This window comes from Rattus rattus, chromosome 2 (genome assembly GCF_011064425.1).
Source record: "Rattus rattus isolate New Zealand chromosome 2, Rrattus_CSIRO_v1, whole genome shotgun sequence".
Taxonomy (NCBI): Eukaryota; Metazoa; Chordata; class Mammalia; order Rodentia; family Muridae; genus Rattus; species Rattus rattus.
This window is the reverse complement of record NC_046155.1, coordinates 34,279,008-34,421,167: the sequence shown is the minus strand read 5'-3', so window position 1 is coordinate 34,421,167 and position 142,160 is coordinate 34,279,008. Positions and strand designations below refer to the sequence as shown.

Genomic DNA, 142,160 nt, shown 5'->3' with positions numbered 1-142,160 from the left:
AGCAGTTTTTACACTTTTAAAATCGCTTTCCTTGGATTCACCATCACGAAGGAATATGGCGAGAATTAAAAGCAAACAACGGACGAAAATCCTGTGCTGTGTGAATCAGGATAGTCAGACACACAGAGTGTGGTTTGTTCTTGTGGACAGCTCCGGTTCAGATAACAGCTTAGACAGTGACTGACTGTAAAAGCAGGTTGCCAGAATCCTCTTTAAACTCGTTTGCTCCCCTGTAAAATTCAGCAAATAGTTTTACATTCGTGTTTTGACACACATTAAAATGTGTCATCTGTGTTTGTTGTGTTTTTTTTTTAAGATGTTTTAAATCAGTGAATCAAATAAGTCATTCCCAACTTTTTCCGTTGTTAAGAATGGAGACACGGAGATACATAGAGACACGGCACAGAACCGTGTGACAGAACGTGACCGCAATTCTAAAACCCCACACTCTCGGGGTCTGCCATCACAATCGACTTGGCAGCCTGAGAGGCTTGAGCATTATTTGTCACAGTAGCGGGACTTCTTAAATACTCTGTAGCAGAACTGTATGATTTCAGGGCAGTCTGTGAAGGTGGAAAGTGATAAAATGGTTCTGAATTTTGAAGTTATGTGTAATCTTAAGAATTTCTGTTAAGGTTAATCATATGAGGAGTATTACAGAATTACTCCAGGTCACTTAAAAGGGGTGGGAAACCAAGATGAACAGTATACAACCCTGCTGCCCAGCAGAGGAAACTGCAAGGGTGCAAGGCAACCTGTGTAATGAGAGCGACACAGAGACATTCACTCATCCTTCTTCCCCAAAGCAGCAGTAAACAAAGGGAGGTCCCATGCTCGCAAACATTACATTCCCGAAGGAAAAAAATAGGTCGTTATATAATACATAATAAATCTATAATGTCACATTACATCACCACTACAAGGAAAAAGTAGGTTAAGGCGATGTTCCTTTTCCTGGGGAGAGTTCTGTGTATGTAGGGAAAAGAAGGGGCGGAGCTCTTCGTCTCTTCGATCGAGTTAGTCAAAGACAACTCTCCCTGGAAATGACCTGAGCAGAGACTTGATTGAAAATGGAAACATACTGAATCGCTGGGAGGATATTTTTCCCACTCGTGGCAAATGGGAGTGGGAGTTCAGGGGATATGTAAGAGACTCTGTCATAAAGGGTAACACATGGCAACAGGGTTGGGGTTAGGAGCCTCCCTGGACCCAGTCCTACTCAGGGCAGGACTTGTATGAGAGCAGAGGGGGCTGCACTAGAAGAGAAATGGGCTGGAGGATTCTCCTCCATGCTCAGAGAGATTTTTGTGGAATTTTAACCAAGGGTGGATCAGGAGGGGAGGGATTCTCACCTCAAGGAAGCTAAATGAGGGAGGAAATAACCTTCCTGCCTTGTTTACTGACAGGAAACTGGGTGCTAGGAGAGGCAGCCATCTTATGAAAGAGCTTTTATCCCATGCTAAAGACTTCTCTGTAGTCAGCATGGAGCTATTGAAGCATTCAAGTGAAGCCAGAAGTAGCCTGCCTTCAAAGTAACGGAGCAAATTGTCCTCTGGAGGGAAATCTATAAACCAGTTGCTGCCCCCACACACCACCACCATTCCGTTACCTGGTTCATTGTTCCTAGTATGCCCGTCTCAAGCAATACCTGCATGGTGGACCATGTTCTATCTGTAGCTACTGAGGGCAACACCTCTACCATGAATCTAGTCTGTGAATAAAGAAGGTTCTGGTTACCAGGGTTTCACCCTAAACTCTTAGTCACTTGCAAGAATTGTTAATGTGGAAAAAAAATATTCTCCCAGGGACCAGCAGATGACGACAATGTCTGAGAAAGATTTGTATTCTGTGTTTCATTTACTGGGCTGACCAGGTGCTCTTTCATTCAATCTTCCACGCTTTATTTTTCACGGGAAACTCATGACGCGGGGTGCACTGAGCAACACCAGGATGCCCTCAGCCAGGAACAAGAAAGACTGCAGACTTCTGCTTTCTTGAGCTTTCTTTCTGGGAGGGAGGTAGATATGTGTATAAGCCAAGGCACAGGAAGCTTTCAGAGCATTCGATGCCCTGAAAAGGGGATGGAACTGAAATGATGGACAAGGACATGGTCAGATGTTCCTGGTGTGCACTAGACCTGGAGTCATGATCTTGGCTTTTGGGGATGACGTGCTCTCCTTGCTGTCTGATTTAAGCTAATCCTTTCATGGGATATCTTGAATCTTCATTGTTGATACTTTTACCATCAGAATCACTTCAAAGTTGGTTTCCCGTGTGTAAGTTCAGCACTTTGTGAATTTATGTATGATGTGTTGATCTTTTCTTCCTCAACCAACCCACAAGCACCTTGACTCATAATGAACTCAGTGACTACAGTTTCTGAAAGGTCTCTGCCAGCGATCCGGTGTAACCGTTTATGTAGAGCCCTTTAAAGGCAACCTTGAAAGGCTGCTTTTCAAGGATTCGTCAATTGCAATATTAAAAAAAAAAAAATAAACCTAAACTTTGCATTAAAACTATTTGACTGTTTCTTTCCTCGGTCTTCTCCAATAAATAATCTTCCCACCCAGAATTAGCTGGAATGACTCAGTGTTTTTACCAAGCTGTTTGGTCAGTTGCCAAGAATTCAAACAAAACAAAACAAACAAACAAACAAACAAAAACCTGTTTTATATGCATGTAGTTAAAAAAAAAACCACCTGTTTTATATGCATGTAGTTTAACAGTTAATAGACACACTAACTCCAAAACACGAGAGGAGCCGAGTATTCCTTTGCTCTTTTTGTTTGTTTTATCTGATCATTTTCAACATATGGCCTTACCAGGAAAAGACAAAGGGGTAGTGGTGATTTTGTGTGTGTGTGTGTGTGTGTGTGTGTGTGTGTGTGTGTGTGTGTGTGTGTTTTGTCACCAGAAGGTGCCACTCAGATCTAGAGTGGGTCTTCCCATTTCAAATAATCTAGCCAAGAAAATTCCTCTGAGGTGTGCCCAGTTGCTTGGGTTAGTTGATTCTAGGTGCAGTTCAGTTGACAACCAAGATTATCCACCATGCCCAGAAGAGAGGTTAAGGCTTCAAGTCTCCACAATCTGGTTTCTCTCCAATGTCAATCTTCATACTTGAATCAGCAGGCCCTACTCTTGTCATTTTGACAGAGGAGAAAAGAAGAGAGGGACACAATAAGTCGTTGCTAAGACATAATTTTTATTGGGGGGTGTGTTGGGGGGCAGGACACAGAACTCTAAGGTCATGACTTCCATCATGCTGGGTCTAGTCTCACTGAGCCCATCCTTGGGTGCCCAGGGGTTTGACTTACCTACATTTTATTTAGAGCTTTAATTGCTTTGACATTTATCTTTGTCTTCCATGGTAGAAGGGAGGAGTCCCTCTCTAATTTCGCTCACATGATAAACTCACCTTCGGAACTCGTTTTTCATCCTCACGCTACTAATTTGCGATACTCTCTTTACCCTTCAAAATGTCTCCAACATTCTAGCTTCTAGTTTACTACTATTTCTAAAGCTCTTTTATAAACTGACCTATTGCTCAAAGATGTGGTTCACACAGCTTACTCTGTGGGAACAGACAAGCATCTGTTAAAAGATCACCAGACATTTGCCATTGCATAGGATCCCTTCCCAAACAGAGTACACGGGGACAAGGGAGCATTTAAATGGGTTTATTTTTTAAAGGAGAAAGAAAAGCACTAAGCCAAGATCATTGCCTGGGGCAAAGAAATCAATTTCTTGCCAAAGACGTCGTAGGGAAAGCTGAAGGCTGGTTCGCAGCCACAGCTCAGGTCGCTAACATTCTTCTATGTGTATAGCTAATGTCCAGCAACTTGCTGGTTTGTATGGGCCCTGCTGGTTTTGCCAGACAACAGAGCTGAGTTGCAGCTGCCCTGTGTCACTTCACTACCCAGAGGCTCACACAGCCTCTGTGACTGGGTCTCAGTACTCTTCTAGGAGTACTAGTACTCAGTAATCTGCTGGAAGGCTTCCTTTCTAAGCTCGACTCAAGAAACCTAAGCACACTTGCCTTTGTTGGGATCTTTAGTAGAGATAGGAAATGGAAAGGGGGAAAGTTGAGAGTATTTTAGACTGACGTAGTGGTCACTGAAGATGGAGCCTCCTTGCAGCTTTTCACCTACCTGCCATGTGGCTGCCAGTGCCAGAAAGGAACCTTAACAGTTGATGCTGCAGAAGATTGAAAACACCCTAGGAACAGGAGGAATCAGGACCAGGAGCTAAAGTGCCCGAGACCTTGGCTAGGCTTTCTCTTGGCCACGTGGACAGTTGTGCTAGTTGATGGCTCTCTCCCTGCTGTGTGGAAGTATTTCGCACCCCTGGCAGTAAATCCGAGGGGCCTGGCATCCAGGTGGAGCTGACCCGTTTTGACCTTGGCCTCTGCGAGCGCCTGATGCTGTGTCTTCTGCTCTTGAGATATCTGGACACCGGGCCCCTCATAGGGATCTACACTGGTTGTACAGGTGCACATTTATTTGGGGGTAATTGGTCTGGGGATCACTTTCTGCATTCGCCACACCTGCCAGCATGTCAAAAGTCTTAACTCATCCAAAGGTGCTGAGCTTCTTATCGAGGTAAGCACAGAGATGGAGCATGATAGGAATCTGAGACCGGTGGGTGTTGGGCTCAGAATTGGCCGTGCTGAACATTCCACAGCCAATGTGTGAGAGAGGGGCCTGGAACTCATCCTTGAAAGGCTCGCCCCTTGACGGCTTACCATGCTTGCTTACAGATTGTGAATTTGAGTAAAAAAAAAATCAATAGGAATATTGCTCCAGGTATTTTTTTGTTTTGCTTTGTTTTAATGGTGGACCTTATAAGATTAGAAGTTGCATAAGATCATGGGGTATTAAAGAATCAGGTCATTAAGATCAAGTAATCCAAACTGGTACCCACATCCACATCAGTAAGAAAGTGACTACATCTCCAGAGGAGGCTCTAGAAGGCAGAGAAGAGCTGGAAGGCATTACTCCAAAATGCTGACCTATGTGATCATCAAGTGGGGCAATGTAAGCCCACCACATGCTACCACACGGACATTCCTAAAGCCAAAATGAAAGTATTGCTGGCCAGTGGCCGCCTGGGGAACTTGCTCCAAAATCATGCAGCCCTGAGCCTTATGGCCCTTTGTTCTTCGTGCACAAAAACCACATCCTGGTTGTCACACTTCACTTAGCAATGAACAGAACTTGCAGAAGTCAGAAAGCAAGGTTAATAGATTCCCTGGAACATGGGCTATGTCTCTGATGGATTAGGTCTTTGTTCCAGTTTTGGCAGTTGCTGGAGCCTATGTTCTGGGTTTAAGGGCAGAATGGTAGCACAGACATGGTATCAGTTGTGCTAAGGTCTGGGGCTTTTTGCACAACCGTCCTTGCACAACCGTCCTTGGAGGCTATATTAATGTGGTCAAATGGATTCAAAGGGAGAACAATCTCCCCTTTACTCTTCATGGTTAACTAGTTTCCAGGAGACTCGAAACGTTCTGTAACTGTAGTGACTAAGCCACGGAGACTCCATACAGTGGAGGTAAACACAGGTCAAGTCCTAGCCAAGTTGGCATAATATTTCACACTGCAGGATCTTTATCTCTGTTTCTATTACTCAGCTATTCCTGTGTAGCTTTAAAAGATTGAAAGACCTTCCCAGAAACAAGAAGAAAGCGAAGTCTAAGGATACAGATACTGCAACCGGACTCGTCTATAACAGGTCTTGGAATTATCGATCAGTGATCCCCTCCCCCCACACTAATATTAAAATAAAATTTTTCTAATATACTACACCCTTTTACAGTTTCATCTCCCTCTACTCCTCCCAGTTCCTCCCCACTTCCTTTCCGATCCTGGTCCACTCCCTTTCTCACTAGAAAAGAACAAGCTTCTAAGAGATAACTACAAATCGTAAGAAAATATAATAAGATAAAAGAACAAACATCACATCAAAGTTGGATGAGGCAAACCAAGAGAAGGAAGAGTCCCAAGAGAAAACCCAACACTCAGAGACCCACTCATTCACGCACTCAGGAGTGCCACCAAAATACTAAACTGAAAGCTGTAAGGAAAGCAAAGGGCGTGGTGTAGACCCTGTGCTTGGTGCTTTAGTGTCTGTGAGTTCGTATGAGCTTTGCTCAGTTGATTTAGAAGGCCTCCAACTCCTGGTGTTCCCCATCCCCTCGGCCTCCACACTCCTGCCTTCCCTCCCATGGTTCCCCTGAGCTCTAGGGGTAGGGAGGATTTAATGGAAATATACTATTTAAAGCTATATGTTCCAAGGTCTGTCTGTCTGTGTAATAGAGTCTAAGACATTCTGAATTTTAATGCACTATGCAGATGCAAATAAAGGAACATGTAGTATGTGACTGTTTATGTGAGGCTTGCAGACGGAGCGGGTCTACAGAGACAAAGGGTAGATGCGTGATTTCCTAGGCAAATAAGGAACTTAACTTCTAACGGATCTGAGTGAGTGAGTGTGTGTGTGTGTGTGTGTGTGTGTGTGTGTGTGTGTGTGTGTGTGTAGGCCAGTGTGTGGTGAGGAAGATGTTCTAAAATAGATTGTGGTTGATGATCACACCACTCGATTGAAAACTATTTTGTCGTATCCTTGAAATGAATGAGTTGAATCACGCATGAATTATATTTAGATGAAGTTGCTTTAAAAAGGAATTTAAGACAGGACACAGAAAACAAATCATTTGAATGTGGTACAAAGGGCCTGGAGGGGTGGTTCAGTGATTAAGAGTGTAGGGCTGCAGTTCCAGAAGGTTTGATCCCTAGTAGACATGTGGTGGCTCACAACCATCTATAACTCCAGTTCCTGGGAATACAGTGCTTCTATGGCCTCCATGGGCACTGCACACATGGAAAAGCAAAACAACTATATACATAAGATTTTTTTAAAGTGGTATAAAATTAAAATTATTAATTTATATGTTTTTTAATCCTGACAGAAATCACTTTCAATTTATGAAGTATTCTGGTTTTGGGGGTTTTGTTTGTTTGTTTGTTTGTTTTAAAAGATGTTTCTTTAAAACAAAAGTCCTTTTAAAATTTTAATTTTTTATTTACATCCCAGTAATGCCCCCCACCTTGCTTCTCCCTCCCACGTTTCCTCATCCCATTCCTCCCCACTTTGCTATTGAGAGGGTGCTCCCTGCCCCCACCAGGCTCCCCCTTCTCTGGTTCCTAAAGTCGCTCTCAAGGATTAAGTGAATCTGCTACATATGTGCCAGGGGCCTCAGACCAGCCCTTGTATGCTCCTGGTTGGTGGCTCAGTCTCGGGGAGCTCCCTGGGGCCTGGGTTAGTTGAGACTGATGGTCTTCCTATGGGGTTACTCTCCCTTTCAGCTTCTTCTTTTTTTTTTTTTTTGCACTTTCTTCTCTTTTTTATTTTAATAATCTTGTTTACAATTTTAATTTCATCCAATATATTTTGATCACATTTTTCCACTGTCTAACTCTCAGATAGTCCTCCTTTATTACCTACCCAACATTTTTTATTTTTTATTTTTTTTTTATTTTATTATTTTTTTTTTTTTTTTTATTAACTTGAGTATTTCTTATGTACATTTCGAGTGTTATTCCCTTTCCCGGTTTCCGGGCAAACATCCCCTTCCCTCCCCCCCTTCCTTATGGGTGTTCCCCTCCCCACCCTCCCCCCATTGCCGCCCCCCCCCCCACAGTCTAGTTCACTGGGGGTTCAGTCTTAGCAGGACCCAGGGCTTCCCCTTCCACTGGTGCTCTTACTAGGATATTCATTGCTACCTATGAGGTCAGAGTCCAGGGTCAGTCCATGTATAGTCTTTAGGTAGTGGCTTAGTCCCTGAAGCTCTGGTTGCTTGGTATTGTTGTACATATGGGGTCTCGAGACCCTTCAAGCTCTTCCAGTTCTTTCTCTGATTCCTTCAACGGGGGTCCCGTTCTCAGTTCAGTGGTTTGCTGCTGGCATTCGCCTCTGTATTTCCTGTATTCTGGCTGTGTCTCTCAGGATCGATCTACATCCGGCTCCTGTCGGTCTGCACTTCTTCTTCATCCATCTTGTCTAATTGGGTGGCTGTATATGTATGGGCCACATGTGGGGGCAGGCTCTGAATGGGTGTTCCTTCAGTCTCTGTTTTAATCTTTGCCTCTCTTTCCCTGCCAAGGGTATTCTTTTCCCCTTTTTAAAGAAGGAGGAAGCCTTCACATTTGATCATCCGTCTTGAGTTTCATTTGTTCTAGGCATCTAGGGTAATTCAAGCATTTGGGCTAATAGCCACTTATCAGTGAGTGCATACCATGTATGTCTTTCTGTGATTGGGTTAGCTCACTCAGGATGATATTTTCCAGTTCCAACCATTTGCCTCACGAATTTCATAAAAGTCGTTGTTTTGATAGCTGAGTAATATTCCATTGTGTAGATGTACCACATTTTCTGTATCCATTCCTCTGTTGAAGGGCATCTGGGTTCTTTCCAGCTTCTGGCTATTATAAATAAGGCTGCGATGAACATAGTGGAGCACGTGTCTTTTTATATGTTGGGGCATCTTTTGGGTATATGCCCAAGAGAGGTATAGCTAGATCCTCAGGCAGTTCAATGTGCAATTTTCTGAGGAACCTCCAGACTGATTTCCAGAATGGTTGTACCAGTCTGCAACCCCACCAACAATGGAGGAGTGTTCCTCTTTCTCCGATCCTCGCCAGCATTTGCTGTCACCTGAGTTTTTGATCTTAGCCATTCTCACTGGTGTGAGGTGAAATCTCAGGGTTGTTTTTTGATTTGCATTTCCCTGATGACTAAAGATGTTGAACATTTCTTTAGGTGTTTCTCAGCCATTCGGCATTCTCAGCTGTGAATTCTTTGTTTATCTCTGAACCCCATTTTTTAATAGGGTTATTTGTCTCCCTGCGTCTAACTTTTTTGAGTTCTTTGTATATTTTGGATATAATCTGTTGTAGGATTGGTAAAGATCTTTTCCCAATCTGTTGGTTGCCGTTTTGTCCTAACCACAGTGTCCTTTGCCTTACAGAAGCTTTGTAGTTTTATGAGATCCCATTTGTCGATTCTTGATCTTAGAGCATAAGCCATTGGTGTTTTGTTCAGGAAATTTTTTCCAGTGCCCATGTGTTCCAGATGCTTCCCTAGTTTTTCTTCTATTAGTTTGAGTGTGTCTGGTTTGATGTGGAGGTCCTTGATCCACTTGGACTTAAGCTTTGTACAGGGTGATAAGCATGGATCAATCTGCATTCTTCTACATGTTGACCTCCAGTTGAACCAGCACCATTTGCTGAAAAGGCTATCTTTTTTCCATTGGATGGTTTTGGCTCCTTTGTCAAAAATCAAGTGACCACAGGTGTGTGGGTTCATTTCTGGGTCTTCAATTCTATTCCATTGGTCTATCTGTCTGTCTCTGTACCAATACCATGCAGTTTTTATCACTATTGCTCTGTAATACTGCTTGAGTTCAGGGATAGCGATTCCCCCTGAAGTCCTTTTTATTGTTGAGGATAGTTTTAGCTATCCTGGGTTTTTTGTTATTCCAGATGAATTTGCAAATTGTTCTGTCTAACTCTTTGAAGAATTGGATTGGTATTTTGATGGGGATTGCATTGAATCTGTAGATCGCTTTTGGTAAAATGGCCATTTTTACTATATTAATCCTGCCAATCCATGAGCATGGGAGATCTTTCCATCTTCTGAGGTCTTCTTCAATTTCTTTCTTCAGAGTCTTGAAGTTCTTGTTGTACAAATCTTTTACTTGCTTGGTTAGAGTCACACCGAGGTACTTTATATTATTTGGGTCTATTATGAAGGGTGTCGTTTCCCTAATTTCTTTCTCGGCTTGTTTCTCTTTTGTGGAAGAGGAAGGCTACTGATTTATTTGAGTTAATTTTATACCCAGTCACTTTGCTGAAGTTGTTTATCAGCTTTAGTAGTTCTCTGGTGGAACTTCTGGGATCACTTAAATATACTATCATATCATCTGCAAATAGTGATATTTTGACTTCTTCTTTTCCGACCTGTATCCCCTTGACCTCCTTTTGTTGTCTGATTGCTCTGGCTAGAACTTCAAGAACTATATTGAATAAGTAGGGAGAGAGTGGGCAGCCTTGTCTAGTCCCTGATTTTAGTGGGATTGCTTCAAGTTTCTCTCCATTTAGTTTAATGTTAGCCACTAGTTTGCTGTATATGGCTTTTACTATGTTTAGGTATGGGCCTTGGATTCCTATTCTTTCCAGAACTTTTATCATGAAGTGGTGTTGAATTTTGTCAAATGCTTTCTCAGCATCTAATGAAATGATCATGTGGTTTTGTTCTTTCAGTTTGTTTCTATAATGGATCACGTTGATGGTTTTCCGTATATTAAACCATCCCTGCATGCCTGGGATGAAGCCTACTTGATCATGGTGGATGATTGTTTTGATGTGCTCTTGGATTCAGTTTGCCAGAATTTTGTTGAGTATTTTTGCGTCAATGTTCATAAGGGAAATTGGTCTGAAGTTCTCTTTCTTTGTTGGGTCTTTGTGTGGTTTAGGTATAAGAGTAATTGTGGCTTCATAGAAGGAGTTCGGTAGTGCTCCATCTGTTTCAATTTTGTGGAATAGTTTGGATAATATTGGTATGAGGTCTTCTATGAAGGTCTGATAGAATTCTGCACTAAACCCGTCTGGACCTGGGCTCTTTTTGGTTGGGAGACCTTTAATTACTGCTTCTATTTCCTTAGGAGTTATGGGGTTGTTTAACTGGTTTATCTGTTCCTGATTTAACTTCGGTACCTGGTATCTGTCTAGGAAATTGTCCATTTCCTGCAGATTTTCAAGTTTTGTCGAATATAGGCTTTTATAGTAAGATCTGATGATTTTTTTTTTCCTCTGAATCTGTAGTTATGTCTCCCTTTTCATTTCTGATTTTGTTAATTTGGACACACTCTCTGTGTCCTCTCGTTAGTCTGGCTAAGGGTTTATCTATCTTGTTGATTTTCTCAAAGAACCAACTTTTGGTTCTGTTGATTCTTTTTTTTTTTTCTGTTGATTCTTTCTATGGTCCTTTTTGTTTCTACTTGGTTGATTTCAGCTCTGAGTTTGATTATTTCCTGCTTTCTACTCCTCCTGGGTGTATTTGCTTCTTTTTGTTCTAGAGCTTTTAGGTGTGCTGTCAAGCTGCTGACATATGCTCTTTCCTGTTTCTTTCTGCAGGCACTCAGCGCTATGAGTTTTCCTCTTAGCACAGCTTTCATCGTGTCCCATAAGTTTGGGTATGTTGTACCTTCATTTTCATTAAATTCTAAAAAGTTTTTAATTTCTTTCTTTATTTCTTCCTTGACCAGGTTATCATTGAGTAGAGCATTGTTCAATTTCCACGTATTTGTGGGCATTCTTCCCTTATTGTTATTGAAGATCAGCTTTAGGCCGTGGTGGTCCGATAGCACGCATGGGATTATTTCTATCTTTCTGTACCTGTTGAGGCCCGTTTTTTGACCAATTATATGGTCAATTTTGGAGAAAGTACCATGAGGAGCTGAGAAGAAGGTATATCCTTTTGCATTAGGGTAGAACGTTCTATAAATATCCGTTAAGTCCATTTGGCTCATGACTTCTTAGTCTGTCTCGCTCTGTTTAATTTCTGTTTCCATGATCTGTCCATTGATGAGAGTGGGTGTTGAAGTCTCCTACTATTATTGTGTGAGGTGCAATGTGTGTTTTGAGCTTTAGTAAGGTTTCTTTTATGTATGTAGGTGCCCTTGTATTTGGGGCATAGATATTTAGGATTGAGAGTTCATCTTGGTGGATTTTTCCTTTGATCAATATAAAGTGTCCTTCCTTATCTTTTTTGATGACTTTTAGTTGAAAATTGACTTTATTTGATATTAGAATGGCTACTCCAGCTTGCTTCTTCCGACCATTTGCTTGGAAAGTTGTTTTCCAGCCTTTCACTCTGAGGTAGTGTTTGTCTTTGTCTCTGAGGTGTGTTTCCTGTAGGCAGCAGAATGCAGGGTCCTCGTTGCGTATCCAGTTTGTTAATCTATGTCTTTTTATTGGGGAGTTGAGGCCATTGATGTTGAGAGATATTAAGGAATAGTGATTATTACTTCTTGTTATATTCATCTTTGGATGTGTTATGTTTGTGTGCTTTTCTTCTCTTTGTTTTGTTGCCAAGACGATTAGTTTCTTGCCTCTTCTTGGGTATAGCTTGCCTCCTTATGTTGGGCTTTACCTTTTATTATCCTTTGTAGTGCTGGATTTGTAGAAAGATATTGTGTAAATTTGGTTTTGTCATGGAATATCTTGGTTTCTCCATCTATGTTAATTGAGAGTTTTGCAGGATACAGTAGCCTGGGCTGGCATTTGTGTTCTCTTAGGGTCTGTATGACATCAGTCCAGGATCTTCTGGCCTTCATAGTTTCTGGCGAGAAGTCTGGTGTGATTCTGATAGGTCTGCCTTTATATGTTACTTGACCTTTTTCCCTTACTGCTTTTAATATTCTTTCTTTATTTTGTGCGTTTGGTGTTTTGACTATTATGTGACGGGAGGTGTTTCTTTTCTGGTCCAATCTATTTGGAGTTCTGTAGGCTTCTTGTATGCCTATGGGTATCTCTTTTTTTAGGTTAGGGAAGTTTTCTTCTATGATTTTGTTGAAGATATGTACTGGTCCTTTGAGCTGGGAGTCTTCACTCTCTTCTATACCTATTATCCTTAGGTTTGATCTTCTCATTGAGTCCTGGATTTCCTGTATGTTTTGGACCAGTAGCTTTTTCCGCTTTACATTATCTTTGACAGTTGAGTCAATGATTTCTATGGAATCTTCTGCTCCTGAGATTCTCTCTTCCATCTCTTGTATTCTGTTGGTAAAGCTTGTATCTACAGCTCCTTGTCTCTTCTTTTGGTTTTCTATATCCAGGGTTGTTTCCATGTGTTCTTTCTTGATTGCTTCTATTTCCATTCTTAATTCCTTCCACTGTTTGATTGTGTTTTCCTTTAATTCTTTCAGGGATTTTTGTGTCTCCTCTCTATGGGCTTCTACTTGTTTATTTATGTTTTCCTGGAATTCTTTCAGTCATTTTTGCGATTCCTCTCTGTAGGCTTCTACTTGTTCTCTAAGGGAGTTCATCATGTCTTTCTTGAAGTTCTCCAGCATCATGGTCAAATATGATTTTGAATCTAGATCTTGCTTTTCTGGTGTGTTTTGATATTCCATGTTTGTTTTGATGGGAGAATTGCGCTCCGATTGTGCCATGTAGTCTTGGTTTCTGTTGCTTGGGTTCCTGCGCTTGCCTCTCGCCATCAAATTATCTCTAGTGTTACTTTGTTCTGCTATTTCTGACAGTGGCTAAACTGTCCTATAGGCCTGTGTGTCAGGAGTGCTGTAGACCTGTTTTCCTCTCTTTCAGTCAGTTATGGGGACAGAGTGTTCTGCTTTCGGGCGTGTAGTTTTTCCTTTCTACAGGTCTTCAGCTGTTCCTGTGGACTTGTGCCTTGAGTTCACCAGGCAGGTCACTTGCAGCAGAAAAGTTGGTCTTACCTGTGGTCCCGAGGCTCAAGTTCGCTCGAGGGGTGCTGCCCACGGGCTCTCCGCGGCGGCAGCGACCAGGAAGATCTGCGCCGCCCCTTCCGGGAGCCTCCGTGCACCAGGGTTCCAGATGGATTCTCGTGCTTTCCTCCGGAATCAGAAATGTGTGCAGAGAGCAGTCTCTTCTGGTTTCGCAGCCGTGTCTGCCTCTCTGAAGGTTTAGCTCTCCCTCCCACGGGATTTGGGTGCAGAGAACTGTTTATCCGGTCTGTTTCCTTCAGGTTCCGGCGGTGTCTCAGGCAGCGCTCCTGCCGCTCCTGGGCCCTCCCCCACAGGAACCCAGAGGCCTTGTACAGTTTCCTCTTGGGCCAGGCATGTGGGCAGGGGTGGGCAGTGTTGGTGGTCTCTTCCGCTCTGCAGCCTCAGGAGTGCCCACCTGACCAGGCGGTAAGGTCTGTCTCCCACGGGGTCTGGGAGCAGAGAGCTGCTGCGGGCCGGGATCCGCGGGTCCCTTTCAGCTTCTTCAATCCTTCCCCTAATTCAACCATAGGGTCCCCAACTTCAGTCCAATGGCTGGATATTAATATCTGCTTCTGTCTCAGTCAGCTGCTAGTAAGGCCTCTCAGAGGACAGCCAAGCCAGGCTCCCATCTGTAAGCACATCATAGCATCAGGAATAGTGTTAGGCCTTGGTGTCCCTCTATGAAAGGTGTTCCATGTTGAGCTGGCCATTGGGCCAACTTTCCTTCAGTTTCTTCTCCATTTTTGTCCCTGCAATACTTTTAGACAGGAACAATTCTGGTTTAGGAATTTTGACTGTGAGTTAGTAACCCTAACCCTCCACTTGAAGCCCTGTTTATCTAATGGGTTCCCTTCCCCCATGTTGGACATTTTGACTTAGTTAACCCAAATGAGTTCTGAGAGTGTCTCACCTCCCAGGTTTCTGGTACTTTCTAGAGGGTTCCCCCACCTCCCATTCCCCAAGGCTGCTTATTTCCATTCATTCTCTTGGCCCTCTAGGTTTCTCTCCTGTCCCCTCCACTCATATCCGATCCAATACATTTTATTATCACCCTTATTGTTTTTGTTGTCTGTCTGTCTGGGGGATAAGGGCTTACAATGTATCCCTGACTGGTTGTACTTACTATATGGCTCAGATGGGCTTTAAATTTGTGACCATATTTCTGACTCAGTCCTAAGTTTTGGGACTAGTGTATCCTGTGACATTCAGTCTATCATGACAATTTCAAACTCTGAGTGCATACTTTCCAATATTTTGTGGTCCAAAGCTAGTGTACTTTACATGTAGACTTCTATATTAAGATTCCCTAGTCACAGAACTTATGGGTAGTCTCTATATAGTAAGGGCATTTGTTGATGAGTTACAGTCTGTAGTTCAACTCCTCAACAATGGTCAGCAGCAGCTATGAATGGAAGTCCAAGGATCTAGCAGTGGCTCAGTCCCACAAGGCAGGCAGGCAAAGAAGAGAGCATCTTCCTTCTTCCAGTGTCCTAATGTAGGTCTCCAGCAGAAGGTGTGGCCCAGATTAAAGGTGTGCACCACCACACCTGGATCTGGGACTTGCTTTGTCCCAGATGACCTTGAACTCAGAGATCTCCTTGCCTTAGTCTCTTGGGATTCATAGCCACTATACCTCAAGATTTTCACGCCAAGATCCAGGTCAGAAACTTGTATCTCCCAGCCTCAATATCTGGATCACAGGTGAGCCTTCCAATTCTGGATTGTGGTTCATTCCAGATATAGTCATGTTGACAACCAGGAATAGCCACTACAACTTCTTTGATGTAAATTCAGATAGTTCCTGATGTGTGAGCTACCTTCCTCTCCACTTCCCTTTAACTCTCTATTCCACTCCCCACCCCACACCCCTTTTTTGTGTCTCCATTTTTTCTTAGTCAGTGTAACTATTGCTGTGATGAAATACCATGACCAAAAATAGCAAGTGAGAAAGAAAAGGTTTTACCTGGCTTACATTTTCACATTGCGGTCCATCATTGAAGGAAGTCAGGACAGAAATTCAAACGGCAGAATCCTGGAGGCAGGAGCTGATGCAGAGGTCAGGGAAGGGTGCTGCTTACTGATTTCTTCCTCATGGCTTGCTCAATCTGCTTTTATATAGAGCCCAGGGTCACCAGCCCAGGGATGGCTCCATCCAGAGACTGCCCCATCTGGGGACAGTTCATATCCATCCCACATACAGTCACCAAACCCAGACACTATTGCGGACGCCAAGAAGTGTATGCTGTCAGGAGCCTGATATAGCTGTCTCCTGAGAGGGGAGGGAGAATGGGATAGGGGGTTTCCAGAGGGTAAACCAGGAAGGGGGATAACATTTGAAATGTAAATAAAATATATCCAATAAAAGGAAAAAAGAAAGAAAGAAAATAACAGCTAGCCCCATGTTACAGAGCCATTTTCTCAACTGAGGCTACCTCCACTCGTGACTCTAGTTTGTGTCAACCTGACATAAATCCAGCCAGCACATGTATTCCTTTTCCTTCTCTGCCTTCTCTCCCATGCTCTCTTCGAAAGAATTTCCCCTTGAATTTTTGAAAGTATAAGGTTGCAAAGAGTTTACTATTTTCTTAGGCTTTAAAGCATCCAGAAATAATGGTGACTTGTGTGTGTGTGTGTGTGTGTGTGTGTGTGTGTGTGTGTGTTAGACTTTTCTTTCTCCTCCTCTTTCTCGTCAGTGAACACTAAAGAATTTATGCGATTTGGTCCTTATGACATGGCTGGATGCTTTGCACACTCCATAGGAAGGGCAGATGGCCGATATCTTCATGTATGTCTTTAGGAGACATGTAAATTGCAATTTTTCAAGAGAACTTAAAAGTCATTTTTTTTCTTTGATATGGCCTTGCTCTACAGTTCAGGCTGGTCACAAACTCTTTACGTTGGTGTCTCAGGCTCACCTGTGCTGAGGTCACAGCATGTGCCGCCACACCTCACTACAAGGATTGTTTTCTATTAATGCTCAGTTTATTTGCCTTAATATATCAAAATTTTCTTTATAATGCATTCTTAGTCTGTTTTTCTAGTGTTTTGTGGTATATATATGTGTGTGCATATATATTTACAGTATAACTTACAAATTAATCTTATAATAATCTTGTAAGTGAAGGATGTATAATTTATACTAAAACTATTTTACTCAGAGCATGTACACACACAACACACACACACACACACACACACACACACACACACACACACACCTGTACATGGTTTTGTACTGCCTGTTGCAGGAATGGCTATCATGTCTTTGTTTCAAAATTGTTTATAACCATCTTGCAATCCAAATTTTGCTTCAAAGGGTTATATGACGACCTATGACTACAACTTTTTGTAACAAAAACCTGCTTGCCACTCCTGGAACGGCCAGGGCAGAACCATTTGTAGTTATGGGTACAGGCATAGCCCAGTTCTTGAAAGCCAGAGGTTTACAAATGAATAGCAGTAAGCTTAGTTTGTCTTACTATAAGATGGCTTTAATCCTAAGTTACAGGCAGGCTGGCTTCTTCACTGACCTTGACTTTACAGAGTTCTGCCAGTCTCTTCCTCCCGAGGGCTGGGGTTAAAGGTGTACACCACCACGCCTGACAAAGGGCATGTTTTAAAATGGAATCCCTCAGTAGCTTTTAAACACCACATTATTTTGACTATAAGCTGAGAGTGGTTTTTGTATTAAATTCTAAAAGTGCATGGGCTGAAATTAGACAAGTCAACACCCCCGTGAGTTTTAAGTTCAGCACTCTCAGACATCCTCCTTTGGGGCTCGATTACTATTTATATTAGAGTCTAAATTCTAAAATGAGCAGTCATTCTCCTGACTGTCAGTTCTGAGGCTAAGAGCAAGCAGCTAAATTCTCAATGTTTAGACAGGCAGAAGGAAATGGAGAAGTGAGGCAATTATCTGCAGCTCCCTGTGCCCCATGCCTACACACACACACACACACACACACACACACACACACACACACACACTCATAAAAACACACACATACACACACACATGCACACACACATACACACACAGACACACCACACACACACACACACACACCACACACCACCACACACACACACACACACACACACACACACACACACACACACACACACACCACACACACACACACACACACATAAAACACACCACACACACACACACACACACACACACACACACACACACACACACATACACACACACACACACACACACACACACCACACACACACACACACACACACACACACACACACACACACACACACACACACACACACACACACACACACACACACACACACACACACACACACACACACACACACACACACACACACACACACACACACACACACACACACACACACACACACACACACAGCTTTTGAAAACATCGGAGCAAATTGCTGACTCTCTACCACAGTTGAGTTCCTGTTTCCTCTGCCCAGAATGTGTATGTAACTGCATGATCCTTTGTGTACTTCAGCCTGTGTTCTGCACTTCACATTTGACTCCATTTGCTCAAGACAGTCTTTTGTGCTCATGAGATCAACATGAGGATTGTCTTGGCCAAGTCCAGCTGTGAGGATTCACATCTATAGTGAAGCTTGAGCTCAGATGATTTTAAGGGTAATTTCATCTTCGGTAGTTTAAGGATCATCGGTAGACATCATAATAATACAAATTTACATAAATATAGAAATTAATCTTTTTAAAAGGGAACATGGCATTAAGATTTGAAACTGGGAGAGGGTGCATGTTCCCAGGGCTTGGATGAGGATATTAAGTATTAGAGTATATTGAGAGCAGTTGTACCATCAAGTTTCACAGTCAGCCCACAAGACTTGTCTACATGCTCAGGTGTACGCAGATGAGCATGCATAGGAGCAGGGGGGCTGGGAAGAAGTGAGGTAGACACCAGGCATCTTCCTCAATTGCTCTCTACCTTAGGTTTTGAGACAGGGTCTCCTACTGGGCTGGAACTTAATACATTAGCTTAAGATGACCAACCAGAAAGTCCCAAGGGTTCTATTTCTGCAACCCCCCCTCCAGCTCTGGGATTACAGAGGCATAGTGCCCCATCAAGCTTTTCATGTGGGTGATGGGGACTTGAACTCAGGTCTTCATGCTTATGTGACAAGCATTTTATGGACTGAACTGTCTCCTTAACCAAGATCTGCCTTGATAGAAGTTCCAAACTTTGTACAGTTTTGGGATGCCACAGAAATCCTAAATATGTTGCCATGCAAACTCAAAGATATAGTATACGAATCCCTCCATAGTGTTAATCATTGAATAACTGCTACTTGTATTTAAGTATCAGCATTTGCTGGTTGGTCCAGTCTTGCTGGATACCTTGGAAATGATAGAAGTCTTACACTTCTATCATTAGGAACTTAGGAGAAACCAATTTTTTATCACTAAGGGGTAAGTTGCAGAACCATGCAAATGCCCTCTGCCAATGGAGAACTATCAAGTAAGAGAAGGGAAACTATGCTCATCACAAGATTTCTAATGTTCAAATTTGTAAAGAAAAGTTGAACAGCTCTTGCAGAGAATGTCAACAAGGGAAGAAGGTTCCTGCACTCAACTCTTACAAGTTCTGACCTAGCACTGGGTGAAGTGGTCGAGCTTGGATCAGATAGGACCTTCAATGTCTTTTCCACTATAAGAAAGTATGTGCTTGTCAAACTGTCACATAAATATTTATATTTATGCCCCTAGACGAGTGCTGCTGTCAGCTTTGGTTAGAGGAACTCCTTTCTCTGGTGGGAGCTAGTCACTTCAGAGAGTCACAACTGCTCCAAGTCCTGAGAATAATTGACTATTGAATGCTTAGGACAGACAGTATCTCCCTCTTCCAAGGTCAAGGGAAAGAAGAATAGTGCAAAAGAGGGAGTAGAAAACATTGAGAAGGTCTAGAAAAGAGAGATACCATGTGCAAGGCTGTCATACAGACATGACAGGCTGTGGCTATCTAACTTTGAACTCACAGCTGCTGTGACCACCTGCATAAGATCTTCACAAAATCAGGCTCTTCAGTAGATGGGAGGGGCTCACAAGGCTGCACTACTCTTTGAGAATTGTTATGTACCTAATCATTGCCAGGGAGGAAGAGGTCACTAGCTATCCCTCTCACTCTCCACCTTAAGCAATTGGCTCATGATTACTGATGAAGAGGGAGAGATTTTTCTTAGTGGGGTAGCCACTGGTAAGTTATCCATGTATCTGTAAATGATTCCTCCTCCATGCCCACCCACTCCTGAATGTCACGAAAGGAGAAAGGAGACCTTTGGAAGAGGAAATGGAGCAACAAGAATAGAAGGGGGATATTAGATGGTAGTCAGGTGTAAATATAATCAAAATGTGTTGTATGTATCCATGAAAATGTCATTATGAAACCCATTGGTGTGCATAATTCATATAAGCTAATAAGTAACCAAGAGTCCCCAAACAGCCTTGTGGAGTAAGTTAAGGCTTTGGGAAGGTGGCATGGCTCAGTGGGTGAAGTGCTGCTGCCCAGCTGATGATCCTGGGAGTCACTTGATGGAACAGAGGAAATGAGTTCTGTATGTTTTCCTCTGACCTTCACGTGGGTGTTGAGGCATATAGCTCCTGCTATCCAGAATGAAAAAAAACATATTAAAAAAACTTTAAAAAGAAAATTAAAATTTCTAGAGACTTTCTTCCATCGTCCAGAAGGGAGGGGTGCATACAGAGGCAATATCTCAACATGTAAATGCCGCTTCCATAATTTCTTTTTATTGTTTATCAGGAGAGAATGAGTGAGAGCACAATCCCCCAAAATTGATCAGGGATTGTGCAGTTGAGTTTGCCATATTGGGGTGAATCACATCCCAAGTGCAAATGGATAAGCCTCACTGAGAAAATGACCTTCATGATTGAGGTGTGACCTTCACAAGGTATGACATTCGTCATGTTTCACTACATTGAAATGAATGCATGCCCAGGCTAACATTTTACCCCGAGGATCAGTTCCAGGGTCCTTCTTCCTATTGCACTGTAATTGACATTAACATCACCCCTCTTTCTTCTATTAGATTTCGGACACTCTAAATGGTGGTGATGGATGAGAACCTAATAAGGTGCTTATAAGAAAACCACCACCAACCAAGGGAAGTTACTGTCTAAATCGCTGTTGGATTAAGTTAATGTGAGTTCGGTTTTGACCAGGAAGAAACACTTACATTACTTTACAGACCTACAGCAGAATTCTTTTTGAAGAGTTGAAGGTGGTTTTGGGAAGATGACTCAATCAGGAAAGTGCGCACCATGAAAGCAGGAGATCCCAGACTCAGATCTTCAGAACGCGTCATAATACTCAGGGGATTGAGACTGTGGTGTGATCTTTGGTTTCAGCGAGTAAAGTTCCTTTAAAGGATTAATAAATGAAGAAGGAGGAAGAAAGGGAGGAGGAGGAAGAGGAGGAAGAATGGGAAGGAGAGAGAGGAGGAGGGGGAGGAGGAGGAGAAGAATGAGGAGGAGAAGGAGGAAGAGGAGGAAGAGGAGGAAGAGGAGGAGAAGAATGAGGAGGAGGAGGAAGAGAAAAAGGAGAAGGAGGAGGAGGAAGAGGAGGAGGAGGAGGAGGAAGACAAGAGGAGGAGGAGACAGCATCTCATAGCCCAAGTGGGCCAGAGACTTGCTGTGTAGCTGAAGAGGGTGAACTCCTGATCCTTCTGCTTCCACCTCCCCAAGTACTAGGGTTACAGAGGCAGACCACCATGCTTGACTCTGTTTATTTGTTTATTTATTTACACATACAGATTGTATTGATTAGTTTTATTGTATGGTAGTTTCTGCTGACCTCATCACATCTTGCCTCTAGAAATAGTGTATGAAAGACTGTACTTCTTAGTAAGCTTGCTTGGCATAAAACATTGCTTATGCAGGGCCTCCTGATCACATATTTATTTTCTCATCTCTAATTCTTGATCATCATCTGATCTTCTGATTGGGATTCTGTCACTGAAGAATGACCTGCTGGTCTAGGTCTATACAATGTATTTTAACCATTTGCATCTCATCCTTCTAATTAAATTTTATTTTATATCATATGTATTTTAAAGTGTGTGTGTGTGTGTGTGTGTGTGTGTGTGTGTGTGTGCGCGTGTGCGCACGTTTGTGCACGCTTGTGAGTTGGCTTATGGAGGTCTCAGATCCTAGGATCTGGAGTTACAGGCAATTTTGAGTAACCTGACAAGTGCTTGGAACCGAATTCTGATCCTTTGGAATCCTAGTCTTCCCTACAAAGGCACCTCTCTGCCCCCCTAACTTATTTTCAAAATGGTCATACACTTTGTCTGGAATACAAATTGTATTCTGAGAAATGTGTCTCCTAAATTCATTACGATCTTTAAAAAAATAGTTTAAAATGAAGTTGTTTTCACTCGTGGTCTCTAGGAATGCTGTAAACTGAAGATAGCTATCGCTAACTTTTAAGATTCCCTTTTTTATTTGTGTGTGAGCAGATATTCATGCACCTGTATCCCCACACATGTATGGAACTCAGAGGACAGCTCCATCTACCATGTCCACCCCAGAGAACACACTGATTCCCATACTCGGCAGCCAGCACCCTTATCCACTGAGTCCTTTCACCAGCCCAGATTTTCATTTTAAAACTGAATTTTATGTTCCCCACATCTTAGCTCAATGCCACAGCTAAAGGGAGAGCACTCCTTCTTTTATTGAAGGGATTAAGGTTGGTAACAGTGAGCAAAGTGAGGTTTAGACTTGCATGTCTTAGCAAAACCTCCCAAATTTATACAAAATATCACTTCCTGAAGCATTTTTAAAAGCTTCCATAGTTGATTCTTAAACACTGGCTTGGAACTCTTCTTTTAAGTTAGAAGTCATATCTAGAGTGTTATGGAGGTGGCTTAGTGGTAGAGCCTGCACTCTTAGCTTCCAATAGTCTCCGAGTTCTCTAGCACCCACCCAGCAAATCTTTAATCATATCGAAAAAAATTCCTTGTTTCTGTGGCAAGTTATACCTAGATGTAGGAACGCAGTTTCCACGGATGACTCACTACTTGCTACACTTCCTAACCCAACCCGGTTTCTGTGTTCATCTGATTACATCATGTCAGTGCCAAGCAAGCACATCTACTGGATACAGGACTAGTGGTGCCCCTTGACACAACAGGAAGAATTGTTTCCCCTACTTCTTACTGAAAATGATTCTGTGAATATAACTTTTTGGTTTGGGGTTTTTCTTCATTTTTTTTTTTTTTAATGTCTCCTGTGGTGCCAGGGAGGCAGTGTTCTGAGTTTAGTTTGCAGGGGAGAAGGATTGCTTAATGGGTAGTTACTCTGCTCAACTACTTAGAGTTCATCTCAGGTGAGCCGTTTTCTTTCAAGTACGGAAGCGACAGAAGACTGCCGCACCAGATCAGCCTGCCCTGCTGCAGCTGCCATCTCCAGAGACAGGAGAGATAAACACTTTGCATCATGGGAGTGCTCTTCGGACACATTAAAAACTTGAAGGACAATTTGCAAAGTAATTTTAGGATTTATTTTCTTGCAAATAGACTGTTATGCTAAACCACATTGGCAGTGTTTTCTTATGATTATTTGAGGTTACGGTAAAACCGGGGGCATGTCTCGAATCATGCAATCCTTTTCACTTAGGGGTCTCCATATTCTCTCTAACAATAGAAACAAAAATCTGCAACAAACCCTCAGCTTTCTAACAGCTGCAGATCATGTTTCTAAAGGTCTCTGACAGGAGTTAAGATAGACCCCTTGTCTGTTGACCTGCGTTCCATGAAAGGACTGAGAAACTCAACAAGTATTTATACCTGTCTGTTAGGAGCCAGACTCTGTATTAAGTTCCCAAGTTTGACAACCCAGACTCCTCCTGGTTACCTCTAGATGTCTTTATGTTCTCCCCAAAATTCAATCATAGAATTCACTTAAAAAATCATGACATATTTCAAAAACTAAGTAGTATTCTCCATGCATAATAGAGAGGGTGGAAGTCCTTAAATTTCCAGGCTCTGGCATGTCAAACCTCCCCCAGGTGACTGAATGTCACAGATTCATTTACATATCTAGATGATTTTTACAAAATTCCATCAAAGCATTGCAGGTACCTCCTAAAAACATGTTACCTTGAAAAAAAACCTGAACCACACTAGGGTAAGACTTTAAAAATAAATACATCAGGGGTTTAGGGAGATAGTTCAACAGTTAAGGGCACTGGCTATCTCCCAGAGGACCTCAACAGTCTGATCTCCAGTACCCACATGGCAGTCTACCATTTGTAACTCCATTTTCTGAAAAATGGAAACCTCTTCTGAGCTACTCAGGCACAAGGCACACACATGGTACACAGAAATATATGCTGGCAAAACACCCACACACAAACATAAATAAATAAATAAACAAATAAATAAATAATACATAAATAAATCAAACAATAAACCAAAGAAAATCAAACAAACATATTGTCCTTAGCTTTTACTAGTTAATTGCAAAATATTTTCCCCTAGAGTCATTTCCTTTATCCACAATTAAAGCTCCCCACCCTCACTCTCACTGACTCCCATACATGTAATGAGGCCATAAAGACATGGAAAAAAAAACCTAAAAAATTAAACGTAGCCTCATCTACATAAAGTTCTAGGCTCTAGGACTAGAGTAAGATCTTGCTTCAAATATATCAAAAAAGAAAGAAAATCACGGAGGAAAGGAAGGCAGGCAGGCTTGAGGGTCTTTATTAAGTTTTTATATTTTATTGAAAATTTTATTTTATATTTTATTGAAAATAGATTCTTCTAGCATATAATATATCACAATTCTAGTTCCCCCTCCCTCTACTCCTCCAAGTTTCTCCCACCTCCCTACCTTTTCAGATCTACTCCTTCTCTGGCTCTCATCAGAAAGGAGCAGGCTTTAAAGAAATAACTATCAAGTACAACAAAATGAAATATAATAAGATGAAGCAGAAACTGTAATACTGACAGCAATCTAACAGGAAGACAAGAGTCCCAAGAGCAGGAACAGGAGTCAGAGACCCACTTGTTCTCGTAGTCAGGAGTCCCATAAAAACACTAAGCTACAGACTACAGTATGCATGAGAAGGACCTGGTGCTGATCCACGTAGGCCCTGTGCTTGTTGCTTCCATCTCTGTGAACTCACATGTGCTTTGCTTAGTTTATTCAGATAGCCATGTTCTCCTGGTATCCTCTATCCTCTCTGGCTCTTACAATCTTTCTGTCTCTTCTTGGTTCTTTGAGATCTGAGGGGAGGAATTTAATGGAGTCCCCCCATTTAGACTCTCTCCTCAGGTAATGTCTAGCTGTCGATCTCTTCATGTGTTCCCATCTACAGCTTTTCTGATGATGACTGGATAAGGAACTATGAGTATAGCAGAATATTGTTAGACTTTTTTAATACTAGGTATGGGTTCTCTCTTGTGGAGTGTGCCTTAAGTCAAATCAGACACTAGTGCTCCTACAAATTCTCTGCCATCATTGTACTAGCATATTTTGAAGGCAGGAGAGATTGTAGGTCAAAAGTTTTGTGGCAGAGCTGGTGTCCATGTTTCTCTTTCAGTAGCCTCTAGAGTACCTTCCTACACCGGAGACACTAGAATATAGGGGTGAGCACTCCATGCAGGTATCAGCTCTTCTTCATGTTCAATGAGTTGTGTGGGCATTGTTAGCAAATGGGGCCACACTGTTGGTTTGTGGAGTGCAAAGCTTTGCCTTGACAACAACCTGAGTTGTTCAGGAATTTCCAAGGGACCCTGTTGGCCAACAACTCAATAGAGCACAAAGTAGTCCTGAAACCTGGTCTTTATTCATTCTTCTAGTGAAGAAAATCTGTCGTTTCCAGTTTCTGCCTATTATGAATAAAACCATAGTGAACAAGTGGAGCAAGTGTCCTCGTGGTAAAATAACACGTGCTTTGAGCATATGCCTAGGAGTTGTATAGCTGGATCTTGAAGTAAATCAATTCCCAACCGTCTGAGGAATTGCTGTATTGACTTCCAAAGTGGCTGTACAAGTTTGCACTTCATTCAGCAATGGAGCACTGTTTCCCCCCTTTTCCACATCATTGTCAGCATGAACTGTCACTTGTGTTAATGTCTTAGCTATTCTGACAGGTGTATGATGAATTCTTAGAGTAATTTTGATTTGCACTTCCCTGATAGCTAAGATGTTGAACATTTCTTTGAGTACTTCTAAGCTATTTAAGATTTGTTTATTGAGAATTTTTTTGTTTAGATCTGTACCCCACTTTTAATCAGATTATTTGGCTTTTGATGTCTAATTTTCTGAGTTCCAATATTTTGGATATTAGTCCTCTATTGGATGTGGAGTTTGTAAAAGTCTTTGCCTGTTCTATAGGCTGTATCTTGATTGACAGAGTCCCTTGCCTTACAGAAGTGTTTTAGTTTCATGAAGTCCCATTTAATTTAATAATTGTTGACCTTATTGATTGTGTTCATGGTGTTCTCTTCAGAAAATGTTCTTTGGCAATGAGTTCAAGGCTATTCTCCATTTTCTCTTCTATCAGGTTCAGTGTATCTGCTTTTATACTGAGGTCTTTGGTACACTTGGACTTGAGTTTTGTGCAGGGAGATAAGTATGGGTCAATTTGAAGATGCTTTCTTTTTTCCAGTGTGACTTCTGGCTTCTTTATCAAAAATCAGGTGCCCATATGTATGTGGACTTATGTCTGCATCTCTGATTCTATTCCATTGATCAATAAATTTGTTTTAGCCAGTACCATGGGGTTTTTATGACTGTAGCTCTGGAATACAACTCGAAAGCAGAAATGGTGAGACCTCTGGTATTTCTTTTATTTTTCAGGATTGTTTTAACCCTTCTGGGTTTTTTGGTTTGTTTGTTTTGCTTTGTTTTTCCAAGTAAAGTTGAGAATTTTCCTTTTAAGATTTGTAAAGAATCCTGTTGGAATTTTGACAGGACTTGCATTGAACCTGTAGATTGTTTTTGGCAAGATGGTTAGTCTTATTGTGTTAATTCTACAGATCCATGAGCATGGCAGATCTTCCCATCTTCTGATACCTTTTTCAATTACTTTTTTAAAAAGGACTTGAAGATTTTATCATTCAAGTTTTTGATTTGCTTGGTTAAAGTAAACCCAAGATATTTTATATCACTAGAGGCTATTGAGAAAGGTGTTGTTTCCCTGATTTCTTTCTCAGCTACTTTGCTGAAAGCATTTGTCAACTGTGCTAGTTCTCTGGGGAAATTTCTAGGGTCACTTATGTATACTGTTATAGCATCAGTTTCGTATCCTGCTGATCTCCTTCAGTTATATTGTTGCTTTAACCAAGACTTCTAGTAGTGTATTTACCAGATATAGAGAGAATGGACAGCCTTGTTTTATTCCCGATTTTAGTGGAATTTCTTTGACTTTTTCTCTACTTAAGTTGATCCTTGTTTCATATTGCCTTTAAATATGTTTAGGTATGTCTCTTTTTACCACTAATCTCTCGAGGGCTTTTATCATGAAGGGGTGTTGGATTTTGTCAAAGGTATTTTCAGCATCCAATGAGATAATAATGAGGTTTGTTGGTTTGTTTGTTTTAGTTTATTTATATCATGTATCACATTTATTGAGCCAATCCCTGCATTTCTGGAATGAAGCCTATTAGATCATAATGGATGGTCTTTTTGATGTATTCCTGGATTCAGTTTGCAAGTATTTTACTGACTATTTTTCCATCTATGTTCATAAAGGAAATTGGTCTGTACTTCTCTCTCTCTCTCTCTCTCTCTCTCTCTCTCTCTCTCTCTCTCTCTCTCTCTCCCTCCCACCCTTTGTGTCTTTATGTGGTATGGGTATTAGAGTAACTATGTCATCATAAAATGAATTGGAGAATGTTCCTTCTGTTTCTCTTTCATGGAATAGTTTGAGGAGCATTTGTGTAAATTCCTCTTTGAAAATTTGGTAGAATTCTGCTCTAGAACCATTTGGCCCTGGGTTCTTTTGGAGAAGACTTTTAAGTATTGCTTCTAGGGGTTATAGGTCTATTTAACTTATCTGATGTTGATTTACTTTCAGTAAGTGGGACCTATAAAGAAAACTATCCATTTCTTTTAGATTTTCCAATTTGATGGAGTATAGGTTTCTAAAGTACACCCTCATGATTCTCTGGATTTCCTTGGTGTCTGTTGCTATGTTCCTCTTTTCCTTTCTGAGTTGTCAATTTGGATATTTTCTCTCTGCCTCATAGTTAGTTTAGATAAGGGTTTGTTTATCTTGATGATTTTTCTTAAAGAACCAACTCTCTGTTTCATTGATTCCTTTTATTGTTCTGTTTCTATTTTATTGATTCAGCCCTTAGCTTGTTCATTTCAAAGAGGAGTTGACACAAATGCTCCTCAAATTATTCTATGAAAGAGAAACAGAAGGAACATTCTCCAATTCATTTTATGACTTCATAATTGCCAATACTCACACCACATAAAGACACAAAAAAGAAAGAGAAGTACAGACCAATTTCCCTTATGAACATAGATGGAAAAATAGTCAGTAAAATACTTGCACACTGAATTCAGGAATACATCAAAAAGATCATCCATCATGATTAAATAGGCTTCATTCCAGAAATGCATCTATTCTTCTTGGATATATTTACTTCTGGATCTTTTTTGTTGGCAGTTGTTTTGTTCCTTGGTTTCTGTTTCCTTTCTGGATTCTTGGAGAGTGTGGGAGCTGTGTGTTTCTTGTACTCAGCTGGTGTGTTCATAGGGAATGATTGATGGTATTGGAGGCTGGGATATAGGAAGAATTGGGGGGTGGAAGGTTGGGAGAAAAGATCTTTGTGATTCATTGGGGATGGGGTCAGATAGGAAATGGAGAATGCAGAAGATTTCCTGCTACAAAGCTGGATATGAGACTTACTATTGGATCTTAGGGACAGTAGAAGATGTGTGTCTTTAATAGGCAATGGTAGGGATGAAATGGCCACATACGTTACCCTCCACATATTTGTCTCTCTTATTCCTAATCTTTTCCGAGAAGGAAAGTGAATTATCAATGTAGCAATATGTTCCAACACAATCTTCAGAGAATAAGAGAGTAAATGATACAAGGAACCAATGAACTAGAAGAGCCCGAGAGGTGTGGATTCTGACCTCAGACCTTCAGCCCAAGGCTACTTGGCAGTTTACTCTCTTTCAGGGCCAGCCATGTGCTTGTTTGGAGCCCTTACTTCTGAGTCAGCATTCTAAAACTGCATGCTTCCAAGAAAAGGGTCAAATAAGGCAAATTACCTTGAAGTCCCTCAAGCTTCTAAGCAGCATCGTTTTATAACTATTTAAAGACTACTTTTGGTATTTGTATAACATCAGTAGAGCCTGTGATCTGGGTTAAAATATGAGTGCCATTAAGTACATATTCAAGAAATATTTGAACCAGGTGACAAAATGAAATTTGGTTAATAGCATATTTTAAGCCATATTATTTCCAAATCCAATCTGTAACCCAAGTATAAAGTTTTATTTTGTTTTAAGGGTAGAAAACTTTTCTTTTTTTTTTTGTGGGGGGTTGGCTTCAAACTGATAATGTTCCTGCTTCAGCTTCTGGGTTTTTGACGCTGTATGGGTAAGCCTGGTGCGGGTTGTTTCCTCACCGAAAACAGAACACTTTCCTTCTGTTATTATAACAACTCTCTCTTTATCAGGCTGTCTGTTTTGACTACTTTATATCTCTTAAACACAAACATGTGTCGTCTTACTAGCAGAATTGTCTTCAGGTCTTGCCTTCTGTTTATCTCAATACTAACTAACCTTAACTTGTGGAAGAAGTGTTCTCTCTTTTCTGTTCTGCTTCCCATACTTTCTTCAAGAGAGTGAAAAGTATTGAGAATTGTAAAGACTGTAACAAAAAAGCATTCCCATATTTTCTAAGAACCACCTCTGGTCAATGAGTCCTATTTGGGGAAAGTCTTTATAACAGCACTGTAAATTTAAAGAATAACAACTCTTTCTTCAAGTGATGTTATTACTTCAGACATCAAAATCATTGAGAGATTTTTATATACCTGGATGGAGTCTTTGTTTAAATACATAGAATACTTAACAATTCAGAATTGCAGAAGATACTATAATTAATGCAAGTTTATGGGTTGTCAAAAATGTCTCAGAGGTTGAGTGTGCACTGCTCTTCCAGAGGACCTGAGTTTGGTTCCACACACTCATGTTGGGTGGCTCAAAATCAATTGGAACTCAGCTCTAAGCGATCTGGTAGCCTCTTCTGGCCACTCACGTACACATATCATCACATAGACACACATATGCATGTAATTAAAAAAATTAAATGTATACATATATACACGTATACACATATCATATATACGCATATACATTACATATACATACATATATACATATACATATGTGTATATATAAATATACATAATAAAGACATTATTTTCTATGTATTTATACATATGAAATATAAATTTATATGCATATGTATGTAAATACAAATATAAATAATATGTATATACATGCTTATATATAAACATTTACATTTTATTTATATATTTATTTATTTTTATTATTTGAGACAGAGACTTATGCATCCCAGGCTGATCTCAAATTTGTATGTACCAAGTACGACCTTGGCCTTCTGGTCCTCCACCTGCAAGGATTCTGGGATTACAGGCATGTGCCAACCACAACCTTGTTTATGTGGTATTGGGAATTGAACCCCAAGTTCCATGAATGCTATGTAAATATGGTTATATACCCATCCCTGTGTTTATATAGCTCCAACACCCTGTTTCTAGGCCAAAACTTAATAACTCTGGGACTTAGCAGATCCAACTACATGGTAGGTACTCAGGAAATCTCTTCTGGCTTTGTTTTGTTTTAAAACAGGTCTTCACTTTAGTCCATGCTGATGTATATCTCATTGCTGTAGAATGCCAGACTGGCCTCAAATACATGATCCTCCTGCCTCAGCTTCTGGAGTGCCAGGGTTACAGACATATGCCAGCTTTCCTGGCAGAGCTCAGTAAACCTTAAAAGAAATGCATGTTTCATCTCTATGAAGTTTCTTGGCTAATTGATTATGTATGATGTATTGATTATGTATGATGTATTTGTATTTGTATAAATTGCCATACATGACAATGAGAACCCACTAAGTATCCCCTGCAATACAAAGGACTTAACAATTATTTCATCTAGACATTCGATTTCTTCCTTCCTTCCCTTCTTTCCTCCTCTTCTGTCCTTCCTTCTTTCCTTCCTTTTCTCTTTCTTTTTTATTTTTTTGGTAATTATTTTGCTTTGTTTTATTTTGCTTTTGAGACAGTGTCTTACTATGCAGCCCAGGCTATTCTGGAACTAGAGGGCCTCCTTCCTTCACCTCCTGAGTGCTGGGATTATAAGGATGTGGTGCCATTTCTGCTCACAGATCTGTATCATAAAAATAATCATATTTTTTTCTGGCCCAGGAATACAACTCAGTGAATAACGGTGCCAAAAAACTGAAAATCTGAGTTCAGATCCATGGAACTCACAATTAGGGGGGAAAGCCTGATTTCAGTGCACCCACAATCCCAGTGCTCCTACAGAGAGATGAGATATGAGGACAGGTGAATCATCACTTGAAGCTCTGCACACAGCCCAGAGGCAGACACAAGAGAAATCCTATCTCACAGAAGATGGAAATCCAAAACTAACTCCCCAGATTTGCCCTCTAACCTCCCCACATGTGGGTTGTGGACACCCCCACCAGACATACAAACTAATAAAGTTAAAAACATATAAACACGGAAACTTCCAATCATAATTTTCCTTTCACTTTTTAAGTTGAAAATAGATTATTTTCTCATACAGTGTAACCCCATTGCAGTCTTCCCCTTCCTCAACGCCCCCCTGTCCTCCTTACCTGTCCTCCCTTCCAGATCCACTCTCTTTCTGTCTCTCATTAGAAAAGAACAGGCTTCTCAGAGATAACAGCCAAACATGCTGAAATAAAATATAATAAGATGAAGCAAAAACTTCCATATCAGAGCTGGACACAGCAACCTAACAGGAGAAGGAAATTTCAAGAGCCGGCACAAGAGTCAGAGACCCACTCGTCCTCACAGTCGAGAGTGCACAGGGGACCTGGTGCAGAACCACATAGGCCCTGCGCTTCCTTCTTCCGTCTGTGTGAGACCAAATGTACTTGCTTAGTTGATTCAGAGGCTGCCTTCTCCCGGTGTTCCACCCCCTCTGGCTCTCATAATCTTTCTGCCTTCTCTTCCTCTGGATTTCCTGAGGTTTTTCATTTTATCCTGGGTCTCTGGGCTATCTAATCTCTGGTTCCTTGTTACCCAGGCAGTGTCAGGCCCTCTCGTGGAGTGGGCCTTACATCAAATAAGGCATGGGTTGGTTACTCCCACAAGTTCGGTACCATCATTGCCTTAGCATATTTTGCAGGCGGGACAGATTTAAGGCTCTGTGTCTGATTTGGTGTCCACTTTTTTGGGGGGGGAGGGGAGGAGTAGTTTGTAGAGTACTTTCCTGCACCAAAGAGATTGGAACGCAGGGGTGAAGGCTTCATGTAGACATCAGATCAAGTTCTCCACGTTTAATGAGTTGAGTTGATGTTGTTCTTGGCAACACTCCCTTTCCCACCCCCCACATCAGTTTACAGAAAGCAAACCTTTGTCTTGGTATCAGCTTGGGTTCTTTGGGGATTTCCATGGGACCCCCTTGGCCAACATCTCAATTCAACGCAACTCCGATGGAATCCTTGCCTCAGTCCAATCATCATTTTCTGTTTGACACTCAATAGCTTTCTCACAGCCCAGATACTTTCGTAAGGAAGCCAAGGCTATTCAGATGCCTTCTGTCATGTGTCAAGTCTACCTAGACTTTTGGGGTATAGTTGTTAATGAGCAAAGAAAACACAGTGTTTTGGTGTTTTTGTTTTTGCTTTCTTTTTGGCCCATCTCCAAGAAGTTCCAATGCATTTACCGTGAATGGGGTCAAATGTTAAAGCACTTAACAGTCTCACTAAGTGATTCTAATATGTGGTCCAGCATGAAAGTCATTGGATTAATGGGCGGAAGGAACACTAAGGACAAGCATGCTTAAGATTTTGGCATTGATAAAGGTGAGAGCCACTGGCTGCCAGGTAGTGTGGGAGGTGGAGAATGCCAATCATGTTTTATTTTTCTGAGCAGAAATTTGATGTGATCAAAATATCATTTCTTCATTTTCACTCAATTTTAGTTATGAAAGTAACACAATCGTCTTGTAATAACAGTAACATGCCAGATGAGGATTATTCCTGCTTATTCTAGCCTCTCTTTTCCCTTCTCTCTTTCCTTCCTGGGTAAACCCTGGAGTTAATTTTATGATTCAATGTACTTTTTCTTTTACTCCCCTATGTACTTGAGTTTACAGGTATTTATGGAAATACAAAATTTTAACACCATAGATTGATTGCGAATACCCACATTCATTAGAAATATAAGTCAAATGTGGAATTGTAATCAAGACATCAAAGAGAAGCCCGTGAGAGGAAGAAAAAGCTTTAGAAGACAAATGGGAAGGTGGCTGCAAATGATCAGAATTAAGCTGCCCTGTGTTTCTGTCCTGGAATCCTATTGTTCTTGAAGTTGAGGCAGGAAGATTGCAAGTTCAAAACAGGCCTAGGCTCCACAGTGAGATCAAGGCCAGCTTGGTTATTGTGATAAGACCCTGTAGGCTTAGGTTTTTCAAAATCCAATTTAATAAGGGTTGTTGAACACTTTAACCTCCCTTCTAGCCCACCATCGACCAGAGGTAGTGGAAAGGAAAGGTTAAAAGGGCAAAAGGGAATGTGAAACTGTTTGGAAATAGTTCTTTGGGGCTACTCCAATCTTTGTTATCACATATCAGCAGCAGCAGTTCAATCCAGAAGAAACATCAAGGCTCTGCCAGTCAGCCTGAGTCTTCAGAAGTGGCATGAAGCCATTGGAATAGCACAAGAAGTTCTCTGGTGCATTTCTCTCTATGAAGTCACAACAAATGCTGATCAGAGAAGAAGGCAAGGCGAACCAATGCCACAGTGCTGTGCACTGTCTGTTAGGAGATATATATATATATATATATATATATATATATATATATATATATATCCTTTACAAACATCATGTGTTCTCTCAAGCATCCACTATAGCAAACATCACATGCCTTTTCTCCAGGCAGCTTGCAGACAAACACCTCACGTCTGTTTTCAGGGAAACATCCTCCTGGGTGTCTGCTTCAGCAAAACATCGTCTCATAAGACAGATTCCAGAAAAACATATGACACAACCGAGTCTCCAAAGAAATGAGAGATTTCTACTTCAAGACCCTGTCTCAAGACAAAAGATAAAATGAGGCATGGTGACCCAGCTAAGTGTTAGTGTTTGGCTTAACATGTTTAAGTCCCGGGTTCGATTTCTAATACTGAAAAAAAATGGTAAGAGGTAAAATCGGTTTCGCATAGACAAATATTTTTATTTCATTTGTTTTTAAGATTTACTTTTATTATTTTAAAAATTATGTGCCTGTGTGTGGGTTTGTACATGTGAATGCAGGTGCTTTAGGGGTCTGGAAGTGGGCATTGGGTCCCCAGGCAGATCTCGTGTTCTTAGTCACCTAGCCATCTCTCCAGCGTCCATCTACGTTTCGAAAGAGTGATCTTTGTTTTCCTGTTTCCCAAATAAAGCTGGCTGACAGGTTGGTTGTGAGAGACTAATAAGTGAATCCCACATCCTCATCTGGATCCTCTGACTAGTCCTTGACTTTAGTTTTGACTGAGGCTACAGGAGCAGCTCCGGTGGCAGCAGACAGACCCAGGGATGAGTATCTCTCTTCCGTTAGGCTAGCATGTTTGTCACAATTAACAAACCCTCATCGATACCTTCTCCATAAGAGCCATGCTTTGTTTAGATTCATACCTTTTTGCATTACCTTTTTGCATTTCAGGTTTCCTGCCATGTTGTGGTTAATCATCGTTTCTTAGATGACGCTGGGCTCTGAGAGGTTCCCAGAGTTTCCCTGTTTCGAAGATTGAGGAAATCCTGAGAAGTACTTGGTAAGTGTTTTGTAGCCTGTCCCTCAACTGGGATTGACTGCTGCTTCCTGACTAGGTTGGGGTTATGGATTTAGGGGAGGGAAATCCCGAGACAGAACACCATTCTTCCCATGCTGCCTCAAGGGTATAAACTACCAACCTGACTCACTGTGGCAGTATCGACTCTGATATCCTGGTTAACATAATTACTGCCCGGTTTCCCCAGTGCAACCATTTCCTTGCTCTTTTCAGCTCACGCTCTTTGAGTGACTATGTGGAAGGACTCCACAAGTTATTTCTCACTCTCAGTTGGAGCAAGCACCAAGAAATTTCCTCCTGTGTCCTCAAGGTAGGACCAGACTATTGGTGCCTGGCTCTCTCTTCTGGAAGACCAACATGGGTGCACGCCACTACTTCTGTGGGGCTTTTACCTTTTGAAAAAAGACACATGTGTTCAGTATCAGGATAAGACTATATGTTTAACATCAGGGGGAAAAAGGTCTACATTAAAACCCTTTGTCAGAAAGCTTTATACCTTGGCACAGAACAGGAGCAAAAATAACCGGCTGTATAATTAGTCACAAATACAGTCCTGCAGGTTCTTTTTTTGCTCATATACATGAATGTTGACGAAAACACGTCTTCTTCTTTGTAGTGGCTAGACCCTGTCACCTGTGCATGGCTGCGTTCACAAATCATTTGTAACTTGCGGCTTCCTTGTCTCTCTCTGAGCTTTGTTTCCCTGCAGTGATTAGAACTCATGCTGTTGCCATAGCTACGGATGTTGCTGGAACTACTATGTCTACCTTGGTTCTGTGGTTTAACAAAGCAATGTCCTTCTCCACCATGGAGTTCTGCCCCTAAACCCCACTTCCACCCTGTTCATTGATCCAAAATTTGAAGACTGAGTGTTGTTATTGCCCAAATCACTGGGACTTCCACCACCTCCAAGATTGCCTTCACTACCACCGCCAAAACCCACCACTTCCTCCATTGCTGTCATGGCTGCCATTCTTGTCATAGCCGCTATCCTGCTCTCCATAACCCTGCTCACCACTTCCATAGCCTTGGCTTTCCCTAAGTAACCATGGTTACCTTCTCTATAACCACCATCACTACCAAATCCATCTTAGCCATCCTCACTACTGCCACATGCACAACCACATGACTGAGGTGAGGTTTCCTCAATCACTAATGACTATTACCACACAAACCACCTCCCGGACCACCACTAGCGTTTCCGGAAAGCCCTGGATCTCTTTGGCCAGATGAAACACTAGACCTCTCTTGCTTCCAAGAGGCTTGTTTTGCTTCATAGTTGTGGCCATTCACAGGATGGCGTTTCTGAATGACAATCTTAGCCACAGAGTAACGACCATCAGAGGGGACAAAAGTCTTTCTTTCGCCCGCTTTGTCAGTCATGATTTCAATCCCTGTTTCTCCATACTGTTCAAAATATTGCCGGAGGTGATGTTCTTCAGTGTCTGATGCCACCGACTAAGATCTTTTCAGACGTAGGGCGACACCTGGCCTTTGAGAATCTAATCTTGATACAGCTCTCTTCGGTTCCTCAACTCTTCCACGCACCGTGAATGGCCGTACATTCATAGCTGATCCTCTTCCTCCACAATGGCATACGTGACAAACCCAAAGCCTCTGCATGGCTTGGTGCTTGCAATCTCTGATGACCGCAGTTGCTTAAAATGGCTCCCGAGACTCTCGTCAATCCCTTTGAAGCTCGGCATTCCGAAGAAGAGCGGTGGCAGCTTTCCAACACTTTGGGACTTGAACTTCCTAAGACCCTGACTTAGACATGATGGCAGGGAGGTGAGAGCCTTCTGCAATACTTCTCCAGTTGCACCAACCAGCAGAAAGGATTGAACCAAGGGACATATGGGGGCTTCTGAAACGAATTGAGGTTCTGCTGAGTGTTGGTTCCTTTTTGGTTCATTCTCTAGATGTTTTTCTGTGCCACGCTCGCCTGGATCCCCACTGAGAAGTGCCCATTCCCTGCTCCAGTTCGGCAGAGAATTTAAGCCCAGAAACTGGCTTTTACACCTTCACGTTTTTCTAACACCTAGAATGCAACACTAAACAGTAGCTAGAACATAGTAAAGGATCTAGTTCTAGGGCATTTTCATCAGACAAAAGAGTTCATATATATGAATATAGCTCGCAAGGGTCTCCACTCTCAGCCCCTGTCAAACCTGCATCTTCATGCATTTACCTGGTCCAGACCTTGCTCGTAAGTGAAGTCATGTCTTGTAAAACTTTTGTATCTAGCTTTTCCAATTGGTACAGTGTTTTAAAGGTTCTTGCACATTTAAAGCACTGCTTGGTATTTTGTCCCTCGCCGTTTTCACTTTTTTTCTCACTTTTCAAGGGAGGAGACATTTATGTTGACTCATGATTTAAGGGATATAGTTCCTCACGGGAAGGAAGGTATGAAGGAGGGGGCTTTATGGCGATACAGGCAAGCAGCAGCTTTTATCTCACTAGAATCTAGTATTTCACTCGCTTAAAAGACTGAATAATTGCATTTTATGTAGCAGGGACGTTGCCTCTGCCCAGTTCCACCACTAGATGGCATCATTTTCCTAGCATTTTCTGTTTTCTCAGTGACACCACAACAAACAAAAGTAAAGTTTTATTGATTCAAGAACTGCTTTCATTGCAAGGCTAACTGAGGCCTACCTCAAAGATTAGTCACTATGGCTACACTGACACTCTAGGGCACAGCACACGTGTGGATATAATTATTATATTTGTGGGCTAAAGGCAGTAGTGTCTTATATAAAAGTAAATACTTCTGAGGGATATACTTAAAATGTTTCTCTCATTCACATTAAAAGAATCACTGTATTGTGTTTTTTTTTTTTTTGAAATCTGCCAACAAATAACTTCCAACAAGACTGGGCTGGAATAAACAGTATATTGGGTATTTTGTAATGCTCCCCCACGCCATAGTGAAATCTATACAAGATTTGACCTGGAGAACCTGGCTCTGCCCATCAACTGAAGGAATATAGGCAACGTAACCTCAAGAGGCTCTCTTTCTTTTGTTTTTCTTAAAAATTATGTATTTTATGTATGTGGACGTTTGCCTGTGTGCACTTTCATTCTGTGCCTGTCTGGTGCTCACAGGGGCCAGAAGAGGGCATTATAACCGGGGTTGCAGACAGTTACGAACTATACCTGTACTGGGAACTGAACTCAGGTCTCATGCAAGAGCAGCAAATGAGCGACCACTGAGCCACCTCTCCAGCCCCATACTAGGCTTTCTTTCTTCTTTTATTTTTTCTTTATTAACTGGAGTATTTCTTATTTACATTTCGATTGTTAGTCCCTTTCCCGGTTTCCCGGCCAACATCCCCCTAACCCCACCCTCTCCCCTTCTTTATGGAGGTTCCCCTCCCCATCCTCCCCCCATTACCGCACTCCCCGAAACAATCACGTTCAATGGGGGTTAAGTCTTAGCAGGACCAAGGGCTTTCTTAATCCTCTACAAAGGGCTGAAAATAGGCAACACCTTCTTTCTGGGGTTTTATGAGAATCAAATAAAATACCGTATGGAAAGGCACTGTAATGTGGAAAGCCCTGCTCCCTGGGGATTTAAAAACTCACACTCGTGTTGGTATTTGCACATTAATGAAGTGTGCTCAGCATAATTAAGTCATATCATAAATTATATGATGTGTAGATATATTATAAACTTTGCGACCTGAAACAAAATGACATTTTGAGCATCTTCCTCAGACCATCACTGGAGAGGGTTGTTTGAAAGAATTTCTTGTGAGGCAGATGACATGAATGTGGAAAGGGAGATCGCTGGGGGTGCAAACATTTTGTGGAGAGGCATGGAAGAGGAGGATAGAGGAGGGTGTGAAGGACGGATAACCAACCTTAAAAAACTGTGGAGAAATCATATGGAAACCCATTATTGTATGTTTATTAAAATAGTGTGTGTGTGTGTGTGTGTGTGTGTGTGTGTGTGTGTGTAGGACTGAAGCCCCGAGGGCCAGCAGAAAGAATGGAAACAGGCAACCTCAGGAGCTAGGAGATGGGGGACCCTCTAGAATGTCCTGGAGACCTGGGAGGTGAGAGACTCTCAGGACTCAAAGTGAGGGACCTTGGATGACGTGCTCTATAGTGTAGAGAGAAAACTTGTAAAGTCCACCTCCAGTGGAGAGACAGGACATCAAGTGGAGGGATTGGGTTGCCATTTCACAGTCAATTTGACTGACCTAGAATTGTTCCTGTCTGAAGGAACTACAGGGGTAAAAATGGAGAATAGAATGAGAGAAAGGAGGTCCAGTGACAGGCCCAAATTGGGATCTAGGTCAAGGAGAGTCCTTGGGGCCCTGACATTGTTATTGATGCTATGGTGTGCTTGCAGACAGGAGCCTAGCATGGCTGCCTTCTGAGAGGCCCATCAAGCAGTTGAAAGAGTCAGATGCAGATACTAGCACCCAACCAATGGACAGAAGTCGGTGACCCCTGTGGTTGGATTGGGGAAAAGCTGGAAGAAGTTGAGGAGTATAGTGACCCCATGGGAAGACCAGCTGAACTGACATGGATCCCAGATATCTCCCAGACACTGAGGCACTAACCAGGCAGCATATGACAGCTGAGATGAGGGCCCTGACACACATACAGCAGAAAACTTCCTGGTCTGGCCTCAGTGAGAGAAGATGCTCCTAACCCTTGAGAGACTTGAGACCTGGTGGGTGAGGGTCATCCTCTTGGAGATGGGGGTACAGGTTTGGGGAGCAATCAGGGGGCAGACCAGGAAGGGGATGAAGTCTGGACTGTAAAAAAAGTATTAAAGAATAAAACAAAGCAAAACAAAACCCTGTCTGAAGGGAGACACCCTACCTCAGAGAGTAATGCTTCTCCCAGAAGCCATAGGCTATAAAAAGAAACCACAGTGTCAAATGTAGCATAGCTCCCTATGAATCAGGGAGGCTTCAGAGGCCCCCAACCAAGTTCTTCTTGGTTGCCAACAAGAACTTGGTGATAAGATCCTATTGGTGAAGACATCATACCCTTAAGTTATAGGACATGAAGAGATCCATCCAGAATAAAGCTACAAGTTTCTCCAACTGGGTAGTTCTCACAGTGCTGGAAGGTGTTAAGCAGGTTGCTGGAAGAGAACAATTATCGACAGTCTTATTCAAGCTGTGAACACTGCTTCCTATACCGCCAATATGCCAGGCAAAAATGTGTCCACTGTTGCAACAGTGCTCTAAATCTTATGGAGGCAACTGACTTCTTTCATTTTGGATTAGATGTCCAGTTCACTGGAGAGAATTCATGACTATAAACTTGGTCCGGGTAGGAGTGAAGTGGGAGGGCTACTGCTGTCATTTTGCTAAGTGGTTATGGTGCTGAACTACCTTCTAAATACTTATGTGTATATACATAGGCTAGGGCTACTGTCAGTCTTCTCCAGAGCAGTTCCTTAATGTACCAACCAACAATCAAGGCAAAGACTCATAACTGAAGGGCCACGAATAGGGAATAATGGCATGTTTGCCCCTAAGTGGGCTATCTCCTTCACCATCTAAGGCTTGGGGGGTATCATGGAAAAGAGGCAGGAAGAAGGGGTTGGGAAAGTGTGTGGCAAAAACATTCTTCTGGACATGACATGGAGGTTGGGCTCATAAACTCACTGCAGCTGTGGTTTCCTGCATAAGACCTGTGCAGATTGGGAATACCAACATTTCATCATGGAAAGGGGAGGGGCTTATACATTCCTACTCCTCCTTGAGGGACTATGGTGGATAATGATTGTTAGAGGAGAGGGAGTCATTTTCTTCAGCGGAGTAACTACTAGTAAGTTCCTGTTCTCAAGTAAACAGCCCGTGCTTGTGCAACTCTAGTCATTCTCAGTGAGTCACACACACGAGATGTGGAAGCCAGAGGGAACTTGTTGGGAAGGAGGATTTAGGCGGAGAGGAAGGGACATAGGAGAAGAAGAGGGTTCTTTGTACAATGCTCCCCATGGGTGTCGGTCTTGTAGAGAATTGTTTTATTTAAACACAATTGAGATTATCTGAAGTGAAGAGAGTATGGAATTCCCTTCTTACTTCCCATGATTATATTCACTAACTTCATTTCACTGACAGCCATGCCCTTAAGTATTTTTTTGGTAGGTTTTTGAAGTAACAAGAAACGCTTCTAATCTTGACCTCTGTCCACCTCAGCAAGGTGATTGTTACAGGCTCCCAGTCTGTTCTGAAGTCTGCAGGCAGGTGAGGCCGCCGAGATATGTAGCATCCTACTGTGTGCTTCTCTCCAGCACTTTGATTCTTGCTCTCATCTGAACTTTATTATTATGGATATTATTATGGATGTTCCCAAGACAACCAGGAGTACAAACAAGCGCAGGAATTCACGGGATGCCTTCTGCTGGGTTTTGGCCCTCTTACCATAGACATAGTGAGTGAATGAACTGTCAGTGCGATTGGAGGTACGTGGCAGAGAAAGCAGAATCTCTCACTATGATCACTCTACAGACACAAGCGCACCACTATCCTCCAAAGACCATGGTTTACCTTAGGACCCCTTCTATTGTGCATTCTATGAACTTTAACAAATGAAAAAAGTATCTAGGTATTATCGTAGTATCGTACAAAGTTTCTTTTCTCTAAAAATGCCCTGAGTTCCACCTGTATATCCCTGCCTTCACCTAAGTCTAGGGGACCACTGATAGAGATTTTTTTTTTATTAACTTGAGTATTTCTTATTTACATTTCGAGTGTTATTCCCTTTCCCGGTTTCCGGGCCAACATCCCCCTAACCCCTTCCCCTGCCCTTCCTTATGGGTTTTCCCCTCCCCATCCTCCCCCCATTGCCGCCCTCACCCCAACAATCTCGTTCACTGGGGGTTCAGTCTTAGCAGGACCCAGGGCTTCCCCTTACACTGGTGCTCTTACTAGGATATTCAATGCTACCTATGAGGTCAGAGTCCAGGGTCAGTCCATGTATAGTCTTTAGGTAGTGGCTTAGTCCCTGGAAACTCTGGTTGCTTGGCATTGTTGTTCATATGGGGTCTCGAGCCCCTTCAAGCTCTTCCAGTTCTTTCTCTGATTCCTTCAACGGGGGTCCTGTTCTCAGTTCAGTGGTTTGCTGCTGGCATTCGCCTCTGTATTTGCTGAATTCTGGCTGTGTCTCTCAGGAGAGATCTACATCCGGCTCCTGTCGGCCTGCACTTCTTTGCTTCATCCATCTTGTCTAATTGGGTGGCTGTATATGTATGGGCCACATGTGGGGCAGGCTCTGAATGGGTGTTCCTTCTGTCTCTGTTTTAATCTTTGCCTCTCTATTCCCTGCCAAGGGTATTCTTGTTGCCCTTTTAAAGAAGGAGTGAAGCATTCACATTTTGATCATCCGTCTTGAGTTTCATTTGTTCTAGGCATCTAGGGTAATTCAAGCATTTGGGCTAATAGCCACTTACTGATAGAGATTTTTAATTCTGTCTTTTCTTTGCTCTGTTGAACAAGACAGTTTCAAGCATGAGTGATCTCTGCCACAGAGCCACATCCCTTGCAAATATATGTCGGTCTGTCTGTCAGTCGGTCTGTCTGTTTGCCTGCCTGCCCGCCTGTCTGTCTATCTACCTATCTATCTCTTCATGTTTGTAGCCAAGATGTTTGTGTTTTGCTTTGTGGATCCCCTACCCCTACCCCATGCTCAGTGCAAGGTTAAGTGTGTTGAAAACTTAGAGGACACACAATGATGGTGACAGAAGTTTTAAAGTGAACACACGAGGTAGCACTTACCATTTCCTACTGGCTCCACTTAGAAGCTTGATTTCTCTTCTCTTCATTCCTTTCTTCCCAAGTCTCATTCTGTACATTGATTGTACACTGTGCTGTGTTACATAGGGCATTTTAATCCAAGTATGTGTTCTATGATGACCTCACTCTTTTCATGCTCCCACCTTCCCTTTGTTTACCTCTTCTCGTACCCCGAGGTTAGCTCATTTATTCCTCTAGATAGCACTGCTTCTACACTCAAATTCCATATACACAATTCTGTGCATCGATACAAAATGTAGGAACCACAAATGAGAGAAATCATACCATGTTTGTCTTTCTGAAACTGCTTTAGCTCACTGAATGCAATCATCTCCAGCTACATCTATTTTCCTGAAAATGCCATAGCTTTGTTTTTTTATGGCTGACAAAAAAATCCAGTGTATATGTAGATCACATTTTCTTTTCCCATTATTCTTTTTTTGGGCACCTTAGGTCAGTTCCATTACTTAGCAATTGTGAATGATGCTCCACTAAATACTGGAGTGGGATAAGATATAGCTCATAGGAAAAATGCTTGTCTTATATTCAGGAAACCTGGACCATAATCTCAGCATCCCCCAAACCAGGTTTACTCACACATGCCTATGATACCAGAACTTGGTAGGGAGAGAGAGGAGACTTGGGATGTTGAGACAGGAGAATCAGGAGTTCAGGGTCATCTTTGACCCTGACACTAGTGAGAGTGTTTGTGGCATACATGAAGTCTTGTTTTAAGAAATAAAATAAGCATTGATGTGTAAGCATCTCTGTAATATTGATCTCAGGAAGTTGTATTTTTACTTGGCTAGCTGTTTCTTTTGCTGCATAGAAGATTTTGTAGGAGTTGATTATCTTCTTCTACCATGCAAATTCCAGGGAGGGAACTGCTAGGGAAGTTTTCAGTGGCAAGTGCCTGTTTTTCTCCATGTGGCCTTAAATGGCCATAGGTAGTTATGAATAATTTTTATTGAAAAATTTATTTACATTTCAACTGTTATCCCCTTTCCTGATTTTCCTTCCATAAATCCCGTATCCCCTCCTCCTCCCCCTGCTTCTGTGAGGGTGTTTCCCCACCCACCCCTTCCCACCTCTGCATCCTGACATTCCCCTATACTGGGGTATTGAGCCTTGACAGGACCAAGGGCTTCTCTTCTCATTGATGCCCAACAAGGTCATCCTCTGCTACATATGCAGCTGGAGCCATGGGTCTGTCCATATGTACTCTTTTGAATGGTGGTTCAGTCCATGGGAACTCTGGTTCATTGGTATTGTTGTTCTTATGGGGTTGCAAGACCCTTCAGCTCCTTCAATTCTTTCTTTCACTCCTCCATTGGGGACCCTGTTCTCAGTTCAATGGTTGGCTGAGAGTATCCACCTCTGTATTTGTCTTGCTCTGGTAGAGCCTCTCAGGACACAGCTATATCAGGCTCCTGTCAGCATGTACTTCTTGGAATCAGCAATATTGTCTGGGTTTGGTGACTGTGTCTGGGGTGGATCTTCAGGTAGATAGGAGTTCAACTCCTACACCTGATAAACAACTTCAGAAAAGTGGCTGGATATAAAATTAACTCGAGCAAATCAGTAGCCTTCCTCTACTCAAAGGATAAAGAGGCTGGGAAAGAAATTAGGGAAATGATATCCTTCACAATAGTCACAAATAATTTAACATATCTTGGTGTGACTCTAACCAAGCAAATGAAAGATCTGTATGACAAAAACTTCAAGTCTCTGAAGAAAGAAATTGAAGGTGATCTCAAAAGATAGAAAGATCTCCCAGGATCATGGGTTGGCAGGATTAATATAGTAAAAATGGCCATTTTGCCAAAAGCAGTCTACAGATTCAATGCAATTTCCATCACAATTCCAACTCACTTCTTCATAGAGTTAGAAAGAGCAATTTGCAAATTCATTTGGAATAACAAAAAACCCAGGATGGTAAAAACTATCCTCACCAATAAAAAGACTTCTAGGGGAATCACCATCCTTGACCTCAAGCTGTATCACAGAGCAAAAGTGATAAAAACTATATGGTCTTGGTACAGAGACAGGCAGGTAGACCAATGGAATAGAATTGAAGACCTAGAAATGAACCCACACATGGGTTCATGTAGAAGAATGCAAATTGATCACCTTTTATTGTCTTGTACAAAGCTCAAGTCCAAGTGGATCAAGGACCTCCACATAAAATCAGATACAGTGAAACTAATAGAAGAAAAAGTGGGGGAAGAACCTAGAACACATGGGCACTGAGGGAAATTTCCTGAACAGAACACCAATGGCTTATGTTCTAAGATCAAGAATCAACAAATGGGATTTCACAAAATTGCAAAGCTTCTGTACGGAAAGGGACACTGTCATTAGGACAAAACTGCAACCAACAGATTGGAAAAAGATCTTTATCAATCAATCCTACATCCTATAGAGGGCTAATATCAGTATATACAAAGAACTCAAAAAGTTAGACTCCAGAGAATCAGATAATCCTATTGAAATTGGGGTACAGAGCTAAACAAAGAATTCTCAGCTGAGGAATATGGAATAACTGAGAAGTATTTAAAGAAATGTTCAACATCTTTAGTCATCAGGGAAATGCAAATCAAAACAACCCTGAGATTCCACCTGACACCAGTCAGAATGGCTAAGATCAAAAACTCAGGTGACAACAGATTCTGGCAAAGATGTGGAGAAAGAGGAACACTCCTCCATTGTTGATGGGATTGCAAGCTGGTTCAACCACTCTGGAAATCAGTCTGGAGGTTCCTCAGAAAGTTGGACATAGTTCTACCTGAGGACCCAGTTATATCACTTCTGGGCATATACCCAAAAGATGCTCCAACATATAACAAGGACACGTGCTCCACTACTTTCATAGCAGCCTTATTTATAATAGCCAGAAGCTGGAAAGAACCCAGATGCCCTTCAACAGAGGAATGGATACAGAAAATGTTGTACATCTACACAATGGAGTACTACTCAGCTATCAAAAACAATGATTTTATGAAATTCATAGGCAAATAGATGGAACTAGAAAATACCATCCTGAGTGAGGTAACCCAGTCACAATCAATCAATCAACCAATCAATCAATCAATCACACATGGTATGCACTCACTGATAAATGTATATTAGCCCAGAAGCTCAGATTACCCAAGATACAGTCCAAAGACCACATGAAGCTCAAGAAGAAAGAAGACCAAAGTGTGATACTTTAGTCCTTCTTAGAAGGGGGAACAAAAATATTCATAGGAGGAAACATGGAGACAAAGTTTGGAGCAGAGGCTTCCATGTGTATAGCCATCTCTCTGGCCCTGTAGAAGCCTTTTACCTCCATGGGGGCCCATTTAACAGTCTTTGCTGTTGTTGCCTGAGTGACTGGAGTCCTATTCAGCAGTACTCGCCAATGTCCACATCTTCATCTGGGGTCTTTTCCACATCCATATAAATTTTAACATAGTTTTCCATATATCAGTAAGGAATGGTATTAGAATTTTGATGGAACTGCACTGACTCTGAAGATTGCTTTTGGTAGAAAACACACATTTATAATATTAGATCAGCAATCCGTGACCATGGGAGGTTTTCCTTCTCCTGGTGTTTTCTTCAATTTCTTTCTTCAGTGTTTACTAATCTTTATTATAGAAGCCTTTTACTTTCTCGTGAGATTTAGCCCAATGTAATTTTCGTGGTAACTATTAACCTAATTATTTGATTTAAGTTTTATCATTGGTATATAAGACATATATAACTTAATGTAGTTTTGTAACAATATGTGTTACGAGACATAAATTAATATATTTTTGTCATTAATATATAAGAAAGCTACTAATTTTGTACTTATTTTGTGTCCATGCAATTTTGCTGAAAATATTTATGAGCTCCAGTAGTTTAATGTCAACCTTGAGAGTCTCATGCATTGAATCTTATCATCTGCAAATAAGAGTCTTTGACTTTCCTCTCAGTTTTTATTCCTTTAAATTCTTTCTCTTGTCTTATTTCTCTAGCTAACATTTCAAGCAGTATACTGAGTAAATTACAGAAGCTGGACACCTTATTCTGTTCCCAATGTTAGTGTAAATGCCTTGAGTCCTTCTTTTAATATGCAGTATTGGTCACAGGCATGCCATACACGATGTTACCATGTTGATTTATGAAATCAGATGCATCTGAGTTTGGTGCATATGTTTGAAATTATAGTATCTTCTTCATGGTTCTCCCCTTAACTAGTTATGAGTTGATTTTCTTTATCTCTTATAGCTTTAATTTAAAGTCTATTTTGTACAATATTAGAACAGAGAGACCTACTTCTTTCCTAATTTGTTTGCCTAGAACATGTTTTCTACCCTTTAACCTTAAGGTTTCTTCTGGTGGGCAGGTGCACTTCATGGAGACAACAAATGGGTCATTTTTAAATACAATCTAATAATCTGTGTCTTTTGATGAGGGAAATTGAAGCTATTATCATTTATAATAACATTTAAAGGTGTCTATTAATTTTCAGCATTTTGTAATTCCTTTCTACTCCTTGTTTGCTTAACTCAAGCTCTGTTGTTCATTCCTTCCTGTAGCTTCATGGATGTGTCTACATTGCTCTTGTGAATGAAAGGTTCTTTCATGTGTCGTCTGCGAAGCTGGATTGGTGGTTGTGACTTTTTAATGTTAGGAAGCATTTCTTTATTAACTATAATGGATAACTTTGCTTGGTTTAATAGACATATACTAGTTTTTATGTTTTTATCGTGAAATTCTCATCTTTCTATGTTATTGTTCTTTTCATACTGTCCAATGGATAATGAGTCTTTGGTTTCTTCTGTTAATTTATTTTTATCATTTTCTGAATGGTCCAATTCCTTTACCTTATCATTAAGGCCAGGTTTTCTGCCTTCCCCTTGATCCATTCTGTTAATGAGGATTTTTGTGGACTTTTCATTGACTTATTGATTTTAATCTCCAAAATACTTTTAGTATTTCATTTTCTTTATTGAATTTCACATTCATGTACTGTATTTACTTTTTTATTTCATTTTGCTATTTGTGTACTCTTGGAATTCATTCACTAGTTTACATGTAGCTTCTTAGATTTCTTTGAACAGCTGAAAAATTATTCTTTTGAATTCATTGTCAGAGATTACATTTAATTCACTCTCATTGAAGGCCATTGCTATGACATTTTTAAGGACTCACATTTTAGAGGACTCACATTGCTTTGTTTTTTTTTTTATGTTTCTTGTACTTTTGCATTGATTTTGAATATCTAGGATTAGTAATTGGTTAGATTAAAAAAAACTCACCTTCATGACTTCAGGAAAGGGCAACATTCAGCAAAGAATTGTCTACAGTACAGTTGAGACATAATTTTCCTCTACTAGATTACTGTTCCGGCTCTAGTCTCAATCTCTGGTACTCCTTCAAGAGTAGAATATCTTCTATAAAATTATCACTGTCAACACGGGGTCCTAGTATGACATATAGTAGTAGTTAAATAAAAACCCTCACCTCTTAAGTGCTGATTGTTTTCAGAAGTAAAGGAACACTGATAGCGCTCTGTTCAACAATGTATTAGTTACTATGAGTTTGTGTAAAAATTTAAAACAAGTCATAATATGACTATTTGTTAGTACTTAGTAGAGAAAAAATTCAACAGGGACAAAGTAAGCAGAAGGGGCGAGGGAAGGCAAGTGGAAGGGAGGAAGAAGAAACAGTTTTAGGTAAATGAAAAGAGAGAAGTAAAGATCTTTACAAGATCAAGATGGTGAAGATTCTGGCATGGGGTGGAGGAGAGGCTCCTTAGGTCAGCTGACAGACTGTTTGCAGATGGTGGCTGTTGAGGGAGGGAGAGTCACTCTTTGTTGTAAACCTAGTCTCTGATAGGATGCTCATGCCACAGTGGATGGTCCCACAAACATGGGTGCTAATTGGACTGAGGAGGTATAATAAAAATAATTAAAAGAGAAGAGCATAGAACTTGGGGGAGCCGGGTTGGTGGGACTTAGCGAACTGGAGGGAAAACTCTCTCTCTCTCTTTCTCTCCGTGTTTGTAAGCTCAAATACACTGCATCCATGTACGAAATTCTCAAAGATTAAATAATAAAAATTTGATTTAAAAAAGAAATGCCATCAAATAACATATAATAATCTCTTCTCTCCCAAGGCTGAGACAGACATCTGGTAAACCAGGCCAGCTTCTGTTCTTTGGAAAAGCATATCAGAAAAAAAATTGAGAAGGAAAAGAATAGAGGGGAAAAGAAGAGAAGGAACAAGGAGACGGAGCAAATGTTGAGTTTACCCAGAGTACTCGGATTTTTACTTTTCAAAAGATATCTGGAGTTTTGTGGACACTTTCCCAATTGAATAGAAAGGTAGCAGAGTTATCAGTGGATATGATTATTTTTTAATAAACATGTTTGAGACAAGTTTCCATTGTGTCGCCCTAGCTGGCTATCCTCTAGAATGCACAGAGATCTGCCTCTGCCTCCGTCTACAACATGATCACTGTTAACCTGTAGACCGAGTATAGACGAGGTCCCAGACTCAGTAAATTTGATCACCTTACTCTATATTATTATAGAAATTTATTTTTCTCCCCACTTAGTCACACAATGGCTGGAAAAGGCAGGAATGAGTATGACAAACATGGCAGCAGCTGCTCTTAACCATAGCCAACCGAAGATGGACACGGATTTCCACGCAGCTTGGCAATCATTTGAAAGTATGTGACACATGCAAACGATGCCCACACAGTGGTACTTAATGTGGAAAATGATGATTACCTCAGAGGAGCTAATTAGGAAGCGAAAGATGCACTGCAGTACCTGGATCTTACGCAGACACTGCGATGGTTACACGACAGTCAACTGGAAAACAGCTCTCAGATGACGTCGCCAGAAGTACTGGGCAAGCCAAAAATTCTATTTCATAAATCTAATAAAAGGGGCGCATATGAATCCTACTATTAAATTAAGAAAAACAGGGTGATATCACATAGGAAATTGAATAAACATGTAGATGTGAAGGAGCAGATGAAGGGCTGCAAATTTGAGAGCTTATTCAAAGGCATTTGATGGTTATTTCATGTAGCTAGGGGCTAAAGGAGTTGGTAACATTCAAAAAAGCCGTATCTCTTTGAATCTTCTTTACTTATGTTTATTGCATGGCTAATTCCTGTGTCATGCTGAGGTAGGAAAGCCACCTGCAGACTTAACCATCTAACCCAGCTTAGTCTTCATTCCTCTTCGTGTTGCTGGCTTTTGATTTTATTAGAGTGGAGTTAATGCCCTGCTTGTTCACTGGCATGCTTTCAACTCACTTCCTGGCTCTCAGAAAGCTCCTGATAATGGTGTAGTTGGGTTGACCTGACTTAGATGGAATTGAAGAAAATCAGAAACCATTGAAAGGGCCCTGAAAGCTTCTTTTCATCACCTACCCACTCCCTCTCCCTAACGTGACACCTGTCTCTTCTCTATGCCTCTATATGTCCACTTCACTATGCTTTCTGTCACAGTTGGACAGTAGCCAGATCTCACTCAGCCCCACTACTCTAGACTGTTTGTGGATAGTTCTAAAGAGGAGGAAGATGTAATTTTCCCCAACAGCATTAGCGTGTAACTAACACAGATTCCTGTAACAAAAGATAGATTTGCAAGAAAGAAAAACCACAATGCAGATGGAGTGGAGTGGTACCTATGTCCTGTTATTCAGGAGTTCAAGACCATCCTGGACTGACAGGAGTGAGAGAGAGTCAGGTTTATAAATATTCACAGTAAGCATAAAATAGGGGTAAAGCAACTCAAGGCAGTGGGGGTGGTTAGGGTCCTGGGTGAAGTTTTAGTTCAATAGAACACAGTATATTTTAATGAAGCAACGGGAAAAATTAAAAACCACCTGTAGGCTCTAGAGGCAAAAGGAAGATGTTTGCTCACACACAGTTGGTGCTGCTGTCTCTCGGCTGGTGAGGGAGCCTTGGGAAGCACTTATACTCAACACTTGAGCATAAGCAGAGCTCTCTATCTAGCCTTTGTGACTGTCTTGCTTTTGGATGAGCAGGGAATTCCCTTGTGCTTTGGTTGTCCTCATCTCCCTCTTTATACTTGGAGCAGAAAAGTTTCGGTTTCTTTCCTAACTTCAAAATAGATTGTCAGAATATTTAAGGCCCTAAGTCTATATTTTGAAAATGAGGTTATATGATTCACTGAACAATGTTTTCATAAAACCACAATAATTAATAGCATTTGCTTTATATAGCCAGTTGGCAGTCTTCCACAGACTGAAAACCCTTCTTCCTTGCTGTGATATTTTCCCACATAGAGAAGAGTATTAATATATCCTTTCCAAAGGAGGCAAAGCAAACTCTCAGCGCCATAGAAACTTCCCAATAGCACTGTGATCCATCTCTACTGGATCAGTAGAGCAGTGGACCGGTTAGTTCCCCAGTCACTAACCATAGCCCTGGAATGCTGTTTAATTCTAGATTACATAAACTTGTCATGTTGAGAGGAAGCTTCTGCCTTGTCCATTTCAAAGACTGGACAAGAGAATATCACTGCACTGTGAGAATATCAGGTCCTGTCATTCACTCACTCATTCATTCATTCATTCATTCATTCATTCATTCATTTTCATTTCATAAGGATACTAGGCATCAGCCTAGCTTCTGGGAACACAACGGAGACCTCAATGGACACTATTCCTGTTCTTGAGGTTTTATTTGCAGGCCCCTCCTGTGGCCCGATGCCAAGCACAAAACTGTAAGTTTACTTAATATGTCATGATTTTTTTTTTTTTTTAGTGATTTCAGCATTTAAGAATTTTGTATTTTTTATTTATGTGTTTTTATTTATTTACATTTATTTATTTGCCTATTTATTTATATTTATGTATGCAGTTGTGTCAGTGAATGGTTTATATGTGGAGAAACCCTCAGAGGCCAGAACAGAACATTGGTTCTCCTGGAGCCAGGGCTACAAAGCTGCTTGTGACCTGTGCAATGGGTTCGGGGAACACAACTCTGATCTCTAGACACTGAGCCATCTCTCCAACTGGGTGATAATGTTTTTTGACAACTCCATAATGTGGTTATTGTGTATGAATTTTGTAGATGATAACTTCCTGTCATAAGATCAAAAGGTTGGGTGTGCCTGAGGGCAGACAACAGGAAAAAATTCTAGAACAGGCCAAGGCTGACAAGTTTGATCTCAGGAATCTACATGATGGAAGATGAAAGCCCGCCCAAATGCTGTCCTTTGAATGCCACACGCAGAGCACGGCACACATATGTAGCTCCCAACCAAGTAAATAAATATTTTTTCTTTTAGTTCTCTTGTGATTGACATTATGAAGGAAATAAAGAGGGCTCTGATATGAAAGGGAATGGAGAGAAGAGGGCTGGGCACAAAAAAATGGGGTTAAATAATCCTCCCGGAAAGGGGCCTTTGTAATGAGGCTTTTATAACAAGGATGAAGACTGTCTTAGGCAAGTGGAGGAGTCCTTCCTGTCTCCTGCACTCCTTACCTAGTGTTGAGTGAAACGCTGTGTGGCAAGACAAGAATCCTAGCGTCTGAGGAAGAGAGAATGCAGAGAGCCAACCATTGGCACATCAGCCCAGGGGAGTGCAGACTGTCACAGTGCACTGGGAACCAGAGTTATACTCAGCTGTCATCCCAGGTAGGCAATGCCATCCAAGTGGAGTTTTGAGAGCATCCGAAGGCTGGCAGAGACTAAGTAAAGAAGCGAGTGGATCCAGCAGGAGGTGACTCGGTGCTGGGGAAGAGGACAGAGCAGGTGAATTGCAGCTGGGCGATAGAGCTAACTGAAAGGAAGGCTGACCCTGGGGCTTGCTTTCATAATTGGTCTGACTGGCTGGTAGGTTGGATGTATGAAATCAGGGTAGACTCTTAAAGAGAGGATGGGAAAGGGGGAAACCTGGGTCTACTAGGGCCCCCTCTCCCTTCCAAAAGCCCCTGTCTCCCTGCAGAGCACCTAGGCCACAGCTTCAGGTCGTGTTGTCCCCGGCGAGTCACTGGGAAGGTTTGTAAGATGCAGGTTCCTGATGTAACGACCCTGCAGTGGAGTATTGGGCCACACAGGACCAGAACGGCCAACATGGCTGTGTTAGGTATCAGATGGAACTGAAGACAAAATAGTGTATTTTCATGTGGTCCTTCATTAGTCATCTTCCACTGAAACCAAATTATAAACATTAGCTGTCATGTACACACACACATATGTGTGTATGCATATATACACACACACAAATATATATATATATATATACGTATATACACACACACACACACATATATATATATATATGTTGAAATATCTGTGTGCATGTGTGTAGAAACTCTCTTAGTGGCTATCCTATTTACTTATATAATATTGTTGAAAGTCATAATTAATTCTGTGTATTATTATATATAATAATATATTCTGTGGCAGGAAGCCAGCACAACAGGGAACAGTAATTTGTTGTTTAAAATAATGAAAACTAATAATAATAATATTAATACATGATAATTACTATTATTAAAAAACAATGCCCTGACATTTGGGTGACAAGATAAACTTATAGGGGCTTGGAGAGATGGCTCTGTGTTTAAAAGCATTCATTGTCTTTCTAGAATTCAGTTCCCTGTATCCGCAACTGGCTGCCCCTCACAACTGCCTGTTAATTCTACTTCAGGGAATCCAACATCCTCTCTTGGTCTCTGTGGGGACCCAAATACACTCACCAAACCATCCCTACATGTAAAAAACAAAACTAAAAATAAATAAATCTTTATAAAAATACGCCCTAACGGCACAGAAGCTAGCAGATTTGGCCATTGTTCATGTAACTGGATATTCTCGTGGTGCTGGGCACTGATCCCAGGGGTTTGTGATCAATGCTTCTGAACTATATCCCCAGCACTGCAGATTTTGTTTCCTTCAGTGTGTACTTTCTAAATGTATGAAATGAAGAAAGGGGAATTAATTCATTAAAATCGCCACAGAGAATCTGGAAGGCTAAATTAGTCCCAGACAAAGATGGCTGTGTCCGTTTTCCAAACAGGTCCGATCAGTCTCCGCTGTTTGTTTCGTGAGGAGTCCCGTGGGAACCATCCAAAGACTTAGAAAAGGCATCTGGCATTGCTGGAAGCAGGTCTTGCTCATTATCATTCAGGCTTCTCTCGAAAGAACATGTTTCCTCTCTGCTGGCGCATGCCTCTCCCTTCTCTGCGTGGTTACCACACTGTGGGACTCACACGGCGCTGGCTCCGTCCTGCTTGGCTGTCGGCTGTACACTTTCCTTATCTCCTCCACTAGACATTGTTGGCATTCCCCAAGGGCAGCCTTTCCCTCTGCTTTAGCTTCATCTCACCTCTCAGACACTGGAGATTTTCCAAGCATACCTGAAACCTGGACTTTCTTCCCTGGTCGATAGCCTGAGTTTCCAACTGCTGACTCCTACCCCAAGCTCCACATGTCCACTATTGAACAGTTCACAGGCTGTTAATGATCAGCACGCTCCTTCCTGCTGCCGTCCCCTGGCTCTCCCACTCTGGATCTGTTTCCATCACTTTGTTCTACCGACTTTTTCTGTTCTCATCAAACGGCCTGTTTGCTCACTCCCGAGTACACCTTGCACTCTGCCACGACAAGTTATCATCATCCCCAGTTTCACCAACGAAGATTGCTTTCTTGCCCACTTTATTGAAGTATCCCAACAAGCCAGCCTCCATGTTACGGACTTTGTTCTCAATTCATATTTCTCTGAATTCTCCTATCAAGAGTTGGCGTGCTGTAACAAAATGATCAGATATCTTTTGAAACAAAATGATCATGGTCCCCTTTTTAGTTGAAGCATTTTCTTTAAAAAGATATTTTATTATCATTTAGCTTTTCTTATTTGCATGACTGTTGGTATTGCCAATGAGACGATAGATTCCTTGAGGGAGGAACCATGCCTTAGGACACCATTGTACCGTGTGCGGGTGCCGAAGAGACTAGATGCTCCAGAATTCTGTCCAGTTTATGGACTCTGGGTTCACCCAGTGGTACAAAGGGAGGGCCACATGCAGTAGTTCAGTTTGTAAGTTTGTAAGTTAGTCACACATTAAATTGGCTCAATAGAGACAAACAAATTCTTTTTCTTCTAATACATCACCCATAGGATGCTTCATTTTACTCTAGAGTAATTGAGAAGAATATAAGGGCATGATCGAAAGATGAAAGGGGTTGGCAAGGTGGCTCAGTGAGTGCAGACCCTTGCTTCCAGTCCTGACAACCCAAGTTCAATCCTTCCACATAGTGAAAGGAGAGACAGACCTATGCAAGATGTCCACCGACCTCCATATCTGTCTCCTGACACGCCTCTGAATACACAAATGAGAATTATAAAAAAAAATTGAAAAAGAAACATGAAAGGAAATCTGATAGGTGCGTTTGTATAGTTTTTTTTCTTAATGCTGCCATAATGTATATGCAATGTCTAATGCTGTGTGATTTGTGTTTTCCATTTTGTGAATCAATAGAGTTGTACGGCAAACAGCCATATCTAAGTGGTTACTGATTTTGCACATGAATAGGTAGTTGGCTGGGCAATTCTGTAGTTCTGATCTGGCCTTGGTGGGCTCACTCACGTACCTGCTGTCTGCTTCAGAACAGTTATGCTATTCTTGGCTGGACTCACTCAGTGTCTGGGCCTTGGAATGAACAACTGGGCTGACTCAAGCCCATGTGCCCTCTAATAGTCCAATAGGCCAGACCATGGCCACATCTCTTCCTTAGTTGCTAACACAATCACAAGATGAGCCAGCATGTAAGAGTCATGGAAATAGGTTCCACCTCTTGTTAGGAGGAGCTACAACGTCACACTGCCCAGGGTTTGGAAGCAAAGATGGTGAAGAGATCTCAGCTGCCTTTGCAATCGATTACCCCAGAGTTAGATTCAATTCACAGACCAGCACTGCTTACCAGCCACACAACCTGGTATGATTTCTCTAACTAACCAGTTACTTTTTATTGATAGCAAACAGCTATGGTGAAAATTGAATAAAATAACCTATACACAAAGCATGGGACACCATAGGCGCTCAACATTAATATTAGTAAATACTTCACAAGTCTACCTTTAAAAGGGTGTTCTTGACACTAAGGAAATTACTTTATTAAAAATAAAACATGAGACACAAAATACTAAAATGAGACACGCACTTGGAGAAAAGAAGAAATGACATACTGAATGCTTTTGAATGTAGTAATGGGGAAGCTATGCTCAATGTCATCGACATTTGTGTTCATAAAAAGCCTGAGTGTGGATCTATTGAGGTCAAGAAAAATAGATCTAAAAGCCCATGGTTCAGGCCTTGGGAGATTGGTCTCTTTATTTCCATATTTGATTTGGGGACAGTGCTACAGGCAAACATATATTTTCAGTCTAGAATTATCATCAAAAGGGGTTTACCCCTGTCAGAGAATACTGAAACTACATAGAGGTGCCCAATTTGGAAACTTCTGATTTCTAAACAAGAATTCATCTAGGAGCAGGCCTTTCAGGGCTCTGCATAGGAAAGTTGATGTGCATAGAAGTTGCTTCATAAATCCTGGTGGGATGGATCTGCCAGAGCAGTGTCAGAGGTCATCAGGAGAAGTGATTCGTAACTAGCATTCACTTGTGGCGCAACTAACTCACGCTGTAGAGATTGATTAAATTCAGACTCTTGCTATCCAAATATTAGGCAGAGAGGGAACCTAAATTGGAGATCTTCATAGAGTCCCTCTCCTTGTAGCTTGGGGAAATATAGGAGAAGGGTGAGGAAAAATTATAGACGCCAGAGAGGCTGAGGACACCAGGAGAACATGGGCTGTGAAATCAACTAAGGAGGGCTCCCTGGGGCCCATTGGGCTTGCAAAGGTGCGGGCTCTCTCAAATATGCTACATTTGTTAGCTTGGTGTTTTGTGAGACTCCTAAAGGTAAGAGTGGGGGTATCTTTGACTCTTTAACCTGTTCTTAGGACCCCTTTCCTCCTGATACGAGGGATTGTGCCTGGTCTTATTGTAATTTGTTAGGTCATTTTCCTGGGAGGCCTGTTTTTTTCTGAAGAAGAGGGGTGGGTCTGGGGGAGAGGGGGGGTGTGTGGGGAGGGATGGGCTGAGTGGAGGGAGGGGAACTGCAGATGAATTGTCTGAGGGAAGAATCATACTCTGAGGCATCTGAGGAAGCGTCAATAGGCCAGAGGATCTGTTTCCCCTCAAGCATCGTAGGCTGTAGGTGTCCACAGGAGGCTAAAATGTATTTAGTACTAGCTTCAGTTACTGTGCCAAGTACTTCACAGTTAATATTGCCATTTAACCTTCACAAGAGTCTTATGGGGAAGATAAATTAATGAAGAAACTAAAGTTCTAAGTCACTTGCCCAAGGTCACTCAACAGACAAACAGTGGACCTGGGCCTTGAACTCAGATCTAACTGATAGCTATAATTGGTTTTGTAATGACTATACTAGATTTGGGGTGGTGGAGGCTTTATGGAAAAAATTGGGCTGCTTATTTTTAATTTCAGTTTATTCTTATTATTTATTATCTGACTATTTCAACTGTTTGAAAAAAATGAAAACATGACACTGTAAGTGTCCATAGGTTAGTCAGTAGATTCTAAATTACTATGTTACTGAATATGGATTTAATTTATATCATACTGCCCGTTCTCCTCTCTAACCATTAGCCATTCTTTTTCCCATTCTGATGGCTTTCAAAAGAAGTTGCAAGCATCTACAGAAGTTCAGATTTGAACTGCACTAGGAAGAGTGCTGTCTGTATTACCGTAGGCCAGTGGGGTGGGGGATGGAAGGAGGGAGGGAGGGGAGGAAAGGGAGAGGGAGAGGTAGAGGGAGAGGGAGAGGGAGAGGGAGAGGGAGAGGGAGAGGGAGGGAGAGGGAAAAGGGGGGAGAGAAGGAGGAGGAGAGGGGAGGAGGAGGAAGGAAGGAAAGGGGAGAGGGAGAGGGAGAGGGGGGAGAGGGGAGAGAGGGGAAGGAGGAGGGGGAGGGGAGGAGGGAGGGACAGAGAGAGGGAGGAGAGAGAGAGAGAGAGAAAGAGAGAGAGAGAGAGAGAGAGAGAGAGAGAGAGCGCATGGTAATCTCATAGGACAAGAAGGTTAAGATAAGATTAAGGAGGGGGCTTTCAGTGGTAGAACTTGGGGGGTGGGGGGCTCAAGTTTTGACAAAGAGCAGTATTTCAGGAGCACAGTTTTGAAGGCTGAATGGAAGACACTTTGCTAACTAGCAAAGGAGGGTCATCTGGATACAGAAAATAGGATCAGGAAGATGACACATGCCTATATTCTGAGCACTCAGGAGACTGAGCCAGGAGGATTGTGAGTTCAAGGCTAGCTATATCGTGCAGTCCTGTCTCAAAAGGCAAAAACAAAAGAGAGACAGAGAGAGAGAGGCACACTTAGAGAGGCAGAGCATGGGAGGGAAGGGAATGAGATGGGGCACGTGGGGAAACAGTTTCTGGTAGAAGGATGTTGGACACCAGCACTGTGCTGAAGGATGGTTGTATGAATTGGGCAATAAGACACTGAAGTAAAGGAAGGAAAGGAACTCTAGTGACCCCCAAAGTTCAGTGACAGCAGACAGGGCTATAAAACCACCAAGGGGGGTGTGTCTCATTTTATTTCCTGTTTCAGTGAGAAAAATGCTCTGACAAAAGTAACTTAAAGAAGACAGGGTTTATTTTAGCTCACAGTTCCTGGGCATCACAGTTCATCATGGCAGGAGCAGGAAGCTAGTGGTAGTGTTGGGCCAACACTCTGGTAGCTGAGAGTGAATAGGAAGTGGGGATGGCTATAAATCCTCAAGGTCCATCTGCACTGACTTATTTCTACCAGCAAAGGTCCACCTCCTAACTGTTCCAGAACCTTCTCAAATAGCACCACCCTCTGAGACCAAGTGTTCCAGTGAGTCTTACTGAGGGACATTTTACATTCAAATCATAGCAAGAGAATATAAGAAATCTCTTTTTAGTGTTCTTTGAATTCCAACAAAAGGTTTACTAATATGGAATTATGGTCAACACAATTTAATTTTCTCCCTTACAGATGTTCATGAGGCATCTGCTTATAACTTTTTTTTTGAGAACACCTTACCTTGGTAGAACTTCTTAAATGAGTAGACATCCATAGTCTGCGGATGGTGGCCCTGGTCAAGGGCTTTTCTAGCCACTCTCCATTCATCACCTCAAGTAATGTGGAAAGCATCTAGACAGTACGATACCATGGCTCCTCCCAGCTGTCCTCTGACCTCATGGGTGTCTGGCAGGATTGAAAACAGTTTTAGACATTATGAATAGAAGGATTTCTATTGTCATCTAATGGTCAAAAGTCAGAGATGCTTTGAATATTCTATAAGGCACAAGGTGTCTTTAGAGATTAGGACTGAAAGTCCACAGTGTGGAGAGTTAGGATCTCACTCAGTTAATACCGAGGAGGGTAATTTTCTCTCCTCCTCCTGCTCCTCCTCTTCCTCCTCCTCCTCTTCCTCCTCCTCCTCCTTTTTCTTCCTCTTCCTTCTCTTTCTTCTCTTCTTATTTTATGTGCTATTGATTATATCATTTTATAAATGAGAAATCTGAAGGATGTGGGTTATAATATTTCCTGTTTGTACTAAACAGGAAAATATGGCAGAAACATATTTATTCCAAAGTTAGTGTTTTTCTATTATACCATGACTCCAGGAAGAAGATAAATGGATTTAAGTGGCTTCATAGTTTCTAGTCCTGGTAAAAAGAATTTAGTGTCAGAGACTAAGAGAGACTTGATGGAAGGGAAAATTCTGAGAGCTGTTGGGAAGCTAAGAGACAATCACAGCGATAAGTATTTTAAAACTTGACGTGATGGAGTGGGGAGACTGCAAGTGGAAACATCTAGTGGGTGTCAGGTGACAAGAACTGGGGTTCAGGGGAAGGTCAGGACTGTAAGTATCATGCTGCTGACAGCAGGTTTTAGCCACAGCAAGGAGAAGGGGCCTGGGATGTGCTAGGCCAGGAGCACAAGCAAGCAGAAGCTGATTTCTAGGAAAAGGCTCACAAGAATAGAAATGAAGAGTCGAAATGGAATTAATGAATACAATAAGTGGGATCTGGAAAAGGTCCAAGAGCTATGATATCATTTAAGAAGCCAGATAAATAGACTCATGACAAAATAATATTCAAAAATATGTTTCTTAGAGTCCAGGGGAGAATTTCACTATTTTCTCTTACCAATTTCTATTCAGTGTAATTGGTGGCATATTTTTTTCATTGTATGTACGATGTTCACAGTTATCCTTAATTCATTTATTAGCCTTGAAAATAACATTTCAAATTCTATTCAGGCAAAAGCCTCGATGTTATACTCCCATGTCCAGCCTTCTGGTAGCTTTCTGATGTTGACAGCACACTTGTTCCTTGTTCCTGGAGCCCAAGCTCTCATTTGTCTTTGCTGAATCCACACGTTCTGTTTGACTAAGTAACAGGAACAAATACTCTTCCCATAATGGATGTACTGGAGGTATCATGTTTCTCAGAATCTCCTCTGCAGATTAACTGCACTAAGCCAGGGATTCTCAACCTTCCTAATGCTGCAGCCCTTTAATGCAGCCCTTCATGTTATGGTGACCCCCAACCATAACATTATTTTTGTTGCCCCTTCGTAGCAGTAATCTTGCTACTGTTATGAATTGTAATGTAGGTCTCTGGGTTTTCCCACGGTCTTAGGCAACCCCCGTGAAGGGTCCTTTGATGCAAAGGGTTGCGACCCACAGGTTGAGAACCACTGCTCTGAGCTACATGCAGTTTAATTTTCATTAACAAACACCTTGTTACTTATTAGCGATCAGCAGTGGGGCTTTTAGCAGATATGCTGAGCCTCCAGGTTGGGAGAGCACAGGCAGCGTTCAGTGCTGGAGAGGAGGAGGACGAGCAGTTAAGTGTTCCGGTCAGTTGATCATCACAGTGCAAGGTGGCTTACTTGGTACTGAGGTGATTATAGTACCAAGCCTCCTGCTAAGAGAAAACATGATCCAATGACATCATCAAAAGGAAGAAATTTTTCCAGGCACACTGACCGGTTGAGGGACCACTGTGGCAGGTTATCACAAGGGAAGGAAAAAGATATAGCATATATTTCAATACATTATGGGCAAGGCAGCTTTTGTAGGTAAGGGTGTAGAGTGGAGGTCAGATAACTGAAAAGCACTGAGAGGAAGCATCAGGGATAAAGGAGATTTTAGCTGAACCAATCTATCCTATTCCTGTTGAAGACTGGCAGGGTGATCAGATGTTACCTGGAGCAGTGGTGGAAGATGAAGAACTTGTCAGATTTGGAGGGTGATCAGATGTGAGGGAGCAGGGATCATGCTGTACTGATGGAGAGGTTCAGAATTAGCTCAGCAAAGAATCTTTGTCAATCACAAGTGCGATATGGGCAAAGAGTGTTCACATGCTTACTGTTGCCAAGCCATTCCACTAAGTGCATTCTAAGTATTAGATCATTTAAAATCTCACAAGGCCTGTTACCATTCTGCACTGCCTTTGAACGCCTGACCGGTCTCAGAAAAGCACCATATCTGGTCTAACCTCATCACCTACACCCTAGCCTGTAAACATCACTGACTAAAGAGCCGGTTGTGATGAGGGATGTGTTTTGTTGCTGACCATCCCTGGGAAACACTAGACACAGGTTGGTCTGGAGTCCTCGAAATGTAGCCCGTAAAACAGACTAGCAATAAAAACAAATAGTACGCACAGCCCACGTTTAATTAGTCTCTTGTTTGAAATATAAATGTAAACAGACCACAGTTTGGAGAGCTGGTGACCAGTGCGAATGTAGAACACGTCCATCACTGCAGAAAGCTCCACCCTACAGTGCTGCTTCCTTGCATGGATTCTAGGCGCTCGCCTTTGCTTTCCGCCTAAGGAGCATGGGAAGATGGGCTTCCCTCTCCACTTCCAGGAACTCCAACTCTTCGACATAACAGAAAGGAGATTGCTTCCCTCTGTCCACCTTCCCTTCCATGTAGCTCACACCCATCGCAGCACTAGCTTCCACAGACTGAAAGGGGAGCCCTTAGGAAGCGGCTTTCCATATGGGCTCTGCGTATTCCTGTTGCACTTATGAGCAACCCACAGTTCACATTTTTACTTTATTTTATTGCCATGGAGATGGTATCATGGAACATTGTGATGTCACACACAGCGTCATCATAGCAAAGGACGGCTCTGTGCTAGCACAATAGAGCACGTGATGTCACAGAGAAACACTGTGATGTCACCGTAGAGCACTGCAGTGTCACGACTGAGCAGTCATGTTACAAGACAGCATTGTGTTAGCTTAGTGGAGAGTTGTCATGTGACAGTGGGACCCTGTGATCTCATAATGGAACACTATGATGTCACAATGGAGCATTATTTGCACACACAGTGTTGCAATGTCACAATACAGCATTGTTATGTTACAGCAGAGCAGTGTGATCTCATACTGTGAAGTACCGTGAAGTCACAATGGAACCTTGTGATGGCACAACGTTGCATAGTGTTGTCACAATAATAAAGTGCAACACTATGATGTCACAATGGAGCGCTGTGATGACAGGGACTTGGTACTACCTGTTTCTGCCAACGTTCACACTCCAGATAGCCACTAGTCACATTATCATGCAAGTTTGGAGTCAAACGTCACCGCTTATGAGGGACCTCCCCTGCACTCATCATCTAAGCAATCATCCTGTCACTCTTCCACCCTCACACCCTGCTTTATTTATCCCAGAGGGCTTATCACCCTCCATATGGCATTGTATATTTCAACAGGCCTTGCCTTCTAGTCTAGAAATATGTGAAATGAGAGGAGGGGTGCTGTCCTTCGGTCCATGCTTTATTCATTGTGCACAGTACAAGGCTGGGTTCTAAGTAGGAATGCTGTAGATTTTTCTGCTAAATGATTTGGTTTGAGAACAGCCTATTGCATGGATCACATTCCTAAGCCTTCAGTTTGTTTATTTATCTGAGCTAAGGTTCTGTGTTGCCCAGGCTAGAGTCCACCAGAGGGCCAAAGATGTCCTCTAATGTCCGATCTTCCTGCTTCCGTCTCACACATGCAAGGAATTTGAGCACGTGGCACCATCACACCTGACTTATTTGGTGCTTGGGTTGAACCCAGGGCTGTGTGTATGGTAAATAGCATTCAATCAAGTGAGCTACATCACAGCCTGGCTTTAAGAAAATTGTTATTTTAATGCATCTGTCTATTTTGTGTGTATTTTGTGGAGGTCAGAGAACAACTTGAAAAAGTAAACTATTCTTTCCTTTCATCATGCATGCCCCAGGAATTAACTCAGTTTTACCTGCTGCTCTTGTTTTGTCTTTTTTTTTTTTTTTTTTAAAGACAAAGGTCGTGTTATATAGACCAGGCTGCACTCAAATTCACCATCCCCATGCCTCAGCCTTCAGAGTGTGGGAATTATTGATATGTACACACAAGCAATGACTAAAGTCCCAAAGGTTAAAAATTCTTTCTGCCAGGGAGCAGTCAGAGAGGCAAACAAAATCTGAATACCATCAAGGATAAAACAACAGGGACATAGCTCTTAAACCAATAAATAAAATAACTCCAGCTTTTGTAGCGGCCCTGTGAGTGGTGACTTTGAAGGAAGTCTGAAGATTCATTCTATACTCCAGAACTTCTTAAAAGAACTGGTTGTCCTACATTATTGAAACAGAAGATGAGACTGATTTGTTCCTAAGAACAGTGTTTAACGGGCGGAATTATTTTTCTTAAAGACAGAGTTCCCAGGCCTTTGACCTAAAGGCCTGCATAGCTGAGGGCTCAGGGTTCATTGCTGACCCTGCATTTATGAGCTCATGTTTAATGCTAATGAATTCTCCTATGTGTTTTAAACACACACTTACTAATCGCTTAGGTCTAAACCAGTTTCATACAAGTGAAAATAGTCCTTAAATTCATTTATAGCTATAGTGTAGTGTGTTAGTGTAGGAGGAACATCAGCAGAAAGGGAAACAAACACAGACAAGAGAGGCAAGATGAGAAAGGCCCTTACTGGGCAGGGGTTTTGTTTGTGCAGTGCTGGGGGTGGAACTCAGAGCTTCGGAAATACCTAAAACTCTCGGATGGAGCACTGCCTCACCCTACTCGATTGTTTTTAAAATGCCAGCACCAGGGGCACTGACCTTGGGGGGACCCGGAGTTGGAGGCCAGCCTGGACCACAACGTAACGCCTGTACTTCAAACCCAGAACTTTCATGCCCAACAACAACAAACCCTAAGTAGAATGTTGTCCTTTATTGACCAGCGGGTTCCCCTTCCTCTCCATTTTTTTCCCTGAAAGCTTAATTTCTTTTCAAACTTTGCTGTTCATCACAACCACCTCCGGGGTCTTTGTTTGAAAAGAAGACATTTAGAGGTTTGCATTTCTAACCAGCTTATGTCCGTCCAAAGGACCATTCTGAGTTGCAGGAATATATGAATTCATTCTATGAGCTGGAGTCTGACCTTGTCAGTTCAGAGATTTTGCTTTGCCCTAGAAGAATGCGTAAGGGGATGGCTAGCTAGGAAACTGCAGGACAGATGCCTCCTGGAGGGCGGGGCAAACACCATTTACCCTCCACTGTTAAGGAACCTGGCACCCCATTTTTTCCTCAGCAGGAGCAAACTTTGTTTTTATTTTATTGAGAAACTGAGACCAAGTGGACTGTCTAAAGTCATAGAGTTTGCGAGCGAGTTGCACTCAAGTCCTTAGGACTGATTGATGTGTGCAGTGGTCTGACCAGGGTCCTGGTCCTTGCCAGATGCCGGTGCAGGAGACTTTGAACAGCTTCTACTCTCTGACCACGCAGGGACATAGTCTTCCGGAGAACACCCAAGCACTCCTTTAGTGTAGGTCCCAGGCACACAGGGCTGTTCCAGAGAGAGCCCTGCAGTCCCTAGTGGGCTGGCTTGTGACTCGGCGGGCCGGCCGGGCCGGAGCATTACATAACCTGGAGGCGCCCCTCCTCCGTGGCCGAGCCCCCAGCGCAGAGCGGATCCGGGGACAAGGCCTGTCTGGCAGCAGGGCAGAGTCACCCTCGGGGCTGGCGTCACTGAGAGCCTTGGTTCTCCGGGGCGGGGCGGTGGGATCTCCTCAGTGACAGTGTCCGGCGGGCTCTGCCTGTGGCCCCGGCCCCTACGGCGCCTCCGCCCCGTGCGCACCCCGCCCCTCGGCCGGACGGGACTCCAGGGGCCGTGGGAAGGGGCCGCCGTGCAGGGGGCATGTGGGCTCACCGTCGCCAGCTCTGCAGCTGTCCCCGCGAGGTGAGGACCCATGGGCCCTGGGATGCAGGCGGGCGGGGACCGGAGAGAGGACTGTGGAGCGCTCGCTCGCAGGGTTCCGGCGCTGTCCCGGTGCAGAAAGCTTGGCTCCGGTCCTGTACAACTCCGTGGTACAGGTGGCGAGGCATCCAGTAGGGCGGCAGAGCTGAATCTAGACCTCGGGAGGGACCCAGGCGCTCCATTCTACATCTATCCCCGCGCACAGCCCTGTCTAGACCCTAAGTCTGGCCACCTGTTGGGTTCAGAATGGAAACACGTGCCCACATGTCCTGTGTCCTGAGGTGTCTGGCTGGGTTTCTGGGCAGGTGGCTGGAGAGAGCGGCTTTGATCTGTGTCCTGCGGTTTCCAGATGCACATTTCCCAAGCAAGACACATGCCTGCCTTTCCCCCCTGGGTTGTCCGAGTTCTTGCCTTTTAACCCTCTCTTACTCCCCCAAACGCGTATTATCCTTATGTGGTCTCTTCAGAGCACACCAGCCTTCCCGTTTGAAATGAATTCAACTTAATTTCTCCAGTCGCTCTTTACCCTAAAGCAATCCCGTATGTATGTTTAGTGCAAACTGATGATTCAGCGTTCCGAACCACTCGCTCGTGCGTTTTGTCTGGCCGCTGGTTCGTTCTTCCCAGCTTTGCTGAGAGCTATGTGGGCATTCCAGCGGCTCTGCTGACCTAGTCCAGGAGGAAAAATCTGCAGGCTTGCCAAGTTCAGGAAGACCCCGCGGCTACAGGTATCCGAGCTCACTAGCTTTTGAAATCTGCAGCTGCTGACTGTGTAATTTGCCTTCCCCGGAAAAGTCACACTAAACTACAGTTTATGGCATGCTAGGCACCCGTGATGCCAGGTCTCTGACTGTAGAAAGTATGAGCGTTGGTGGAATCAGTTACTGAGTGACTGGACTCAATCCCTTATCACTCACAGGATCTTAGAATTGAAAGGAGTTTTAAGAGAATCCACCATATTCAAACCCCTAAGCGGAATAGCTTGGGAAGCCCAGAGGACTGTCAAAACTCATATCTTTAACTGAAGACAGGACCAATGTTGAAGTCCAGGCTTCCTCTCTGTCTTCCTGGTCAGTGTTCAGGGCATTTTGCCTCTATGCATTTTAACGACCCCTGGCACCACATGGCTAGAATGGCCCAAGCATATAATTTTCCTAACCTTGTTTTTATTCTCATCTACTTTTAACCTGCGAGCGTTCTGAACTAGATGAGAGGTTGATTCAGTCAAACTGCCTTTGTTGTGTTGGTGTTAGAGGTGGGTCAAGCTGGTATGAGGGTACACAGCTGTGATTCCAGCATGTCAGAGACAGAGACAGAGGATTCTTGGGAGTTCAAAGTCAGTCTGAGCTACAGAGCGACTATCAGGCTAGTAAAGGCTACATTGGAAGACCCTATCTCAAAAAACAAGAAACAAACAAAACAAAAACAAACAAACAAAAACAAAAGGAAAGAAAGGATGACAGGAAGAGAGACAAATGGACAGAAAGAAGGAAGGAAGCAAGGAAAGATCCTCATGTTTAAGTAATGTTTAAAATTCTTCCCATATCAAGATGAATATACTGATACTTCCCAAATAAACTCCCAGAAAGGGCAAGGGTGAGTTGGAGTAAGGTTCTTCTACTGGATCTCGGAGTCCTGATTCTGGGCTCCCTCTGGTGATAAGTAGCTAGTGATGAAGACATGAACTGAGTGATTTGCAATGCCGAGCTGAGCTGTTGCAAGAAACGTGGCCTGGAGGTTTGTCATGAGTAACTCAGTGATCTGGAACAGAAGTCATGGCTTAAAATTTAAAACTGTGGACTGACTTAGCTAATACCACTGCAGCATATTGCATACATTTTTTCCAATTTAATTCAAAGTAACAGTTATTGAGTGCCAAACGAATGCTCGGTGCTTTTCTGAGCATTTGGTAGGTGTTAGTGAACAAAACGAAGGACTTTGGCCCTGAAAGCTCAACTTGAAACTCATTAATCAAAAATTTCCCTGGGATTCTGTTAGCCGGGTGGAAGAGAATTTCAGTTTTATATTCAGAAGGGAAGCGAATGCCAGTGTTCTGTCTTCAGATCAAGTCATCATGCTGGTCTTTTTTTTTTTTTTTTTTTTTTTTCTTTTTTTTCGGAGCTGGGACCGAACCCAGGGCCTTGTGCTTCCTAGGTAAGCGCTCTACCACTGAGCTAAATCCCCAGCCCCCATGCTGGTCTTATAATCATGGGAAACGAACAAAGTTGCTTGGGTGTTCACGAACTGACTTGGCTACACGGTCATGTGACTTATTGGTAAACCTGTCACCATGGTAATTTTTCTCTTTGAATTGCACACATTCCAGATTTAACATTCTCTCATTCTCTCAGCTGTATTTTCTTCAAACAGCAGAGTTTGCAAGCTTAGGCATGTCTGTTGTTGTTAATAGTGACTTACTGAAATGATCTAAATGGACTTGGCAGTGTTTTGGTCATATAAAGCCACATCGGAAAAAAACAGTGGTCAGTGCAGTGTTTGGGTTGTCTTTTCATTCTTCACTTAATCCTTTGATTTTTTTTTGAAAGTTATCAAACTGGAGGGTATTTTCTTGTGACTGGGCACCTTTCATACCTACCTAAAAACTCACCCATTGCTCTGGTAATGATTTAAGTGAGAAAAATCAAATTACAGTTGAAGATGTTGGAGGATTTGAGCACAATAAAGATTCCCTGTTTTATGTACCCCTCTCTCTCTCTCTCTCTCTCTTTCTCTCTCTCTCTCTCTCTCTTTCTCTCTCTCTCTCTCTCTGTGTGTGTGTGTGTGTGTGTGTGTGTGTGTGTGTGTGTGTTTAGAGGTTTTTAGCTTGCACAGGTGAGCTTACCCATGCATCTGTGAGCAGAGGCCAGAGGTTGGTGGTATTGGAATGCCTTTCACTCTCTACCTGATCGATTGATTGACTGAGTGATTGATTGATTTGCTTGAAGCAGGTCTTCTCACATGACTTGGAGCTCACTCTCTGGGCTAGACTGACTGGCCAGAAAGCCGAGGGCATCTTCCTGTTTCCACTGCCCATCACCGGGAATAGCAACAAGTGCTGTCACATTCTGCTTTTACTTGGTGTTGGGGACTCCAACTCAAGAGCCTCATGTTTTAGTGGTAAGGGATTTACACACTGAGCCTTCTCCCCAGCTCCCTTGTTTCTATGTTTAATTCCTCCTATATCAAAGGATATTAGGACGTCTCATTATCTAACAGGACACTATTTCAAGTGACCTTTATGAAATACTTAGGTAAGGTCACGATTTCTAATGTTTGCTACACTGCTTGTCTCTTACCTTTCTTTTTTTAGACATGGTCTCACTATGTAACCCTGGCTAGCCTATAGACTGGGATAGCCTCAAACTCAGAGATCTGCCTGTTGCCTCCCAAGTGCAGGGATTAAAGGTGTGTGTCACCATGCCTGACTGTTTTCTCAATTCACTTACATTTATTCCATCATAGATAGTCCTGGGGGAGTGAATTGTTGTCGTCAGATAGAATGTTGCATGCCACCAATTATTCCACAAGCACATTAATTTGTTGAATTAATAGATACTTATTGGACTACTTAGTAATAACTTGTGTAAAGACTGTATTTTGCTGGTGATGGGAAGGGCTATAACGACACAATAAACGTCTGAAGGCTGAAGTGGGCTACAGTCTGACTTTGAAGAAAAGACAGTAAAGGCCTATCAGTGCTACCATGAGAGGCAGAGAGCTTGAAAGTGGAAAGGGAGGAGCCTGTGTGTAGGCTGTGAGGTGTTAAAGGTTGGGGAAGACCTTAACAGGTACGTGGATACATCTTGGTGGCTCCATGAAAGGTTAATAGCACAGTAAAGCTTTGTTTCCCATTTCTTTGGTAGCATTGAGGATTGAACCCCAAGCCATACCTGCTGTGCAAATACCCAGTGACTGAACTACCCCTTAGACCCACTGTCTTCCTTCTACTTGAAAAAAGTTAACTTGAGAATTTCATGCATTGTATTTTGATTATATTCACCCCTCTCCCAACTTCTCCCAGATCTACCACCCATTCTATACCCGCCTTTGTACACACACACACACACACACACACACACACACACACACATTTAATCTATGGAGTTCAATTTGTGCTGCCTATTATAGTCTTGAGTATGCTTCCGTTCGTTGGAATGGTAGGTAGTCAACCTGGGGACACACCATTGAAGAAAGCCAATTCTCTATTTCTTGACAGCTATCAATTAACAATAGATCCCCAAATGGAAGTTGGACTTCATGCCCACATCTCCCCTTCTTGTTGAAATTTTGTTAGTTTGATCTTGTGCAGTACTCAGCCCCAAATGGGACATCTATACTGTGCCCCTTCTTCTCTAAAGACCCATAGGATGTCTCAGAAAAGGCAAAAGCAGGGGCAGAAAGATTGTAGGAGCCAAGGAAGGTGGATGACCACCTTCAAGTTATTATAATGTACTACCTGAGAAAATTAGCTTATCAAGAGTTTATTTTGGTTTGCAAGTTTTGGAGATTATAGTCCAAGATGGAGTAGACCCGTTGATGGGTGTCTTAATGTGGGCGTGCATGGTAGCTGTCTGGGAGTGCATGGCAAAGGAAACTGTTCACTGTATAGAAGCAAAAATAAGGAATGGGTAGAGTTTCACAACGCTCCTCAAAACACATCTCTAGTAACCTAGGGATACCCTATAAGACCCTACCTGTCAATTATCCTGCCACCTTCTATTAGTATTACTTTAGAGATCAAACCTTTAACTCATAGACCTTTGTGGGGTTGATCAACAACATGATTATAACAGTCCAAGAAGGTCAGACAAGCTAACAAGGCATCAGTGCACAGTCCTTGAAAACAGTAGACGCAAGTTACAAGAGGTCACACAGGTATGACTTCAGATGTTCAGAGAAACAAATTCATGAGTTAAAAATGGGATTAGTAGTATCCAGGAATGGAGCTGTGTGTGTGTGTGGGGGGGGGACTGGCAGAGACTGGAAATGGTGCAGGGTTCCTTAGGATGATGCCTTGCATCTTGCAGCTTGATGGTGACGCTGCTTGCAGAGGTTATGATTGTACTAAAGCTAATGGACTGAACACTTCAAAATGGCTAAGTTGGAGTCAGGCATGCAGCTTAGTGTTAGAACAGTTGCTTGGCATGACTTGGTGTGACTGAGGCTCTGGGCTCAATCTTTGGCGACATGAGAAAATGAAAATGGAAGATGATCAAGTTGGAGTTAAAAAAAATGATCTGACTTTATTTTGATTGGTTAAAGCACTTGGTTTGCAAACATGTGTTACAACACAAATCCCCATAACTGATGTCAATCACCCTACCTGTGAGAGTATGCACCTTCGGTCCTAGTGCTGGGGAGTTACAAGTAGCTGGGCCACTGGGCGTCACTCACCAGTCGATCTTCATACTGGGGGAGTTCTAGACCAGTGAGAGACTTGTCTAAAAAGTATTCAAAGGTACCTGAGAAGCGCCACCCTAACTTGTCTTCTAACCTCCACATCCCCACACATATGCACCTGCACATACATGAACACACACATACAATGAAATATCACAAAGTTTAAACAAGTCAACATGAAACTCTACAACTTAGACATAGAGTGGTCAGCTATCAAATAATAGGAAAGCAGAGTAAAAATATGTAGGACTTTGTACTCAGCTGCTTTTGCTTTTATAATTTCTTTAAGGTTCCACTTCATTTTTTTTTAAAGAAATAAAAACAAGAAATGTGACTTTGGTTTAACCAACTGCACACAGAACACCAGTCATGACTCCATACACAAAGGCTGGCAAATTAATTTACCTTCACTCCCACAAAAGCTGAAAAGGAAGCTGAAACGATCACATCAGCTTTTCTACTTAGTTCTAGCCTGGTTGCTTCCTTTGAGAGCTTCTATAGTGTCGCATTCTGAGTTTTCTCTGTATATTCCGAGAATAACTCATGTTTTGGCATCTGCATGAGCCTTCCTGTTTATCGGCCTCTCAAGGATACAGAATTATGCACTCAAGATTATATGGGAGCCCTGAACCCAGTCTTCAGACTTCTAAATCACTATAAAAGTCAACAGTGTATTTCCCTCCAAACCCTGGGTGATGACCCCTTATTCCACTTTGGACACAGAACATCAGCATAATATGTTAATTATGCCAACCCTTAAAGCTCACCCCCCCAAACCTTCATACGCCGCGACTCTTCAATATATTTTTGAGTGCGGTTTAGCATTTCCTGGATTATCTGCCCTATTACAAACTGAGAGAGCAACTGCTTATTTCGGGGAAAAACTAGTATTGTTTCAGCAACTCCGTTTCACTTGATGAAATGTTTTCCATGGACATGAGATCATATTTATCTATTAAAACCAGCTGCATTTCTCGAAATAGCAATTTCAGCTCTCTAAATCTGGAATTTCAAAACAGTCATATAGTGGCACACGGAGGAACCTACCAAAATGCAGAAACTTGCTCTCACAAAAAACCAAACGGCTTTAAGAAAGAGAACCTCGGGTAGACAACTATCACGTCCAGTGTTAATGGTTAGGATTCAGTTCTTACAAATGGGGAATTCAAAGCCACAGGTGTAATTAATTGGTATCTCAATGGTTTGTTCTGGTTTGACTCTTGACACCTTTATATCGGTGTGTTCATTCATGCCAGTGGCACTCAGTGCTGTCTATACATTAAAATCACCAGAAGGGACAAAAATATGAATGTCCCCATCCCCAAATCTTCCCATTACGTAGGGAAGGTAAGGGCATCAGGAGTTTATGAAACTCCTGTGTAACCATGGCCATTGATCATTGATCTAAATATTTAATAATTTTACATTATTTCAAAAAATATTGAAGCAAATAGTTGCTATGATATTTTCTTTTAAAAAAAGATTTTTTATTATAGATAAGTACACTATAACTGTCTTCAATCACACCAGAATAGGGCATCAATAGCCCATTAGAGATTGTTGTGAGCCACCATGTGGTTGCTGGAGTTTGAATTCAGGACCTCTGGAAGAGCAGTCAGTGCTTTTAACCACTGAGCTATCTCTCTATCTCTGCTCTGATATTTTGTAAGTCTATCTTTTGGGGGAGCATTTTAAAAACATGTCTGATAAAAAAAGTAAGTGAAATTTTCCTTTTACTTAAAACATTTTCTTTTTATTATATGGTCCCTTTTCATTATGTGGGAAGCCTTGCTCAGTGGTGGAATGGATTTTCCTCTTCTGTGGAATTCACCAAGCTAATTTTTATATAAGATCCAAACAACAAGTTAACTATCCCAATCTGTTTGTCTATTGCTACAAAATGGCTGAGGCTGGATGACCTATAAAGAAAAAAGGGTTTATTCAGGTGACGGTTTTGGAGCCTGAATGTCCAAGATCAGTAGAAATTATTTGTTCAACCTCTGGTAGGCTCTGCTGGGCTGCATCACATCATGGTGGATGGCATCATGGTCAGACTTCGTGTGAGAGGGAGAAGTCTCATAGGGAACTGTCAGGATGCTGAAGAATGGTTATGGGAGAAGGCTAGACCACTCTTTCTGAACTAACTCATCTGACAAGACCAGCATCAATCGTTTCCAAGAGTTCCCAGTGACCTATTTCCTTCCATTAGGTCTACCTCCTGGTGGTTCTGACCCTCTTAATATTGTCATACTGAGGGTCCACGGCCTTTGGCGGGGCGATTCTCATTTAACCATGGTACTCACCAAGCTGCATAGTCATAGTTTACCAATCAATTACTTGGCCCACCTTGCTTTTTGTGGCTTTGGTAATTGTTTTTCACACAGGCATAATTTTGAGACTAATACCCTGACCTTTGTCTCTGTAATAATTGCTTCCTCTAGAATATCTTTAAGGTATTTCTTCTTCCTTCTTTCCTTCCCTCCCCTTCCTTTTTGCTCTTTTACAGAGATTTACACTAAGGCTGCTTGCCAAGTCACTGGATAGCCCAGGCTAGGCTCTAACTTGTGACTCAAGCCTTGATTTTCTTAGTGCCAGCATAATGGGTGTCTGCCACTGTGCCTGGCTTTTGTCATCTATTTCTTTAAACTGACTGAGTTGTCAACCTGACTGGTCAAACTTATCTCTGCATACCTCCTCTTTTATTTGACTGCATCAAAATAGGTTTTCGAAATAGAGGACTTTTATGTAAGCAAGATATACTGGGCTCTTATAGGAGAGAAGTTTAAATACTGTCCTGCGTGACTAAACGATCAGTTAATTTTAGATTGTGCTTGTACTTAGGTTTTACATCTTTGAGGAAATGTGGTGAGCTGATTAACATAGAACCTGGAAAATGGACAACAAACAACAGTCAAAATCTTGCTAATCGAGCTACTTAGAACTAACCATGGTGCTAGGGGTGTGCTCAGTGGCAGAGTGCTTGCCCAGGGAGGGTGGAGGCTTTGATTCTCACACCAAAAGGAAACAAAGAACAACAGCAAAAACAAAACAAAAGAACCATACAACCAAGAATACATTTTTTTTGTTTCATTGTTTCTTTTTTTTTTAAAAGATTTATTTTATTATATATGAGTACACTGTAGCTGTCTTCAGACACACCAGAAGAGGGCATCGGATCCCATTACAGATGGTTGTGAGCCACCATGTGGTTGCTGGGAATTGAACTCAGGACCTCTGGAAGAGCAGACAGTGCTCCTAACCACTGAGCCATCTCTCCAGCCCCTCATTGTTTCTTTTAAGAGAAGATAATGCATGTCTTGGGACTGGTAAGCTGAGTCAGCCAGGCCCTTGGGTCCAGGCCTGATGCTCTGAGTTTGATCCATGGAACCACATGATCGATTCCGAGAATTGGCTCCTAAAGGTTGTCTTCTGACTTCCACAAGTCCCCACACATGCACAGTGAATAAATAAAATGTAAAAAAGCGGCATCTTCCTGGATCTTGACTGGTGGTTTTGAACAGTCTTTTGCAGATTTCTGGGATCTTGAAGGATCCCTGGGGACTGGGTAGGAGCCTGGTTTCCAACCTTAGGCTTCGTTTTGGGGTCCCCTTACAGCCAGTGAAGGAGTGTTATTCAACTTTTCACAGACTCAACTTCTGAGTAAGATGTTTCTTGATCAAGCAGTTTCTCAGCTAAACTGAGTTTTTAGCAAGTGGGCTGTGTTTCTACATTTCATTTTTTTTGTGTGTGCATCTGTCCAGTTTGGTTTGGATTCTGACAGGTTCTACCTCTAGGTACTAATATGTACCTATGTTGACAAGTGTCAGGGAGACTTCAATATTAGTGACGGTAATTGGGATCCATGGGGAGAGGCACCAGTAGTCAGTTGGATATTCAGGACAATAAGTATAAATTCTGAATGATAAGTATAGAGAGGTTCTGTCCAAGATAAATGTCTTATGAGAGAGTGTTTATACATAGAAATGAGATGGTTCAAATATAAAATTCTAGGTAATGGCTAGGTACCCTTCTCTGACATCATGTTAACTTGATGCAAAAGTTTGGTCACCAAGCTCACTTTTAATTTTAATTGAAGGTTAGTAACCAGGTCATACAGTGTAGCCCAGGATGCCCTAGAACTCTGTGTAGCCCTGGTCAGCCTCACACTGCCAATCCAATCCTCATGTTTCTGACTCCTCAGTAAAAGGATTGTGCCCACATAAGTCACCACACTCAAGTCATAGTTTATTCTTTCACTTCTCCCATATATATTGCCAAAATATTGGATGCTATCAGGTATGCTAATGTGTGTATATATGGACAGTAACATGATGGGGTCAAAGGCAAGGACATTTCTTTGAAAACCCTGAACTCTCTCTAGGACCCCTTCTCAATGTTCATTGATGTGCAGAAGGCTAGATTGAGACACAGGCACGGACATTGTTGCATTGTTGCATTTCAGCTTTCATATAAAATGATATTAAGTAATAGTATGGTTTATTCATTACCCCTGTGTCTCTAAACTCACATGGTGTCTGCTGGGATTGGGTGTGGTCCCACAGGGTCCTGGGCTAGGTCCCCATTCTCTGTGTGTCTGCGATTTATTACGTTTCATTGACCCAGACACATTGGTGTTTACCGACTGCTTGAAATTTAGTCGTAAGGCTCACCAGTCACCACTGCATTAACTTAGAAACACGTGGAGAATGAGCTGGACATTATGGTGTGTGCCTTTAATTCCAGCACTCAGGAGGCAGAGGCAGAAGATGTCCCTGAGTTTAGAGGCCATCTCGGTCTACACAGTGAGTTCCAGGCCAGCGAGAGCTCCACAGTGAAGCCCCGCCTCAAAACCAGAAATAAAACAAGAATTTATGCATACTTTAGAAAAAGCCTAACCACCGAGGTAAAGAATAAGCCCTATCAGTAAGACAGTTACACAGAGCAGCTAACTTAGTAGTTTCAGTGGCTCACTCGTAAAGGACTGACCACGGTGCCAAAATTAAGTGCTGTGCATTCCTTTCCTTCTTTTTCACTTCCTTAGACTGGTACCTCTATCTTCCCCATTCAGAAAAAGATACGATTCAGACAACTCTATATTCTAATTTTTTAGAGATGAAGTTGAGGTGAAAACTCAATGTTCTAGTAAAATATTATGATCCACTCTTCAAATAGCTGGATGAACTTATCTCCTAGCTGGGCAGATGCCTCCTGCCTCCCCGGCAAGCTCCAGGCTCCTTGCTCGTGTTGATGGCCCGCAGGCCTCTACCTTAGGAACAACCGGGTTTAGCAACCTGCATGACTCACCACCAGCCGTGTGTGGGCGTTCAGGGCCCAAGGCACTTCACATAGCCGTTTGGGTCAAACCACTAAGGACATGTAGATGTCAGAGGGAAATATTCTAGACATGCAGAGTAGCGGGTACAGAGGCACTGGGCTGGAAAAGCACATGCTGAGTGAAAGTGCGTCTAGTTCTTCAAAGTCATGCTGTAAGGGTCACCTGCAGTGCACATAGCTAGGGTCCCAGGCAACAGGCAGGACCCTGGTTAGGGTCTTGTATATCATATGATCTTTCAATTTTGCTTTGGTAGTTTGCTTGGTTTTCTTCCTTCTCCTCTTCCTCCCTCCCTCCTTCCCTCCCTCCCTCCCTCCCTCCATCCCTTCCTTCCTTCCTTCCTTCATTCCTTCCTTCCTGTCTTTCTTTTCTTCTTATTTTTCTTATTCTTTTTTCCCCTCCTTCCCCTCCTCTCCCCTCCCTTCCCCCTCCCTCCCCCTCCTCCTCCTCTTCCTCCTCCTCTTCCCTCTTCCTCCTCCTCCTTTTCCTCCTCTTCCTTCTTTTTCTTCGTTGACAGGATCTTTCTAGTTTCCTGAACTTTCTGCTGTCACTATGTAAACCAGGCCGCCCTTGAACCTTCAGTGGTCCACCTGCCACTGCTTCCTGATTCCTGGGATTAAAGATGTGCACCATCATTTCCAGCTTCTTTGGCTGTTTCTTAACAGATGTGGAGTGAAAAGATTAGCTCATGCTCCAGACAGACAATGCTGAATGAGGGTTTTAGAGATGCCCATTAGGGTGATGAAGTATGTGTCTGTTGAACCTGGGCAGAGGGGAACTAAGGTTAATGATTGACAGTAACACTTCTCTTTATATTCTTGGTGCTCAGTGTTCTGCAGGGCATTTAGTAGAGACAACAACAGGCAGCTTGACATTCTGAGCAAGGAAGCCAAATTTTGAGCACCATGTACTGATACAGTCAATTGAAATCACATGCCTGGTTGTGATTAGCTGGGGAAATTGCAAGAGAGAACAGAAGAAAATAGCAAGGCTGTGTCGCTAATGCACCTAACCATGTCCTGGCCATTATACTTTAAAGAAAGTTCTCTGTCTGGCCATATGTTGACTCTTCCCACTGGACCAAGACAGGGGGCAGAGAACTTATCCTATTCATACTGTCACTGTAGACTTTGGAGGGAATTTTTTGTAGATATGAGCCATGTCTATGTAACGAATAGTGTCATTTTATGGATAATTTCAGTGGTTCCTACTTAACCAGCTTTATTAACTGTCATGGTATGTGCAATGGCTTGAATATGGCTTGTCCTGAAAACCAATGCAGAAGTCGTTCCTGTAATGAGATACAGAGGAGTTGGACCACATTGGATCTCTAGGAGGTGTTAGCATTCTGCCTTTATGAGGTGGTCAGTCTATCATGTAAATTAATAAATTAATGGATGCGAAGGTCATCTCTAGGATGGGTCTGCTATATAATTCATCTAGGTCTCTTACCATATTTCATCTTTATCATGTGACACTTTTAACTGCTTTAGGGCTCTGCCATCGAGGAAGCCATCACCAAATGAAGCTCTCTGACCTTACACCAAAGCTGTGTGTCACATAAGACTTCTTTTCTTTATAACTCTCTTAGTCTGTGACACTGTCTTACCACAACAGAAAACAGACTTAGTTCCTTGACTTATGGCTAAATGTTAAATATCTCTGTTGAATAAATAACATATCATGAGTGGTCAGAAGAAGAGACTTCAGCACAAGAAAGGGAGAAGCATGACTCTGTAGGGAGGAAGGAAAAATAGGAGAGACTCCTGTCATGGAATCCAGGAGAGCAGTTTCAAAACGTAGAAAGACAGGTGTGTCACTACAGAAATGCCAACTGGTGAAGAATACAGATTAACCAGCGGATATGAAGGGTCATTGATAGTAAAGCCAAAACCAGCTTAAGTGGCATTTAGGGAAGGCAGAAAACGAAGACTGTTCTACAGAGGTGGGAGGGTGACAGGGCAGGGAGAGGCTGTGTACAGCTACGAAAGAGGCTAGGCTCCAGAAGGGAAGAAAATGACTTATGGTAGTGGGAGAGGAACTGTATTAACAAGTTGCAGCGTTATGAAGGTTGAGAACCACTGCTTTAAGGAGACAAAAGGGAGAACAGGGCCAGCTAGTCGGATGGGTAAAAGAGTGGTGAGGAAGGGATTTATGAACTTAAGCAAGTTGAAACTCAAATACAGTGGGAATTACCTAGCTTGAAAGCTGAGAATGAAAGGTCTGAGAGGGATGCTCCATGCTTGCAATCCTAGATTTCAGAAGGGTTGTTGTCTGTGACAATTGGTCAATAGTACGACTTACTAATACACAGCTGGGACGGGCTGCAGATAAAGCTTGTGGGACATGGCTAAGTTGTGACTTCAGAGATATAGGACGGATGATAATTGGAGTCTTTCTGTCATTGAAGGATAATTCTTGGTAACCCTCAAGGACGGTCTGGACTGAGGAATGCTGTAGTTCAGTCATGTATAGCTCTCAGGAAGGATGGACAGATTAGCGAGCCTCTCGTTGAACAGTTCAGTAACTTGCACCTTGACCTCTAATCTTTGAAGATCTGGAAGTTGACTTGACAAAGCAACACATTGCAAGAGTAACTTGGGGTGCTTTAGTCAAACATCGTTATTCTAAGAGATTATATTCTGACCAAATCTCCTGTCTTTTCTCTTCGCCATACTTTTTTTTTCTCCTGAAAATGTGCAACATGATGCTCTCTGGGTAGAGAGAGGCAGCTGAAGACCATCTAATTTCCAGCTGTGGGGCTGTTATGACATGTGGAGACAGGGGTCATGGGAGAAGGGCCAGAAGCTTCAGTGTCACGCAGTGCGGTGTCCTCCGCTTCTATAGTTAGCCGTGTGGTGGGAAATCAGAAGTACGTGTTCCATTTGTACAGCTGGACATACTACAGTTTCCCTTTCTGCTCTTCTCAGGGATTCTGATATATTGGAGTTAAGTTTGAGCTAACTGGGAGCGATCCCACATGAGAGGCTGTGGAGCAGACACATAGGTACAGACTGTGGACCGGCTCTGACATCTGTCTGAGTGACATGAACAGAAAATTTGTCAATGGGATGTTTAGGGATGCAAAGAGTCTACACCTGGGCTTGGCCTACTTTCCATTGGACACATTCCTCAGGTGTCAGGAAATCCAGGAGAAAGTCTGGGCTTGTCAGCCATGTGTATGTGTGTGTATGTCTCTCTCTGAGTGTGTATATATTCGTGTATGTGTGTGTATGTTTGTGTGTCTGTATGCATTTGTGTGTATGTTCTATGTGAGCAATATGTGTGTATGTATAGAGTGCATGTGTATGAGTGTGTGTTTATATGTGTGTCTACATGTGTGTGTGAGAGGGAATTAGTGTGAATGCTTTTAAAACACTTGATGCTTTTATTGGCTTTGTTCCTTTAATCTCCTCAAATATGAACTTTTCCGTGTCAATGCTTTTGTAGTAGAAGAGAGATTTAAAATTGGTTAAATATTTGCCTGTTCATTTTTTAATAATTTTTCAATTTTTGAGATTATAATCACATCATTTGTTTTTCCTCCTTTCCTTTTCCTGTCTCTATATATACCTAGTATGTAAACATGACCTTTTCTGCCCACATAACAGTATTTGTATTGTTTTTTTTTCTGGGTTGACTATTTGGTACTGGATACCCAACTGATGACTCTTCTCTGGAGAAGGCTATTTCTCTTGCTCTCAGGACTCCTTTGCTGCCTCTATGTCTAGGGTTGAGGACTTGTGTCCTTACCCTCGTTTGTGGGTGGGTTCTCTCCTTTTTGAACTTCATAAAGACGTCACTTGTAACTGAGACTTAGTGACAGAGGAGCCATCCATGAGGTATGAAGTTAGGAAATGAAGAACAGCTGGTTTGTTGTTGCAGATTGCTTTAAGTGACATTGCAATAGGAACCGGCTCTATACTTGGTTTATATTCTTAAGATTGTCTTTCTAAAACAATAACTAGGCCAAAGGTCTTACCTGTTTTCCTTCCGTCTAGATGACCATTTGGTGCACAAGTGACTTTAACTGGTGAACACCATACATTGATAGTGTCATGGTTGGACTATGCTTTTTTCATGTTCATGTTTTTATATCACTGAAAAGTTGAATTGTTCTGATACCATATAATCTACTTCTCATCTCCCTTGTTTTTATAATAAAAAATGTTTTGTGGGTTTTTTAATGGCTCGGTGTGCTCTAGGCTTTAAGAAAGTATGGCCCATATCCACTTCTTACCATTAATCTTTCAAATTCTAGGGAGAAGCTAAAATTGTGTCTTGACTCACCCTTCCTTTAGTGTGAGTTCCTTCTGGGGCTCTGGGCCTCTGATCGAAGACTCCCCGGAGGCCTGCCTCACAGACACATCTGCTTTTCATTCATTGCCTTGGCTCTCACGCTGGGTCACTTGCTATATTCTGAAGCCATTTGTGAGTAATTTGATGGGAGAAGGGAAGTGGGGAGATTCCAAGTTTTTTTGCTAACCAAGTATGTATCCAGAATATTTGTTTTGGAGCTGTGGTGGAGGCTAAAACTTTCATTTGCATGGCTTGACATCCCATATAATCCCTTCAGCACTTCCTGGTGTGCCTCACTAATTCTTCCTATATTCCCACCTCAAGAAATGTTGATGACAAAGTTTTGTTACAATGGAAAATCAGCCATATAGGTCCTGCCACTATTCCTAGGTAACTGAGTGCACATGCTTGTGGTATGCAGGTGCACATGTGTGTGAGGCCAGAGGGCAGCCTCAACTGTCTTTCCTCAAAGATCTCTACCTTGCTTTTTGAGACAGGGCCTCTCATGTCCTGGGGATGGTGAAGTGGGTTAGCCAGTGAGAACCAGGAATGAACTATTTCCTCCTCCCCACTGCTAGCTTTTTGTTACTTAAAATGTGAGTTCTAGGGACCCAGCTTGGTCCCTGGTACTCACAGGCAAGCACTTTATTTCCTGAGTTATCTCTACAGCTCCCTAAAAAGATTTTTTTTATAAAAATCATACTTGGGGCCACAATGCATATAGTGTGACACCGCTCATCTTTTAAATACCCAATGCGTCAGATATGGCAAAAGAAAAGGCATGGGGCCTGCCAAGAAGGGGCACAGTGACATGGACCACAAAGCATAACCGGGACATGGGGAGGTGGCAAAGAAACACTGTGCTTTATGACTCTGTTCTACGCAGGTAGAGAATGGAATCTAAGGAAGTTTAAAGTCTAAAGTGCCCAGGTGGGGCTTTCTACAACAGGGTACTGGTAGGATCAACACAATAAACTTAAGGGTGTGGACCTATACGCAGTACACGTCTATGAGCTCCTTGTAGGAAATTGGGGACAAAAAGTATAGGTGGTTTTATTTGTCTTCTTCAGTGAGTGGGAATTCTGCTGGGCTGTAGAGGGAGGTCACGTTAAACAGTGTTCAGAGAGGTGGCTCATATGGACTAGCTGTCTCTGGGTATTCCTGCTTCAGTCTTCCATGCCCTGGAAGGTTTTCATGTTTCTAGCAAATCTGTAGTAAGGGTGCGGATATTTGTCACTTGGGCTCCTCTGCCAAGAGCTTTTTGAGATATGCACCTGTAACGCATGCATTCTGCCAGCCAAAGACTCACTCCTTAGTGTGGGGGACTTCCCACCATAGAGAGATGAGAAGCACGGAAATTATATACGCTACAGGAATGGCCTTTGGGTACCCATGTGCCCCGATTCCTTGGAATTGCTGCCAAGCTTCTATTGGGCCAAATACCTAGTGTATGTCTTTACATCTCCACAAAGCTCGGGGGAGGGGCACTATTACAACGTTTCTCCGGAAACTTGTGTTTAAATCCTACCCAGTATCAAAAGTAAAACTGACAACACATTTAGGTGATCCATCTTAATTGGCTTTGTCTGGGAATCTAGAGTCAGACAGAATCTCATTCCATAAAACAGAATGTGCGGTCAGTTGAACCAGCCACTGAGGATGGCTTTGTATAGAAAGCAGAACCAGAGCCAAGTGCAATTTGCTTGTTTGAATGTTACACCTGCACGGGTTTGCTTATTGATTTGAGTCCAGGGTCAAACCCTCACAGACTCATCAATCACCAAGGTATGGTTCTGTCCCTGACTCTTTTTGCAGACATCTTGCTTTGATTTCCAGGCTGGGTCCAAACTCAAGTTCCCCCTGCGTGTATGACCAAATATTGGGACTACAAACATGAATGCCTCTGTACTTGGCTCAGAATTACTTCTTTTTTTTACATATCAAAGCTGAGTGATTTCCTTTTGTGGGTTTAAAAAAATAGAGTCACAAGAACAACCTAGTTTTACTTACTGATGTGGAACTTGAGGACCAGTGATTCCGTATGGCTTTGGCTGGTTGGGTCTTGTGCTGAGTTGATGCAGACCAATGTTTTCCTGCACTTTTATTTACCCCTTCACAATGTAATGGTATTTGGAGTTGTTGAGGGGTGGCTTTTGGAAGTGACTCAGTTTAGACAAGGCCATGGAGTAGAGAGCCTAAACTAAGATTAATGCCCTTATGGGGGGGGGAATATCACTTCTCACTGAGCAAGTGCATTCACTGAGGAGACAGAAGCATATAGAGAAGGCAAGCTAGGATGAGAGCTCTAAGCAGAGCCTCTGTGCTGGTCTCTGATTCACACTTCTCCCCTCAACCTCCAGAATGATAGAGACTAAGATCTGCCATTTGAGTCACCACCTCTGATACTTTTTTTGTGACTGCCTGAGCAGACAGCTAGAGCTGCAGTCCTTCTGAGGGGTCACTTTTTAATTCTTTGACCTTAGTGATGCTTGCCCCAATGCTTCTTTACCTTTCTGGCTAAATGTTCTCAATTTCCACACATTTCCCTCAAACCTCCCTTAGAAACACGAGCTGCTGAAAGCCCTGACTCTCCCCTCTTCTTCGCTCATCCTGAGGGCGCGTGCTCCTGAATGTGTGTAGCCCCTGGACCAACAGAGGCTGAGTGGTCAGCCTTGTCACTTGGCACTTGTCAGAAGTGTAGATCTCAGGCTCTATCCAAAGATGCCAATTCTGAGATTTCTGTCTTAGGGTTTTACTGCTGTGAACAGACACTATGACCAAGGCAACTCTTATAAAGACAACATTTAGTTGGGGCTGGCTTACAGGTTCAGAGGTTCAGTCCAGTATCATCGAGGTAGGGTCATGGCAGCATCCAGGCAGCCATGGTACAGGAGGGGATGAGAGTTCTACATCTTCATTTGAAGGCTGCTGGCAGAATACTGGCTTCCAGGCAGCTAGGAGGAGGGTCTTAAGCCCAAGCCCACAGTGACACACCTAATAGTGCCATTTCCTGGTCCAAGCATATACAAACCATCACAGTGTCCTTTAGTGAATGTCAAACAAGCCCTGTTCTTTAGGATTTCTGTGACCAGCCATGCTCTAACCTACAAATGTTTTGTTGTTACTGTAACGAAATACTCAGGACTGGAAGATTTATAAGAGAAGTGGCATACCATTGGGTTCTGAAAGGGTACCTCAGGCTGCAAGTACAACAGAGCAGAAAGGCAAGAAGAAGAAGGAGATTGAAGAGTGAATAGGTGGCCTTATCTTATACAAACCTCTTCTATGATAACTAATGTAGTTTTTTGGGACTTAATCAACTCCCATGACATGAGAATTAACCCCTTACGAAGGTTGTGACCTAATTATCTTCCACCAGGTTTCATATTATAATGGCACCAACTGCCAATACTGTAGCACCATTTTCCAAGTTCTTAGCACATGAACCTTTTAGAGGCAAGTCATAGCATCTGGATCCCATCTTCCTCTTGGGATCTAGTCCAGTTTATCTGAAGACCAGAATCTTCTGATGGTCTACTTTTAAAATCAGATTTATCATAATTTATTCATAAAGGAAAGATTGGGAAATCATGCTTCTGATCCAGAGCCAGGGGACTGATTTTGGTGAAAGGCCTTGCTGGCAGATTTCTAAACTCAAAGGAGTTCCTGTACCTGCCTACAAGAATCCTACAATAATTTCTAACTCTACGTAGACATAGTAAGGTGTCCACAGAGCAAGTTCTCAGCCCCACAGGTTAACACATATCCATTGTCATCGTATGGCGTTATCCTGGGGAGATGGGATCAAGAGTCTACTCACCCCATAGAGGAAAACAACACAAATCAAAGTACACATACCATCAAAGCCCACATTGGTGAAGCAATGAGTATTTATTTTAGGGGGCTGTTACTTACAGAATAATAGGTAGAAGGGTTTCGAGCAGGAGCAGAAATGACTCAGACAGTTGCTTCACCAAAAGCCCAACCTAGCATGAGTGACGACAGCTCATAAAAGCTGGAAATCTGCATTATGATGTACATCCTGCAGGGGTTCAACAGTTTGAAGCATCCTTTCCAAGTAGTCCAGTTGGTCTGAGTATCTCCCAGGCAGCTTGGCTGGTCTCTGACCACCACCACCACAACCCACCCACCCAGGTAGCTTGACCCATATTTTGCTTCTTTCAGGTGTCTCCACTGGTCTCTTCTAGGCATTTCAGTCTACCTGAGAGTCTGGAAGCAGTCTTTATAGTTTAAATACAGTTTATATACCGGAAGTAGGAGTCTAGTGAATCTGGTTAGTTTCATGGATTTCCTAAAACCCTTGAGTTGTTTACTTCCAGAGCTTAACAAGCTTCCCAGAAGAATGGAAAACTTTACCTCCCATGAGAACATCCTTTTGTTTCACTTCCTTTGTATCATCTGGTATCTTCAGTTTCCCTCCAAGATGGAAATGTTAAACTCAGAGGAAACTGCTACACAAGGGATGTGTGCCCTCCCTTTGCATTCAGCTTGGCACCTATGCTTTGAGCAGTCTGGCTGCAAATCAGAGGGTCCAAAGAGTCTTGCCTTTGCTTGTGTGCTAGAACAAGCCACAGGACTTGTCACAGAACTTTTGACTATGTGAAGAGTTCACTCCAAAGGATACAGTAGAGGATACAGATGAGTATCCATTTGAAAAGCTAGGGTAGGGTGTAGTCAGGAGCTCAGGAAGAGCAGCCATGTCCCGGAGAGATGTGGGGTACGTAGCACACTCTACCGGTGTGTGGATGCACTTTTGTGTCTTCTCCTCCCTGGATGCTGTCTTTCTACAGTGTTATAGAGGCATGATTACTTAGGCAGACCAGTTAAATCATTAGTCTCTGATCATTAAGTCATTCTTCAGACTCTCTCTTTCCAAGGTTAAGTAAGGGTGGAGTGTCAAAGCATATAGCAACCTTCCAATCACATGGCTAATTCTTCTGGCAACCAGTTTCATTTGGAGGCCTCCCAGGGATCCCCAACCAACAGTCACTTCATTAGCATGCAAGAACTTATGGTTTCCAAGATCTTTGTTTTCTTAAAATTTTAAGTGTTTTAATAGCGGTGTGCCAGGAAACCAGAGCAGGGACCAAGTATAGTTTTCTTATTATGTCAAGAGCAGATTCATACTCTTATGTATTCCTTATCAGCATCCACCTCTAGAGTCTTTTTATGTTTTAAAACTGAAACTCCACACATTGGCCCCATTCCATTCTCCTGCCCCCACCCCACAGCTTCTGGCTACCTCTGTTTTACTTCCTGTGTGTACAACTTTGACTGTTCCAGACACAACACCTCCCTGGAATCATGCAGCATTTCCACTTAGCCCCATCCTCTACACTTCATTTGTTTTGAAGCATCATGCCAGCATTTCCTTCTCTTTAAAGCTGGGCACATGGTGTGTAGAGAATACATTCTGTGTACCCATTCACCTGTCAATAGACATTTGGGTTGGTCATTCCCCTTTGCTCTAACAGGACCACTTTCACATGGCCCAACCTGCATCTTACTTATGCTGCTTGACTTTGAGCATGTTAAGGCTAGCCTCAGATGCTCCGGTACTTGAGGACTGGCTGCCATGTGCTTCTCTGAAGCAGAGCCAGAGCTCCCTGGCAGTAGATTAGACCATTGGCATGCAGATCAGCTCACCACACCTGCCTCTTTGCTGCCTTGTACACCTCCACTGCCTCTCTATCTTCAGCACGAAGACCTCTCCTCTCCTGTTTGTTCTTTGACTTAGACTTGTCAGGTCACCTTAGCTGACCGTAAGAGGAAGGGAAGCGTGCTTCCTGTTCTGTGAAACTGCCTGCTCTGTAATTTTCCAATAAGTTTTAAAGCCCACAGCAAATGCTTGTCTCAGCTGAAACAGCACCCATGATATAGCGATTTGAAGGGGAAAAGGGCACAGCAAATATTTTCATGGTGCTAATTACTACCTTAAAAAGAGTAAAGACTGTCCCATTAATAATATAATTCAGGTTTTCTTGTAGCCACCGGGCTAGATCATGTGTAGGCTGAGCAGGTGGATTAGAAAGTTTTGTTTTATTTTTTTTCCCTAGGAAGTTTGACAGACCAGGTATCAGGTTATTTTATAACCAGTTAATTGACTCTATGAGATTTACCATTTTAATCAATCTTCAATGTCATTTTCTGGAATGTGTGTTTGCGTTTGTTACTGTGGCTGAGATATAATTCTGGCTGGCTCTGAGGACCACGAGCATGAAGCTTCCTGAGCCTAGGCTGTGTGGAATCGTGTGGCATGGTGCCCATGATGCTTTTGTTCAGATAAAGGAGAGCTGACGACTGGTTTCAGGAAAGGAGTTGATAAAGAAGATCAGTTCAGTATTGGAATGGGGATGTCAAGTTTATCTGTTTTTTTTCATCATTTTACACCTAAGTAACAATGCCTCTGCTTTTTTTTCTCCTCAGTATTTCTTCTCTGGGTTCAGGTTTGTCAGCCTTTCCGTGCAGAAGTGGCTGATACCTGTAGGGTTTGGCTCTCTGTCTCCTTCCTTGCTTGCTTCCAGCTTTCTGACACAGTGGCTTATCCAGCTCCACGACTTTTCTCAGGCATCCTGTTCCTTCCCTTTACAGTAGCCCTGGCTAGCACAGGTCTCAGTGATTCAGATGTGGTGAGGACAGTACAAACGCCATTGACAGCATTCTTGCCAATCTTACTGTGGAGTCTTGCCCATCAGTTTCAGAGGGTCCTGAACTTATGAAACTGTTTGAAACTTATGAAAATGTTTGACTTATGTGATGGTTAATGATATTTGAAAGCTTGCAAAATCTAAAATCACCTGAGAGATGGGCCTCTCAGCTCATCAGGGGGAGATTGTCTTGATTATGTTAATTAGAATAGGAAGACCCGCCACTGTAGGTGGCACCATTCCCTAAGCAGGAGATCCATATCAGCCTGGTTCTGGTGAGCTGAGCACTGCCCTGCATTCATCACCCTCTTCCAACTGTGGACAAAATGTAATCACCTACTTTAAGATCCTGTTGCTTTGGTTTCTCCACCAGAATGGGCTGTAACTTAGAATTGTGAGCTGAATCTAACCCTTTCTCCCTTAAGTTGTTTTTGTCAGAGTATTTTGACATAGCAACAGAAAATAAATTAAGACAAGTTATGACTATTTTTAAACTTTGAAATATTGTTAAAGTGATATATATTTGGTACAAGCCATAGGTTCAAATTCTGAATTTTAATCTTGTTTTAGGCTAGCAATATTCAGTAAGATACTCTTTCTCTAGACAGTCAGCCACATGATCATGCAGGAGAGTAAACCATACTCCGCAGTGTGCTGGGTATCTGTTACTGACACACACAATACCTATGTGTGTGTACATAGGTGACATTGAACACTTGATTATGAAGTAGGCTGAATCGCTAGATTATTTTGCCCAGCTGTAGGCTAAACATTCTGAGTATGAAGTAGTATAAACTAAGCCATGCTATTTCATAAGTTAGGTATATTAGAGCTTTTTTGATATTATTTGATCTCCATCCATCTTCCCCACCCCCGCCTTCCTTTTCTTTCTCCTCCTTCCTGTCTTTGCATCTCCCTTTGCATGCTAGGAAAGAATTTTACCACTGAACTACACCTCCAGCCCGTTGACTTAAGGATATTTTCAAAGTGTGTGGGTTTATAGCCTTGCATGTGGAGAAACACATGTTTCTAGACCTGACTGGCCTCTGGGTTGTTTTTAAGTCACTACCTATGACAAGTAGTCTAGTCGCTATGTAAATTTAGGAATGCACGTAGACATGTTCTTACTAGATGTTTCCTGTTCCCTTCACCCTATGATGTACAAACATTTCATGCTTTGTCTCCTTCCAGCTAAGTGTGCACATAGGAGGCAACAAAACCTTGAAGAAAGCAGTCTCACAAGCCAGTGGGGGAGGTGGGAGTGTCGAGGGTTATAAAGGCCTTTTATAGTTTGTGATAGGAATAGCCACTGTGGATTAGATGACATTAACCTGTGAGCTTTCTGTTTTGTCAAACAGACTTCTTCTTCTTCTTCTTCTTCTTCTTCTTCTTCTTCTTCTTCTTCTTCTTCTTCTTCTTCTTCTTCTTCTTCTTCTTCTTCTTCTTCTTCTTCTTCTTCTCTTCCCCCTCCTCCTTCTCCCCCTCCTCCCTCTCCTCCTCCTCCTCCTCCTCCTCCTCCTCCTCCCTCCTCCTCCCTCCTCCTCCCTCCTCCTCCTCCTCCTCCTCCTCCTCCTTCTCCTTCTCCTCCTCCTTCCCCTTCTCCTCCCCCTTCCTTCCCCTTCCCCTTCTCCTTCTCCTCCTCCTCCTCCTCCTCCTTCTCCTTCTCCTTCTCCTTTTCTCCTTCTCCTTCTCCTTTTCTCCTTCTCCTTCTCTCCTTCCCCTTCTCCTTCTCCTTCCTCTTCTTCCTCTTCCTCTTCCCCTCCTCCCCCTCCTCCTCCTCTTCCTCCTCCTTCTTCTTCTTCCTTCTTTCTTCTTCTTCTTCTTTTCCAAAACAATGATACTTGTTGAAAGCTCTTTAGTTTAGTGGGGGCATCTTTAAAACAAATGAAAGCAATGCAAAAGTATAAAGCCTGTCAGACACAAAAATACATCTTTTGATACATTTATTATATAATTCAATAGGATTCATCCTATATGAAGGAAGTGTTACATTTTTCCCTTGGAAGAAATTTCTTCCTTCTGGAGTTTGCATAACAGTCAGAAGAGTAACAGTAAACAAAATTAGTGAATGACACAATTAATGGCAGTGTGTGGCCAGGCGAGTGAGAAGCTTCGCTTACCCAGAGTCACTAGCGGCTGGAGACGGAGGCGCTCTATAATCATTGTTGTGGGGAATCTCAGAAAGAGAATTAAAATCATTTTGCTTTGCTTTTACTTATCTGTACTATTACTGTTCTTGTTCTGTGTGTTAGCATGCATGATGTGTATGTGTGCATGTATGCATGATGTGTATGCGTACATGATATGTATGTGTGCATGCAGTGTATGCCACAGGTTGAATGTGGTCAGAGGACAGTTCTGTGGCGGTGCTTCTCTGTTTCCAGCTTTCCTTCAGTTAGGAGGATCAAACTCAGGTCATCAAGTTTGTGCAGCAATCTCCTGTACCCACTGAGCCATCTCGGTGGACCAGAAAAAAAACACATGAACAGAGAGCTGCCTGGCATGAGGCGGCTGGCTCTGTGAAGACAGGGAGAAAGCACTACAGAGAGAGGGAAGAGTGACTGTGAGAGCCTGAGGCAAAATTGAGGTTGGCATATTCTGAGAACAGAATGAATGTTTGGAAAGTTGTGTAATGTAGGTGGGGGACAGTGACAGGTGATGTTTGAAGCTCTGAAGGAAGTCAGGTCATTCAAGGTACTCACACCATAAAGAGGCTAGGTGCTCTTCTCAGGACAAAGAGGAAGTCACTAAAGTTTTAAGCAGTGATGTTCTGCCCAAAAAAACAGGGCTGCTTTCTCCCTATCTTTTTGTCTGTTGCCAAACCTATTCTAGGAATGTTGTTAAGACATTAATTGTAAGTCACAATTACTCCATTTGGAATTGAGAAGCTGCTGTGTGTGAATTCCAACACCAGTGGTATTTGTAGAGACACCATGCCTAGTCACCCAGAGAGTCTAACGTCCTTGTGACCTTGGGTGAGCTGCTGACATGTGTGTCTGTTTCCCCGTGTGTACAATGGCCCTTGTTTGAGTGCCAGATGTTTAACGGCACTAGAAATTTCAAGGGTTTCTCCTACGCTTCTCACACCTGTGCTCTCATGGATAAGTGTGTTCATCTCTCGTGGTACAGCCCAGATCGTGTGGAATGTCTGTATTTCACAGAGTTTCACTTCCAAAATGACATCTGCCAGCCCCACCTTCACATCATTCCCAACATGTTCTACTGCTACTCTTCAGAATTACCGTTTGGTGTGGATGGGGAAAGGGATGCCCTGTTCTGAGCATGTGCATTTGATTAGAAGACTTTGCCATTTTGAGGATGCTATTGTTAATTATTTGTATTTAATATTTTTATTCTTTGAGACTTTAACACACCTCTACAATGAAATATTTTCATAACCACGCCCATTTTCCCCCTCAAACTGCTCCTGGATTCTTCCCAACACTTCTCTCCCAGCTTTACGCTGCCTCCCACCACGGTCACCTCTTTCTCTTTCCTCTCCTTCTTTTAAACAATCCATTAGGTCCAAGTAATTTGCCCATATGTATGGACACACATCCACTGCAGCCTGGGCAACTTACCAGTAACCACAGCCCCAAAGAAGAGTGAACCTCTCTTCTTCATCAGCTTTCAGGGAAAACAGCGCCTTCACTAAATGCAATATCCTGGGTGTGTAAGAAGACAGCATTTCAAAGCACTCCTCCACCTCACCTGCCTCATTCTATCTTCTCTTCCTCGATGTTCTCTGAGCCTTGGAGTGGTGGGTATTGATGAGCACTCACGATCACTCAATCACAGCACAGAGCTGTTCTACCATTGGCTAGGCAGAAGACGCCGTTCCCACATACTCCCCCTGCTTGCCCACGCTCTCCTCTTGCCCACACTTATGAACACTGTATGTTAGTGTGACAAATTTGTTCGGATTAGATGAACCAATAGCGATTCACTATTAACCACAGCAGATAGTCCAAACACACTTTATTTACGTTACGAAATAGACTTCATTGTGTTGTGTTGTGTTGTGCTGCATTGCCTTGCATTAGTTGTGTTTCTTATTTTAGAGGCAGAGCTTGGCTAAAGCACCCAGGCTGAGCTGAACTTCCCAATCATCTTTCCTTCGCCTCCTAATGCTGTGTCGACACTCATACACCACAGCGTCCGTCTCTCTTGTATTTCCAACTTGTTTTTCTGTGATCACAAATGAGATCTTCTCATGAAGCTGTCTCCCTGTAGTTAACCCTTCTGTATGATCCCTTGGCTTCCTTTGGTGTGGATTGCTGTACCAGACCTTGTGCTGCTCAGTGGTTATTCTTGCTATATTCTCAGAGAAGCCCTTTGCTGGCTGCACACACATTGCAGATGCATCTTCCCACTCTGTCTTCACATCACTGCATTCCTCACATTCCTTCAAGAGCTGGGGATGTAGCTCAGTTGGTAAAGTTCTTGTCAAGCTTGCACGACACCTTGAGTTTGATCCCCAGTACTGAGTGTGGCGGTGCTCACCTCCAACACGGACACTTGAAAGGTAGAGGCAGGAAGATTATAAAATTCGGGCTATCCTTAGGTACCCAGCAAGTTTAAGGCTAGCCTGGGATATGTGAGACCTTATTTCCAAAAACATCAAGCTCTCTGGTGAATATAGTAATTGACTTCAGTGTAGTCAAATGTAACAGCTGTCCCCTTTACAGTTGGAGCTTTTGTTATTTCTGATTTAGAATTCTCTTCATTTCATTTAAACGCCAGCGATCCAGCAATCCCCCGGCCCCCACAACGCCATGGGATAATTTTCAAGACTCCTAATGGATACCTAAAACTGTAAATTATGCTGAACTCTGTATCCTATGCTTTTCTCCCGTAGATATACACCCGAGGAAATTGAATTTATAAATGAGACAAATATGAGGTTAAGAATACATGCCAATTGAATAAAACAAGAATTCTAACAGTATACGATAATTAAATGCTATGTGGATGTGATCTTTGCACTCTATCACAGTAGGTCACAGGTAGGGGGAGGAATCGTTCTGGGTGGGATGGAGTAGAGCAGCTTGGACTTTTACTGTGCTCCTCAGAGATGGCAACTTAGACTTATACAATGTGTATTTCTGGGGTGCTATGTTAATGTTTTTGGAGCACGGTTGATGCAGGTAACTGAGATTGTTAAAGACAGATCATGGATAAGGCACATTGTTGCACTCACGATGCTCGTGCTGCTTTTGCCTTACACACTCATTTGACTTTGGTCAGTGGCATGACATGGGGGGCTGTGGGTCTTTGTATTCATTTTATTAGACCTGAGGAGTAGGATAGGGTTTTGATTGTATATCTTTCATTGTTTATTTTCTTCTTTCTGTGAATGCTGCGACTTGGACATTGAGTTTCCCAAATTAATTTATGAATCTTTTTACTCTTTAAAATATCGCATAAATCTTTGTGTTCCTGAGTATTTTGTGCGGTATTTTACCAAGCTCGTTTTCCAATTCTATGAAGCTCCATGATTTTATTATATTTTAAGTTCAAAAGGCTCTTTTTCTAGCTTTCAAATGTTTTTTCCTTCTTTAAAGCATTTATTTTATTATCATTATGTATGTGCTTTGTGCATATTCATGCGTGTGTTCATATGTACGTGCATCCGTGTGTACCTGTGCGTAGGCATGTGCATACCAGGGCATGCACATGGAGGTCAGAGGACAACATTAGGTAGACTGGGTTGACAGAGTTAAAGTCAGGTAGTCGGGCTGGTGTGGAATGTGATCTTCCCTGCTAAGCTAGCTGAAATCTCGATGTCTCTTTCCCAGCCAGTTCCTATTCTTGTCTCATTTATGTACCCTCCATTTGTCTCTTTCATTTATTTTTAATTTTTGTTTAGATTTGTTTGTTTCACTCTCTGTGGATATGTATTTTTCCAGCACATACACACCCACATGTGTGCCCAGTGCCCATGGAGAACTGGAATTATAAATGGTTGGGAGCCGCAGTGAAAGTGCTGGGAACTAACTGATCCCAGATCATCTGCAAGAACAACAAATGCCTTTAACCCCGAAGCCACCATTCCACCCGCTTGTTGGACTTATTAACATAGGATGGTTAAAATTTTTTCTTTTATGTGCTTGCCTCTCCTTTCATGCTTGGAAGTATGCTTGTTTCCCTGAGTTCAGGTCTTTCTTTTGTGATTCTTCTCTCTGATTTTGTATTAATGATTAATATAATTCTTAGTAATGTTAATAAGTAAACTCAATTATTTGATGATGTCTGGCTGTCTGTTCATCTCAGAATGAGTCACTGACAAGCCTATTAGAAGGCAAGGCGGTTAGTAAATTTTGTTGTTGAGCAAGCAGGCTTCCACACAGTGACTGTTCATAGCTTCCAAATGTCAGGATCTGTTCCCTTCGCCTGGTCTGTGTCACCAAACATATTTGGATCTTTGCTTGGACGCTAGAGTCCTGGCTGGAGTCACATGTAGCAGGCTTTAGGGCAGGGAGCCTGACCATCACAATAACCCATTTGCTTTGGTGTGGAGTTTCACTTTTCACCCAGCTGTCTGCTCCTTTCAAAGAGAGTCTGTGGCATTTCTACAGAATAAGTGCACTTAGAACCAGTTTTCTTTCAAAAGAGAAGGCTAATTATTAGGGGTCAGGGCTGGGACTTTTAAGGACTTGACACTGATTTTATTTTTATTCTCAGTATCGTTTAGAGAATCTCTGTTCTTTCATTATTGATCCTGTTTTGGTAGGACCTACAGATTGGTCACTTGTCACTCATTGTCACATATCTGCTACTCTTGGAGTGTTTGTTCAAAGAGGGATTTAACAAATGGGTCCATCTGTGGTAGCAGATGCCTGGACATGCCAACACTCAAGAGTAGAAAACAGGAGGATCAGGAGTTCAAAATCAGCCTCAGGTACTAGCACATTCAACGCTTACAAAGCCTCTTGGGTGAGGGCTAAAATGCATCTGCTCAGAGTTCTGGGCTCTGTTTTGATAAGTCAGATCCCCGCCATTCACTCACTCCCCAGCTTCCACAGGGACATCACGTATTTGCCATCACCTCCTGTCCTGTTCTCTTCATCCCGTGGCTTAGGTCCTTTTCAGTGCATTATTGTCAGTGGCACATTAGGAGGAAGTAGACTTGAGTGTTTTCCCTCTGCTGGACCCATCATAGCTAACACATTGATCTCTGGTAATGGCAATGGTAATTTAGTCCAGTGCTTTTCAGTTCCAGATTATGTTGATGGACTCTTCTGCACAAACATCACAATATTTGTGGAGAGGTTTACCATATGGCCAATTCCCAAGTCGGGAGGCACTGGGTTTGCAATTATTTGCCTTTAAATACTACCATGATCTTCGAAGCAATTAATAATCCTACCAACTGTATAGATGAGATAATATACCTCTTTATTGATAATTGGTTTCATGTCCTTTGTGTTGCTGGACTGACTTAACTGCTTAACTTAAAACACTATTTAACAACCCCAGTAGACTGGCTAACCCAAAACCCAATGCTAAACATTACTGTTTTGTAGTTCTTTTAAGAGAATTGTGTGTTGTTCATTTAATTAGTTTGCTCAACAGAAATGGAGCCAGGACAGTGAGTTGAGTCTGGTTTACTTTGCTGGACTCTGTGGCTTGGAACCTTACAGTTTCACCATTGGATGCTAATCTGCAAACTTGGGCATTGCAGGAACCCATGACACTGTTATCGTCTGCCTCGACACAATGTCTTTAGGGAGGACCCTACATTTGTGTGTTTTGTGTTGCAAACTCATTTCCATCTTTATCCTGCTTCTGACATGACGTCTGACTCAGCTGGTTACTTAAATATTGGAGCAAAAAGGATATTTAAAAATGCATTTATTTAGGCCTACGAGACAGTGAAAACGTAATGTCTTAGCTTCTTATTGTTGTGTTAAACACACCGTGACCAAAGGCAAAGTAGGGAGGAAAGGCTTTTGTTGTTTGTTTTGTTTTTCATCTTACAGCTTATAGTTCATCACGACAGGAACTTAAGGCAGGAACTCAAGGCAGGAATGTGAACCTGGGAACTGAAGAAGCAGATCCATCCAAGATGGCTGCTCGCCGGCAGGTCTACACGGCTTGCCTAGACTCCTTTATATACAGTCCAGGACTACCTGCCTAAGGGTGGTACCACCCACAGCAGTCTGGCTTTTCCATTAAATCACTAATCAGGAAAATGCTCCGGCTTCCTGAGTGCTGAGATTAAAGGCATGTGCCACCCTGTCAAGCCAGAAGTAGCAATAAATCCAAGGCTCCTTTTTTTTTATATCATGTTTTCCAAAAGGCAAGTCTATAATGCATTGTCTTAATTTTCCTTTTAATTAGTTAAATGATAAATTAGCCTTAGTATACTCATGTACACGCTCGTCTGTTTTGCCACTTTGTACATGGTATATCTTTCACATTTATTTTGACCTTCCTGGTGTTCATCTGTGAGCTTCTCTTTTTCTTTTTCCTGCCCACAAATATACTATGCTTAGTGGGACTTCTTGACCCTGATGATTTTTCCCTCAGTTCATCGTTGTCCATCTTTCTCTCTGCAGCTCCCTATTTTCCTTCCCAATCACTGTCTGTCTATCTGCTGTCACTTCCGACTGAATCTGTGTAAATCTGTCTTCCAGCCTTCTGAGCACATCTCCCCATAGCCTATCTCAAGCACATTTGGATGTAGGTAACATCAACTCTTTAAATGGTGTTAGGAAGAAGGGACATTTGGTGGAATGGTTTACATATATGAAGAACGAGGAACTTAAGGTATTTCAGAGAACCTGGGGCAGGAAGAGCTAGTAGACATCATGAGCAGATAAAATCTGGGCCCAGGGAGGCACCGGAGCCAACATAAGGGATTTCTCCATCTCTCCCTCTCTTTGATGTTGCATGAGTTCCTGTTCTGGGTCTTGTTCAGTTTCACAACCATGTCCCTATTGCCTTTTGGGGTCATGGAGTTCTGTTGACTTCTTGTTCCAGGAATGTCCTGTGTATTGTAGGATGTTTGTCAGCATTCTTGCCTTCTGTCTACTAGATACCAAGGTATCTCCTAATTGGTATTTGAAATGTTTGCTTAGGCCTCTGCACATCATACAGTATATATACCTACAATATGTATAAAAACACATTGCACTTGTTGGGGTTTCTGTTCTCTGACTCATACCCCAGCTATGACAACCAAATTTGTCTCTACATTTTGCCAAATATTCTCTGAGAATCAAATTATCCTCCCTGCTTGAGAAATACGTGTGTGTGTGTGTGTGTGTGTGTGTGTGAAAGAGAGAGAGAGAGAGAGAGAGAGAGAGAGAGAGAGAGAGAGAGAGAGAGAGATCTTAGTTCTTTTTCCAGCAAAAGGTGGCTGTCAGCATCCTTCAGCTCCAGCCTAATATTTGGAATGAGATGTACAGAGTTTGAGGTCTGATGAACAGAGTTTAGAGGTGCCCAACATGAAGGAAAACACAATGGCAGGGGCAGGGATCATTTTAAATGTCCCTCAGAGTTCGCCTTGTTTTTCATTAAGGCACATAATGTTTCCAAATGATGTGGGAAAAAACTAAAAATATTTTATTGTAATTTTTATTTTTGTTTCTTTGAAACAGGGTCTCATCGTAGCCCTGGCTAGCCTAGAAATTGTTATGCAGAGCAGGCTATCCTCCAATTCATGGAGTTCTCTGCCTTTCGGGTGCTGGGATTAAAGGTATACTAAATCAATTTTAAAAACCTTCTTAGACAGACTCCGTTTTACTTAAGTGGATCCTTTATTACTTGTGCAGACAGCAAAGCAGGTGCTGAGGGCATAGGCTTTGGAGTTCATGGTTCCTGTGCCACTCTCCAGGCAGTGGTTTAAACAAAGTATTTGGAGTTTCTTTGTTCCAAGTTTTCTCCTCTTCAAAAAGATAGTGACGATAAAAGCAATAATACCAGGAGTTAAGCTGTGTGTATCCATTACCTGTGCCACAGCATGACTTCATATGTATTAGTTAACTTGCACAGGTCTCAAACTTGTGAATTTAAACATCTGGGATTCCTTAGGACTAAGGATGTTGTTATCCCTTGTAGAGCAGGATTTTTGACACGTAGCCGTGCCCTGTAACAAGGTGAGAAATCATCCTACAGTGAAATGTAAAGCATGCTCTACTGGGAAGTAGATATTATTTCTCAATAGTTTTATGTCTCCCATATCGCCAGACATGCACACGCGCACGCGCGCGCACACACACACACACACACACACACATAACGCACACATACATACATACATGCACACACATACACACAATGCACACACACATACATGCACACACACATAATGCACACACACATACACACATACACATACACACATACACACACACACATAACGCACACATACATACATGCACACACATACACACAATGCACACACACATACATGCACACACACATAATGCACACACACATACACACATACACATACACACACATACACACACACACACACACACACACACATACACACGGTTGTGATTCAGTGCAGGATTTGGATGTCTGAGAACTGTGTTGTCAGCCACAGTGTCACAACCAGGTGTAGTGAGAACTAAATGAGCTGATGTATACAGAAGCATAATGTGTATAAACCAGGGCAGGGTGGGTGCTGAGTGCCATTTAAGCCCTAATGACTAGCATGCCCTTCTGCTTTTGAGAATTGCTGTGATTTATTACGTCCCCATCGGCAGTATGGTGATTTACTCACTTCATTAAGCCGGGTCTTCCGTCTGTAGGGCAGGCTGACCTCAAAACTCATCATGATCCTAAGCCATTCTGCAGTAAGCATGTGGCCTATGCTTCTAAGCTACAGCCAGCGGGGACTCTGCAAACTTCCTCATGAATGAGCTGAAGGAATTTGTCACAGGCTGCATGTCTGAGTCTTCTAGAACCCACACACTAAAGCCCTAACCCTCAACATGACTGTTTTGCAGATGGTGCCTGTGAGGAAGTCATTACAGCTAAATGAGGTCTTTAAGGGTGGCTCTGGATCTAATAGAATTAGTTTTCTTATGTCTTAGTCTGCTTTCTCTTGCCAAAAACACAGTATCTAAGACATGGTGTCCTAGCTTAATTTATATTGCTATGAAAAATACTTTAACAAAAAGCAACATAGTGGTGGAAAAAGGTTTATTGGATTTATAATTCCGAGTCCATCATTTCGTCAATATCAAGTCAGAAATTCAAACAGCATTATATTCAGTTAAGAGCAAAGAGAGAATATGCTTGCCCTTGTTAGCTTTCTCCTTTTTTTACACCATTCAGGAGCTCTACCTAGGGAATGGTGTTGCCCATTATGAGCTGGGCCTTGATACCTGCCTAGGGGATGGCACTGCCCACTGTGAGCTGAGTCTCCTATCTAGGGAATGGTGTTGCCCACTATGAGCTGGGTGTTTCTACACCAATTAAAGCTCAAAACAACCCTCCATTAACACAACCACAGGCCAATTTAATCTAGATAATTCCTAAGCAAGACTGTCTTCCTAGGTCATTTTTGGTTGTGTCAAATTGGCAACTAAAACTAACAAGCATGGTAAATTATAAAGAAATGAGGTTTATTTTGGCTTATGATTCTGGTCCAAAATGGAAGAGCCACATCTCAATGATGGCCTTGTTCGTCAATGTAGTATAAGGTGTCACATAGCGAGAAACCTAAAGTGTAAGAAAGACCTAACTACATCCACTCTATGGTAAACACACTCCCTAAGTAAACCACGTCCATATTAACGGCATTGCTGGGTGGATCCATTCCTGAGGGCAGAATCCTAATTGCTTCTCAAGGATCTTAACCGGCCCCACTTTTTAATAGCTCATAATGGAGATGATACATTTCAGCATGGGTGTCAAAGGCAAATCTATGTTTAAACCACTGCACTTTGTAAGAAGCAATACTGAGGGAACTCAAGTTTCTCCTTTTTCCCATGCAAATGCTCCAAGGAAGGCCAAGAAAACAAGAAGACACCGTCTCTAAACTAGAAAGAGAAGCCAAGTTTTCTGGAACTTTAGTCATGGACCTTTGCACTCTGGAATTGTAAGAAAATAAGTTTCATTTGTCTCAGCCTTCCAGTGTGTGTGTGTGTGTGTGTGTGTGCGTGCAGACTTGGTGGATTAATTGTAGACTGAGTCACACCTGCAACCCATCTTAGCATTCAGGCCAAGAAAATGCACCGATGTGTTTCCTTCTAGGGTTCAAGCTCTTAAATTTTCTGGGTCTTTTTTTTTTTTTTCTTATTTTTTTTTCTTTTCGACTTGTCTTCTCTACTGTTAGACTCTCAACTAGAACTTCTCATATTTGGTTATATGTTTGCCTGTGATGTTCTCTATGGTGACAAGTTGATCAATCGTTAGCTGCAGTTGGAACCCATAAAACCATATTAGCATGGAATCCAGAGGAAAAGTCACTGGGCGTTAATCATAGGAACACATGTGAGTAAAAAGAGGATGAGATGGGCAGAATTTGAGGTAGCCATTTGCCAGCCTTGGTTGAACTCTTCCCAATAAACTAAGTTTGCATAATTTGAAGGCCTTTTCTGGTTGCAGAGTAAGAACTGGGGGCATGAGCGGCTCGAACCTGAACTGTATTTTTCAGTCTTACAGATGGCTATTTGCCAAAAATCAAAATGTTCACTCTCCTCAGATTATCTCGTCTAAAGATTCTGTGCCTGCTGAGGCACTTGGAAGAGACCGACTGCTGCATGTACAAAGCTAAAAACAAATCTGAGAGCTACCGGGCATAATCCAGCCTTACTGATTCACATCTTATGAACATTAACTTGATCTTCCCTCCTAGCCCCCAATGAGCCCATGTTTCCACTATCGGCATCTTCTGAAGAAGTTCATCAAAGAAACCAAAGTGATTTCCTCATGGGAGCCTAGAGTGCTAGGAGAACATAGCCTTCTCAATCTGTGAGAGGTGGCTGTCCTCAAGTGGACGTGTCCTTTGTGTTATTTACTTACCAAATATTGCATCACTTTGGAAAAGGAAAGCAGTTTGCAAGATTCTAGTGAAAAGACTAGCTGGGATAAGCCTTTGACTTTATTCATACATGCGCACACATATCTACCTATGCACATACGTGTCCCTGCCAAGTGGCTTGTCACAAATCACAAGCTAACTTTTTGAATTCTGAATTTGTATTTATTAGTTCTCTCTCTGTGGTGTGTGTGTGTGTGTGTGTGTGTGTGTGTGTGTGTGTGTGTGTGTAGAAGGAGGGAAGCTCTGTGTGTGCACTAGCATGCACACAGAGTCAGAAGACAACTTATGGAGCATGGTCATTTGGGTTATGAGGATTAAACTCAAGTTGTCAGATCTGTGTGTCAGATACCCAGTGAGCCAACTACCACTAGCCCTTTTTATTTATACAGCTGTTGTTTCAGAGTCTTTCTTTCTAGTAAGGAGTAATTTGGAGTTCATTCTGTGACTGAAGCTTGCCTTGAACTCATAGCAATCCTCCTGCCTTCATCCTGAGTAGTAAGATTACATCTATGAGCCATAATGCTAGTTTATTTTATGGTTTTAATTTTGTAAGGAATGCACTTTTCATTGAGCTGATCTCACGTCAGTATGCAGGAAACCTCTGGCTGCCTTGACACTTCAACCCACTCTCAGGAAGACCAAAAGCCTGCAGACATCTCAAGTTTGGTGCACAAAAAGGGCCATTAAAAATTAAAAAAAAAGACGTAGAACTTTGGGGTACAAATTGACACAAAAGCTATGTATTCACCTCCTCTGAGTGACCTCACAGTGTAGACAAGGTAGCCACCCAGTAGGCAGCTTTTGGGACAGCCAGGGACTTCCTGTAGCCATGTCTCTATGTGGTTTCTCGGAATGGTTATTTTTTTAAAGTTCCATCCAAGTCCTCAGCCACACTGCAGAACTTTGAGGAGACTTGCTCCAACCAAATGTAATAATCACCTTCACTGTTAAGCACCAAATAAAAACAACAAGAACAACAACAGCAGCAGCAGCAGCAAAAATCCACAGAAATTAAAATACTAGCAAGTAGCATGGCAACATCTCATTTTTCTGTGTATTAGGCACTGTCAAGAAAATCTGTAGAGCAGCTCCTCCACAGACCAGCTGGAAGCATGCGCAGTGCGTGACAGGGGGGCGGGGCTTGTGATACCTTCTGGGAGCTGATCTGTGTTTTCTGTAAGGTGATCAACAGGGTCATGTTGAAGTCGCCATCCGTGTAGAGAGTCTGTGCCCAGGCAGAGTCATGGTCTTGATTTTCATTGTTCTGGGAGCCAGAGCAGTGGAGTCCTTTGTGTCCTGGTGGAAAAGCCTGGGGAGACAGCGGTGCTGTCCAACAACATTGCATATGCCTTGAGACACTTGGGATATGACGTCACATTTCATTATGGAATTGAAGGTAGTTTGTGAGTGACGCAGGATTCCATACCTGGAAAGAAAGGCTGAAAGAATGACAGGGACAGCAGATTGCTCGTTGCCTGGTGGTCCTGCTCTTCTCTGGGAGAAGTTGCACTGCCAGTTCGTATCCTGCTCGAAGTCCATGGTGACTTAGCAAGCCTCTTGATTTCATGTGCAGTTTTCACTCAGGCATGGTAGCGAAGCTGTAGCCACGTGGGGTCAGTATCTTTATGAGGTAGTCTGTCAGGTCCCCGGCCAACCAGGTCCAGATGCAGGATGCAGTGGGGTGAAGGGACGCCCTTTTAGATGGGCAATGTGGGTGACCCTGTTGCTGGAGTATGTAGTGATGCCAATGGTAGAAATGGGTGACAGGGATAGCACAGCCTTGATTTATGTATATGGCTGGGGTACTGAAGGTCTCAAATATGATCTGGGCCATCTTTTTTACTCTAAGTTTTTGGGTTGGAGGGTGAGGGTCCCTGCTCTTCACAGACATTGTAGCTCTGGTGCCAGATCTTCCTCTTGTCCTTCCAGTTGGTGACAAGCTGGGCTCCAATGGGCACTTCAGGATCAGAGTGTCTCTCTTGTTCTAGGTCTTGTTGCCTGTGTATGAGTCCTTCTGGACCATGACCACCATTATGCCCTTGTGCCACAGTGGGTCATGATAGAGGGAAAGCTGGCTTAAGAAAAACTAGCTTTGCACATGTTGATGTTGCTGCTGACAAAGTGCCCAATACCACCATCCAGACAAGCTGGGTGGCAGGTGTGGACTGGAGGCACAAGGCCAGAGAGGGTCCTGTGCTTCTGGGGTGGTGATGAACGAATCAGTCTGTTTTGGTTTTTGAGACAAAGTCTCACTAAGAAACTAGAAGATTGGAATGAACTCACAATTCCTCAGCTTCTGAGTGATGGGTTCGAGGTAAGTTCCATTATATCCACAAGGAGAGTCTTGGTTTTCGGCTTGTTGGGAAGATAAAAAGTGCAGAGGACACCTCTAACCTGCATGTGACAGTCTTATGCTAAAGCACTGCGAACACTTCTACCATTCAAGACTTGGTATGTTTGACCAAAGAAGGCTAACGTGTATGTGACGAACACCTAAGATGACAAACATCAACTATGACAAAGAGAGAAAAGCCTATGTGAATCGATGCTGCATAAAAATACGAGACACATAGGTAAAAAGAGAGCAATGTTCCAACAGTAAGAAAATGTAGGACTAGGAAATCTTAAATTTCTCACTCAGCCAATTGCCCCCTTCTTTCTTTCTTTCCCCCATATATTTATACATGTATGTTCGTAGTACATACATTCTGTGACCTCTTTTTGAGTTGAGCCCTCTCTGTGCCTTTTAGGGTGCTGCTATGGTCAGAGCTGTCATTTGTAAGGCTTTATTCTAGTTGATGTTTGGACATGCTCTCTTTAGGAGATTTTAGGAAAAATCATCAAGAGGAAAGTGGTATAAGTTCATGCATTTGATGCAATTTTTCTGTAAAGGATTTTTATGTGCGGGTCACCTAAGAGAAGTAGCCATATTGCTGTACTGAAGTGAAAATCAGTTTAACTGTTGAAGGGATGTACTATTTTTGGTTGTGAGCCTAGCCTTTAACGGCTGAGCCATCTCTCCAGCCCGAAGGGATGTACTATAACTTTATTTGTAGTCTTCTTGTTTCCTTGCTTATTATTTGGCCGTTTTATGTTATCTCAAGTAAAAATCAACAGTGGGTGAAGATGTTGGGTCTACTGACAGTTTTTCCTTTTGATACTACTATTTGATATAGTAACTTATTTAAAAAGGTGTGTGTGTGTGTGTGTGTGTGTGTGTGTGTGTGTGTGTGTGTGAGAGAGAGAGAGAGAGAGAGAGGAGAGAGAGAGAGAGAGAGAGGAGGATGGGTATCAAACCCAAGGAACTATGCATGCTGGTCAAGTACTCTACTACTGAGGTATACCCTCTGATACTCGTTAAGTAATTTTTTGAGCACCTACACTCTGCACGTCATCATCTCTTACTTCTAAATTGGCAAATGAATGAAACAAATAAGTAAAGATTAGAATGCATCTGCTGACACTATAGGGGCAGAAATTAGTCATCGTTAATAAATGAACATTTTTCATCATGTGCTTTCCCATGTATTTTAACTTGAAACTGGAGGTCAAGCCCTTTGAAAATGAACTTTTCATCTTAAGGTATGTGTCGGGAGAGTTTTGGAAAGTCATGTGATGACTTTCTAACTAGTCCCTGAGTTGCAGAGGCATGAATGACTAACCTCATGCCAGGGCACTGCTCCATGTGGTGAAAAGTGAGTTGGTTCCGGGGTTAAGAGCACTTGCCACCTCAGGGCTGCAGACTTGAGTTCAATCCCTGGGCTCTAGGAGGTGAAGGGAGAGTTCCCTCCTGCAAAGCATTCTCTGACCTCCACACTCACTCTGTGGACTGTGTGCATCTGCACACAAACACTTCCACAAAGAATAAGTGTGACCTTGTGTGTGTGTACACAATTTACATATGCACCTATATGTGTGTAGATACATAATATAATTTGTGTGTGTGTGTATTTGTGTAACACACACACATATATACATGATGTGGCTTTAGTGGCCTCACTGAACAGTTTTATAACTGAGGTTAGGGATCCTTAGAATTTTTCAGCAAGGGGAATTTTGTTTAGAGGAACACGAGGTTCTTTTTGTTTTAGAAATCATAAGTCTGGGAGAGGGACGAGTAAGGAGGAAAAGGAGGGGGATGATGGGGATGAGAGAGATGAGAGAGGATGTAGGGAGAGATGGATTAGAGTGTAATATACACATGTATAAAACTGTAGAAGAACCAAATTAATTTAAAAAAATTTTAAAGGATGTCCAGAAATAATTATCTAGTGCTTTTCTGGACATGTGCATTGAAGGTGCCTTACTGGTTAACAAAAACCTGCAACGTGGCAGAAAGATGAGAAGCAGAGATTATGGCTTTGCATCACCCATTTGAAGGTGACAGCTCACTGAAACCCAGGGAGTACCTATGTCTCACTGAGAAAGGAAGGGGAGGCCGGTTTCTCAGGTAAGTTTTGTATTTGAAACACCGAGGTATCCCACTCAGTAATTATGAGACTGAGCACCAGCTCCAAGCTTGACCAGAGCCCAAGTACCTGCAAGACAAGCCAGCTCCTGGGCGATGCTACTGTGTAGCCATTTCCATTGGTTTCTTCCGGTTCCCTCTCCATCCTTTGCCTTCCCTGTTCTCTGCTCTGGAAGCAGTCAGCATGCACAGCATCAGTTGGCTTCACGGAACCCCACCCTGCTGTACTGAAGGCAAGAGGAGTCCAAGATGGTGCGCACATATATTTCCTTCACTGATTCACTGTCGGATCATGTAGAGTAGCTGCTTCCCTTTCCCCAAGACCTTCTCCAGCAAGCGATAACCAAGGGTCCAATAGCCGCTCTCTCCCTGTGCCTTCTCAGACATCACATGATGATAGATGGTGTTGGTTTTTACTATTCCCTTTATTGAATAGCACTGTCTGTACTTTGTGTGCCATTGTTGAAAAGTTTTCCCCTACTTCCTAGGTCCCGCTGGATCTTACATGTAGCTAACTGGTAGGAAACCAGGATCTCCCAGGTGCCAGGGCTGTCCTCTGTAAGGAGAGGGGCTTCTGTTCTGTGAGCCTCAGGCTTGGGAGACAACCAGACAAGGCCAGGGACTGCACATCCACACATATGGCCTGGGTTACAAGTTGGTGAAACATATTACACATCACTATGATTTTCAAATGTGTAGAAATGCCTCATTAGCCATGCAATATAATTTATTTGAAAATATGAAGTTCATTTCACCCGATGCTTTATATATTCCACAGATAATTAATGTTAATAATAATGAGTATTTGCAGCTTGACGAAGGGCACATTTTCTTGAATATGTGGCTCCTACTCTCGTTCAACAAGTTGGGACCTAGTTTTGAGATGTTTGTTGTAACCACTTTGGGGGAGGGGTTCAAAACTAGATGGAGTCAAGTGGTTCCTGTCTGACTGATCTTACAAGGACAGGGAAGAAAGATAACTAAGAAAAATCTCAAAAAAATGTTTCTAAAAATTATTTGTAACTTTCTCACTTCAAGAAAGAAATGTAGGTTCTGAGTCTCAGGGTGCAGGAAGAGCGAAAGGATAGGAATTACAGCACTCCACTGTCAGTCTGGGCTACACCTTGTCCTTTGTGTGACCCGCTGTGGCTCAAGCAGTGAACAGAGTCTACGGAACACAAAAATAAACATCTCCGAGGGCCTGTGGAATTTGATGGCCTGTGGAATGTGGGGCAGACAGCGGGCTACGTGCCAGGCTCTGCAGGTGAACCCTCCCAGGGCCCACACTCCTTTTCAAGCTCTCTGCAAAAAGACAGAGGAGAAACCTGGCAAAAAGTCCCATTTCTAGGCTTGCCCCACTGTTCTCTTGGAGCCCAGACTTGCCCTTGTATTCCCAGTGAGCTTCATGACCTAGGTTCCAGGAAGATTGACTACAGTGGCTACAAAGCTACAAACCAGGTTCCTACCTGGTTTCTTGAGCTCCTTGGACCACCTGCCCATGCACTTTGAGAAAATGGTCGCACTAGAGGGTTGGGAAGTCCAATGCTTATTGACTATCAGTTGCTTCCAACTTGGGCACACATTCAAGCAATAGATCTCATGATCTTCCACAAAATTAGCATCTAGCTAGCTGAACTATTTGACTCCCTGTCCATGTCGCAACGATACGGTGAGCCATGATTACAGAGTAAGGCACTGTGGTATAGACAGGCTGGCCCGTTCTTCAATAACAGGCTTCCTAGTGACCAAAAAAAGACTTTGTGCAATATATCTCAAACCTCAGATTCTCCTCTGAAGCCAGGATGCCTTTATTGTGGTTGATCGGACTTAACAATGCTGTAGTCTGTAAGAGTATAAACGATGGTTAGAGAGTGTCCAAGATAACATTGAGTTAAAATATTACTCGCTGGGCTGTACAGATATGTAGCACTGGCTTTGTGCTGGGCTCTTTACCTGTGCTTGGTTGTATAGAACATCTGTCTCCATCTCAGCCAACTTCATCCCTTACCCACATCAGTCTGTAGCATCCCAAAGGAGACGGCTCAGGGCTGTGTGCATCAGGAGCTCTAAGGTCAGGGGGAACGTTTGGATTTCTGTGCTGGCTGAAACACTGGTGGTGCCATTGTAGTTGTTCCTTTCTAGGGTTGAATACCACGTGAATCACTCTGGCCTTCATCCCGAGCTTTAGAAAAAGGATTCCTAGCTTCAAAATACCAGACACAATGTAGAAACTGTGGCAGCTTCTTTAGCAAAGGTCATTGTTGCAATTTAGTGCCCCAAGGTTCCTGACAGACATCCAAGGCCTTCTGGTGGAAGCCAGTAGTCATTTGCTCGTTACTAGAATCTGTCTGAGGCCTATGAAAGAGAAGCAGAAAGGAAGAGCAAACCATTAGTTTTTCTTTTACATGAGAATAACATTTATTTTTTTGCCATGACACACGAGGAAGGTCATTAACAACGAAAACAATGACTCCATGCTCGGCTGAAGGCGCACCACAACAAGGACTCCAAAATGTTCAAAACTACCTGAACCGGGCAAGAGTCTATGAAAATCGAGCAGAGATTTTTGATTTTGTATTTTTTTTTAACTTTCTCCCATCTCCAACCTTGGGTTTATTTGAGTTTGCCCCTAGATAAGCATCTGCGAACCCACCAGCCGGAACACTTAGATACACTGATGTAAAGACTCAGACAAACTTGAAGTTCTCTCCTAACATACTTGGAATTTTGCCCTCTCCTAGTCCCTCGTGTGCACAGTCGCTTGAAGTTTCCTAGTCAAAGGCCAGAGTGTTGAGTGAGCCTTGGATCTCAGTTGAGATAGAACTAAATGTTTACTCGTTGTTAAAAAAATGGGTGCAAAATGTGACCAAGAGGCAGGGTCTCTCAGTGACTACCCACAAGGGACCTACAATCAGAGGTGGCTAGTCAATAAAGCGGGCACTATGCCAGATGCCAGGACACAAAGCCAAAGGAATAGATGGTGTCTATAGTTCTTCTTGCTTCTGCTGAAATGTGCCTGCCTAGAGTTTCAAATGGGATGCCCTAGCGCTATAGATGATATACCTGCCCATCCCCCAAGAATGCCTTCCTATTGCTAAATCAGCAGCAACAGAGTCCTCCATGAAACCTTACAATTTCTTTGTTCCTATCATAAATCTAAACTTCTCCACAAGCCTGAGCTGTAAGTGGAGATAAGAATGGAATGTTTTTGTTGTTCTTGTTTGTGTCCTTTCTAAAAAAAAAATGGCATCCTCAGATTTTAAAGATCCTTCCCCATTTTCTTCTAGCCATTTTGTAGAATTTACATCTTTGTATCTTTTTACTATCCACTCAGAGTTAGTTCATGCATAGAGTGTAATGTAAGACTCCGGCTTTACAATTTTTTCCACTGTGTTAGTATATTCTGCTCTTTAAGGATCAGCATGACAAGGTCTTGTTTCCTTTGGTTTAGAGTGGGTTTTAAAATCAGTTGGTATGTTATCCCTGTTGCCCATTCTTTTTAGAAAGTATTTGTTTTTATTTTGTGTATATGAGTGTTTGGCTTGCATGCACGTCTGGGCACCACGTGTATGCCTGATGTCAGCAGATGCCGGAAGAGGGTGCCAGATTCCCTGGCACTGGAGTTACTGTTTTGAGGCACCACATGGGTGCTCAGAACTGAACCCAGGCTCCTGTGTAATAGCAGCAGCTATGGCTAAAAACGGAGCCAGCGCCCAGCCTGGGCTCTCTCTCTTAAAACTCAGCTTTATAGATTTTTTTCCTATTTTATTACAAATTTTAGACTCCACTTGCCATTCTCTATTTAAAAAAGAGACTATTGACATTTCGGTTGGAATTTCATTGGAATTATACTAGTCAACCTGGGAAGTAAAGATATTCTCCAAGTCTTGTAATCAATAAATCTGGTTTTTCTAGTTCTCTGTCTCTCAGGTATTCTTAAATTTCTCTTGGTACTGATGATAGGTTTTAGTCTTTTAAGAGTTTAACAGTTATTCTCCGTTTTATTTATAATGGCACAAAATTGTAGTCAACACTAATGTCCGTCATAGGCAAATGAATAACGTACTGTAATGGGTCCACACTCCCTCTTACCAATGAGCACCGAAATGGAGTCAGCTATGGACAAAACAAATGGAACAAACCTCAAAATATTGTCAGAAGGTTCTAGATGTAGCATGTGCTTAGCATAGATGAGATTCGAGTTTAAGCCCTTGAACTGAAAAAGTCCCAAATTGTACAGCATTAGCAGACAAATGAGCGTGTCCTAGCAGACACAGATCAGTGGTAATCTCATGCTCAGGTTAGTGCCTGGAGGCCTGGTGAGACAGACATTTTACTGCAGGAAAACGATGGCAACATCACCTAGTGGTGGAAATGCTCTGTGTCTTGATTATGGTCAAACATATTAAAATGTAACTTTAAAAATGCGTGTGCGTTTTGGCAGCTGGAGAGATGGCTCAGCAGTTAAGAGCATTAACTGCTCTTCCAGAGGGCCAGAGCTCAGTTCCTGGAAGCCAGATGGTAGCTCACATTTACCTGCAACTCCAGTTCCAGGGCATCTGATGTCCTCTTCTGACCTCCATAAACACTGCACTCACACACACACACACACACACACGCACACACACATACACACAAATCAATAATAAAAATCAATCTTTTAAGAGTATGTTTTATTAAGACTTTGATCTGTTTGCACATGAGTAGTCTTTTTGTGCATTATCCAGCCATGCCTAAAGTGTGGCTTCTTTTAAGGGCCATTTCTCTCCTCTCTTGGGTTTATTCTTTTAGTGGTGTCTGGTTTAGGAGACACACATAGATCACTGTCAAAAGCACTGCTAGCTGGGATCTAAGCCCTAAAGCTTTAAGCCTCTTTGGATGATTTCATATCTAAATGAGAACACTGCACTATGTACCTCCTTATTATGTACGTCTCCCGGTAGGATGAGCACCGTGATGATGGAGACAGTGTCTGCTAAGTTCTAGTTGTTTTCTGAGTTCCTGTAAGCCTGTTCACAATTTTCTTCATTGGTCACCTAGCATCCTTTGATAACCTTGTCTTGAACCTTATGATAAAATGATTCATCTTGCTAATGATTCATCTGCCGCTTGAATAATCTATGGTTTGTACTCTGTATGGCTAGAACATGAATACTTTCCCTGTCTTCCTTATGAGAGTCCTTCATACTCAGGCGTGAGTCCCATTTTCCTCTGAATTTGCCATGGAGTTACTTTTCCCTTTGCCATGGCCTTAGCTTGTCTCACCTATTTACCTTTGTTTCTTTCTGTTTGAACCCAACACAGGAAAGCTGTATGTTCCCACAATCATACACTCTTAGTTAAGAATGTCTAAGGTAACCTGCAATTCTCTCTCCACCTCATTCCACGCCTGCCTCTGCTCAAGACACGGGAGGAGAAAGGGAATTCTGTGCTACTCAGAAACATGTGGGCAATTTGCTACTCTTCACTTCATAAATTTCAGTCCTTTAACTCCCTGGGGTGGCAATTTCCCCATAACACGGTCCACACTTCTTTGCCTGCAGATACAACTATTCTACACAGGACTTACCTTCTTGTTTATATCTATGTGCTTCTTGGCGTAGCCGTAATGGTGGAAAAGGACTGTTGAGTGTGACTTTCTTTGAAAAAGAAAGTGCAGTTTATCATGAGTTATTGCAAAAATGTGGTCTACTTTATAAATACTGAAAACAGAGCCAGAGAAAGAATGATTTAGAGTTCATGGTGCTCATCCTATGGGGAGACATACATAATAAGGGCAGTGTTCTCATTTAGATATGAAATCATCCAAAGAGGCTTAAAGGTTTAGGGCTTAGACCCCAGCTAGCAGTGCTTTTGAGAGTGATCGGTTTATGAACACTCTAAGTTTACCAATAGTTTCATTTATTGGTGTGTTCATAGCAGTAGAATCTACAATGAGGAAGCATGGCGCTGGGTAGTGTCTACTTTGTCTCTCTTTTTCTATGTCTCTCTGTCTCTGTCTTTATATCACTCATCTGTGTCTGTCTCTGTCTCTCCCTCTCCCTCTTCCCCCCGCCCATCTCCTTCTCCTCCCTCCTTTCCTGAGCAGCACCAGATGAGCAATCTTGCTCTAGCACACCCTTTGAGCCATATTGTTCTGCCTCACAGACTTAAAAGCAACGAAACTGGCCAACCATGAACTAAAACCATGAGCCATCATCGACTTCTCCTCATCTAACTTGTTTTTCTCATCTTCCACAGAGACAAAAAGCTGACTTTCCACAACCGGCCACTCGAAGTAGAGACTAGGCCTCAGTAGTTTGGTGTCCTTTCTCGTAAGTTAGGAGAGGAAGTGATTCAGATAGAGTCTTACCCCTGAATAGGGCCGCTTGGACACAGTCGTCACGGCCATCTTAATTTCCTCTCACATCAACTTTCCACAACCTTTTCCCTATATTATGACTGCAAATTGACTTACAGAGGAAGCAAACTGCTGACAGGTAAGACACCGGAAATAGGAGATGCTGCAGAAGGAAAGAAATGGGAAGTGACCGCTCAGAGCTTCCAAAACAGGAGACTTCAGGACCCTGTTTCCTTTCAGCTGCCTGCTGATGCATGAAGTTGCACATACCTATAGCTAAAAAGAGGTCACTTTTAGAAAACACTGAGGGTAACACAGATGCACCCCCTCCCTGCAGTGTAGTGCTTTATAGCAAAGATATTGAGTGTTAGCAACCCTTTGCAAATGATTAAATTCTCTAAAGCGCCAAGAGGATGAAGTGAATTGGAACTATATTCCAATTTTTACCAAAGGGTAGTTTTAGAAGGATGTTCTAATACAGCGTTTCTGTTTTAGCAGTTGATGTAAAAATACAATAAATTAGAGGATATTAATAAACCAAAGAGTTCCATGATGGTAGTGCTTTCTTTGTTTACAGTTTTAGACATACTGGTGACTCGGTAAAAGATTTCCCCAATGTTTTTTGGCAAATATCAGGTGGGTTTAATCATTTACAAGTTAATGTGATGGGAAAGTCTCCAGGAAGCTGGCTTCGCCATGCTGAGCCTGCACATTTCTTTGTGAAGATATGTCTACTAAAAATCCTTTTGAGAGAAACTTGAATGTATTACTTGTGAGCAAGCGTAGCCGTAATTCTAACCCCGTAGGGTCCCCTCTTCTCTTCCTTTGTCATGCTTTAGCATTGTGTGGACATCTTGTTGACAGAAGTGTCCACTGTAAATTTGAAATCCCCCAGGGCAGGTGTCCAGCTGTATTATCCAAAGTCTGCCAGAGATATCTATCGCCAATCATGTTCAGATGCAGTGTCACCAAGGGAGAATCTCTGAGGGGAAGCTTCATCATTGTGAAAAGGGGAGAATGATGTTCATCCCCAAGGTTTGTGTTTTCTGGGAGAAACAGTGAGGAACAATGTTGCTGCTGAAGGGTCTCAGCCTTCCCTGGAGTCCTGGTGAGGATAGTGCTTGCTCTGTGGCCATGCAGGTTAACGTTGACTGACAGTAGACCTCCATTTATCATGTTGCCGGTACAGCATGATGAAAAGTGTTGCTAAATTTATTCAGACTTATACAATTGTGCTGTGTTTCTAAAAATGTCATTTTCTTTTAGTTAAGGTTGTGCTCCCACCAACAGTCTACATGGTTTAATTTCATCTACATCTTCAGTAAGATTTCTTGATGTTTTCTTAATGGTGCCCATTCTGACTGGGGCAAGACAGGAATCTTGATATAATTTAAAATTGCATTTTCTGATGTGATTAAGAAAGTAGACTACTTCATCTTTTAAAGACTATTTACTTCATTAGCCTATATATTGATTTGATTGCTTGGATTGGAGGTAGATTTTTAAACGTTCTTTTATAATGTTATCAATCCCGTGTATGATGTATACCTAGTGAGGGCTTTCTGCCATTTTGTGAGCTGTCTCTTTACTTGATTATTTCCTGTGCTGTAAGAAGCTTTTGAACTTTATGGAACCCCATTTTTAAAGTCCTAGTTTTATTTCCTGTGTTCTTGGAGTTCTTTGCAGAAAGTCTTTTTTTTTTATGCTTTTGTCTTGACCAGATCTTCCTGTATCCCTCTAAACATTTTGCATTAAGATCTTTGATTTATTTTTATTTTCTTTTAGTTTTGCAAGATGAGAACTTGGGATCTACATTTGCATTTCTGAATTTGAGCATCCAGCTTCTTCACTTCTCCAGGAGCTCTTTCTTCTGTGTACATTTTTTATACTTTTATCAAAAATTAGGTAGCTATGACTGCATGGGTTTAATTATGGGTTCTTTTAATGCTCCATTGATATGCACGCCTGGTTTTCATTCTTTGGTTTCTTGGGGATGTTTTGTTTTGTTTTCTTTTGCTAGTAGCTATTATGTTGCTGTGTCCCTGAGGTATAGCATGAAATCAGATGCTGTGATGCCTCTAACATTAGTCTTTTTGCTTATGATTGCTTTCACTGTTAGGGCTTTTCAATGCCCCCATATAAATTCTGCAGTTTGTCCTCACCTAGTTTTGTCATTGACATTTTGACAGGGATCGGATTGAACTTATAAACTGCTTTTTAGTTTGGCCGTGTTCACCGTACTGTTTCTTCCCATTCCTGAGCATGAGAGGTCTTTCCGTCTCCCTGTACATTTGATTTCCTTCAGTGTTTTAAGTTTTTTTAATTGTAGAGATGCTCACGTCCTTGGTTTATGTTGATTCCAAGATATTTTTTAGGTAGGATTGTCTCCCTGGTTTCCTCAGCAGTATGCTTGCTCTCAGTGTATAGAAAGGCTACTCTTTTATTCTTTTAGCTATTGATTTTCATATGATAATTTTGTAGCCTGACGTTTTATCTGAAAGTGTTTATCTGCTCTAAATTTTCTAAAGAAGTCTTTAGGGTCTCACATATAGAACCCCCCTGCAAATTTGGGTGGTTTGACTTCATTATTTCCTGTTTATATCCTTTTTGTGTCCTTCCTCTTGTCTCATTGCTCTAGATAAGATGTCAAACAATTAAAATTATTAAATAAAAGTGGCAAAAGTAGACCTTGTCTCCTCATTGTAAGTGGACTCCATTGAGAGCCCGCACCACCTCACACATGTAATGTTGGCTGTAGGTATGCATTGTGTATCCTTTATTAGGTTGAAGTAAATTCTTTTCTTCAGGCATTTCATCATGAAGGGATGTTAAACTTCGTCAAAGGCCAGTTCACCATGTGATTTCTGTCTCTAAACCTGTATGATGTTTATCAATTTCTGTAGGTTGATTCTTACTTTCATTCCCTAAAATGAAATCTTGGTATGTATGGCAACATGGTAAGGTCGTGGTGGTGAATGACCTTTCAAATGTAGTTGAACTCAGTTTGCAAGTATTTTATTGAGAATGCTTTCATTATTAGAGAGATGAGCTTATAATTTCCTTTTTGTTTTGACATTTTATGGTTTTGAAATCAAACTAACATAATGCATTTGGGGGCATCTCCTCCTCTTCTGTTTTTTGGAATGATTTAGGAGCACGGCTCATGCTCTAGATATCAGACAGAACACACCTGTGAATTTATCTGCACCTGTACTTTTTTTCCCCTCCATCTTTATTAACTTGGGTATTTCTTATTTACATTTCAATTGTTATTCCTTTTCCCGGTTTCCAGGCCAACATCCCCCTAACCCTTCCCTCTCCCCTTCTATATGGGTTTCCCCTCCCCATCCTCCCTCATTACCCCTCCCCCAACAATCAGGTTCACTGGGGTTCAGTCTTGGGACCAAGGGCTTCCCTTCCACTGGTGCTCTTACTAGGCTATTCATTGCTACCTATGCAGTTGGAGCCCAGGGTCAGTCCATGTATAGTCTTTGGGTAGTGGCTTAGTCCCTGGAAGCTCTGGTTGGTTGGCATTGTTGTTCATATGGGGTCTTGAGCCCCTTCAAGCTCTTTTTCAGTCCTTTCTCTGATTCCTTCAATGGGGTCCTGTTCTCAGTTCAGTGGTTTGCTGCTGGCATTCGCCTATATTTGCCATATTCTGGCTGTGTCTCTCAGGAGAGATCTACATCCGTTCCTGTCGGCCTGCACTTCTTTTGCTTCATCCATCTTATCTAGTTTGGTGGCTGTATATGTATGGGCCACATGTGGGCAGGCTCTGAATGGGTGTTCCTTTAGCCTCTGTTCTAAACTTTGCCTTCTTATTCCCTCCCAAGGGTATTCTTGTTCCCCTTTTAAAGAAGGAGTGAAGCATTCGCACTTTGGTCATCCTTCTGGAGTTTCATGTATTCTGTGCATCTAGGGTAATTAGAGCATTTGGGCTAATAGTCACTTATCAATGAATGCATACCATGTGTGTTTTTCTGTGATTGGGTTACCTCACTCAGGATGATATTTTCTAGTTCCATCCATTTGCCTATGAATTTCATAAAGTCATTGTTTTTGATAGCTGAATAGTACTCCATTGTGTAGATGTACCACATTTTCTGTATCCATTCCTCTGTTGAAGGGCATCTGGGTTTTTTCCAACTTCTGGCTATTATAAATAAAGCATAGTCCACCTATTGGTGCTCATAAATTATCTCTCTGAGTTGTTCATATTCTTTTGGTTTAATACTTATAGGTCATACGTGCCTAGAAAATATACTTGTTTCTCTTGGAATTTTCTAACTTACTGAATATAGATTTTCAAATCATGTCCCAGTTCTCCTCTAAATTTTGTCTGTTGTAAATATCTTTTGTATATTTTTCCCTTTCTTCAAAAGGAAAGGAGAAAGAGGGAAAGGAAAAAATTCACAAGGATAAAGCTCACAATGTTTTAAATATAAAATTTTGTAATGGGTTTCTGCCCATCCCATAGCTTCTGCCCATAGTCTCTGGGTTAGAAAATTCTGAAAAACATCATTGTAAACTGTCATGCCTTCTAGACTTTCTATTGACAAACCTGCTGATCTTATGATGGGTTTGTTTTTATATAAGAATGAATATATATATACATATATATACTACTCTCTTGTGGCTCTCAGCATTAATATCATTTCTTTATTCTTCAGACTAGTGATATATATATATTATTCATATATACATATATATGTATATATAATATATGCATATATATATACATATGAAATGAGAGAAAGAAGAAACTGGGAGAGAGATTACTAAAGGTTAGTTCATAAGACTAGGAATTAGAAAAATGCCAAGTGAAGGAAAAGGATCAGAGTCGGAACAGGTACCTTCTGCCTCTGAAAGGGACTGAGTCTGGTATCATCGGACTCTATGTCCACTTACCTGAGCACACATGCCAAGCTGTCTCTATTTCTTTCTCTGCCATTTGGGTTGGTGTTTGGTATCTTCTGATGAGCCCAGAAGCTCTGTAACATTTCATTTCCTTATAACAAGAGGGTGTGGCTAGGTAGGGCAGTAGGTGATGATACTAAACAATTATACACTTAAAAATTAAAGCCTGTGGGGACAGGAGATATGTAGCTCTGCCATAAGGCACTTGCATAGCATACCCTGGGATTGATACCCAGTATTATACATACAAAAGAGAATCAAGGAAGAAAGAAAGAAAGAAAGAAAGAAAAGAAAGACAGAAAGAAAGAAAGAGGAAAGAAAAGAAAAATCAAAAGCATTGTAAATGCTACAGAAAGTCCAGCTACTCTGTCACTATTATTTAGGATATGGTCTAAGCTGTCGGTACAGATAAAATTCCAAATACCCAAATCTAATGAGAACATAGTTTTCCTCTGTGTGGACCATGCATGTCCAGAGCTGGAAAGGCTGAGCACCCACACTGGTTCCAGAACTCGAAACTCTACCACGTGTCTCTGCTGTCAACGAGAGTGAGGTTAGCTATAGTAGCCGAAGCTCCCTCATGGCACATCTTCTTCCAGTGTGTCAAGCAGAAAATGACAGCTGTCCTGGAAAAGACTCTTAGCCTTTGAAGCGACATGTGTGACCTGTCGACACGTATGACCTGTGCTCATACACTTTCTACCTGTATTGAACTCCTGCCACCCCTATTTTCAAGGAGACACAGGCAAAGTGGACAGTTATGGGCATAAATAACATGTGAGAGGTTCTGTTACTTAAGAAATGAAAGAGAGGAGCTGGGGAGATGGCTTATTGGGCACCTGAGGATGAATATCTAGCACCCACATAAGCATGAATCTGTAGATCTGGGGGTGGGAGGAGATACAACTCAAGAGGCAGGGTCTGGAAGCTCACTACTCTAGCTAAGAATGGCAAGTTCCCTTTGGTCCCCACACATACATGTACCTGTATATACACTTGCATACACTAAACACACACACACACACACACACACACACACACACACACACACACACACACACACCCCGAAATAAATAAAAGGAAAGTTGGATTAATTTGGTTGGATGGCTGTTCTTTTTCCCATCATCATTTACTTTGATTTCATTTCATCTATTAGCCAGCAATTAATTTGAGATGACCCTGAAGCATGCTGATGGGTGGGTTTCTATCCACATATCTATCATAGACATATAGCCTAATACAATGTTTACTTGATCTAAATAAAGAATTTAGGAAGCATTCAGTTTGAACACTGAGAGTTGGCAATAACTAAAATTAATATTTAAGAATATATATTAAAATTTTTCATTCTTTTTATACCACTATAATGGTTTTTAAATGTGATCTTAAGGTGTTGCTTTTACTTTTGTTAAACTCTGTATTTCCAATGAATTATCTTTGAAATTTATTATAGAGAACATATTCTGTGAATGATTTAAGAAAACGTTAAAAGATAATACAGTTATTTCTGATATGAAAGGTCCCACTGGTTGTATTGCTCTTTTCATTGACTTGTTGTACAGGTGTTCGGTGGAGACAGAATTGATACGGTAGGATATTTATGACTGTGACCTTTGCCCTGTGTCTGAATCCATATAAAAGGCCAAGGCTGTGAAACACTGCCTAGCTTCATTCCTTGGTTTGACTGGGGACTAAAAGTCACTTAGGCAAGCACACACTGTATTCTCTCTCCATTGCTGCTTTCGCTTCTCTTCAGCAGAGACGGTGCATGCTCTCAACAGTACAGGAAGGTCCAGGTAGAAAGCGTAAAGTTCCTGCTGCTTGTGAAAATGTGCGTGGCCCTTTCAGTATTTGAAGAGCTATGCAATAGCATCTGTAGTTCTGTCACTTTTAATGCAATAGAAATGAATATAAAAAGTTGATATATATATCGTATATATGTGTGTGTGTGTGTATGGTTATGCTATTATTTATACTGTCTTAAAATTTGAATTGTAGGTGGGCTGTGGAAATAATTTAAAAGTACTGATACACAATGCTTGAGCTAATGGCCTTTAAAGTTTATATCGCACCAGATGTTTATTTTTGGTTTGGCATGAACTACTATTACAGTTTTCTTGGCTTTTTGTTCATTAAGAAACTTCTGAAGGAGTGATTACTTCTCAGGGATTGTGAATAAACATTTTTACATTTTTTTTTAAAAATCAGGATAACTAATGGTCTTTACTATGACCCAGTGTTCATAGTTATAAACAATCATATTAATAGGAGAGTAATAATCTCTTATCAAGAGAGTAACACAGACATGACAATAGAATAAAAGCATGTTTTTGTTTTGCTTTAGATGGGCAGTAATCCCTGTGCCAGGTAGCATCCTGAACCAACTTTGAGTATCAACAGGAAGTTGCTGGGTAGCAACCACTGAGGATCCTAACTTACTGCTGCAGTGACCTGGAAAGAGAAGAAAACCAAAATTGCAACCATGACGAAGATAACTAGAGTTGGTTCCGCATCCCCTCCAGATGGGGGCTGGGGATGGATGATTGTGGCTGGCTGCTTTCTTGTTACCATCTGCACCCGGGCAGTCACCAGGTAGGTGGGTCTGTCTTCTTGATATGCAAGGGTAAGCTCATATCATTCCCTGTGTGCTTTTGGCTGCCCATGTATCTTTCCCTTTGCAAGCTATGAAACAACAACGTTACAGAATCCTGGATATTGGTCTCTTCGCTAATATATGATACATGTTAGGACACTTAGGAATATTGGAGTGTGTTAGAAAAATTCTAATCCAGACGTATGTCTTCATGAATAGCTCTATAAAATGTGGATGTGTGAGATGTTTCTTTCCATTCCCCATATTACACCTATTTTATATGAAACACATAAAATCATCCTATATGAAATAACATGAGATTTGTCCTGATATTTCTATATTCCCTATAAATTTTTTAATAAAGAAATCAGTTTTCTAGGGATTTTAAAGAATTTTTAAATGCAAATCTAAGAAGACAAAGGTAGCATAGGCTGAATTAGCTCTAGGGTTATATAAGATGATCTTTATAAGACTATTTTCTTATTATGATATATTAATGAGAAATCTTAATAGATATAAATATTACTCATTAATAATTTATAGTAGAAACAATTGAATTTATGATTCATAAACCAAAAATGAAAAAAAAACCACTACAACAAAAGATTATAGTATGCAATATATCCTCAAACTTGCAGTATGGGATAAGAAAAATATTCCCAAAACTGAAATATGGTTATGAAGTTTATAACAGGTTTGTGAAAACATAATTGAAGCCAAACTTGTACAGCTTCAAAATTCTATATTCTCTAAGGAGGAAACAGTGGAACTTCAAAAAAGTCCTTGAAAACTCTATTGCTTGTTAAGCGTTAATCTGGGAAGCATCAAAACTAGAATCCAAATTCTTGTGTTTCACTTTTTTTCTGTGGTGACAGAAGCTGGATTTTAGGTTGAAGAAAATCAATTGTATAAAAACAGTGACTTTTTTGTCCCTACTTGTTCATTTGATTTTCCTCCAGAGGCACAGTACTCAATATGCTTAATGTCCAACTAGGTCCCTTCATGCATATATGAGTTAACACTTGTGATTTGCAAGTGATGGTTCTGCCCTTACTTTTGTTCAAATGGAACTGAGTTTCTCTTCTCTGGCAATACATTCTATACAGAACGAGAGAGTATTTTTCTCTAATAATTTATTTGATGATATCAACAGTGCTGGGTGTTTTATATTTGCCACCATTAAGGTTCGTTGATTATGTGTCCTGATAAATTATGGACTTTTCTTTCCAAAGTAATTAGATGTTGATTCTGAGTTTTCTTCCTTCTGCATTCTGAGTCTGAAGAGATTGTAGGGTTTAAAAGACCATTTTTGTGTGCATGTGGCTTCTTAGAAATAGAAACCTCTTTTTGCTCCATAAGAGGAATGCTCTGGAAGTTATCTCATTGCATTATAAGGAGGGATTATGCTGTAATGTTCTGAGTAGTTCAGTCTTCAGGAAGAACTTGTTTTCTCACAAGGTTGTCCATAGTGCTCCTGGTTGCAATACTAAAATACTTCTGTCAATCACTCATGTGAGCCTTGTGATTTAGGTAAAATGGGCATGTGAATCCCTGCTTAGTGGAGGGGCTTAGTAATTTATATTTATGCCAACCAAGATGGAGATGAACGGAAACTTATTTTTTTTTTAATTTGCCTGGCTTTTTAACTACAATGCGCACACTCATAATCTACAGACACTTAAAGTGCACACACACATACACATACACACACACACACACACACAGAATTCACCATTGCCTTTTCTAGAATATAACTAAACAAGTCCTTATCCTGTTCTCAAACATATACCACACTTTTGATCCCCATTCACACTTGTGGTTTATCTTCAGTACCATCAAGAGAAGCTGTAATATTAGGCATAGGCTTTTTAAATGCTTTGGTTATAGGATGTATTGTCTGAAGGAGGACTACATCCTATCCCAAGAAGCTGTCATGCCAATGACAATAAGTCACGGTGCCAAGGGGATGCGTCTCTCTAAACTTGTTTTTACAGAGGGCCGCTGCCTTCTCTGTTCTATTGACGTTGAGTCATAGGAGATAGTACACCAAATCCTGTACCAACAGGTCCACATGAGTGACTGTATGCATTCGATGAACTTTCTGGAACTACAAGAAGAGTTTGGAGTAGGAGTGTGTGTGTGTGTGTGTGTGTGTGTGTGTGTGTGTGTATGTAGATGATCTACATCAGGACTTTGGAAGACCATCAGGAAAATGGACGTCTTGACGTCTTGTCCTTTTTGGTAGGATGTTGAATCCATTGGCTACCAGCAAAGGCTGAAAGCCTTTTAGCTTTTGTAGGTTGTACCTATAAGTTTCAATTTCAATTCATTTAAAATCCATTCCATTAACTACTACCTTACAGTCATTGAAGACATGACTCTGTGCTAAAGGCTTCTAAAAGTGTAGGTTGATTGTCTATCTTATGGTAGACTCCTGCACAATTAACTGAGATACAAATAAAAATACCTATATCAACTGGAGTTGTATTAAGTTTGCTGACCTTTGGTAATAATCAAGGGATTCAGCACCCTGCCAAATAGGACAAGTCACCCATTTATGGGTGGTTTTCCAAGATCATGATGTAGGTCCTCATGTATTAACTTTGGTCAATATGGAATTAAAATAAGATTGGCAGTGAGACAAATTCAGGCCTGGATATTTAGGGCTGGCTTTCTAGAGAAGTCCTTGGAGTGAAGTCTTAAAAGATGGAAATAATTTGGCCTGCCAGAAATGAAGGTGGAAGATGTCTTAGCCTGCATCAGTGCCTGCCCTTCTTCACCATTCTTATACTGCCAAGCATTCAGTCAGAAACCGGAAAGTTGAAATGTGTTTGAACTTTACCATCAGAATGCAAGATGTTTTGTGTCAAGGTGTGGTTGTTGGCAGCCAAGGTAGGGTACCAGACAGAGGTCAATAGAGGAGGTCAGGACAGAAATACTTGAGCAGAATAAAGGTAGACAAGAAGGTGTGGCGATGAAGCCAGCCCTGGAATCTAAATGTCACATGCCAAGAAGCAAGCAAGAGATCTGGATGTGAGAACAAGGGAAGCAAGCCAGGGCAAGCTGTCTAGCCAGCACGTGTCCAACAACCACACCTTGATACAAAACATCTTGCATTCCAATGGTAAAGTTCAAACACGTTGACAATAAATAAAATGTTTTTCTTCCTTACTTCCTGGCTCGACTTTACTGCAAAATTAACCACAGCAATATTTTTTAAGTTCAGTCTCACAATGAAAAAGGAAGCCTCCTCAACCTTGAACTAACCTAAGTGCACATTCTTGTCATTCACATAGGAAGCATCATTTTGGATACATTGTTCTGCTTTCCACCTTAATAACTTCTCTTCAGACTGTCCTATATCAACCAAGGTTCTACCTCACTGAAGAAGAGTTGCTTAGAATCCTATTTATGCTTGTGTCTGCATAAATTTTGATGGGATTTTACATGGTCTTCTGGTTTCTGCTGTTATAAACAATGCTATAATTATAACTCAAGTCATTTAAAAATTCTGTCTCAGCTCTAGCCTTGAACTTTGAAAAATGTAAATTTTAAAGTTTGACAGGCCATGAAAGCAGTCGTTATTATTTATCTATGCCTTCTATTCATTACTATGCATTGATTATTTCTTTTTTTTCTTTAAGATATCATTATCAAAATACACTATTCACTTAAGGATCGCATTTAAGGCATAATTACATGAATTCTCTACATATACTAACAACTTGGGCAGTTTCTTTAGAAACAAAAAAATTGATTTAAATATTCAAACAAAACAATATCCTAGGTCTGAGATTTGGTGTTGCTCAGATTTCTGGAGTTCAAATAAACTTAGGTGGAATAAATTTCTGGAGTTTTGGAGTTTTTTTCGAACTCTTTTGAGAACAGTCGGGGTGAAAATAAAGTGATTGCTAACCTTACAGAGCACTTACCTTGTGCTTGTCGACATGCTTTCAGATAGTTTTTGTGAAGTCATGTCCACCACATTATAGGAGTAGTCAAGGGATATGACAGTGATTTTAGCTACAGCGTCCCTATGAGTCAGTTCTCGATCTGACAGCACAGGGAGGACCGTGTAGGAGCAGTGGTGATGTTGAGGTAGAAAACTCATTGACCTGTTGAGTCAGATCATCTTTAAGAGAGCAGTGTTGGGTTATAAGTGATGACACTGGATGTGTTCTGTTTCTATGTTTTTGTGAATGAATGCTATCCCAAGGCAAAGGAGATGTCATGAGATTCATCATTCTGACTTTTGTGAGTCATGCTTATAAAAAGGCTGGATTTATAGATGAAGAAATTGAAAAACTTCCTCAATAACTGTTTCCGTGTGTATGAATCTGGAAAGAGCTTTGTTTTCCCAACTCTTGTTATTGCAAACATCTAGATACATGTGTGCCCCTATTACAATTCAATTTATTTCAGATACTCCTGGGTTTTAAATCTTACAGCACAAACGTTCATCATCTGGAAAGCTCCACTGTCATTTCTCCCCTTTTCTATAGAGGTGAAATATGTCTGTATTATTTCTTTTCATTTTATTATTTTTCATTTGTCACTTGGTCCTCTTCCTGTTGAGCAACATAACCATCTTCCTGAACTACATGAATGTTGAAATACTCAGAAAGGTGGGTGTACTCATTGAACTTTGACTTCTGGCTATGGTCCAGACATGAAGCTCACATCTTTGATTTTCAGACCCAAAGTTTTGCTTATGTGACTAGTCAACTCAGTTCAGAAATAATCAACTAACCTGTGTCCACAGAGGCTCACAGAGACTGAACTGCCAACCAGAGAGCATGCATGGGACTGACCTAGGCACTCTGCGCACATGTAACAGTTCTACATCTGGGTCTTTATAGGGGACTCCTAAAGTGGGAGCAGGGGCTGTTTGACTACATTCCCTGCCTTTAAATCTCTTTCCCTAAGTGGGCTGCCTTATGTAGTGTAGCCCCAGTAAAAGAAGGTGAGCCTAATTTTACTACAATTTGATATGGTAAGGCTGGCTGATACCCATAAGAGGCCTCCTCTTTTCTGAGGAGAAGGAGAGGAGAGACGGATGGGGGAGTGTATGGATGGCAAGAGAGAGGGATTGGGATGAGAGGAGGGAAGGAAACCTACAATTACGATGTAAAGTAAATAAATAATTTAGTTAATAAAAAAAGCAAGGCAAAATTTTTCAAGAAATCACAAGAGACAGCACACTAATATTAACATTCCCCAGAATGATTTAGTGAAGAGACTGGTTTATGATTTCAAACTATCTTACCATTTTCTCAACTACTCTTTTCTGTCTCTTCTTCACCATTTGCACTGATCGTGTGGATTCTGTCTCTGCAGAGCCTGTTTGGATGCCTCACTTCCCTGCTTCAGCTCGCTTCTGCGCATGCTCCTCTGGTGGCCCTCCCACTTTCTTCCTCTCCTCTCTCCAGAGGCGCCTTTCACTCCCTTACAATCCAATCAGTTTCTCTATCAAGGTGCTCCCCTTTCCTTCCTCCTTCCTTCCTCCTTTCCCTTCCTACATTGTCTTCTTCTGTTAAACAATATTTGTGAGCACCTAATTCATGTCAGATACCATACTAGATGTTTGGGATTTAGTGTGAATTAAGACACGTGCAGGTGCTGGTGAGGATGTGGAGAAAGAGGAACACTCCTCCATTGTTGGTGGGATTGCAGACTGGTACAACCACTCTGGAAATCAGTCTGGAGGTTCCTCAGAAAATTGGGCATAGTAATACCTGAGGACCCAGCTATACCTCTCTTGGGCATATACCCAAAAGATGCCCCAACAAATAACAAGAACACATGCTCTGCTATGTTCATAGCAGCCTTATTTATAATAGCCAGAAGCTGGAAAGAACCAAGATATCCTTCAACAGAGGAATGGATACAGAAAACGTGGTACATCTACACAATGGAATATTACTCAGCTATTAAAAACAATGACTTCATGGAATTCATAGGAAATGGATGAAACTAGAAAATACCATCCTGAGTGAGGTAACCCAATCACAAAAACACACATATAGTATGCACTCACATGGTATCCACTTATCCACTGATAAGTGGATATTAGCCAAAAAGCTCAGATTACCCAAGATACAATCCACAGACCACATGAAGCTCAAGAAGAAGGACAACTAAAGTGTGAATGCTTCAGTCCTTCTTAGAAAGGGGAACAAAAGTATTCATAGGAAGAGATTTGTAGACAAAGTTTGGAGCACAGACTGAAGGAATGGCCATTCAGAGCCTGCCCCACCTGGGGATCCAGTCCATATACGTACAGCCACCAAACCCAGACAATATTGCTGATGCCAAGAAGTGCATGCTGACAGGAGCCTGATATGGCTGTCTCCTGAGAGGCTCTGCCAGAGCATAACAAATACAGAGGCAGATGCTCACAGTCAACCATTGAACTGAGATCAGTGTCCCCATTGGAGGAGTTAGAGAATTGAAGGAGCTGAAAGAGTTTGCAATCCAGTAAGAACAATAATACCAACCAACCAGAGCTCTCAGGGACTAAACCACCATCCAAAGAGTACACATGAAGGGACCCATGGCTCCAGCTGCATATCTAGCAGAGGATGGCCTTGTTGGGCACCAATGGAAGGAGAAGCCCTTGGTCCTGCCTTGGACCTCATCAGTGTAGAGGAATGTCAGGGAGGGGAGGTAGGAAGAGATGGGTGGATGGGTAAAGGAACACCCTCATAGAAAAAGGGGGAGGGGGTATGGGATAGGAGGTTTATGGATGGGAACAGAGAAAATGGATAACATTTGAAATGTTAAAAAAATCCACTAAAATGTTTAATAAAAGGACATATATGTCTTCCTTTGTCACAAAGCAATATCTAGTAAACAAGTAGAAAGGGAGTTGCTGGATGACAGATGACTGTGCAACATGTAGAGGACACAGAGGAGAAGCATCGATTCCTGTCTTGAGTAATAAGGGAGCGGTCAAGGAAGATTTCCTGGAGGTGTAGAATAGCGGACTGTCTGAGACTAAAGGAGGGGATTTAGAGGAGAATCACAGAAAACGCTAGAATGTTCAGATGTGGATAGAACACAGAGATTGGGCTGAAAGAGGTAGAAACACATTCAGTATGGCTGAAGTGGAGTGTCCAACAGTGGGCAGAAAGGGACAACAAAACCTCATAAATCAGGCTAAAATGTTTGAAGCACCAGGATCTGTCCTAGGAAGGCACTGTTTGCAGAATGCACTGAAGCCAGCCAAGTGTGAATTGAGCAGCATCAGCTAGGAGCTTTGGGCTTCAGTTCAGGGGAAAGGTGTTGCTGTCAATGATGAGCAGTAAGAGTGATGGTGACCTAAGGAGGGATTTGGACACTCTGAAGGTTTTCCAATCTTGATGATTAGATCACTTGTCGTCAGTCGGCCTCATTTTGGTTGGCAATGTCTGGAGACATTTGAGCAGAAGATGGAGATGCTTCTAAGCACCCTGCCACACAGGACAAATCTCACAGGGGCTTACCCAGCCCCACAGTCAGCAGTGTTTACTGAGAATCCTAGGTGATGGATAACTCAACTGTTTTCATAACGAGGCTATATATGCTAAGTTACAACTCACTTTGATTGAAAGCTAAGTAGTTAGGAGAAAATGATAAAAACATTTAGTACCAGATAAGAAATCTTTCAGATGGTCAGTAACTTTACACGATTTTTGTTACCGCTTTTAGTATATTGGTATTTATTTTTTAATTAAAAAGTTTAAATTAGCTCTTTCTGATCAGTAATTGAGGCTCCCATCACAGATGTCAGGTTTCCTATTTTTCATCGCAGACACTTCTACTGCAAAGATGAGCAGTGTACCTAAAACCCGAAGGACTTTCTGTGAGAAATGTGGCAAGCAACAGTCTCACAAAGTTACTCAGTATAAGAAGGGCGAGGACTCCCTGATACTCAAGGGTTAGCCAGGCTATTACCGGCAAACAGAATGGCTACGATGGGTAAACAAAGCCAATTTTCCAAAAGAAGGCCTAAACCACAAAGAAGATTGTGCTCGGGTTTGAGTGTGTTGATGGCAGATCTGAGTGGATGCTGGCCATTAAGAGGTGCAAGCGTTTTGAACTGGGGGGTGCCAAGAAGAGAAATGGCCACATAATCCAGTTCTAAACCTTTTCTGAGAGGAAAGTACTGAAGCAGTAGAAAAATGACATGTATGAATATGAAGTTATTGTTAGTGGTACAAAAGAGTTTAAATTAGCATACAAGATACTAGACATCATTATTGCATTTTTGAATGATGTGTTTTAGTGATTCTTACCTCAATCCATTTCCCCGCCCCCACTTCTCTCTGCTATGCCTAACTTCCCTTGTGTGCTGTCCCCAGTCTCTTCCTCTTTTTGTGTCCTTCTGCTTCATCCTTCCTCGGCACCTACTTGTTCCCTCTCTTGGTCTCCTTTTGAACTTCTTAGGCTCTACACACACTTACATGTATATATAAATACATATGTGCAGACTAGGATTTGCATGCGAGGAAGCACGAGGCTTTTGTCTTACTGAGTTTGGGTCACCTTGCTTAACATACTTTTCCAGATCCATTCTCTTCCAGCAAATTTCATATTTCTTCGTAGCTGAAATTCCACTGGGTATGTGTACCACATTTCCATCTGTTCCGTTTCCTCGCTATAGTGTGTAGAGCAGTTATAAACATGGTTGTGGAAGTGTCTCTGTGGTATAGTATGGAGTTTTGGAGAGGGTGTGTTCTTGTATAGTATAGCTGGGTCAGATGATAGTCCTATTTTAAATCTTTTGAGGAAATGCCCTACTCATTCTCACAATGGTTGTATTAGTTTGCACTCCCACCATCAGTGAACAAGGGTTCTTCTTTCTCCACACCCTTGTCAACAGTTGTCAGATTGCTGGCTAATGTAAGGTGGTATTGCAAAGCAGTTTTAATTTGCACTTTCCTGATGGCTAGGGATATCAACCATTAAAAAAAACTTATTGGCCATTTGTAATTCTTCATTTGAAAACTTTGCATCTCCTGGGTCCATTTGCTGATTAACACTAGGTTTACTTTTTACTTATTTCTGCAGTTCTATAAACTATTAGCCCCGTGTCTAATGTAGAGCCAATGAGGATTTTCTCCTACCTTATGGGTTGCTTGCTTGCTCTGCTGATAGCTTCTTTTGCAGATATTTGTCAGAGACTATTCTTGATATCAGTATCTTGGTAAGGAAGCAAGATTGGCAGATGGGGCTCTTGTGTTCGGATTGAGGGTTCTTGCTTTCCTTGTTGCTCCAAATTAAATGTGGCTTTGTGTTTTTAAGGAATTCTAATGTATTTTCATTCAAATTAAAGTCTGGGTAGTTTATGTGTGTTGTTAGTGCTGTGGAGGGTGACTGTATCATTTCAATACTCCAGTCTTTAATATGACTACAGACTTTGCATCAGATCTATTAATACAAGGTGTTATCTGGATTCCCAGATCAATGGGTGGAGAAGGACTACTTTTCGCACCCTTTTGACTGAAGCAATTCTGCTAGCCTACAGTGCGGAGGAGCACAGAAATGTGGTGTGAACACAGAGATGTGCCCCCAGCATAGCCTCAGCTGAATAGCACACATACAGAAGCAGATAGATGTAGTCGTCAGAGCCTACGGCTCCATCACCTGTAGGAAACTGCCTGTCCTCCTAGGGGCGCCATATCTTATGATTGCTGGAAAGTGTGGGCTATTCTTTTGGACCTGGATGCAGATTCCTTATCTTATATCTCAATTTGACCCCTTTCTTTCCTTCCCTTCTCCATGTGTTGGCCTCTGTTTTATTACACAAATGCAAGATTCCATAAATGCCATCGCCCGAGGGTTAATTATTCAATTCTCTATACCACTTGTCCAGGATCGGCAAAATATTTAGAGAGACCATCACAAAATAAAAAGTGCTTTTTTTTTTAAAGACGGGTGGGGGGAAGTATTGTCAAACCATAATGGGAAATTATTTTTCTTTCTTGATGAGTCTATCTCAAGTCTTTATCACATTCCTTCAGCATTGAGTGCTATTTAATCAAGCAAAATAAGACTGTTAAATTACTATTATGAACTTATTGATAATCTATGCTATACGAAGCCAATTTCAGATGCAGATCAGAGTTCTTACTTGTATGTCGAATCACTGAAACTGTGTAACCCATGTTTAACAGCTTGTACACCCACGCAGATTCGATTTCATCAGAACAGTGGAAATCCTGTGCATGGCTAACACTGCTATTTTTATTTGAGCATCCGATTCTTGCATATTATTCTCATTCTCTCTTGTTTCTCCTCTCTTCTCTCCTCTCTCTTGCTGTCTATCCATCTATTCATCTATCTATATCTTTATGCATATGTGTGTATTGTATGCAAATGTATATGTGTGCGTGTGTGTGTGTGTGTGTGTGTGTGTGTGTGTGTGTGTGTGTGTGCATGTTCTACTCACACATTCAAAGAACCCTAGGATCTGCCTGGCTTCATCTCCCTAGTACTGGTGTTACAGGCAAATTGTGCCACCTTTAGTTTTTCCATGAGTTTTGGGGATCTGAACTCAGGTTCTCATGTTTGCTCATTAAACACATTACCCATGGAGTCATTTCCAGCTTCCTGAAAAGGAACAAAAATTAGGAGTAACCCTCTTGTACTCTTCCTCTACACCATTATTCTCACCATAGGTGATTGGGATTGTGAATTTTATGGTACCTTTGCCTCTTACTGTTTTGAAACAAGTTCTGATGCAGACAGAAAGCGTGGCCTCTCTTGGGCAGTTAGACCTTTCCTATGGCTCCCATGTACTCACAATCATGGGTGTAATGCATTCATGTGCTAGTTTTGAGTCCTATGCTCCCTTGGACTGTAGGTCAGCCAGAATTCTGTGCACATGAAATATCTCCAAAATTCCATGTAAATGGAGCAGCAAAGAGTAACAGACACACATAGGACACATACATCCTTTGTTAGCATGGAGACTCTGTTGCTTTAAGTCCTATGCTCCCTTGGACTATAGGTCAACCAGAATTCTGTGTATATGAGACGTCTCCAACATCACATATAAATGGGGCAGCAAAGGATAACAGGTATACATAGGACACATACATCCTTTGTTGGCATGGAGTCTCTGTTGCTCCACTGAATTATAAGTTATGTTTAATTGCAGAGGTATGATTATTAAGAACTTTAAGTCAGTAACAGCTGGGCATTAATCAAGTGCTCACTTAAAGTCAGGATTGAATACAGCTGCCCCGATTCCACCGACTTCTCTTCCCTCCCCAATCTTTCTGTCACCCATCTTTCTATCTTGAAGCAACTGCTGAGGAGTGGAAGACTAAATCCCAGTTGGCTATGGGTTGCTGCATCTGGACAAGTTGTGATTTGGACATTTCCAAAGAGATATAACCTCTTATCGGCAAGCCACAAGAGCAGTGTTCTTCTCTGCTGTCGTACCCCTCTAATGGTGCCAGGCCCTAAATGAGATCATTAAGTGATGCTGTGTGAGTCTCCTTCCAAATGGTGTCATGCTAAATCCCAGTTCACATACTCTGTAGGCAATTATTTTTAACTTAACATTACCGTTTGTCTTTTTTCTCTGAACACATACTCATGTGAAAGAACTATTTCTTCTAGAAGTTGCTGCCTTGGTCACAGTGTCTTATCACAGCAGTAGAAAAGTAAGAATGACGAATCTTTTAATGATAAACAGGTCAGTTACAATGTTTGGCCATAATAAATTGTTTTTTTTTTAGAATATATTTGTTTCATTTCAGTTCATCATCATCATCGTCATCATCATCATTGTCATCATCAGATTACTGCCCTTGTACAAATATTAGAAGTAAAATCTCTAAGGCTTGGTTTTTATATTATCCTTCATTTTTCAAGTTTAAAGTTGTATATAACTTTGGAGAGGTTAGATCCATAGAGAAAATATTAGCTATAATAATTAATGATAAACCATGTTCTTAATATGTTTTTGTTTTTCCCATGACACCTCAGAGGAGTGTTCTTCCTAGCTCCAAGGTTTTATAGCAGCCTCTCTGACAATGAAACACTTGTTTTCTGGTTCCTCAGAATGGCCCCAATGGTCAACTTCTGCTTTCCTACTCATCCTGGCTCAGTAATTGAAATCCTTTGACATTTCAATAGCTGATTGAAACAAAGCTTTTAGGTCATGACTCAATTCCATACTCATTCATCTGCTGTATAAAATGCCCACATTGTATTTTTCAGGTGTATCTCCATATTTTTTGTGGAGTTTCAGACGTACTTTGCTCAGGATTATTCCCAAACAGCATGGATCCATTCCATTGTAGACTGCATGACAATGCTCTGTGGTGAGTATTATTTACCAGGATGGACAATTAATGGAAATTATGGAATTGAACATGGCAATGACTTTTGACAGGGTCAGGTGACACTGATTTGATTATTCATTTTCTAAGTGGAAAGATTTTACAAGTTAGGAAGATTGAAAACCTAGATGATCAATCTTGTCTTCAGCTAAACCAGTCAGACTTGCTCCTGGAATTGATGGCCCTGACCAATGCCAGTTGGAGTAGTTCACCAACACATTGGGAAGGACACATCTCATTCATTCATATCTATGCTGAGTGTCTTAAAGCTGGTGGTGATCTGGGGAGAAGTTTCTGGGCAGAATGTAGAAGGCTATGTCTCCTAGATTTGACTGCTTTCTCCTTCCCTAGCCACGCAAGCATACATTGGATAGGACAGTAAGCCATTTCTCTGACTCAAATACTAACCAGGGTCAACATTGTTTAGCTTCCAAGATTCAATGAGATCAGGAGCTTTCAGCGAGCTAGGACTCTAAACAGCGCATGAGCCATTTCTACAGGGTTTCCTTCAGTGAGTGACATCATAGCTCAAGTCTTGGCTTTCTTTCTGCTTCTTTCCCAGAGGATTCCAAATCCAACTCTCAGATGTCATTTTTTCTTGAATAAGAGAAATATCAGGGAAGGATAGGAACATGTAATCAATAGCTAAGCAGGCTCACTGTGGTTATAACTGCATTTTTGTACAATCTCAAATGTGCTCTCTGGAACATGGACAGTGTTCCAGAAATTCATGAGACCTAACACTGCATCTGTAATAGAGGATGATAAACTTTTCTTTTTATAAATTTTGAAACAAAATTACCAAAATCACCAATTCCGAGTGAATTTCTAAGATCACATTTAATTAAAACAATCCATTTCTAGTCTGGACCCACTCAATCCTTTCACTAAGAAAAATCCTAGGATGCTTTGGGAACTTTTATTCCTTGAGAAAGTTTTGTCTGGGGCTGGAGAGATAGCTCAGGGGTTAAGAGCACGTGCTGCTTTTCAATTCTGACCACCCACACTGCAGTCATCAACCGTGTGCAATCCCCATGTCTAGGGGATTTGATGACCTCTTCTGATCTTTGTTGGAACCAGGCACACATGTGGTGTACATATTTACCAGACACAGACAAAATAGCCATACACATAGTATGAAATGAATAAATTTAAAAATTGTACCTGTGTTAGTGTCAAAAGGGAAGTACTGTATTTATCAGTAATGTGATAAATTTCTCTGACTATTCTACATACTGACTCATAAACTTATCTTTCATAAGTTGAATTTTGTTATATTTTCTTTGCTTTTAATAATTTTAATCAAGCAAAATACACATTTGTTTTTTAAATTTATTATATATAAGTACACAATAGCTATCTTCAGACACACCAGAAGAGGGCAGCAGATCTCATTACAGATGGTTGTGAGTCACCATGTGGTTGCTGGGATTTGAACTCAAGACCTCTGGAAGAGCAGCCATCTCTCCAGCCCCAACATGTTTGTTTTTAAATGTCTAGATTTAGGAACCAGTGTTGAAGCTTCTTTCTTTGATTCTAGGGTAGTTTGTGAATTTTTTGAAAAGACTAAGTTTACCTTTCAAACTGATAAGTATTCTCAAAATCACACGTTTAGGGTTCATCTTTCTTTCCCTTTCAAGGAACCCTGGATTTTCAGGGTTGTGTTAGCCACAGTGTTATTATCAGTGGATATGCATGACTCATTTCCTTTGGTGTTATCTTCTGGAGGTTATTTGAGGCTCTCAACAGAGCAGTAACAACCGACATGGCAACAATGATGGTATAGGCTCTGGGCAGGATCAGACGCTGTGAATTCATGCTCTGCGAAAGTCTGTGAGCCCTGCGATCCTTGTTTGCATGCATTCACCTGCTCCCCAGGTTATAGACTACGAGAATTTAGAACTTGAACAAGAGACTGCACATTGTGCTGGGACTCCCCTTGAAGAAAATCAGCCATGGGATGGACAGAGAGGCGAATGCTAATTGTTAACAGTTGGTGCAACTTCCTCACCAAATTTAGTTTAGATGACTCAAATATTTTCACTTTCTGGTAACCACAGTAGCAGCGCCCTTGAGAATTCAACAGTCTCTAGAGACTTACACATTCCAGTTCTCCCAGAGTTAAATATTCTAACAGCCACGGCTTTCACAGAGATGCTGGCCTGGTGACTGAGTTTACCATGTGCGAATCTCCAGTTTTAACTTGATCTCTACAAAACTGATCATGTTAAACAGATATTCAGAGACATAGCTCTTTTGATCCCCCTCCTCATCCCCCCAGGACTACTGGTAATACCATGATTTTTCTCCTTCAAGATAAAAGTTCACTCATTTAGTAACTGTCACCATTACTGTTGTGTTGTAAAAAGCAGTACTGTGTTTAACATCCTTGAGCAAGTGACACGCAGTTTGGATAAATAACTGGTGCCAGTGCGAAAAACTCCTTAGGTGTGGTGAGATGACTTAACAGTTGAAAGTATTTAAGAGCAATTAAGAGCACTTGGGTTCAGTCCCCAGGACCCCCAAGGGAGCTCACCACCCTCTGGAAATCCAGTTCTAGGGGACCCAACAAACTCCCTTATTCCCTCTGGTCCCGGTCATGCACAAGACCTACAGGCGTGGATGGAGGCAAAGACTCATTCACATAAAAATAAAACAAAAAGACCCATCCTCTAGCCCTGGATGTAGGACTCTAAGAGAATGAGAGGGGAAGTCACAAGTCTAAGTGACGACACTGAGGATCTGTTACTGCTCTGTTTCTGATTCTTGTAACCACTAAGGGTCACTTTTCCTTGGGTCTTGGTGTCCAAAGCTATAAAACTAGAGGGGTGGGCCTGACCTTTAAAAGGTTACCGGCTCTCTTCTCCATCAGTGCAACACCACAGTGTTTGCAAGGTATCGCAGAAGCCTTTCTTTCTGTTGATCTGTTTGTTGTTTTTGAAGCTCCGCTTGGGAGTGTTGTCAGTAACCAATTATCCTGTCAAGCGGGGATCATGCTGGGTGGCTTGCTGGCATCTACTGGTCTCATCCTGGGCTCATTTGCCACCAGCTTGAAGCACCTCTACCTCAGTCTGGGAGTTCTCACAGGTAAGCGCACAAATCTGACCCCAGCTTTGTTCAAGTGTTGTCAAGACATAAACACAACAGAGATCTATAAAATATTTGGTTCTTTCAGATCCATGATGCAGCTGACTTAGCGCGTGGCTGCCTACTTAGCGGCTACAGAGACTTGGAAAGGTCATTCCGTTACCCTAGTGAGCCTTACTACATTAATTTTGTCGTGCTGCGAGAAATAATTTTTCTCTCTGGCATGACATATGCCTGAGACTCTGTATTCAGCGCAATGCAAATTTTCAACACTGGTCATTCTCTGTCTCCCTTTGCTAAATGGGACACTAAAAACCATGTTTGGCCTGAATTTTTTGGTCTTTATTATGAGTATTATTATCCAAAATAAACGGTAATTTCAATTTAGAAAAGCTAGCACGTTGCCTCCAGCATTCTTGTATTTCGCATTATTTCTCAGTGTTATGGAAGCTCCATATATGGAAAATAATGATGGATTTTATGGAAAGAGAAGAGCACCTCCATTCCACAAACTTAAGGGGGACTGCACAGGGTCGGGATGAGGTTGGCCGGCGGTACTCAAGGGGCCTTATGTTCATCGCGGATACGGGATCGAAGGTGGTACCTACTCCTGTGTGGGCATGTGCTATGAGAGTAGGAGGAATTAGGCCAGCGGTGTGTGTAACCTCAGAGTAAGGCTGTGCGTCCACATCTGCCTGTGAAGACACAGCCCTAGTAACTCCCAGGGCCTGGCTGCTAAGTTCACTAGGAACTGGTCGGGTTTTAGTACTGAAAGTCCCAGCATCTGGAAACACATAGATCTGTTGACCATCTGTACTGCAGATGGGGATGGGTGTTGAGAGTGTGTCCTCTTTCTCTTCTCTGGCATTATCAATTATTGAATGAGGTGCCACATATTTTATATCTCTCTTTAGACGCACTGAGGTAAATGGCCTCTACGTCCTGAAATGCAGGCTTGAAGCCCTTTGAGGTTTATAAGTTAAACTGAGGTCGTTGAGGCCAAAAAGCTTTTAAAAGCTTTCTGGGACTAATGGTGCTTTTCTGAAGGACTTGAGGGATATTTCCATGTTCTTATGTAACATTCTCTAGTCTATGATGCTTTCCACCTAAGCGAAATTATTCTGCAACTTCCCTGGACTTGTATACTCTATTTCTATATAAATCCAAGGAAGCATAGACCATCAAAGCCGTGTCTTCTCAGGCAGGGAAGAGGTGAGGCAATTTCTCAGCTAGTTTAACCTGCAAAAAAATCAACAGGGGAGGGAGGGAGAGAGGGCCTGTGGAAAGGAAGGTGGGGCTAGTTTCTTGGTTCAGCATTTTCCAGATTTTGCCAGGAAATTCCAGTTTAACTTGAATATTGGTTTATTTTCAAGTTCTTCATCTAGTTTTCTTTGAGAAATAATTTCTTTTAGTGTATTCCTTCTAAGAAAAAAGTCACAGAAGCCCTCTCTGTATTTTACAAATTACGGAAGAATGGCAGGGAGATTAATTTTCAGTTGGGTACGCAAACAGCTTTAAAGGGATTTCCTGGAAGAGCAGATTCTCTTCAGTCTCAGACAGCTGTTTTTCCCCACTGTCCGCTCATTTTGAGCCAGCATTCATGGCGTTCTCCGTTTCCTAGGTCTTGGATTTGCACTTTGTTACTCCCCCGCAATTGCCATGGTGGGCAAGTACTTCAGCAGGCGGAAAGCCTTCGCTTACGGGATTGCCATGTCAGGCAGTGGCATTGGTACCTTCATCCTGGCCCCCGTGGTTCAGCTCCTCATTGAACAGTTCTCCTGGCGAGGAGCACTGCTCATTCTTGGTGGGTTCGTTCTGAATCTCTGCGTCTGCGGCGCGCTGATGCGTCCGATTACCCTCAAAGAGGACCCGTCAGGCCCAGAGAAGAATCACGACCGTGACGCTCAGAGAGAAGACTGTAATCAGGCATCTCCCTATTCACCTTTGACCAAAGAATGGACAGAGACCCGTCTTTGCTGCTCTTTGCAGCAAGGATACGGCTTTTTACTGATGTCAGACTTTGTCGTGTTGGCTGTCTCTGTTCTGTTCATGGCCTACGGCTGCAGCCCTCTCTTTGTGTACCTGGTGCCTTATGCTTTGAGTGTCGGAGTGAGTCACCATCAAGCTGCTTTCCTCATGTCCATCCTCGGGGTGATTGATATTGTCGGCAACATCACATTTGGCTGGCTAACTGACAGAAGGTAAAATCCGTCAAAAGCACAACTGGTTTCTCCCCGGGGGGCTTTAAGCGCCAAGTTTTCCCTGACCTCACCTTGTCACACACTTACCTTTGGAGGGTAATTTTGATATCTAAAGGCAGCTTTCTTGCTGATTTTTATAGTTGGCAGACTTTTTATGTACCGGAACAAATAGGTCAAACATTGTTTGGCTTTGCAGACGAAATAGTCTGATGAGTATCAATGTGCACTGAAATGTCTATTTCTGTATTTCACCAAATGTTAGGGTTTTGTTTTGGTTTTGGTTTTGTTTTTACTGTTTACAACCATTTAAAATGAAACAAGCCAACCAGGTACTTCACACAGACAGCAAGCTAGACGTGATCCTAATTTGTCTACTCTTTTTCTACATAGACTAGGTTGTGTGTCTGTCTGATCTGCAGACTGAGGACAACTAAAAGTCCTAATTGGAGACGAGTTTGACTCCAGCTCAAGGCAAGCTAGTCCTCCACTGAGACAACTGCTGGCTGGCTTTTGTGATTTTAACATGTTTTGAGTTGAGCCAGGGATTAACTAGTAGCAGAAAGAGGACCCCGCCCCACCCCAAGGTCAGGTACAATGAATGACACGCGGTATCATGAGCCACACAGGTAGATTTCAGTGTGGGATGAGAATGCTTTCATGATATTGTAAGCTTAGAGACTGAATTTATATAGGCGCTCTACAGCAAATAATTAATTACCTGTTTGGGATTGAAGACGTCTAATGGTGCCTTAGGTGAGGAATTACTTATATTTGAGTCATGAGCTAAGAGAGCTGTCCTCTAATGGCTTCTCACAAGTCACACTTTAGTCGTTAATCAGGATCCGACAGTGGTTCTCTAGCACCACTAATATAATATTTAGGACAGATTCCACTTGTTTTCTTTTGTGCTTGGCTAGAGATAAAAGCAGCAAACTCCCTGCTGGACATGCCCCAGCACTTCCCACATTTTAAATTAAAGACAAAGGAAGGAGGAAGGGCGGGGCGATGTCCGCTGCTCACTGATGACTGAGAAGCAACACCTAAGTTGAAGGAGGTGTGGCTAGGCACAAGACCGAAATTCTTGTGCCAGTTCTGCCCCTTGTTAAAATCACCTAACACTGAGATTCTCAAGGGCCTCCATCCGTCAAACAGGTGAGTGCACTAGTTGGAGGATAATGAGGGAAAACATTCTCAAGTCAACAGAGCTGGCATTCTACCATCTTTCAAATACTTGGTATCATGGATTGGGGTGGAGTTACAGAGAGGGAATGGACTAGAAGACCACTGGGAGAGTCTGGATATAGGACTTAATCCTAGACCAGACCTTCATCACTCCTACACTTCCTTTTAATGTCTTCATACTCTAGTCTCAGCAATGTGAGGTCACTCTGGTTATTGAGCCTGTGAGACGTGCCGAATACCAGTGAGCATGCGTGATGTGCCGTATACCAGTGAGCATGCGTGATGTGCCGGATACCAGTGAGCATGCGTGATGTGATCGCTACCATGGACTACTGTATCTCAAAACACTCAGTATGTTAAGTGCTTAGAAAATTGTAGCTGCTTAGCATGCTATGTATTATTTCACAATCAGGTTTACATATATCGAGGTGGATAATCTCATTTTCTGATGAAAGAATTTTAGAGTAGAGTTATGCAGGTAGTGACGTTGCAATCATGTACATAGCTAATTAGAGCAACACCATACTCTGCTTCCTAGAGACATGCATTCATTTACATATGCCAGTAGAACAATCAGAGGATAACAGGAGATGGCAAGACGTCCTAGCAGTAAAGAACACTTGCTACTTTTGCAGAGGAATGGAGTTCAGTTCCTAGCAACTCACAACTTCCTGTAACTCTAGTTCTAGGGAATCTAATATGGCCTCCATGGGAGCCAATTCTTATGATCACATACTCACATGCGTGTGTGTATATGTGTGTGTGTGTGTGTGTGTGTGTGTGTAAGATAACACAAATAGGAAGGCACATGTGTAAATGGCTGCGGTGCTTACAGCTGAATGGCTCGGTTCAAAATTTCTTTTATGGAATCTGTGTGTCCCATACTTAACTATGGTCCTTCACTTTCATAGGTGTCTGAAGAATTACCGATATGTTTGCTACCTCTTTGCTGTGGCACTAGATGGGCTGTGCTATCTGTGTCTCCCAATGCTTCAAAGCTTCCCCCTTCTTGTGCCTTTCTCTTGTACCTTTGGCTACTTTGATGGAGCCTACGTTACCTTGATCCCAGTAGTGACCGCAGAGATAGTAGGGACCACCTCTTTGTCATCAGCACTTGGCGTGGTCTACTTCCTCCATGCAGTGCCATACTTGGTGAGCCCACCCATTGCAGGTAAGTTTTCAAAGTCTACTAGCCACTGTCATTGTATTGACATAGAGGAAGTGAATGCATACTTCTGTGCACAACTCACATGCCAAAAATGAGAAAGAGTTTTTAAGTGAGTCAGGAAAGTGTAGAAGGCTGTAGGGATGCAACAAAGAGCCATGGACCTATCCACATTCTACCTTCGTAATCTTTTCCCAACCAAGTCAGGATGGTAGCTTGCCTGGAAAGAGAAAGTCCCAAATTAGGGTCTTGGTTCCAGTTTATACTAAAGACAGAAGTAAAAGAATAGAACATTTGCTCCAATTGTAAGTAAGTAGGGCATGGTCAGAAGGAAATCTGCTTCCAAAATGGAGCAGTGAGTAGTGAGACTCAAAGGAGGTGAAAGTATGTGGATGCACAGAGAGAGCCAGGCAGAGGACAGGGCTGTCTCTCTCTCTGCATTCTTTGCTTATCACTTGTAGATATCAAATGTTGGTAATGGTCAAGTTCTCATGCAAACAGATAATGACTAAAGCGTATTTTATAGTATGTGATCTAGAGGTTTATGACAGAGGAAATGAAGGTTCCATTTAAATGCAAAGTAACTACTTCATCCCTGCAGAACATTTAAAGCAGACCCTGAACAAAAATATGTGCAGGGAGTATGGATCCTGCGGAGCCTTGCAGAATGAGTATTAATTTTTCTATTCCACTTTGATTTTTGGATCTGAAGTGGGTGAAAAGAGAAGCTGCATACTTTTCTGGTGGATTTTCTTGGCACACAAATGATGTTTTGAGGGAAAATTTATAGATGCTCCTAATCAATTACCTACCAGAGTAAAGCTTTACCCCACTGATTCTCTGATCCTTGTGGCCCATATTTTCCTATCACGAAACATGGTTGTCCTCCCACTTTGTGGCTGGTGTAGATATTGTGGGACTGATATGCTACAATACCAACAAAAATAAAAATAAATCTGTGATTATAGATGTATGACCTCAGGTATATACATTTAAAACAATACACATGATCTTAGCCTATAAGCCAAGAAGCAATGGCCCAGAGTCCTAATTTTCAAATAAAGTATGGATGAAATTAGTCTTTCATTGACAACTGGATGCTGGACTGAAGTCTATTAGGTTACTTAAAGTAGTGTGTGGGCTCTGGGAATCCTATTAGCATTTTGTATGTCTACTTAACCCTTACGTCAATGATCCCAACTTCAATAATTCAAAGGATGTTTAAAGCTCCAGACTATGAAATGCAATCTTGAATCTTCTTTTTAACCAGATTTCATGGAGTTAATAATCACTGAAATTTATTGTGTGAGTAGCAAGCATAAAGGACTCTCCTAAGCCCTTCACTTAATAGGAACTATTAATTCATATATTTCTCGGTTGTTGCAAGATATTTTCAGGCCATCTGCTTTTTGTTTAAAACAACGATGATGTGCTGTATGTAGTCTATGGAGATTTTCCTGGCAAATGATTAAATTTGAGCGTGGGTAATCTGGTAATTGGGTTTTTAGTTCATCACTGTGGTTTTGCTTTGTTGTAGGATGGCTGGTGGACACGATGGGCAGCTATACTGCAGCCTTCCTTCTTTGTGGATTTGCCATGATATTTAGTTCCATCCTGCTTGGCTTTGCCAAAATTGCAAAAAGAATGAAAAGAACACAGGTGCCTTTCCTGGTCAAAGACTCAGATCCCAAGCTGCATCTGTGGACCAATGGATCAGTGGCCTACTCTATAGCGAGGGAGTTAGATCAGAAAGATGAGGAATCCCTGGCTAAAGCTAGGACTGGTTGCAATCTCACATGACCTGTGTGGCCTTGTCCTGGGAATCTGCAAGGCTGGTGGACACCAGGCCACCAGGTTGTTCACAGTCTGGAAATATTTTATTTTGACAGAGTATCACCTCCCAAGTAAATTATTAATACTGTTTTGTTAACATATTTATATGGGGACAATAATGAGCAACAAAGAAATCTGGAGTTAGCCTGGAGTTTTCTCATTCAGGATTTGTACTCACTACAAACTTAGCTCCGGGAGAAGGGCAGGACACAGTTGACAGGGTCAGTTGTATTTCAGGACAACTCTAAGCAGAGGCCACTGTGAAGAGTTTTCATAAAATCTGCCCCACCCCCTCATTCTGAACAGAAGCAGGGTGGATGTGCTGGCAGTGGGGATACAGAGGTGACTTGAGAACAGAGCGCCTCAATGTTTAGAGTGGCAAAGAAATTCTTGAGACTCTTTGAAAGGCAATGATTAATTAATGTACAACAGACACTCTCTTATCCATTTCCCAGCCAACCAGTAACCAGTGCTCTTCCAATGGGTAGCCATCACTTTGAGAGACTCAACAGTCATCAAACACTATGGCTGGAACAGACTTTAGAGAGTGGCTGGTGGTGATACTTTATTTGTAAGTGTCTTGTTGAAACAGAAGCTCTTTTCTTCAGACTGCCCCCCCCCGACCCTCGACACTCACCCTGTCACTACTGCATACTGACTCTAAATGTAACACAACTCGTTCAATGTTGGGACAACTGCTACGTCTTTCCTGAAGTGATTGTAATACCCCAGGAATCCTCAGCTTTTTCTTCTCTTTGAAAAAATAAAGGTTCTAATTTGAACTTTAGGCACATTCCTTTTAGGAATAGAAAAATGTTGATAGTATTCCAGTTGAGCAGTAATTGAATTCCTGAGTCAGCAGTCGTTAGAGTCATCATTATCCAAAAGAGGGGTTGGGGGTTGTCTTATCACACAAATGTTCTAAAGATGGCCTTTTGAGCTCACCATATCCCTTGTTGGATCATAGTTATAAATCTGACTCATTGGCTTAGAAGTGTCTGCTCCTTCTCGGAGGCCAGACTTTGCAGGGACATGAAATCCTTTCTGAATTTTCATAGCAGAGAAGAGTACAAAAAAGAAGAAAGGTGGGGCCACATCTTATCCACAGCTGTTTTAAAATCCACACAATTAAGAGTCCTGAATCCCCAATCAGGTACCATTTGCAAAGAAGGACAAGTCATATAATAAAAGGGGGATGTTTTTAATTGTTCAAGAGTTTAAATGCAAGTCACAAGGAAATGTTGTGATCTCAATGGCCATTTAACCTACTGTCCCCAAGAAGCCTCAGAGTGGCTTTTGCCAGACATGGCCCTGGGAGAAATAACAAAGCATTGAGGGATGACTGAGGTGGCTGAGTATGTTTGTGTTGCTATACTGCTTTCATAATGAGATACTGGCTTGATTCGATGGAGAGATCGGCACTACTCACATTGTAGTTTTTCACAGAAAAATGTGAGTGTTCTGTCTTTACTCAGTCTGGGACTTTAGTTTTGAATCCATTCACTGTGTTATTTGCAATTTTAAAAATACTTTGAGGAGATCTGTAAAAATTCAAAGTCAAAATTGAATACTCAAAATATATTCAAGATGAAATACTTGTTTTGGAATAGCACTTTACCCTAAATGTCATTTTTAATCATAAAAATGCTTTTTCTTAAAAAAGTAAGTACTCTTATTTGTATGTTTTTAAAGCATTGATTGTAAATTTTGTTTGTGTGATTCTATAATATAGTTTCTCTATTGTGTTTATAAAAAACTAGGATAATGATCAAAGGTTTTTAAACTTATATAAAACATTTTAGATCTTTTGACTTTATACGTGCAATAAATTTGCATTCTAACTTTCTTGGGAAAACATTTTTGAAGAACCAGTAAGAAAAACTGTAGATCTTACAGTTTACAGTTTGGTCACCTGCACAACATGTTACTAAAACATTTTCTCCATGTATTTAAACAGTTGGTTCCAAAGCTAAGGAATTCATAGGAATGGGGCATTTTGTGGAGTCAAGAATAAACCAGTAGAGAAATGATTTTATGCCTTAAATATTTGTTCACCCAACGTAAGTTCACCTTTGTAACTAAATAGGAAAACAAGACAGAATCTGAATTTTCAATGTGGTATTTTTTTCTGTTGCTTAAATTAGAATTCTACTAATGAATCAGATGTGTAGGCTAATGTTTTCCTAGTTCAAAGGCAAAATAAAATGGATTTATATTCACATGTTTCAAACAATTGTTTTTTCCTTAGACAAGGGAGTTGGATAGGTTGGGGAGTGGGTCTATCCAGACCATGTGAAGACATGGCTAATATAATTTACAAAGCCCTAAATCCTTCATTGAATCCTTCTAGAACACTATATATGAAATGATAAATATTTCCTATATGCCTTTACAGTTAATTCCTATAATAATCTAAGCCATCATCATCTGGGGAGGTAGAAACCTAGGTACTGGATCTCATAGATCAGTAGCTATGACACTATAGAGCAGGGATGCTGTCTGATACTATCTGATACTGGAGCCTGCATCCTTCCCATTGTGACTCCTTGGGTCATCTTTTATGTGGATTCAAAAATCCATCTGAAAACAGACTCTCCGTTGAATT

The 142,160-nt window shown here is 41.9% G+C and overlaps 1 protein-coding gene and 1 pseudogene across 1 annotated transcript; both read left to right on the top strand.

The window, feature by feature from the left end:
• Window positions 1-63,788: 63,788 nt before the first annotated feature.
• Window positions 63,789-141,776, top strand: Slc16a12 (solute carrier family 16 member 12). The gene is made up of 7 exons (XM_032891823.1): window positions 63,789-64,711; window positions 117,504-117,751; window positions 129,966-130,069; window positions 133,031-133,174; window positions 134,796-135,375; window positions 137,469-137,728; window positions 139,260-141,776. Exons 2-7 carry the CDS (start codon window positions 117,642-117,644, stop codon window positions 139,520-139,522), a joined length of 1,461 nt encoding a protein of 486 aa, XP_032747714.1. The 5' UTR covers window positions 63,789-64,711; window positions 117,504-117,641; the 3' UTR covers window positions 139,523-141,776.
• On the top strand, window positions 125,525-125,910 carry LOC116891111 (annotated as a pseudogene).
• Window positions 141,777-142,160: the final 384 nt, after the last annotated feature.

Bases quoted from the DNA above. Each gene is read 5' to 3' on its own strand.
- Slc16a12 (XM_032891823.1), top strand. From the start codon at position 117,642: ATGACGAAGATAACTAGAGTTGGTTCCGCATCCCCTCCAGATGGGGGC. The intron at 135,376-137,468 runs GTAAAATCCGTC...TCACTTTCATAG, and splicing joins GGCTGGCTAACTGACAGAAG to GTGTCTGAAGAATTACCGAT. The intron at 137,729-139,259 runs GTAAGTTTTCAA...GCTTTGTTGTAG, and splicing joins GGTGAGCCCACCCATTGCAG to GATGGCTGGTGGACACGATG.